The 144,179-nt window shown below is 43.4% G+C and overlaps 4 protein-coding genes across 13 annotated transcripts; 3 read left to right on the top strand and 1 right to left on the bottom strand.

Moving 5' to 3' along the window:
* Positions 1–55,205: 55,205 nt before the first annotated feature.
* NABP1 (nucleic acid binding protein 1) lies at positions 55,206–65,135 on the bottom strand. Its single transcript, XM_005306817.5, has 6 exons — positions 64,933–65,135; positions 64,348–64,486; positions 60,680–60,751; positions 58,893–58,968; positions 58,554–58,620; positions 55,206–56,757 (listed from the first exon to the last, which is right to left on the bottom strand). The coding sequence occupies exons 1-6, from the start codon at positions 65,021–65,023 to the stop codon at positions 56,564–56,566; spliced, it is 639 nt and encodes a 212-aa protein (XP_005306874.1). The 5' UTR covers positions 65,024–65,135; the 3' UTR covers positions 55,206–56,563.
* Positions 65,136–65,623: 488 nt separating this feature from the next.
* On the top strand, positions 65,624–122,529 carry LOC135974373 (uncharacterized). 10 transcript variants are annotated; one of them, XR_010591618.1, is made up of 3 exons: positions 65,624–65,762; positions 103,488–103,583; positions 121,863–122,529. XR_010591618.1 is itself a non-coding variant. In XM_065562019.1 (2 exons), the coding sequence occupies exon 2, from the start codon at positions 95,874–95,876 to the stop codon at positions 96,843–96,845; it is 972 nt and encodes a 323-aa protein (XP_065418091.1). In that variant the 5' UTR covers positions 65,625–65,762; positions 95,151–95,873; the 3' UTR covers positions 96,846–97,639. The 10 variants fall into 10 exon arrangements, 2 of the variants coding, with proteins under 2 accessions (XP_065418091.1, XP_065418090.1); XR_010591622.1 differs by lacking the exon at positions 121,863–122,529 and adding an exon at positions 121,326–121,844; XR_010591621.1 differs by lacking the exon at positions 121,863–122,529 and adding an exon at positions 119,631–121,210.
* Positions 66,778–73,644, top strand: LOC101934553 (testis-specific serine/threonine-protein kinase 6-like). The gene has a single exon (XM_065562020.1). It carries the CDS (start codon positions 67,046–67,048, stop codon positions 67,877–67,879), a length of 834 nt encoding a protein of 277 aa, XP_065418092.1. The 5' UTR covers positions 66,778–67,045; the 3' UTR covers positions 67,880–73,644.
* Positions 122,530–141,242: 18,713 nt separating the features above from the next.
* On the top strand, positions 141,243–142,712 carry LOC101936951 (testis-specific serine/threonine-protein kinase 6-like). Its single transcript, XM_042860619.2, has one exon. It carries the CDS (start codon positions 141,370–141,372, stop codon positions 142,201–142,203), a length of 834 nt encoding a protein of 277 aa, XP_042716553.1. The 5' UTR covers positions 141,243–141,369; the 3' UTR covers positions 142,204–142,712.
* The last annotated feature ends 1,467 nt before the right edge of the window (positions 142,713–144,179 follow it).

Raw genomic sequence — 144,179 nt, 5'->3', positions numbered from 1 at the left:
CGGTTCTTTTAATTAATAGTTGTGCCTTCTATCCCCCATGAGGACTCTCAGCTTTAAGAATATCAGCTGAGATAGGGTAGGTTGCAGAACGCTAACATTCCACTCCAGGTACCGCCCATGCTGAAGGTCATACTGAGGGGGGAAGCGTCAGTTTAGGAGGAAAAGTTTACAGTCAGGTGTTAGCTTCCAGTGGAAAAATTGTAATCTCATAGGAATGTTATTTACACTCAGTGGCTCCCATTAGAAGCAAATAATTTTCATGGCCTCAAACCTGTCCCTGTGCTACATTCCAAGTCCTTTGCGTTCTCAATCATTACAACTCTAAATGAAAGCAGAATGAAGCCTGTCTCCCACCTTTATTTCCCAGTTATCTAGGCAACACTTACCAAACTATTAGGATATGCTGAGCTACTCATAACAAAGCTAGGTGGTGGCTGCCCGGTAGGTAGGTGAAGAATAAGTGAGCCAGGACACTGGTTAGAGGTGAGTTGAATACAATTCACAACTGTAATTTATTTAGGACATTACATGGCTCAGACACATATGTATTTCAGTTTACCCGCAAACTTTCATTCTCTACTGTCAGGTGGGGCTTAGTTCACAGGATTGTCCTGTCAGCCACTCAGATCTTTAGATGCCTTCTGCTCTGGCTGCTCAAAGTCACTTGGCCCAGCATAGGCTTGCCGATTTTAGTTGGACGTATTCCTGGAGGTTTCATCACATGACAAAGCTTTAATTAAAGAATCATCTTTAATTCCTGGAAACTCCAGGACAATCCTGGAGGGTTGGCAACCCTAACCCAGCAGGAAGCATGTGTCAGAATTGCCTTGAGCAAAGGCAAAGCTTAGAGAGACAGTCTCCCTTCAAGGGGCAAGTGCCGATGTCCTTAGGGGGTATCGGCATTATGTACCAAAAGTCAGATTATGCTATTAAGATTTAAGCAGGTGGTGTTGCAGAGCATCTTTGAAGCAGGGTAGGTCAGAGGGATAAATACCTCCCAGAGTTCCTGGGAGCACAGCTGATGCACCTCCCCGTAGCAGATTGCGGTGTGCACTCCACTTCTCAAGGGTGGCCAAGGCCTCCTCTCCTGCCCCGTTTGGGGTGGCTCGTAGCTGTGGGAGCACTAGAGAGCGGTACTCCTGGACTTTCTGCACCTTTCCCCTCTTGCACATCTGCTCAAAAGCCAGGCTGAAGCTGGGAATCGAAGGCCCATTGTATACACACTGCCCCATAAGGACTGAAATGATGTATTTTATAAGTATTCCATTACCTTGGAGTGTGAGAGACTGAGAAATAAAAACACCTCCTTTGATAAAATCTCCCCACACTGGAATGCCAAAGTCGAAATCTGTGTGGGAGTAATACACATACATGTTAAAGCTGTCAGAGTGCTTTTGCATAAAGTGAATTTAGTACTAATGAAAGGGCTGACAGCCCCACAGACTAAAATCCTCTATGCCCAATACAATGTGGGAACAACTCGAGAGGTGAGAAGGCAGGTTGGTCTTCATGGCCATTTGACATCTGTCTTCTTTAAAGAGCATAATAAACAACTGATGCATTTTCAGATTTGCCTGAGATTTGACTACACAGCTTCTATTCAAGGCAAGGAGACACCGGTGGCTATATCTCACAGGATTTTCTGGAAGGGTAGACTTTGGAGAAACTTCTCTATGCTTCATGGTTGCGACTTGCTGTAACTCCTTCTGATGAGCATGTTTCCCACCTCCAACCTTTTGTCCATTTTCTTCGGTTGTCACAATTGGCATAAACACCTGTAGTGAAATCCTGGCCCCACTGACGTTAATAACAAACTCCAGTTGACTTCACTGCACATGGATAACTGTACTTTAGCTAAGCAACACAAAGATGAACTGTAAGAGCTTAGCCTGGTGCTGTGAAACTAAACATTTAGTTAAGGGGGTGGCTATTTGTTCTGAGAGAAAACTTTAATATTGCTGCTGGGAATCAATAGCAAAGCCATTTGCACTGGGTTTAGTACCCAAGGAATTGCACTTTCTTGTCACTTATAATGCTGTGTCTTTACGAAATCATTCTTGATCTCATTGGTACTCTGCCAGAATCATAAAACTGGAAACTTGCATAACCGACAAGAAGATCCCTGAAGGCACCAAGAGCACAGGGCATATTGAAGCAGACAGTTAATTTATAGCTGTAAAAAAATAATGATATCTCCATAAAACTGCTCTGAAAAAAATCAGATTCCACTCTAACACTCTAAACCCACAGGATATATGTGCAGCCCATATTTGAAATATATAGTCTAGATACCTTAAAACCCCAACCTATGCAGACATAATGGTTTTTCAATAGTACACTAGCACCATCTGCTGGAGATGGACAATCAAATCCCTCTGGTAACGAAGGCCCTGGAATATTCCATTCAAATAAGAAAATCCTCCCGTGGTGGCTGCTGCTGTCAAGACTATTACAACCTAATTAGAACCAAAACTGAAACATTTTTAACTTCCTGCTGCTGTCGAAACTGTCCTGATAATGCAAATCTGCCCAGGCCAGAGCCGTCTCAATGCTCCAAACAAACACGTAATGCAAGCAAGCAGGTGTTCGCAGGAACAGTATCAAAAGCCTTGCTTTTCCCAGGGACTTAGCTACACTTGCTCGATGAACATAAACCCATTTTATTTCCATTCTTTAATTTCCCCTATCACTTTTTATTTCCTGTTGCTTTCTACCATGCTACATATAGCAGCTACAGTGACATACAAAGCCAAATCCCACCCATTGCTCAATCCTATCCCTTGGATCATCTAGAAAGAAGACACCTTGCCACACAGACATGGTGCATTGCCACCCTGTAAGAGACTCAAATCTGCCATACTGCCACTGGCAGTGCACAGAGGAAGTACTTTACCCACCCACCTAGTTCTACCCTGCCGGGGAAGCAGCAACAATCACTGACACAGATGGGAGCTTCCCCTGCCCCATATCCAGAAGGAATCAGGGTGGATCCGCTCCCTGCATTCTACCTCTCCTAGCTTGGAGCAGTGATTGTGTGCTTGGCTGTCCTTTTCTTCCTTTCATTAGAGAAGGAAAATAAAGATGGGTTTATTATAATGGGTAGTAATTGACTAGTGGCCTCTTCTAGAAGAGAACATCTAGTCTGGAGCAGTAAAGGGTTGGCATTCTGCTTTAAAAGGCAGTGACATTGCTAATCAACATACATTGAGGTATATGAAAAGTTAAAAGGAAAACCCAAACAAGTACAAAAATGCTCATTAGAACGTCCCCAAGTACCACAGAGAGAAATATAGATTTGTATATGAGCCACTCACTAACTGCCAGGGGTTAAAACAAGCTTCCCCGGGGGGCAGAGAAAGAATTGTCCACTCTGGCATTTCCTGCACTTTCCTCTGAGACAGGAGACTGGATAGAAAGGCCTCGGGTCTGATCTAGTCTGGCATTTCCTGTGTTCTGAAGTATGCCACACGTCAACAAAAATATCATCAGGTTAAACAGCAACGAGCTGCAGGGCCATGCAGGCAGACGCAACATGGGATGGTGGGTAAAACAGAACTGGGAGAATTTACACAGTTTGCCACATAAATAAAAAATTAGTATTAAATTAATATGAAAACAAGGGAGCAAAAAATCTCTCTCCTCCTCTCCCCAAAAAACCCACAAAAAGCCTCTGGTAAATGGCGACCATGTAATCAGTCATCTTAGGCTGGGGGGGAATAGCTACCAAAAACCACTGGGAACCCCTCCCTGATTTTCCCCTCTGGGGGCAGGACGCACAGACCTATAGGTCCCAGCAAGTCAGCAGGAGGTCAGGACCATGCAAAGTTCTGCACCCTCACCCTCTCTGCTCCCTCCCAGTGTGGCTACATTGGAGCCATGCTCCAAGTGCTCCCCCTGGCTGTGTTCCTTAGGGGTCCCTTTAAAAGTGGATCTCTGCTGGTGAGCACTACCTGCCCAAATGTGCATCCCACCTGCCCCACACAACCAAATCATGGCTGACCCCTTGCAACTCCAGCCTGCCCAATCCCTCCTCACCCCATCCCACAAACCCCACCCAACAAAGAACCTTCAACGAAGTCCCGGGAAGATGCGGGGAAGGTAGCCTGCCTCCTCTGTAATATATCTGGATACAATCAGGCCCTTTCTTTCCAGCTTGCATCCTTTTCTGCAGCTTTTGTCTGCATCTTGCCTAATTAGATTGCAAGCACTTTGGGGCAAGGGCCTATCTTCCTACATGCTGATGATAGATAAATAGTAACAACAACAATTGTAACACTCCAGCAGCTGCTCCTCAGTGGTTTCCTAGTCAGTGGCAACATTCCCATCATTAATTTTCTTTTTAACACTACCATGCTGAGGTGGCAACTCTCAGAGGCTGTGCATTTGCTGGCTACATTTCAAATTCTGTTTGAAAGTGACTAAAACTACTAGTGTAGTGCTGGGTTCCCAGGGGCCCTGGCCGTGTTTAATAGGATAAGATGTATAGGGCAGCACAGAGTGTGCTCAAGCAGCCAACACTTTAATACCTTGGATCTTTATAAAAGATCTCAGTCATGACATAGTGCAGGATTAAACCCCTGCCTCAGTCACAAGAAGAAACACTGAAGCACATATGTGCAGACAAACATGGGAATTAGTTTTCTTGTCCAGTGCTCGGATCATCCCATCCCGTAGTAAACTCACAGGAAAGGTTTTGGGGGGGGAGAGAAGGGGGAATCTTCTGGATGCCTGATGAAGCATTCCTCCTTGGTTATTCTGTCCGGAAACAGGGCTTGCCCCCTGCCTCCCCAGGGCCGGCTCTGGCTTTTTGGCCGCCCCAAGCAAAAAAAAAAAAAAAAAAAACGGGGCGGTCAGAACGGCAAAGCAAAAAAAACCTGCAGCACGGGTGCAGGGGGACCATCTGGGGGGGGGGAGGGAGCGGGCAGGAGAGAGAGAAAAGGGGGGGGGCCAGGGCTACAGCAGGGGCGCTGCCACGCGGCCCCTCCCACTGCGCCGCCTTCTGCCGCCTGCCGCGAGGGCTCCGCTTGGGTCGGCGGGGAGGGATGGAAGAGGACTGCCCTGCAGGGCGCTCTGGTTCTCTGCACCGCCGCCCCCTACAGGGCGGCCAGAGCGGAACAAGAACAAAAAAACAAAAAAAAAAGCGTCCGTGCCGCCCTAGGATTGGGCAGAATGCCGCCTCCAACAATCTGCCGCCCCAAATAAAAATAAATAAATAAAATAAATTAATGGAGATACCCTATCTCCTAGAACTGGAAGGGACCTTGAAAGGTCATCGAGTCCACCCTTCACTAGCAGGACCAAGTACTGATTTTGCCCCAGATTCCTAAATGGCCCCCTCAAGGATTGAACTCACAACCCTGGTTTAGCAGGCCAATGCTCAAACCACTGAGCTATCCCTCCCCCCTTGCTCAGCTGGTGCTTGGAGCCAGCCCTGCACCTCCCCAGATCAGGCCACGTGGGTGGCTCCTGCATCTGGTGAATCCTGTGTGATTCATAAAAGGCCTCCATGTTGGCTCTCGCCCCTCCCCTAATCCTGGGCAGGGTGACTCCAGTGGAGCCATGTTAGCAGACACTGCCCTTGGCCATGGCTGCTCTTGAGAATCCTGTTTGGGAGGGGAGGGGGGCAGGGCTCCGCAGAAAGGATAAGAGACCCAAGTTGTACTTCCTTTTTCACCTACATTTTGAGGGTCTTAAGGGGCCCTGCACCTTCCCAATGCTCATGTGGCCTGCTCAACCTCTGCCACCTCCCCCTGTATGGACCCTGGATTCACAGAATGCCCTCCACAGGGTCTAGAGGTGGGGGTGGGGAGGGAAGGTGCCATTGAGTTGGCTGATCCTTCTATGCAGCGGAGGTGAGACCCATATCCTTTGCACCACAAGTAAAGTAAGTTCTAGAAGGAAATGAATGAGATTGACCCCTGCTCTCCGCCGAAGGTCTCAAAGAGCTTCCCAGACACTGAGCAAAAGATCTATTTCACAACTGCTCAAGTTCAGCCATGGTGTACAGTGTGTGCTGCCCATCCACAATGTAAGAGCTAGGAGTAGAGAAAGGGAAACATCAAATTGCTATTACACAGGCCCGAATATAGAAAACTATATGATCCAGACTGGTACTGAGCCATGCACCAGAGATTTGCATGCCAATGCATCATGAGATCTTTAGTGACTCATTTTACAGAGTATAGCGGAGCTTCAGTTTTATATAGTAATAAGAATTTGGATTTAAATTTGTGGGTACCCAGGCCTGAAGAACTCTGGGCACCATAAATATAACAGAAATCCCAGAATCAGTGCACCTAATGGACTGCCACCCTGTCACAACAGCTAAAATCAGAGCATGGACTAGAGGAAGGGCATCTCTCAGGACTGGGAGCAAGGGCTCTGAAAATCTCTTCCCATCCAGGTACACCAAAGTTCATCTCCAGGTAATCCTTGAAGTTAGGATGAAGTTCCAGAACTTCTTGTTTCTCTTTTAATTACCTGGGTTGCTTTACACGCCCATCAAACATCGGTTGTTACTTTACTTGCTCTAGGCCCCAGTGAGTCTCACTGGCACAGATGGGATTAGAGTATTGGAGCCTTTGAACAAGGGAGGAGAGAGACAGACAAGAAGCGAGTTTCTTTGAAGTTGGGAGGCAGTGGTCTGGGGGGAAAGGGGCCCAGGAAATGTAGGTTGCCTGAACTCCCAACCTTGCAGACCCAGGAACTCTACAAAGGATGGGAACCCCGCACTGTTTCTCTTCCATCCATCACCTGGCTGCAAAAGCTCCTACAGAGCCCTTCTGTCATTGGACAGGCCGCCTTCTCCAGATGCCATGATGAATTGGCATGCAAATCCCTGGTGCATGGCTAAGGACCAGTCTAGATCACATAGTTCTGCATATTCAGGCCTATCTAAATTCCCTCTCAGAGCCATCTGATGTTTTTCCTTTCTCTGCCTTTAGCTCTTACACCGTGGATGGTGACCATATACTGTACACCACGGCTGAACTTGAGCAGTTGTGAAATGGATCTTCTGGTCAGCATTGGGAAAGCTCAGAAGAACTGGTGCAAGAACAGAGCCTACAGTACTACTTAATACTGACTTATGGAAGGAGATCTGCTTCTCACGGGTGGGGGTGGGGGTGGGGGGATGTGAGAAGGCCACAGCGTGGCTCGTCCCCTCCTACTCCTGGCATAGCAGCCCCAGGCCCCACAGAACCCCAGACTCACAAAGCACCAGCCAAAGGGTTTCCATGAGATCTGGGGGGGGAAGGAGGGGGATGTGTTGTGGAGCCAGTCTCTCTAGGGGTCTGTCTACACAGCTGCTGGGCAGATGACCCGTGCTGGCCAATTATGGGAGGGGCAGAGTGAAGGCAGCTGGCTTCAGGAGTGTTACTGAGCATGCTCAGTCCATGTGACCATGCTCAATACAAGCCAAGCAGCAAATATGGGGGCACAGGACGCTGCATGCCCCCCCATGTGTCGCCTCTACTGCTGGGTGAGAGTCTCTCAGTCCTGGTTGATAAACTTGCATTAGCGGGACTCGGGCTTGTGTGCTAAAAATAGCTGCGTAGGCATTGCTTTGATCTTCAGCCTCAGGCTGGCGCCCAGCCTCTGAAGCCCACCCTGCTTCCTAGCCTGCGCCAGAACGTCCACATTGCTAGGTGAGCCCCACAAACACAAGTCTGGCAACCCAGGCTACAAGAGTTATTCCCAGCTGCTGTGTAGACATGCCACCATGTGGCTCCATCCAGGATCCACTGGGCTGTGTGGGACTTTAGAAAGGGTCAGAGAAAGATGCTCACCTCTTTCAGGTTGCATTTAAAAAAATTCTTCCTATCTTTTCATGATTACACCCTATCTCTGCATTATATAACAATATATAAGAATGGTAAATAATGCAAATCAAGACATGATAAACTGCAGTGAGAGACCCTACTTCTGTCAGGAATGTAAAACATTTTTAAAGAGTTAAAATGTATGGCTGGCCCCAAGGAAATGTCAACGACATTCACTGCCTTGTTTGCGGTGCTGCTGTTGCCATGTTAGCCCCAGGATATTAGCAACACCAAGTACAATAAGAGGTGTTACCTCACCCACCTTGTTATTCATTGTCTTAGGGGTTTATATTGTTCTGGGGCAAGACGTGCAGAAGTGGGTTCCTTAAGTCAGGCTGCTAAATCCTTCTTTAAGAGCCTGAATGAATGACCTGATTTTCAAATGTGTCAAGTACTTCGCAGCTCCCACTAAGTGCAGGAGAGCTGGCGGGTGGTCAGCAATTTTGAAAATCCATGTAAGCTAAAACATAAGGTCTTGGCAGCCTAACTTTATGCCCCAATCTTTTGACTATCTTGGCCCTTATATTTTGCAGAGGTTTTTTTCTTATTTGTTCCACACCATTATTCTCATTACTAAATGAATCATAACTACTATAGATATTATGGTAACACCCGATAACCCAACCCCAGAAATCTAAAAAATTGTCAAAATTTAGGGGTGATGGACCACAAATCACGGGATTTGGCCAAAGCAGTTTTTTAAAGTTGTTTTTAAGTGTCTCCTTCTCTCTCCCCTCCCCTCCCCCCCACCCCCCATGAAGAATTGTAACCAGAGTCAGAACTTCATCCACTGAGAACCCCATGGTCACAGACCAGGCCGTAACTTCCCATACTGAGCACACATCAAATATTCGTGACGATCTACAGCCATAACCAAGGAACTAATTCTATATTTTCTTGCATGCCCCCAACTCCAAACTTGCTTCATTTGGAGTTTTGGCTGAGCCAGGGATATAGGGCTGGATCTTAACCATTTTCTGCAATGATCTGGTAAATTTAGATCCAGAATTAATGGAGGGATTTTGTTATTGTTTTGAAATAGGATGTATTTTAAATAGCTGATTCTTTATATGGCTTTGTCTATTTTATGTATTGAAATATTGTCCTTAAGAGTTTCTTATTTGTTTTGCTTTTTAGCAGATGGAACATCTCAAGCTGGTATCTATGAGTCACACAGAAACCTGGAAACCTAGCCAGCAGAAACCCCGCTTTGCCAATGTCTGTCAGTTAGGAAGGTTGCAGCTTCTGTTACTTCAGATGAAAAAAATCCCACTCTTAATCACGGCCAAGACATGGGGTTTCACATTCTGTTCACATTTTAAAAAAACAGAAACAACCTATGCCCCAACCAAGAACTCTGCCAGCCTACTTTAGGAATAACCCCTCCATTAACAGAGAGACTGCCAAAATGATGGTGACCCATTTCCCTTATCCCAAAGTAACACCTCCAGTCCCCCCAGGAGGGACTTTACCAACTTAACATCCACTCAGCAATCTCAGTCAGACAGGGCTCAGATGGAATTGCCACGATGGGACGAGACAGAAATCTAAAGCTGGGTATTCATTAGTATGCAGATTATACCTAGGGACACATCACCCTATCTCAGTTCTTCAAGCAGCATCACATATACACTGATTAATGTTGACTGAACTGACCCTTGCAGCACTCCATATGGGAATGGGCCTCAAAGCTACTGAGCAATTACTCCTTACCACAGACATGAAATGGAGCCACTCTAAATCACACCAACCAGTCTACTCTGACTCAGTGAGTCAGAACCATATTGTGGTCAACAGTATCTCATATGCCACTTAACATACATGGACACCCATATAACACAGGTGTAAAGTGGCCCCTGCTAAGCCACTAGATGAAATTTCTTACAGAATCTAATGTTCTTCAAAGAAACCCATGCAACTGTTGGACAAGTCTGATCCTGGTTAGCATTTTTTAAATAGTTTGTTTTATTATACTTTAAAAGTTAATGAACAGAGACAGTCAGAGTAACCACAGAAGGAATCCAACAGAAGCTGGGTCTGCAGTCCTACAGGTTAACATTCAATTTCTAACCAAAAGTAGTGTAGGTAATTACATATATTGTAAGAAACTATTCTGAAGGCTTTGCCTTGTAGAAGGATCCCTGTATTGTTATTATGTTGTTGTGAAGTCGTTTATCTGAAAAGGTGTAATTACTTGTGCTCAAGGAAGATTGAGCTGCCAGTGGGGTTTCCGTTCACATGATTTCTGAGGTACTTCAAATCCTCAGAAAAAATGTGAAAATAAATTCTCAACAGACTTTGTAGACTGAATTGTCTATTCCATTTAGTTCTTTTCATAGCAGGGTATGGTCTGTTCTCTTAGAAATACCACTATAAAGCAATAAATGCTCTCTGATTAGGAATAATGTGCCTATTATATTTACCCTAAAAAGCAATTATATGAAGCTTCACCCTTGGTCTTGAATGCTGACTATGACCGGCAAGAAGTTCTGCCAAGTGGAAGAGCTAGATTAGGATGCAGCCTCAGAATGGTGAAGGATACAGGTGTCCTACAAATTGACCTCAGTACAGTTATTATATAGCCCTCTTGAAGTAGCCATTGTCAGCCATAGGAGGGCGAAGTTAGCGTAGCCAAATGAAAGGAGCTGAGCAGAGTCAGGATTACAGTGTAGGGATGGAGGGGTTGGGGGGAGAATGGCAGAATCAAATAAAGGAAATATGGAAAATTCTACAAGTCCATCCATTTTTCCACAGTCCCTACACTGTGATGCAAGGCCACCCGGGGGGGGGGGGGGGGGAGAGGAGAGGGGTAAGTGGGGCAATTTTCCCCAGGTCCCACAGGGGCCCCCATGAGAATATAGTATTCCATAGTATTGCAACTTTTTTTTTATGGAAGGGGCCCCCGAAATTGCTTTGCCCCAGGCCCCCTGAATCCTCTGGGCGGCCCTGCTATGATGGGAGTCAACTAAGGGGATCTCTGGCAGAAGTCTCAAAACTGAGCAGGAAGGAAACGCCCATGCTTGGATAACGATTGTACCATCAACTACAAACAAACACAAAGGGCACAATTCTCCACTGTGTTACTCCAATTTTACACTAATGTAAAGCCAACAGCATAAAACCGGAGTCACACAATGAAGAATCAGGCCCTAAACCTCTAACTAAGCTGTTAAGAGCACTTTGCCAATCAGAGAGCACTGAGCAACAATTTCAGGAGCAGGCTTTATTTTACCGATCTCAAATGCTGCGCAGCCATTCATAATTACCCCTCAATCAGGAGCAATTTTGTGATTTAAAAGAATATTTAATTTCAAAAGAGATCTGGCATTGCACCAACAGTCAGTGAACATGCTGGCAACCATTCAGACAGCATCCACTGGTACTTGCAATAATTCCTTCTCAGAACAATATTTACATGGAAATAAATCTGAATCAGGTGAATTTACAATATGCAGTGAAGAGACACATGTATCACATTCAGTGAATTGTCAGAAATGTTATTATAAAGATGCTTTTCAAGAGTACATAATTCATCGTGGGATGACAATATTCCAAATTTACAGTTCTCAAGGCTTTTCCGTTTCCATAACTCATTGCCAAGTTTCTGTTAGGCCTTAACCTTTAACCTTATCCACAAGTTTTGCTTCAATTTTCATAACATTAATATTAAAGGTAACCTGTACATTTTTTTTTAATTGGGTGTATGCTCTTTTTAAGTGTGTGTAAAGAAGGCCTGAAAGGTGTGTTGAGGAGAGGGAGGGGTATCTTAAAGTTTTTATTAAGGCTTGTTTTTTTTTTTTACCTTAGGCTAGGTCTACACGGGGTGGGGGGAGGAATCGATTTAAGATATGCAAGAATTGGACGTATCCGATCCGACTTACCCCGCTGTGAGGACGGCAGCAAATCGACCGTCGCGGCTCCCCCATTGACGGCGCTTACTCCTACCTGGGCTGGTGGAGTACGCACGTCGATTCGGGGATCGATTGTCATGTCCCGACGAGACGCGATAATTTGATCCCCGAGAGATCTATTTCTACCCGCCGATCCAGGCGGGTAGTGAAGACAAGCCCTGAGAAATATCAGATAAAGTCTGGTCTTCTCTGGCTTTCTTGGAGGACTTGTGGAAGATAGACGGGAGTTTATTATGAATACTTAGCATCTCAATCGAGAAAGTTGAATCTCTAACAAAGGCTTCCTCTATTCAAAATGTTAATTAGTTATTCAAGTTCAAATTAGTTTTACCAAAAACAAACCAGAAAAAAAAGTTTGAAACAGTCTGACTAAAAGCTCATTGATCTTTCAGCCTGGACGGTACCTGAATTTCTAATTTAAAAAACATGCACAATTTAAAAAAAAATCAAATTGCTAAAAAATGTTTAAAAAAACCTCTTTCATATCTTTATACATCAAAAACAGGCAAAGAAGGGTATGGCCCAATTTATTTCCTTTAGAGATCACCTTAAGAAAAGTATCAGCTGTTAACAGTATTATCAACCTCAAATGCTCAGAAGTCATGAATAAAGGAACCAAAAATCACAAGATTGGCTTAAAATTCATGAGATTTTTTAACACATGGAGTTATTTCTATATTCCTTCTGGTGTTTGAGCCTTTAGGGTTACATTTTCAAGCTTTTCTCCACAGCAAGGGCTGGAAACTTTTTTTAATAAAAGCAGAAATTCTTACATGATCACATGACTCTGGGAGTTGGGGCTTTAAGAACAATACCAAATATCATGACAATTCTCATGAAATCATGAGAATCGGCAACATGGTGCTGCAAAGTGAAAAATCTGAAGAGAGCTTTCCTGTATATGCAGCTAGCATTCTTGTGTATCAAACTAATGCAGGTTTTACGCCTTAAGATAGCATATAAATACTTAGGTTCTCCCTTTTAGGACTGAGCCTGCAATTCCTAGTGCATTTCAAAAGGAATTTGACAAAGATATTCCCCTTGTCTGCATGTATTTCAATCCCATCATTCACATTGGAACTGAACAGCTGCTACATCTAAGAGAAAGCCCATGGGTCATAAGCAGAATGGAGAAAAACGTAACAAGTAGACCTGGGCAAAAGGCAGCTTATGATTAAGTCATGAAATTGTAATTAGAGGTACAAGAGCACCAAGTTATCCCTTCTAATGTGTATTTTTCTTGAGACCTCCATCTTGGCAAAGTAGCATGCTTTGTCACAAAGGCATGCAAGATCTGGGTCAGGTATTCTTTGTCAAAGATCACGGTTTACTCTCATAGTGCTTTTACAGAGAGTCAGACTATTACAGAGAGTACTGAAGGAAGTACTGTGTCACATCCAATAAAATCCTTGTTACAGATGCCCAACCGTGAAAGCTGAAATTTTACCATATTTGGGAAACAATATCAGGAATTTTACTCAAATAGTTCAAGTGGCTCATTCGGACACATTCAGGTCTGCCATGAAGTTTCCTCAGGAAAGTCTTTCCAGGGTAGAATTTTTAGACCATGGCTGAATGGAATGTAAACTGTGAGGGTAGCCAGTCCGCTTAAGAATGTGAGACAAAATAGCAAGTGGAGATATGCCAGGATTCAAAGAGACACAGGACTCAAGGGAAGTTCTCTCTAGACAGAGGGAAAGGAGTTGGGGGAAAGAACATGCATTTAGAGTTAAGGGAAAGGTAGGAATGACAGAAGGAGCCCAGGGGAGAGGAGATAGCAAGGGATAAGGTTTTTGGCAGATAGAAGTAGGGAGACAGAAGTCAGTGGGATTGATAAACTGGATATCATGAAAGGAAAGAGTGTCAAGGCAGCTGGGGGAGAATGAGCGATGCTGAAGGAGAGGAAATAGTGGTCAGAGAGGGGGAATTCAAGATTATTTTATAAGACTTGGGGAAAAGGTATGTTCTCTGGTATGCAGTGGGGAGGGGAAGGAGTGTTCCGAGCACCATTTTGGTGCTTTGATTTATTGGCGAGTGCTGGAGTTAATTACCCGTTTGCATCTAATTACTTTTGCTTACAATTTGCCATTGTAAGTCTAACCGTTGAGGCCTCTGTAGAGACATTTATTTGATATTTAAATCTAAAGAGATGAAAAGAAGATAGCAAGACTGGAAAGAGCAGTACTGGGTGCACAGTTTTTAGCACACCAAAGTTGCACATTCAAAATGCCTAGTGATGTGCAACCCCACGATTTGCCCATCAGGCGTTTTGCACACCCTCTTAGGTGTGCATGTTTAAAAACTTGAGACAAATGTATTTTACATCTCTTTGCAGTAAACAATCAATTTTGCACAGAAAAAGATTTTTGTAAACCACACACGGGTTTACTGAGGAAGGGTCTACACATTTTACAATCTCACCCTCTTCTCCCAGTTCTTTAGTACAAAGTTTTGATCAGTCAAAAGGATTTCTCATAGTAAGAAAGTGTTTTGGTGTTAGTATCAAGCCTGGCATGATTCAGATTTAGAATAATCAAGTCTTCCCTGTGGACTGAAAGGGTCAGGAGGGGACCTGATAAGGGGAAAATGAGCCTAAGGTTGCTGGTTCAAATTTAGCCTAGTTTTAAAGTGAACAAAAGGTGCTATCCTCTAAAGCAGGGGTCTCAAACATGCAGCCCAGGGGCTGCATGCGGCCTGCGGGGTTGTTTTCTGCGGCCCGCGAGCTCCTCGCCCCCCCCCCCAGCATTTACCTAGAGCGGCTCCTGCCCGACGCACACCAGGGGAAGGCCCTGCCCCCTACCGCTCCAAGAAGCAGCCGGAATGTGGGGAAGGGGGGCACAGGGCTCTGTGTGTTGCTCTTGCTTCAGGCAGCGCCCCCAGCAGCTCCCATTGGCCGCAGTTCCCCGGTCCCGGAGCGGTGCAGGGACAGGCAGGCAGGCAGCCTGCCCTGCCCCCAGTGCGTGTCAGGCCAGAGCTCGCCCCCTGCACCACTCCTGCAGCCCAACCCCCTGCTGTACCCCACACCCCTCCTGCACCCCACACCCCAACTCCCTGCCCTGAGCCCCCACCACACCCCACATCCCTCCTGCCCTCCCTGGGGGCAGGAAGGGGGCAGAGTTGGGCTGGGGATTTCAGGGAAGGGGTTGGAATGGGGGCAGGGCCTCATAGAAGGGTGGAGTGGGGGCAGGGGTCAGTGATGCGGCCCTCGGCCAATGTACTAGTCGTCATGTGGCCCTCGTGGTCATTTGAGTTTGAGACCCCTGCTCTAAAGGTTACAATGGCTGTACAGTGGCCTTTGTTAGTCTCACTCCAATTCCTAGTGGACCAGTATGCCGACATAGAAAGAAAACACCATCCCTAGTGACCCAGATTAACACCCTTCTTGGTAGGCTCAGCAGCAAGCAAAGGAACGAAAGGGCATAGTGACTGCAAAACTACTCTCCCACCATTATGGTGAATCCTGTCAGAGTAGTATTGAAGCACTTTAATGGGGCCCTGTGGAGAAACCTGCACTGCCACTGATCATTTGGCATCCCACATAGGCTTGAATATCTTTTGTTTGTTTGTTTTAAACTTGCAGTGTCAAAGTCTGTATGGCATCAAACTTTACAATAAAGTCATAAGTCTTCCTGAATACGAGGGGCAATGCATCAACTCATTAAAACAACAGGAGAAAATGGGGCACATTTATCCCGGTTGTAGCTCCCCACTGCACCAAAGATGAGTTTAGCCATTATCTTTCCAAGAATATTTTAATAGATTGGGTTTCATTTTTAATTAACCTGGTCAAAACAACATGGGCCATCGGGTGCTCGAAAGAGCAGTCTAGTCCTGCAAATGAAGGTTTTTTCATTTGAAGATTAAAGGTTTCGGGCAGCAGCAATATGTTTTCATAAGCCATTTCCAAAAGGATAACTTGAAACCATCTTGCAAACAAGTTACATCACAGGACTGAATTATGAGATATGGGAAGATTACTCACAGGCAATCTTGTTGGTCATTGTCCTCCCTTCCCTGATCCTGTCCCACAACAGCCTCTTCACAGCAACATTATGGCTCAGCTAGTCAAGGATTATTAAACAGCCACCACCTCTCACACAGCCCTTTTCATCTGTAGAGCTCAAAACCATAAAGTACCTTCGGCCCCACTTCACAGATGAGAAAATGCAGACACAAAGAGATAAAGAGAATTGCCCAAGACCATAAAGTAGGTTGGTAGTAGAGGTGGGAATAGACCCTAGTTCTTCAACTTCTTAGGCCTAGTCTACACTACGGGTTTAGGTCGACTTTAGCAGCTTTAAATCGAATTAAGCCTGGACACGTCCACACGACGAAGCCCTTTCTTTCAACTTAAAGGGTCCTTTAAACCGGTTTCTTTACACCACCTTCGACGAGGGGATTAGCGATAAAATCGGCCTTTGCGGGTCGGAATTGGGGTAGTGTGGACGGAATTCGACATTATTGGCCTCCGGGAGCTATCCCACAGTGCTTCATTGTGACCGCTCTGGACAGCACTCTCAACTCAGATGCACTGACCAGGTAGACAGGAAAAGACCCGCAAACGTTTGAATTTCATTTCCTGTTTGCTCAGCGTGGAGAGCACAGGTGACCACGCAGAGCTCATCAGCACAGGTAACCGTGATGGAGTCCCCGGATCGCAAAAGAGCTCCAGCATGGACCGAACGGGAGGTACGGGATCTGCTCGCCATATGGGGAGATGAATCAGTGCTAGCTGAACTCCGTAGCAGTAAAAGAAATGGCAAAGTATTAGAAAAGGTCTCCAAGGCCATGAAGGACCGAGGCCATAACAGGGACACACAGCAGTGCCGCGTGAAAATTAAGGAGCTACGGCAAGCCTACCACAAAGCCAGAGAAGCAAACGGAAGGTCCGGGGCAGAGCCGCAAACTTGCCGCTTCTACGCGGAGCTGCCATTCTAGGGGGTGCAGCCACCACTACCCCAACTGTGTGCTATGACTCCGTCAATGGAGAAACACACAGGGAAGATGGTTCGGGGAACGAGGAAGATGAGGATGGAGGTACTGTAGGTAGCTCACAGCAGCAAGGAAGCGGAGAAACCGGTTTCCCCAACAGCCAGGATATGTTTGTCACCCTGGACCTGGAACCAGTAACCCCCGAACTCACCCAAGACCCTGAGGGCACACAGGAGACCTCTGGTGAGTGTACCTTTGTAAATATTACACATGGTTTAAAAGCAAGCGTGTTTAATGATTAATTTGCCCTGGCAATCGCGGCCAGTACATCTACTGGAAAAGTCTGTTAAGGTGTATGGGGATGGAGCGGAAATCCTCCAGGGACATCTCCAGAAAGCTCTCCTTCATGTACTCCAGGCCAGTAGCACGTAGTCTGGAATCATTGAATAACAAAGCATGGCAGCGTATGGTCCCGGTGTTTGCTGGCATGCAGACAATATCCATTCCTTATCTCTCTTTGTTATCCTCAGGAGAGTGATATGTTTCACGGTCACCTGGTTGAAATGGGGTGATTTTATTAAGGGGACATTCAGAGGTGCCCATTCCTGCTCTTGTGAACAGAAATGTTCCCCGCTGTTAACCACGCGGTGGGGGGAGGGGTGAAGTGATCATCCCAGAGAATCGGGTGTGTGTGTGGGGGGGGTGGTTTACTTGGGTTTGTGCCGCATGTTAACCGGGAAACCACAGCCCCTCCTTTTACATTGAAAACCCATTTTCAATGGCCAACCCAATTCATCCTTGATATGGGAAATGCGCTGCTGTTTGAAACCTTTCCCACATGTTAAGAAGGTTAAAAAAGCCAAAAGACTGTGACCTACCATGGCTGCCTGCAAGCCGAAATATGTTGCCTGGGGCACTGCGTGAGTGATCTCTCATACCAAACCGGCAGGCAGAGGAAAAATGCGACCTTGTAATGAAAGAGTGTACCCATTGTTCTCTAAAATGTGTCTTTTTTAACCACCTCTCCCTTCTCCTCCACCAGCTGCAAATGTTTCTCCTTCGCAGAGGCTAGTGAACATTAGAAAGAGAAAACGGGGGACGCGGGACGATATGTTCACGGAACTGCAGATGTCCTTCCACACTGATAGAGCACAGCAGAATGCGTGGAGGCAGTCAATGTCGGACATGAGAAAAGCACAATATGAACGAGAGGAGAGGTGGCGGGCTGAATGGCGGGATGAAAAGAGCAAGTGGCGGGCTGAGGACGATAGGTGGCGTCAGCTTGCAGACAGACGGCAAGAGTCAATGCTCCGTCTGCTGGAGCATCAAACTGATATGCTCGAGCGTATGGTTGAGCTGCAGGAAAGGCAGCAGGAACAGAGACCGCTGCTACAGCCCCTGTTTAACCAACAGCCCTCCTCCCCAAGTTCCATAGCCTCCTCACCCAGACGCCCAAGAACACGGTGGGGGGGCCTCCGGCCACCCAGTCACTCCACCCCAGATGATCGCCCAAGCATCAGAAGGCTGGCCTTCAATAAGAGTTAAAGTTCTAAAATGCACTGTGTCCTTTTCCATCCCTCCTCCCCCACCCATCCCAGGCTACCTTGGCAATTATCCCCCTACTTCTGTGAGGAATTAATAAAGAATGCATGAATGTGAAAAAACAATGACTTTATTGCCTCTGCAAGCAGTGCTCGAATTGGGGAGGGGAGGGTGGGGTGGGGTGGTTGGTTTACAGGGAAGTAGAGTGAACCGGGTCGGGGGGGGGGGGGTTTGGAGGGTTCATCAAGGAGAAACAAACAGAAGTTTCACACAGTAGCCTGGCCAATCACAAAACTCGTTTTCAAAGCTTCTCTGAGGCGCACCGCGCCCTGCTGTGCTCCTCTAACCGCCCTGGTGTCTGGCTGCGCGTAATCAGCGGCCAGGCGAGTTGCCTCAACCTCCCACCCCGCCATAAATGTCTCCCCCTTACTCTCACAGATATTGTGGAGCGCACAGCAAGCAGCAATAACAATGGGGATATTCTTTTCGCTGAGGTCTGAGCGAGTCAGTAAGCTGCGCCAGCGCGCTTTTAAACGTCCAAATGCACATTCCACCACCATTCGGCACTTGCTCAGCCTATAGTTGAACAGGTCCTGACTCCTGTCCAGGCTGCCTGTGTACGGCTTCATGAGCCATGGCATTAAGGGGTAGGCTGGGTCCCCAAGGATCACGATAGGCATTTCAACATCCCCAACAGTTACTTTCTGGTCCGGGAAGAAAGTCCCTTCCTCGAGCTTTCGAAACAGACCAGAGTTCCTGAAGACGCAAGCATCATGTACCTTTCCCGGCCAGCCCACGTTGATGTTGGTGAAACGTCCCTTGTGATCCACCAGGGCTTGCAGCAGCATTGAAAAGTACCCCTTGCGGTTTACGTAGTCAGTGGCTTGGTGCTCCGGTGCCAAGATAGGGATATGGGTTCCGTCTATGGCCCCACCACAGTTTGGGAATCCCATTTCAGCAAAACCATTCACTATTGCCTGCACGTTGCCCAGAGTCACTACCCTTGATATCACCAGGTCTTTCATTGCCCTGGCAAATTGGATCACAGCAGCCCCCACCGTAGATTTGCCCACTCCAAATTGATTCCCGACTGACCGGTAGCTGTCTGGCGTTGCAAGCTTCCACAGGGCTATCGCCACTCGCTTCTCAACTGTGAGGGCTGCTCTCATCTTGGTATCCTGGCGTTTCAGGGCAGGGGAAAGCAAGTCACAAAGTTCCATGAAAGTGCCCTTACGCATGCGAAAGTTTCGCAGCCACTGGGAATCGTCCCACACCTGCAGCACGATGCGGTCCCACCAGTCTGTGCTTGTTTCCCGGGCCCAGAATCGGCGTTCCACGGAATTAACCTGCCCCAGTGACACCATGATTTCCACATTGCTGGGGCCTGTGCCTTGTGAGAAGTCTACGTCCATGTCAATTTCCTCATCACTCTCTTCGCCGCGCTGCAATCGCCTCCTCGGCTGGTCCGGGTTTCGCCTTGGCATGTCCTGGCTCTGCATATACTCCAGGACAATGCGCGTGGTGTTCATAGTGCTCATAATTGCCGTGGTGATCTGAGCGGGCTCCATGATCCCAGTGCTAGCTATGGCGCCTGGTCAGAAAAAAGGCGCGAAACTAGTATCAGGGCGGGAGGGAGGGCAGGCCGAGTGACGACATGGCGTACAGGTACAGGGAATTAAAATCAAGAACGGTGGCTGTGCAACAGGGAGAAACACAAACAACTGACACACAGAATGGTCCCCCCAAAGACTAAACTGAAAACCCTGGGTTTAGCAGGCCGTTGATTTGACGGAGGGAGGGGGAAGCAAATGAATACAAAGCAAATCTATTTTTTACATCTTAAGACGACGGTGCAGCGTGACTGATAGCCCTCGGCATCTTTCTGGGTGCTTGGCAGCAAATACTGGGCGCTTGGCAGTTAGTGTATTACGATGGCCTTCAGGCCTATTGCACAATCTGCTGCTCAGGGAAGATTCTGCTAATGTGCGATGACCCAACTTGTAATAGGACGGTTACCAGTCGTAATACACCATCTACTGCCAAAAGGCAAGGGGCTGGTGCAATGCAGCCCCACGGCTGCCAGCCCCACAGCTGCCAGCCCCACAGCTACCAGCACCCAGATCGCCGATGAAGGCTACCAGTCTACTGCACCGTCTACCGCCAAAAGGCAGTTAGCTGCTGCTGCTGTGTAGCAATGCAGTCCCACGTCTGCCGGCACCCAGATGACATATGGTGACTGTGAGCTGAGCGGGCTCCATGCTTGCCGTGGTATGTTGTCCGCACAGGTAACCCAGGTAAAAAGACGCGAATCTATTGTCTGCCGTTGCTGTGACGGAGGGGGAGGGGCCTGACGACATGTACCCAGAACCTCCCACGACACTGTTTTGCATCATCCGGGCATTGGGATCTCAACCCAGAATTCCAATGGGTGGCGGAGACTGCGGGAACTGTGGGATAGCTACCCATAGTGCAATGCTCCGGAAGTCGACGCTAGCCTCGGTACTGTGGACGCGGTCTGCCAACTAGAGCACTTAGAGCATTTTATGTGGGACACACACAATCGGCTGTATACAACCGATTTCTATAAAACCGGCTTCTATAAATTCGAACTAATTTCGTAGTGTAGACATACCCTTAGTCGAGAGCTCCATTCACTGGATCATGAAGCACAAAACAAGGCCTATCATACAGCTGCAATAATTAAGCACCACTTTCACTCCGTTCCCTCAGTCTTCCCAAGCAAAAAGAACTGACATTCTACTCCAAATAATGCAGGAGAGGGCAGGTGAGATGGGAAAATAAAGGACTATAACAAACTTACTTAACAGAGAAATCCTCTCATCATATGTTCCTCTTTTCTGATCCCACCTCGCAAAAGCCTTTACGATCAGTGAACTTAGCAAGTATGATGATTTGGTGGTAAAGATGCCTGAGCCTCATATACACAATGGTCTCCACTATTGCTACCTCCAGTGAAATTGCACCCAATTATAGATCTCAAAATCCTAAGGTAGATACCCCCTTTCAGAGCTATGTTTTTTGGCATGAAATGCACCTCTAAGTTTCTCTCTTCCAGGTTCCCTAAACTCCTTAATATAAAGGAAGGGTGAGCACAGAGAGAGATTTCTTCTAACATTAAGCAGACCAGTTTCCTTGACTCTATGGATGGATCATGCTTGTGAATTTGCTTAGAAGAGAAAATACCTGCATTGAATGTCTCTAAGCAATGGTCTTTTCCTAGTCAAGCAGGATGCCACATCACACGTTAACCACCACACAGAAAGTAGCATGACAAAGCTCCTCCAATCATGGAACTTCTGCTGGTTACAAGTTTCTGGAAGCCACCATGGCTCTACTCCCCCTGATTAATACCAGATTATCTCGTTCTATAGCACAACTCAAGTGCAAGCTTTGAAAGGATATTTCCACAGCTTGATCAGCAAGTGGTATGCAATTACATATTAGCTATGCAAGGACTTACTTACCATACACTTAATTTTCAGTTTTGGTACAGATCCTCATCCTTTCATCAGTCGTAGCTGCTCCATCTGCCGAAATGACGACAATTCCAGGTGCTTTGTCACTTCTAATCAATTTCATTAACATTTCCACTTTCTGTCATAATTAGTGGCCTACTTTTTAGTTGGTTGATGCCTTGATGCTACATAGCCTATGAAAATTAAGAATCAAATTGCTTTGTCCTTGTCCTCATCGCCCCTCTTCTCTCTGAGATCATTTCAAGTTAGCACATCTAACCCTCTCTCACCTGCCGTTACTCTGTCACGCTAGGTGAAGTTGCTGTATGCTGGCACGGGCCTCTCACCGGACTGTTCACTACAATATCTACTGAATCCATGATCCCTTGTTCAGAATTCAGTCTTACTTCGCTGGAGTCTTCTGTACTTCTATAGCTTTGTTCAAGGTCACTGGTTTAAACAGCTGCTCTACATGCCATTTATTGGGTGTAATCCCCTGCTCTCTTCTTCTGCAAGTGTCAGGCATAACATGATGCCACCAGTGTTTCTTGGCATCAGCCAGACTGCTAAGAGCTACTGTAGTTATAATCCACCCATTATTCTCAACAAAAAAAACCCCACTTCAAATACTCTCTCTTTTTGTTAAACTCAGACCCTTCGACTAGCCAAAATTAGACATGTTCTAAAATGTAAAGAAATACTCCAGATTCCCTGAGATTGCAGCAAAGTTTAATTACTCATTAGAATTTCAGTGCATAACAGAAACATTACTTTAGAGCTAGGACATTGACTTGATTACTTAGGACTGTTACTTGGTAAAGAAGATGATCCTCCTTTTATCATCTATACATGTTAAGTTTTGATAAGACATGTATATGTACCTTATGCTTTTTACCAACTGCTGGCCAGATACTTGAGTGGCTTCAACCTGACAGCACTCTCACCCCACCTGGTAATCATTCTGTCCACCCATACAGTCTTACTGCTGCAGGGACTAACAGAGACTCTGTTGGGTCTTACTGCAGTTAGTTTGGTGACCCAAAAGAGAGTCTCTCCTCCATGTAGAGAACAGAGCTGTACTAGGCTCATCTCGGCTGGAAGTCACTCTTTGCGTATGAAACATTTAAAGAAAATTCATAACCAACCTAATGCAGTACCTGCCTTCCTAGTCCTTATACAAAAAGTATTCTAGCATTCAGAATCCAAAAGGCATTTCTTAAAGCTACAGAACAGGGTGCTACCCCCACCACCAACCCAGCCCCGCTCAGACACCCCTCTCCAAGCCCTAGTCCTTGCTGAAATGTCTCTGTGCAGCTGCATTCTGAATAAGTCTCTTTTTGGTGGTCACACATGATTTCATTCACTGAGGTTTGTGACTAACCTTGGTTCCTCTTTCCAGCTTTTTTCTTTTTTAAAAAATGCAAAGCAAATTCACCTCCAGTTTAATCTGTGCACCCCACAGAGTAAATTCTCACAGCGTAGTGCTGTAGCTCCACTGACTTTGCCATCAAAGGTCAAATACTCTGTTATTTTGTACAGGTTTCAGACATTCCAGATGCCATCTGCTGTGGGATTGAATGTTAAGCAGCATTTTCTGCATCTCACGTGGACTATCACAAGCCACTCTGTCCCCATTTGCAGACTTCATGTGCCGGTCACTGTTGCCTCTCAGACATTTAGATTCACCCATCTCCATTCTAATAACAAGCAGTAAATTATATAATCCTTTTCTCCTATCATCATCTGATTCTTGCATGAGGCAAGTAATTGGCAATCTCTTTGAAGACCCTCAGCAGTTGACATCTTCAATGAATTTTTTGAATAGCAATTGAACCTACAGGTACAGAACAAAATGCAGCCTTCAGATGATGTCAGGAGGAGATGTTTCCCTCTACACTTCATGGCATTTGAATTGATTACCATATGTATTCACAACTGGCCTGCACCTTAAGAATAAAATTCACTATCCCCATACAAAGCATTAGTAATCAAGCTTTGTGCAAGGAATTCCCTGGGGATCTAGTTAACATGGAATGGTCAGACACAAGCTGCACTGGCAGGGTATGGAGGCACATTGCAGCCCATCTCCAGTCAGTATTCCAGTCCATGGGCTGGAGTGGTGCCCACGCCCCATGGAATTCTGGGCCATTGGATTTGTGGAGATGTGGATCTATCTACCTAGGGATGTATAGTACAGCCCCATACTCCTCTCCTCTGTGGCAGCCACTCCACTTCTCTCTCCTCTTCTCCTCCCATGAGGGAACAGCAGTGCAAAGTTTAAGTGGGCCATGTGCTGGCTTTCTGGACCAGAGGGAATTTCATCCTCGCTACATATTATCACTATGCACTGTGACAGTGGCTGACAGATGCTGTTTCTCCTTACGACAAGCCATAACTCATGGCAAGGCTTATTTCATTATTTCAATCAACATTCCTCAGTTCAAGATACTTTGTATGCTATGTTTTTTCTTTTAACAAATTGCCCGAAGAGCAGTAGTCTACTGAAGTATGTGTGCTACCTTCCAGCCTCTTGCAACGAATCCATCTTTTGCAAACAGACATAACTGAGCCACATGTTCAGCTGGCATATATTGGCTTAGTTCCATTTAAGTCAATGGAGTAACGCCAATTTACACAAGCTGAGAATTTGACCCATTTACTTTATAAATGAGACATGATGGAGAAAGGACTATACAGACTTTCTCCTTCAACCCCAAAGACACAACCCTCTGCCTCTTGAGTTGACAGAGAACGCCCTTAGTTTTTAGTCACAGTAAGTCTCTCATCTACCAGAGCAGTGGCTCTCAACCTTTCCAGACTACTCTACCCCTTTCAAGAGTCTGATTTGTCTCGCGTACCCCCAAGTTTCACCTCACTTAAAAACAACTTGCTTACAAAAATCAGACAAAAATACAGACGTCTCACAGCACACTATTACTGAAAAATTGCTTACTTTCTCATTTTTATAATATAATTATAAAATAAATCAATTGGAATATAAATATTGTACTTACATTTCAGTGTATAGTATATAGAGCAGTATAAACAAGTCAGTGTCTGTATGAAATTTTAGTTTGTACTGACTTCACTAATGCTTTTTATGTAGCCTGTTGTAAAACTAGGCAAATATCTAGATGAGTTAATGCACCCCCTCGAAGACCTCTGTGTACCACCAGGGGTACGTGTACCCTTGGTTGAGAGGATAGCAAAACTTATACAGTCACTCCTATGACTGCCACAGAAATCTAACCAAACTCCCTAATGAAGAGCTCCATTGTTTTGGGCGGGGGGGGTTGTTTTGTTTGATTTGTAAACCTGCTCTTACACTACCAACTGAAAATGTCAGGAAACAGGAGGAGGCCACAAATGCTCAAAATCAATAATTCCATAGGAAGGAAGGATGTATTTAGACAGTGATTTGCTTAAAACACCAACCATAGCCTCCAATGTACAATTTGTCAAGAGAAGATAAGGGCTGAGGAAATGCACACAGATATAGTTGCAACAGCTACTATCTTAGCTGACACACCTGGGATTGAACCAGGGACCTGCTGAAAAATAGAAACATAAGCTGCTACAGAGCTAGGCTCTCTTAAGGGGGCCTTCAATAGACTCCTATCCTCTGTGGATCGGGCACAGTGGGGGACCTGTAACAGACACTGACCAGTAAGTTACAGAATGCTGGCAAAGTCCTCCAGATTCTACAAATGTATTTAAAACTAAGCCCACTAAAATTCAAGATCCCCAGCTGGCATAAGTGGCACAGACAACTCCATTGAAGTCAGTGGAGCTAAACCAATTTACAGCAGCCGAGGATCTGGACCATATATTTTTAAGAAACAGTGACAGCAATTTCCCTGAAATTACCTTTTTAACTACAGTTATGCTCAAAGCAGAGTCCCCAGAGTAGAGGGCTTATGAAATTGCTTTCACTTTGTCAGCTAAAACAATGGCAAGATTTTATCCCTTCCTCCGATCATTCCTTTATTTTGCTGGTATTCCCCCTCCTTAGCTACTGCCATCTACCTCTGCTTTGAGTCCTTTGCCTATGATCTTTTCATTTTCTAACCTCATTAACAATGAACTGAAGCATCTTTAACTGTCTGGGGCCAAATACGGACCAATGCCCCATTGTTATCAACTAAAGCCATAAAATTGCAGCAGCTGGAACAGAACTCAACCTTTGGCTCAAAAGAGAATGGTTCAGGGAGCTCCAATTCCATGGTGATTGGTGTATTTAAAAGAGAATAGACAGATACTAACTCAGCCAGTTAGGGAGGTGCCTAAGTAATTTAGATGTACATCCCACCCTTAAGTATGACACTGTCCAGCAGAAGGCACTCATCTACACACACTTGAAAGCAGCATCCAAAGCCCTATAGTTTTTTTCCCCCTCAACACTCAAAAGAGGCAATTGAGGTGACCAGAGTCAAAGTTATCTTTCCAAAAGCAAGGGACACAATCTCAGACCAGCCTCGGTGGACAGTTCGATACAGCACTGTTCACCAATCACATCAGAGATCCCAAAGCTCCAGTGAACACCTTTTCCCAATACAGTATAATACCAGCAAGGGTAAGGAAGAAAAAGTTGCAGCAGCAGCTAATTCATAGATTCTAAGGCCAGAAAGGACCATCATGATAATCTTGTCTGACCTCCTGTCTACCAAAGGCCATAGAACTTCCCCAAAATAATTCCTACAGCAGAGCTTTTAGAAAAACATGCAATTTTGATTTAAAAATTGTCAGGGATGGAGAATCCACCACGACCCTTGGTAAATTGTTCCACCAGAGCTTGCTTCATAAAGTTAATTACTCTCACTGTTAAATATTTACGCCTCTGAATTTGTCTAGCTTCAACTTCCAGCCATTGGATCAGGTTATACATTTTGCTGATCAACTGAAGAGCCCATTATAAATATTTGTTCCCCATGTAGGTACTTATAGACTGCAATGAAGTCATCCCTCAAACTTCTTTGTTAAGCTAAATAGATTGAGCTCCTTGAGTCTATCACTATATGAGTTAAGAGTTTATTAAACATGAATATTTACACTGCCCCCATTCATTAATTTTTTCTGTACCTTTGCCACATTCTGTGCATTCCCTCTACAATTTCAAAAGTGAATATTGTGCCAGTGTGAGGTATTTTCATTCATTTTCCTCCCCTTTCTCCTTTTGATACCCAAAGAAATGGCTGCCACCCCACTGAACCCCAAGGCATATCTGTTCCCAACACAACTAGTCCATTTTTGAGTGACCTACTAGATACCCAGCTAGACTGGAAAATAACATTTTGTTATTCAAGACTCTGTTTCCTGCACTGAGCACTTCCATACCATGATAATGAATGCAACTCTAAGAACATGAACAGTATAGAAAATGTCTACTGACTCGTGTGATGACGGCCAGATGCTCACCTTATTATAGTTACTAATTTAAAAATAATTATTTATGAAGCAAGCTCTTTGATATGCAATGTCCGGTTTACAGAGAAACTACTCTACACAAAACATCAAATGAGTTGACAGCAAATTGAATTTAAAATAAACAGAATTTAAAAGCCTCATGAAATTCACATAGCTTTAAAAATAAATTAACAACAATGTCAGAGAAAATGAGTATATTTCATTACCTAGCTACAGCTAATCTAGAAGTATAGTTTCACCAAGGATAGTACAAGAAATGTATGGAATCCTTAGACCTGGAGAAAATTCCCTAAGAAACCACACATCTCCTGGTCATGTCAGGATACATAGATCCAGGACAAATTTATGAGCAGCCGTACAATGAGCTATGGTATCTTGAGAAGTCACTAGCTAAGTAGGTTAGGCAACGTCAGTAGTTATATGATAAAACCCTAAAACAACACAAAAAATACCACAGGAAGTAGGTATTACTTTGCCATCTGAGCCCATACCCCATCATGGTGCTGGCGACACTGCACTGCTGACGGTGCATTCCTAGAGATGAGACATAAAAATGTGGTCCTAATTTCTTGTGATCATTAAAGATCCCATAGTATTTTTTCCTCTAGTTTAAAATGCTACCTGGCATCTCGGCCAAATTTCAACTCTGGTAATTATATTCCTCCTACTTAAAGCTGCGACAGGGATTTAACCAGAGACAAAACTCTTCATTTCCTGTCCATAAACGAGAAGCACTATTGAAGATTTGCTGCCTTCCACTCCAGAGGGGCTGCAGTGATCCAAGCAAATTATTTGTAAAGCTATCTGAGCACCTAAAAGGAAATGCACTATAGAATTGGAAGATATTATTAATAATAAATAGGGCTGTCAAGCGATTAAAAAAATTAATCACGATTAATTGCGTGATTTAAAAAATTAATTGTGATTAATTGCATGATTAATCACACTGTTAAACAATAATAGGATAAAATTTTTGGATGTTTTCTACATTTTCAAATATATTGATTTCAATTACAACACGGACTACAAAGTGTACAGTGCTATTAATTATCATACTGCTACAGATTAACAGGCTTGGATAAAATTAGAACCAGACCGTCGTCACTTAAAATTTGAACTGAACCTTTGAGGCCCAATAGAGTTTGGGTAACTTCCCTCTTCCCAAAACATTGTTTTCACACATCCATGTCTCTCTGCTTCCCAATTCTCCCAAAGTCCCAAAGTGGAAGTGCAGAAATTCCATGAGAGAAGCAGTTCTTAGGATAGCTGAAGCTTGACCAGAAGGAAACAGCAGAAACCACATATGTGAAACTTGGCAGACTCCATTGTTTATGTAGTACAGTACTGTAACCATCTGAACTTTGGGGCATGAACTTTGAACACGAAGCTCTGAACTGTCTGAAGTTCACCCATTGCTTAACTATAGACCACATGACCAGTAGTAGTTCCATCATCTTTTCAACCTAAGGAGAAAGCACCTACAGATGCAGTGTAACAAACGTTATGGGGAGAAAGGACTAAAATAAAACCAATGCATAAAGTAAGCCTTGGATATTTTCCCCACTCTCTTTACAACATCCCAGAATTACGTGAAAGAGAAGCTCTGTCTAAAATATGAGTTACTGTAATTCTCCAAAGACATTTCACGATTATAAGCAGTACAGAAATAAAACGAACATCCTGTTCCAGTCCCTTTAGCTAAACTCTCTCACCCAAAGAGCATCAAGTGACTCAGTGCAATGTCATAACAAGCAACACTTCTATTACAGAAGCGTACTCAGCCAATAGCTACTCTTGCAAATAAATCAGTTGCATTTTATTGTAGTAGTTCATCAAAAAGCTTCATATTTTTATCTTGGCAAAAGGACAAAAAATATAGTGTACAATAACCAGATGGCAAGTAAACAATATTATTTCCAATCTCATGTGGGAAAAAAATATGACTTTGTTTCTACAAACTTGCAAACTGAGAAAAATAATGTTTAGGAATAAGACATCTTTGGCTCCAAATTATAACACAGATGACATGGTGAGGCCATTATAGGATATCATCACTTGATCTTGCTAAGATGTCCAAATGCAAGGTTACTACAAATCTTTCCCTCTCTCACATTGGATTGTTTAATCAAAATAGGGTACTTATTCCACTTGGGAAAAGACAATGATGGTTTGTGGCATAGTATCACCTTCTTGCTGTAGGCAGCATCAATTATGCAGTTAACTGCTGATATTCTTTGGGACCTTGTAATGGCACGGCACGGCACCCACCTCTCACGAGCGCCTCCTGCTCAAGTGCATGTGTCTGCACACTCTCCATTTGTGGTGACCCCTGTCAATGGCTTCTCAGGCAGGTTTTTAGTGACTCAACCCTCCAGCTGAGTCACACATGCGGTCTCTATGTGAAACAGAACAAACCCCTTCCAGGGTATACAGCCTTTAACTTGTCCCAGCCCTGGTATGGGACCATACCCACCTCCCTGGAGACACTGTCTTCCTGCAGCCCTCCCTGGGCTTAGTCCTTACTCAGTCCCAGCAGCTAGCCAGGAGCTCTCTCTTGCTTCCCTGGTCCCTGCCAACACTGAGCTGGCCATGGTCCTGCTGCTCTTTCAGTCAGCCAGGAACATAGTTCTCTCTCCTCCAGCTCCAAGCAGCAACTGTCTGACTCTGGGCCTGCAGCTCCTTTTGGGTGTGTCTGCTGGGCCCTGACTGGCTGTTCCCTACAGCCTCAGTCATTGGCTGCTTCCCAGCAACCACTCTAGGCTATTTGGAGTACTTCTCTTCTGCTCCTCTCTGGGACAGTGTATGGTAGGATCATGAGGCCTCTAGCAGGGAGCCTCTGAGCCTTGTCCACCGCACCCAGGCTCATTCACAAATGGTTGCCCATATTCTATATTTTAAGACTATGTTTTTATTAAATCAAATGTACTGAAGTAGAGTGCATCTCTTTAGTTGGCCAAATTCATTAGACATTTTGAATCAGTGATTTCGTGTTTATTGCCATCATTTTTCGTTCATGCCACCATCACCAGACTATCACTAAGACCTATGTACTATTACCTATGCTGAAAGTTTCAAAAATGTAGACTCCTACTTAAATGGAAATAGAATTTATTACGGTGAAGAAAGCTATCTGCCAAAAAGGCAGAAATATGCCCTGTGCCAAGTGGATACCTATAATAGTTCCAAAAATGTAAACCTTCACCAGTTTGCATTGCCCCCTAGAGAACATATTAAAGTCACTTTGATTTATAGGTTTAAAGGTATAGAGTGTATATCTCCACCACAGCGCCAACCCAGTATTGCTGTGATTAGCATGCAGTTCTATAAAATAGAGTGACTCCTGTTCATCAACATCAGCACGCATCATACAAGCTACTGCACACTTTATGCTTTATTTGGTAAGTCTGTAAAACAACAACATGTGGCACTACAATACTGACTAGCACCAAGAAATTCTGGATCACAGGACATACCATTTAGAGACTAAATTCATTTCCATCTCTCTAAAATTCTCATTACAATAAGCCCAGGTTTACCTGTAGTTACATTAATGAACTCTAATCCAATGATTACCTGTAGTTACACTAATTAGTAATAATCCAATGATTACTTGGAGTGGCATTGATGAATTTAATGAGGGATTATTATATTTGGCTTCTGAATTTGCAATTGGGGTGGTGATTTTCTTGCTGAGGTAGATGTTTTTAGACACCTATGCATTCAAGCAAAGTAGCTATTTTAAACTTTCTACACCAAAAAATGAATTTAACAACACTTATCACTAAATGCAAGGTATGGACATTGCTGCTGCTTTAGCCACTTGTTCCTGAATGTAAGGAAGATTTAGAAGATCAGGTTTTCCTGGATGTATATTTTAATAGCAGGAAGCCATGTTTTACTATTATTCCTTCCAATTTTTCCCCCTCAGTTACACCAAAAGGCAAGAGAATCATAGAATATCAGGGTTGGAAGGGACCTCAGGAGGTCATCTAGTCCAATCTCCTGCTCAAAGCAGGACCAATCCCCAACTAAATCATTCCAACCATGACTTTGTCAAACCTGACCTTAAAAACCTATAAGGAAGGAGATTCCACCACCTCCCTAGGTAACCCATTCCAGTGCTTCGCCACCTTCCTAGTGAAAAAGTTTTTCCTAATATCCAACCTAAACCGCCCCCACTGCAACTTGAGACCATTACTCTTTGTTCTGTCATCTGCTACCACTGAGAACAGTCTAGATCCATCCTCTTTGGAACCCCCTTTCAGGTAGTTGAAAGCAGCTATCAAATCCCCTCTCATTCTTCTCCCCTGCAGACTAAAAAATCCATTCCCTCAGCCTCTCCTCGTAAGCCATGTGCTCCAGCCCCCTAATCATTTTTGTTGCCCTCCGCTGGACTCTTTCCAATTTTTCCACATCCTCCTTGTAGTGTGGGGCCCAAAACTGGATACAATACTCCAGATGAGGCCTCACCAATGCCAAATAGAGGGGAATGATCATGTCCCTCGATCTGCTGGCAATGCTCCTACTTATACAGCCCAAAATGCTGCTAGCCTTCTTGACAACAAGGGCACACTGTTGACTCATTTCCAGCTTCTCATCCACTGTAACCCCTAGGTCCTTTTCTACAGAACTGCTGCCTAGCCACTCGGTCCCTAGTCTGTAGCAGTGCACGGGACTCTTCTGTCCTAAGTGAAGGACTCTGCACTTGTCCTTGTTGAACCTCATCAGATTTCTTTTGGCCCAAGACTCTAATTTGTCTAGGTCCCTCTGTATCCTATCCCTACCCTCCAGCATATCTACCACTCCTCCCAGTTTAGTGTCATCTGCAAACTTGCTGAGGGTGCAATTCACGCCATCCTCCAGATCATTAATGAGGCATTGATCTAAGCTGCACATTGAAATCTGCATGCACTTTCTATATCCTTCTCTCTCTCTCTCACCATTCCTGCTAACATGACTGATGTCCTCTGTTACTCCACCTAACCAAATTAGAGTGCACAGAAATGATTTAATATTCAGGGGAAATAATCGGATTGTTTGAGGTTGGCAGATGATCTCGAAATAGAGTTAAGAAACAGACCCTTGGCAAAGTAGAGCTTTGCAGAAAACACACATTTGTTTCAACAGATATGCACAAGCTGATAGCAAAAAGGAGGCTGACACTAAACTGCATCAGAAAGGAAATATTGTGCACCAGAGCAACCAGGTAAGAGAGAACTTGAAGCTCCGAGCTGTGCTTATTACCTGGGAAACAAGGAGAGAACAGAGATGCAAGAAAACCTAGGGGGAAGTGTCACCTAGCGAGAGCAATGGCCACTTAACATTAGTTGGGAAACAGAATTTTCAAACCATACTTTTTGGGCCAAGTCCGGGTCTCTATGAGGTGAGTTGCAAAACTCCTACTGATGAGAATTTGGTCCCTTATAGTTTGTGGATTTTTAACGTATGAATTATCAGCTGAAAACTCATCCTGGCCTGAAGTTAATGCCTCAACCTTGCCTAGTGGGACACAGCTCTGGGGCAGAGCCACGGAAGGAACCAATTGCAGCTCCACAAGCCTGGGGCACCTTCTAATCCTTCCTGTTCCCAGCATAGTTTGAAGCAGCCTCAAGGCCGCTTTAGACTATGGTGGCTTGTAATGACCCCTCAAGAGGCTGACAAAGCTGGGAATCACTAGAGTGCCCCATGTTCCAGCCAGGCCCCAAGGCTGGAACTGGCTATGGGGGTGGCATAGAGCTGCCTATGCCAGCCAGGGATTCCTCAACACTAGTGAAATCCCCAGTTGCCCTATTAGGGCAGCTTTATGGCCCCTTTGCGTTGGGCTTCCCCTTGACTTTATTCAGCATTTGCATTATTTTCTACACTATTACACCACACCGCCCTGTGATGTTTGGCTTTACCATATCAGTACAGGAAATACTACCTATTACATGGTAAAGCCAAACTCCACTTTTTTAAAGCAGTTGTCTATCATGCGTGTCATTTGAAAGGTGATATTTTCTCCCTTATTGGCAATGAAGACACGTTACACCGAATACCTTCATGTCATGATAATTTGGGCATTTTCAACACATGAATATTTAGCCTCGAACTCCCCTTCAACTTCAGAACTGGAAGCTGGGCCATGTGTCATTCCAAAAGTAATTCTCTAAAACTCCATGACTATTTGACTTTTGCCCCAGAGTCACGCTAGTTTGGACATCTTTCCTATACTCCTTCCTCACATCAGCACCTCCACTTGTAAGAGATCTGTTACCTGGGATCCTTAGCCCACGTGGAGTTGAACTTCAGTAAGACTCTAGACAGGCATCAAGGTTTGTGTCAACATATTCCAGGAGTGGGCAAACTTTTTGGCCTGAGGGCCACACTGGGGTTGCAAAACTGTATGGAGGGCCGGGTAGGGAAGGCTGTGCCTCCCCAAACAAGCTGCCCCCCACCCCCTATTCACCCCCTCCCACTTTCTGCCCCCTGACTGCCCCCCTCAGAACCTCCAGCCCATCTAACCCCCCCTGCTCCTTGTCTCCTAACTGCCCCCTCCCAGGACCCCCCGCCCATAACTGCCCCCTAGAACCCCACCCCCTATCCAGCCCCCCTGCTCCCAGTCCCCTGCCTGCCCCAACCCCTATCCATACCCCTGCCCCCTGACAGGTTCCCGGGACTCCATGCCTGTCCAACCCCCACCCCCCATTCCCCATCCCCTGACTGCCCCCCCGAACCTCTGCCCCATCTAACTGCCCCCTGCTCCTTATCCAATGCCCCCTGCTCTAGGGTGACCAGACAGCAAGTGTGAAAAATCGGGACAGGGTGTGGGGGGGCGGGGGGGGGGTAATAGGAGCCTATATAAGAAAAAGACCCCCAAATGGGGACTGTCCCTATAAAATCGGGACATCTGGTCACCCTACCCTGCTCCCTGTCCCCTGAATGCCCCCCTGGACCTCCCGCCCCTTATCCAACCCCCCTGGCCCCCTTACAATGCCTCTCAGAGCAGCATGTCTGGCAGCTGCGCCACCTGGCCGGAGCTAGACATGCTGCTGCTCTTCTCAGCAGGAGTGTGCTGCTCTGCTGGAGCGTGCTGCTCCTCTGCCCGCATGGCGGCGTGGCTGCGGGGGAGGAGGGACAGCAGGGGAGGGGCCGGGGCTGGCCTCCCCAGCCGGGAGCTCAAGGGCCAGGCAGGATGGTCCCGTGGGCCAGATGTGGCCCGCGGGCCGTAGTTTTCCCACCTCTGGCATATTCCAATGAAGGATCAGGGCCTATATTTGTAAGGGCCAGTAAATGCTCAGAGAGTAAGCCAAACTTTGCCATTGGCGGAATATCTTCCTGTGATCACAGATGTGTTTGGATTTTTACATAGCAAAAACATCAAATAAAAAATTAAGAATTCATAAATATAATCAAGGCTTTTGATCAGCTCTCACCCTAGACTATCCATACAGCCAGTTTATGAACCTGTGTAAATTATTCTAATATTAGTTTTCATATTTCAATGCAATTATCCAATGAGGCATTCGCATGGATGGATTACTTGGTCATCTGTTCTGTTCACTCCCTCTGAAGCACCTGGCACTGGCCATTGTCGGAAGACAGGATACCGGTCTAGATGGACCTTTGGTCTGACCCAGTATGGCCATTCTTATAGTCTCTTAAACAGTGGAATGTATTTAAAATAAACACATTAATATCTTAAACCTTAATATGAAAACTATTCATAGTCAATTCACCTTCAACTGTGTTCAATCACATCTTTCCATTTTGGAACTCCATCACTAAAGCAAAGCTATGTCTAGAACAAAGTGAGTTTTCATATAAATAGTAAGTCCGTTTTTAAAGCACACTGAGGTGCTCTGACCTCCTTGCACACTATGAGCACAGTGCATGGAGGCAAAAGTGGTATAGTCCTTCTGACTATATCAGGGGTAGGCAACCTATGGCACATGTGCCAAAGGCGGCACACAAGCTGATTTTCAGTGGCACTCACACTCCCCGGGTCCTGGCCACTGGTCCGGGGGGCTCTGCATTTTAATTTAATTTTAAATGAAGCTTCTTAAACATTTTTAAAACCTTATTTACTTTACATACAATAGTTTCGTTATTTATTATAGACTTATAGAAAGAGACCTTCTAAAAACGTTAAAATGTATTACTGGCACGTGAAACCTTAAATTAGAGCAAATAAATGAAGACTCGGCACACCACTTCTGAAAGGTTGCCAACCCCTGGACTATATGAATTTTGCTTGGCCTCAAATCCAACAGTGATGGTGCATTAGAAATAGATGAAATGAGAATATAAACTTATGTTTTAAAACATCCTCTTAACAATCAAACATCTAAACTCCAGAAGATGGCTCAGAGAAAAAGCAGCACATTTTGAGAGAGACAGACAGGGGATTGCTCGATATGTCCTATCTGATTACATTAAAAGCCCTTTAGTAGAGGTAAGCTGATTTTTAAGATTATAACTTTATTCATGGCCCTTTGCCTGTGCTGTGTTCTCCACCCACTCCTCACAGCAGCACTCTAACTGCAAGGAAAATAGTTAGTGCCCACTTAAATATTTTTAACATAATTTCACCTGAATCATTTCAAATGGGGATTCTTCATTTGCTCTTTCATTTCTGGGCATGAAAGCCAAGAGATTCAGTGCCTTGTGAAGTGCCCTTAGCCATCTACATAAAAAAATAAGGTTAGATATTAAACTGGTTTTATAAACATACAGATTGTTATCTCCACACAGCAGATTAGAGAAACAGACCCTGCAGTCCCCATGCAGACAAATCTCCCACTGACATCAACAGATCATGTCCTCTTTAGTCATGTAACAATCCATGAATTAGATTCCCAGAAATGGGTTCACAGTAAGACATCTGACACTGGACCCTTTCCGCGCCTTACATGTGGCTTGAGGAAATTTGCTTTGGTGCTCATTATTTCTTTTACTTTGTAGCTACAACTATTAAAGACCATCACGTTGAAACAGCGTTCCCTGGAGTGTGTCCTTTGTTCAGCAGATACCTTCATGTAGTAGAACATTGCCTGGGTAACCAGGCAGTAATACTAAGCTGCCGAAATCAGTTACCAGAGTATTGCAGTGCAGAAAGCAAAACGCATGTGTAGTAACGGAGCACAATAATGAAGTAGTTATAGGGATGGAGATTTCAGTCATTTATTGCAGCACTGTACCTAATTTAGGGTTTAATTCTGCTCCCACTGGAGACAACGGGAGTTTTGCCATTTAATTTGAGGGGAGCATGATCATGCCTTTACTGGGTGAATACAATAACCAAGAAGTAATCTCTATCTAATCGAATACATATATGGCCCTTATCACTATAGTATCTGTGTCTCTTGTTACTCTTAACATTCAGGATCTACCTTAATATTGTTTAGATCCTGTGAGCTGGACAGGACCACTGAACTGTGCATGTAATATCTGAATTTTAAAAGCATACACGTGTTTCATCAAGGACTAGGTAGCCTCTGCTTTGACACTAATTCTTCTTCTTCAAGGGCAGCAGACTATGCATAAAAGTGCAGTTTTAGTAATAAAAGTAGTTAACGTTGTCGGGTGTCATTTACTCTCAACATTACATCAAATTTGCTCAGTTGACAAGCCAAACTATCCTTCTAATGACTAGTCCTGCAAATTCAGCTAAAAATACACTAAATACTTTCCGCCTAGTACTTTTCCATATGCCCAGTTGCTTTATCTCCCAGAGGGATGTGCTCAGATTATGAATGGGAGAGGAGGTGGGCCGTGCAATTGCTAATGAAAATGGAATGGCACCAGACAGTCTTTCTATAAAGATATGATCCACACACAAAAAATTGAGATCCCGAGTTCAACTGGAACATAGCTGCTCATTTTGTCAAAGATGTGTGAGGCACAAGCTCTGTTAAATTCCCAGCTGTGCAACTGGGCTACTGGGTGACCTCAAGTAAATCACTTCACCTCTCTGTGACTCAGTTTCCCCCTCTGTAAAATGGAGATAATAATACTTATCCCCTTTATAAAGTGATCTATAAGAGCTAGGTATTATTCATTAGTGTTAGCACCGAGGAACTCTATTTGATCAGTAAAGTATACCACAAAAATAAAGCCTTTGACCTTCTGGTGAAGCCCGTTTTTCAGAGGTGTAACCAGATTAGTGAAAGGAAGAGGACAGGCTCGGGCTGCAGTGCCAATCATGCCATTGTCAATCCAATGTGCGGATATTTCTTCAATCCTCATTTGATTACTGTATAGCAAATACTATATCAGGGGTAGGCAACCTATGGCACGGGTGCCGAAGGCGGCACATGAGCTGATTTTCAGTGGCAGTCGCACTGCCCGGGTCCTGGCCACCAGTCCGGGGGGCTCTGCATTTTAATTTAATTTTAAAGGAAGCTTCTAAAACATTTTTAAAACCTTATTTACTTTACATACAACAACAGTTTAGTTCTATATTATAGACTTATAGAAAGAGACCCTCTAAAAACGTTAAAATGTATTACTGGCACACAAAACCTTAAATTCGAGTGAATAAATGAAGACTCGGCACAGCAGTTCTGAAAGGTTGCCGATCCCTGGACTATATCATAATAGCAAACATATTTTTGCATTACCCTTTTTTGTACTGGTTTCGGTTGTAGTTATTTTCTTCACCACTGCGCATTTAAAAATCAAACGAAGTTTAAAATATTAATTAAAAGCTGACCTGGCTGCTGAGCAACTGCAGACATCGTGCCTTTTTGAAAAGCTGATGCAGTAGATGCTGAGCACTGTTTTGATGCGGGAACTCTTCTCACTGAGTCACATCCATTTAAGAAAGTGCGTCTTCATTTGCTAAGCCTCAGCCACAAAACCAGTAACAAGAGATATTTAACACAAGCTAAATCTTGTGTGATTTATGGTTGAAATGCCTGAAGATAGCAGACATGGAGGAAACTACAATAATCAACCTTTCAGGAGGAATTAGGAACCCACTTTCCCTTTAGCGTCCTTACAGATCTCACTAACCCCTTGACCTATGGAGGGAATTTTATTTTATACTTGCAGGAGGTTGGACGTGATGGTCTTTCCCAACATTAATTGCTATCAGTCCATATACAGACATCTCTGTAAAGACAGTGATCTCGAGCTTTTTACCAGTACACCCCATTTTTCATCAAAGCAAACGAGGCCAGACCCACTTTCGCAGGGGCTAGAGACAATGTTCATCTATTTCTCAACTCTAGTATTAATGAAATGCTAGAATACTAACATGTAGATAGTCATAATAGCCTTACCCGGACACATTTCAGTGAAATGGAGGAGCTCGTTTTTGGGTGCATAGCTTACCCACATGCACAAAGACTGACTCAAAATGAAACTGGAGAGTGACCTCCAAAACAAGAGTAGTTTCTCTTTCCCCCCAAGCTGTTCCCCTACCCCTCCTTGGTAGCAAGCTCCCAAGGCATGCCACTGCTGTCTCCTCCTCCCCAGTCTCACCTTCTAGTGGCTCTACATTTGGGAGCATCAGGAGGAGGAGCACTGAGAGCAGAGGAAAGAAACTCCCTGCCTTCAGTGCTGGCTCCATAGTAGTCCTGGCAGCCAGGAGGAGTCATTGCAGGAAAAACCCTGCACAATCCCTGCAGAGTACCTTATTGAGAGAGAGAGAGAGAGAGAGAGACTGACTTATTTAACTGCTTGCCTTGAAGTACTGTCAGAACTTACTGGGTTATGGTTGATGAGATCAGAGCAGAACCATCCTCATCAACATGAAGGATGAGGCTTCAGGCAGACACTGTACTGCCAGGAGCTCTGCAAGCTTTGCCATACTGCACGCCCAATATACCACACTCCAGATCTACCCACCCCCACCACTACTATAGTCCTGGGCCTCTGGAACAGAGACTATCCTCAGTGTAGTACATCCTCATCAACGTCACGGTCTCCTTTGAGAACAGGACCCCAGCCTTTCGCGAAGCCCGAGCTCGTAAGCCGGAAAAGTACGTTCCCCTGGCCAACACCCTGAGAGCGAAGGACTACAAGGTGCAGATGGACGCCCTGGTCGTTGAAGCCCTGGGCGCCTGGGACCCCAGCAAGGAGCGTGTGCTGCGGACCTGCGGGATTGGTCGACGCCACGAATGGCTCATGCAGTGCCTCATGGTCTCAGACACCATCCAATGGTCCAGAGACATCTACATTGAATACGTCACCGGCCACCTACAGTACCAGGAGGCGTGAGCCAGAGTGACATGGTCCCTTTCTCATAGTCAAAGAACAAAGAGACTTTCTCCGTTGGATCATATGAACTGGAACCATAAACTCCCTGAACATTAAATCTCACCAAATGAGGGTGAATCCATTCTCATCATCATATCCACTCATACTCCACACCCAAACATAGCCATTATATGAACTTCAGACCCGCATATCTCAATGCCTGTACTTTGACCCATCAACCTTTTACCCCCAACTGGGGATATTGCAGATTATGTATACCTTATGCCACCCAATCTTAAACCAAACTTCACACCCCTCGATAATCTGTACGTTATTCCCTGATAACCAGAAACTTCTATGCTTAAACTCTATACCGTTCACTTTTTAAAAAAAAAAAAGCATCTTAATACAATTTTTAAATTTGTTACATGAATATCCAGGAACTAATTCCTTTCACCTTTCAGGTCAAGAATTCACATTCCACATTATGTGACAGATATTTGGTGGGCTCATTTAAGTAGCCCATTGTTCCCCTGACCCCACTCTCCTCCCTCCCCCAGTTTTCCTGAGATTGAATATTTTCTATTGCTGAAACAAACATCTTTTCCCCAAGCTGATTTGACTATAGTAAGGGTGGCCAAACGTAGTGATCCACCTACGACAATCTTCAGAAGTTTGTGCGCCGAGGCATACACATGATAAAATATGTGTACTTGAAAAAGCCTAATAAGTTTGAAAAGTTTCAACAAAGACTAGCTTCCTCACACAGCTGTTTGTGTTATAACAATGTCGGTGTATTTGTTTCAGTGATGTTGGCCAACCTAATAATTTCAAATTATTATTTATAAACAACAATAAATCATCATAAGTTCAAATGCTGATGTTTATTGGTGTTTAATGATGTTTAAAATGTTGGGCCGATTGTTAGCACCAAATCGCCTTGCTGAAAGGCCATAATCCATTTAATGTGGATGTAAAATCTTAACTACAGTTTCTGTTAAGAACTTTTCATATAGGACCGGATGAGGGCTAGCTAACAAAGAACAATACATGGCTAAGAGAAAGCTGGGGTAAACAGACAACCTTGTGTGTTTCAAGTCAATGAGCGGAGTCAGCATTACTCCAGATGGTGAGTTGTAACTGGGTGTCCTTATTGCAAGTTATAGACACATGAAGCGCTGAGAAGGGCTTCCACGTTAACTCCCTGGTACAGATGCCAGAACAGAGTTCAGGGAGAGGCCTAACATGATTGACGTGAGTAATGACACCCTCCCCTCTCAGATATATGCCAATCCCAGTTCACAAAAATGCAAGGGTAAAACTATAAACAATTGTTATTGTTAGATACAACATTACTGCTTTTTTGCTTTAAATCTCCAGGAATGTACCTGTTGGCCAACCGGGAGACCTGCTACCTCATTCCCCTGGACCCCAAAATTCAGAGTTAACCTATATACTTTAATAGAAATAGTTTAAGGGTATTTATGTGTGTGTTAGCAATATGTTAATTTGAACCATGGGTGGAGCCATTATGTAATCTTTTAGACCATTGGCTTATTGTGCTTGTCTTGCTGCTAGAACCTATCCAGGGGCTTGGGAAATCCCATCCCCGTCGCTTGTCTCTGCCCAATGAGCACCCTATATAATCTATTGTAATCAATTATTCTGCAGTGTCTCTGAGACTAATAAGCAAAGTGACACTCCACCAGCGCTGTGCGTAGTAAACTCCTGTGCTTGACTCTACACGGTGTCCATTTCTGTTCCTTCACTTGCCAACAAAAATGTATAGACCACTTTTACCTTCACAGTCTCACTCCCCTGTAAATCTGAATACCCCCTTTGATTTCAATTCCTGGGGAAAACACTGCATGGCAGAAGGTAGAGACAAGGTTGCATGAGACACTGACAACTGGGTGTATAAACTGGTATCACTAGTGGTACAAAGGAGATGGTGTTGATGGAATACATAACACAAGAAGTAAGGAAGGTAGAGTTGTGAAGGTCCTTGAAGGAAAGGACAAAGTTTAAAGAGGGAGAGTCAAAGGAAGGGATCAAATAGGGGGTGACATGGTCAAAGCAACTAGAAACAAAGATGATCTTAGCAGCTATGTTTTGAATGGATTGGAGATGAGGACAATGATGCTGTTAAGGAGATGGGAGAGGAAGAAGTTGCATTAGTCAAGACAGGAGATGATGAGGTACTGAATGAGAGTTTTGACTATCTAGTCAGAAAAAAAAGTATAGATCTGAAATAACAGAGGAAGAAACAGCAACTTTTAGACATGGCCTGGCGGCATGAGGCAAGGGAAAGAGAAGAGTGAGTTGGTGGAGGAGAATGGCGCTGTTCTCAACAGTGACAGAAGAACGGTATAGAGGTTTGAGAAGAGAGATCAAGAGTTTGATTTTGGCTACGCAAGTCAATGGTGAGATATCCAGGGGAAGTCATCAGACAGGCCAACACGAGGACTGGATGGACAGAAGCAAGTTGAAGTGGAAAGGCAGGTGGTAGATCTAGTGGAGTTGGAACAATTATTATAATGGGGGCGCTGAAAGCCAATGAACAAAACTGCAAACCCTGCATATGATGGAAACCACTTCAAGCCAGGCGATGCTGCCATGCCCCCAGAACACCTAGTTCCAGCACCTGTGGGTAGATCTATAAGTCTGCTTCAGCATGAAGGGAGCTGAAACCATGAGAACCAATTAGATCACCCAGAAAGAGTGTGAAGGGAGAAGAGGAGATGACCAAGAACACACCCACCCAAGTAGGTCAGGCCAGGCACACAACTATTTTAGTTACTTCCTTTCACAGTAGAAAATTTTTTAGGTTAGTGTTGGGACATTCTGAATACTGAACCCCTGCAAGGCCATGAAACCATTTCAACCATTATATTACCACATGACTAATGAGATGCTGTCAGTATCATGGGAAGCAAACACACGCTGGTTGCCTGGAGTGGGCATCTTGTACCCACATCCTCCACTATATGGCATTATACTGAAATTCAAAAGAAACCCAATTCTACATGTGGCTGACCTGCCAGATGTCAGAAAGAAACAAACCTAACACAGCACGTCTGCTGAATATTTACAAAGAGGTACGCTAAATTACACAAAGGGAATCATTTGCAATGTAATGGTGCGTTTGCATTCAGAATATTTGATTTCCTGCTCAACCAACTAACCTAAATGCTCCTACCCAAATGAAATGTAGACAGGGCTTAAAACGTTTGAAGAAAAGCACTCATCCAGAAAATTAAGGTCAACACAGAACAGATGGCACCTCTGAAAAATGTGTTTTCAACATTTATCTTTATGTAAAATAAAAATGTAAAGAAAGCTCAGGCTGCTTTTGACATTCCTACTTGAAATGTTGAATCTTGTGCTCTACAGTTAATAAAGAAGCACTAAAAATTATACTGAACCCTTCAAAATACTAAAGCTAAATGAAGCTCTTTCAAATACTGTGAGATAAGGTTTTTTTTTTTTTTTTTGTGGGCTTGTAAATACATACCAATAAAAGATAGGTTCAATCGCTTCTGTAACCACTATAAATATTGCAAGTACTCTCTGCATTTCCATAAATATGTCCACTACTCCCAAGTGAAAAGCTTTTTCATTTGCAGCAGTTAGAGAAAAAAATAGCATTTTTTCTTTATCAAAGTATTTTGAAAGGCTGAATTTTAGAGCCCCTCATACAGGGAGTTGTGAACAACTTCTTGTTACAGTGAGGCATGAAATTTGGTCTTGAGTCTGAGGATGAGGACAATCAATGAGACTGAAGGAGGATCAGCTTATTAGACTGAAGGGTAGGCAATGTCATACCTATATTAAAAAAAGTGGTAGAGATGAGTGGGTATATGTTGGAATAATCAGAGACAGGATTGTAAGACACCAAAATGAGCATCGTCAGGGTAGGGACAAATCAGCATTGTGTTAAAGAAAGCTTGCATTAGTATAGGCAATAGCATAAGTAATTCAAAGTAAAGGAAATTAATAAGACTAGGAATTTAATATAGGGCAGGATATGACATTGATCACTCCCCTAAGCACCCTCAAGTCTCTGGAGTCAGTAGGAGCTGAGGGAGGAGCAGTTCTCCTCAGGATCAAGTCCACAGAATAAGGTAATAAAATCATAGCGTATGTTCAGTAAAAAGTAATAATAATAATAATCTGAGGAAAGCATACCAAGATAATAAAATTGCACCCACCTCTAAATCCCATCAACTCTGCGCCATCCCAGAATGTATCATAGCTATGGACAAGAGTTCGCTCTTCCAGAAAACTTCGTTATTGGCTGTGATGAGGCTCAACAAAGCCTTCTGGAGTGTCACAGTAGAATGGGAATTTCTTGGGGCCTACCTATTAACATAGGTTTGTTTTTGCCTATGCATGTGCTGAATGCTCCCTAACCTGTGAGGAAGCTCAACATTTATTTAAGCTTTGCGGTTCAGTTTTAAGCTTTCAGTTCGGAAGAGCAAAAGTCTTTTTCTAGAGGGCTAAGAGACAGCATTACAGAGATCTTGACAATTCTACTCAGCACAGCACTAGGGAGCAAGTAGCAGAACTGTGAGAAAAAGCGCATGTGCACCGTACCAATAAACACTGGACTACAGAGAGTCATATGTTCTTGGAGGAACGGAAAAGATGCCCCAGCATACCCGAAAATATAGTCCGAGAAATTCCTCCCACACAATGCTAAGGAAGTGCACTGACTAAAGCAAGAAACCTTTACTGAGGCTGCTGCTTTTGATCATGCATTATAATTTAAACATCCCTAATTCAATTTGTGAAGCTGTAGTAATCTGCAGTACATGTATTGAAAAGGCAGATTGTGATGAGGAACATTATTTACTAGCCCACTGTAATCAGACCAGTTCAAAGTTAGCATCAGGAACTAGCCCCACAAACTAAAAACAAGGCAACAGTAAATTGGTAGAAAAATTATCATGAAAAATATCAACAAAAACCCCAAACCATGACCGGTCAAGTACAAATCTACTTCTGGTCCCTAAATGCTTTTGATGCTCATGATACATCCAATAAATTAACAAGTATTAATGCAAGTTCTTTGCATTTACCGAGAGACAATCATCTTTGACCAAAGCAGCAGTAGCTTGGTTATAGTAATTGGAATTGTATAAATGGACCTGAGATGAGAGCTGGATTATCGTTCTGGTTTCCCCGTAGGGCCGTCTGCTATTAGGGACTAACCCAAAGCCCATAAAAACCAATAGAAAGACTTCCATTGACCTCAGTGGGCTTTGGATCAAGCCCTTAAAGAATGTGCCAACAAGTAACTCAACGTTCACCTGATTTAATTGTTAAAATGAATATTTACTTGGTAAGTAGCATAGTATCCAGGACTAAGCAACAGGCTGAGAGGCAGGAATTCATTTCTCTAGTTGCTCAGAACATTCCAAAACCGATCACCTTTTTCTGGGCAAAGTGTATATTTACCGCATCATGCAATGATTATTAATCAAAGTTGGCTGGCATAGGGACATTTTCAAGAGCTCAGCTTCCATTTAGATGCCAGAATAAGTGGCCAAATTTTCAGAACCATTCAAAAGAACTTACATGTTGAGTATGCCTTTGGTGCAGGGCTCTCCTGAAAATCTTGCTTTAGGGGTCACAATGGGAGATGCTGGGTTTTGAGCTCTTTAAAAAAAGAAAGGAAAAAAAAACTATTTTTCTATGTTTCACCCAGCCAATTCTATCTGTCTCCGATTTTTGGCGTCTGGCCCTTCGAGAGTAGAGTAGGATCTTTTATGGAAGAGCACATTCACTGCGTCAAGGTTTGTGATGGGGGTGAGAGTGCATCTGAAATCTCATGACTCTTTCATTTGCAATGTTAAGGTAATTGCAACGCTTCTTTTGGATGAGAATTTTGCCACCGTCACCAATGCCTTTGTGACCTACAGACTGTGCCACAATGTAAATGATCTGGAAGATGTAACTAACGCAAAATGCTTCTGCAAACCTATTTTGCCACAGCAGCTGCAGGGAATGTATTACACCGATGTCCCAAAGGTTATCCAGCCTTCCTATTGGTTTTAAGGTCTATACCAGCCTATCTGATTCGGGTCCCAACTGCCGGACGGGCTCTCTCCTCTGCTGGTGCCATTGGAACACTATGGAGCAGGAGCTTTAGAACATCTGAGGTTTGTGGAAGACTGTGTGAGCAAAAAGAAGCCAGACAAAGGGCTTAAGAAGAGCACTCCGGAGTGACTTTTTACACTCTCTTACGTTATTACACCATATTCTCTCTGGCCCACTCTGGAGAACGAAGAACAAATGTAAATCTCTCCAGCAGAGAAATTTCAGCATGAGGTCCTCTTCTGTGGAATTAGATTCTGGAGTCTTTAGTGCTAGGGGATGCTTCGAGGTGCATCTATTCTCTTAGGGCTTTCTAAAGGGGAAAATGTCTCAGCCTGTTTAAGGGGATTTTGGGGCTTGATTTAGACAATGTTATTGCATATTTAAGTGACATAGGTTTGCTTAGCAACTTCTCCAATAGGTCTGCATTTACAAATTCTACTAATGAAAGTCAATGTTGATTTTTTACTCCAGCACCTGGTTATGTAGTTTTCTTGGCAATTTCTATTCTTAGCAGTTAAATATTTTTCATATTCAATAAAAGTCTGACATCGAGGTTGACGATCCTCATCTGCCTTCTTAATAATTTGATTGACAACATGCAGATGGGTCTGTGGTAACAAGCCCTATTACAAAGTTTGCATTACATATTGTGAAAAAAAGACCAGACCATTTATGTTAATATTTGAGTATTCATGCAGTCCTCTACAGCTAATATAATAAAACTAGCAATAAAAATAGTTTTTGCTTTACTCAAGCAAATTAACAGATATTTACTGCAGTCAGCATAACTCTCTCCTCTCCACATTGTGTGCTTAAGCATTCAAGATGATTACAGCAAATCAAGTTTTGTTTTAATCAACCCAGGAAGAAGGAAATGCAAGAAATTAACCTAATGCATAAATGTCTGTTTTTCCAATAATAAAAATAGATTGGTTATACCTCCATGCCTTTCTTAGGTCCCAATCCCGCAAGCTGTTCTCCATGGGGCGCCTCTGTTAATGCACAGCTCCACTGAAATCAATAGGGCTCAACAGAGGACAGGGATCCAGCCCTTCAGGAAAACAGGCAGGACCTGGGCCTTTATTTGTACACAGTGGAACCCAGTTATGAAGATGGGCGGTAGCACCTACCATTTTGGTCAAGAATCCAATGATTACTACAGGCAGAGACATTGTAGATATGCACAAAAGGAAGCTCTCCATCATGTAAGGCCAGATAAATTCTACTATGCACAGAGGGTGGCTGGGAGTTTATATAGTACTGTGTTGCACAAGCATAGTACATCTTGCACGCATGCACAATGCATTTGGACTGTAGGTACACAAAGATAATATACAGACATCACAACCTGTGCTGAATGTAGTTAAAGTTACCTGATAATTTGCATTATAAGACCCTGTGTTCAGATGCTTATAACTAGGCTTGGCAAAATTTGATTTTTATCTTTTAATATAATTTTGATGGCTAATATCAATGTTTATTTTAAGCTTTCTTTAGATTTATTGATTTAAATAAATGATTTAAATAAAACAGTTGCATGAAAATATGGATTTTAAAGCTATTTGCTCCATTTTTATTGATTTCAATTTTCACCACTGTGGAAAATTGGGGGGCAGAAAATATTTAATAACAGTAGACTTTGAGACTCAAAAATTTAAAGCGATGTGACCATTAAAACACAAATTGCCAACATCACATGTCAAAATATACCAAGTAAATATCCTTAAGTCAAACTCTAATAAGTTCTCAAAGCAGTGTTTTTCTTAGTCTATCTGTAAATTTCAATTATCAATAGAAATATTTTTTCATCAGTTGATGTACAGTAAAATCAACTTTTACTGATAAAAAATCTCATGCTTCCAACATGCTTATAATTTTGCCAAATTTTAATTGTTCGGATTATGATTTTTCTGAGGCAGACAACTAGCCTGGGTGAATTTGAAAATTTCAGCAGACAGCTTAGCTTTCTCAGAATGAGGTTAGAGGAAAATATGTTTGGCTCATGTTAAAAAAAATTCTGACAACTGTTTCATTGAGAAGCCTGTGTAATCTAACTCAGCCCTGTGTATGTTAAGAACAGTAAACAGACAGAATGTTGTACACTCCAAGGCTACCTATAGTTTAGCTACTTAAAATAGATCAGTCTTGTTCGCCAGCATCCGTGAATACTCACGTATGACATAGTGAGTGACGCAAGTCCCATGTGCTTACCTTGCTTTGAATGCATAAAGCAACAAAAGTGCCAGTTACCTGTTACAGATATTTAAACAGGGACTTAATACATTGATTTAAAAGCTGCCCCCTCAACCAAGCTGAACTACTCTCTTCTCTCTACCTCAGAGCTTTGCCTGAGTCCCTCCCCATGGTATGCCATTCGTTTGGCAAATTGTGCAGCCAGCCAACAGATGGGGCTGCTGTGTATAAAGCTTAATCCTTCCACAAGAGCCTGGAGACTTGTCACCAACTTGGTATCATGGAAAGAGGAACAATATTACCCATAGGTGCTGGAACTAGGGGTGCGGCTGCACCCCCTGGCTTGAAGTGATTTCCTTCATATACAGGGTTTACAGTTTGGTTCAATGGCTCTCAGCTCCCCCACTATAAAAACTGTTCAGGCACCCCTGATGTTATCTTGCTAACAGACATGTTATTTGTATTTAAGGTGACCACAACCACATCCCCAGAGTACCAGACATTCCAGTACTTCTGGGAACAGCCTAGGCCTGCACCCACAGTGTGATCTCACGCACACAGGGGCAGGGCAGCATGCTCCGAAAAATGGCATCGTCTGTACATCCACTGACTCCACATGAACATACTGGACAAAACCATGTCTGGTTCTAAATCACTACCAGAAAACCCAGACTGCCCACCTTAAAACCAGACAAATGGCCTCCCGATTTGTATTGTGGTAGTACCCAGGGGCCCACCTCTGAAACTGAGCCCGAAAAACAGATGTGCCCGTGCAGCTCAGGCACTCAGGAGTAGCTGAGCGCACACAGAGGAAAACAAGGGGGCCCTGTCCCACGGAGTTTATAACAGTCTAAGGCCAAAGTTTACACGTAGATGCCTCCAGCTTGACACCTAAATGCAACTAAATAAGTGTGACCTGATTTTCAGAGGCACTGAGCACCTGCAGCTCCAACTGAAGACAATGAGAGCTGTGGAATAGGGGTGAAGATCTCTCGCCTAGATACCGAAGAATGGATTTAGGACCCTACCCGCATTCGAGAACTGACTTCAATTGGGAGAAATGCAGTAACACTTCACCATAATATCAATCTATAACGCTGTTCAAGTTTAAATTCATTTATACAGAAGAAAAAGTAATTCCTGGTCTGAGATGGCATTTATTTCTTAACGTCTCCTCTGCGGCACTAATCACTGCAGTATCTATCTGAGTGCACCACCACGACAATGAATGTAGCTCCACAACACACCAATCAAGTGTTATCCCAGTTTTACAGATAAGGGACTGGAGGCCCATCAATTAAGGACGTGATTTAATTCCCATTTAAATCAATGGAGCCTTCCCATGGTCTTCAGTGGGAGTCGGGTCAGACCTCAAATGATCTGGCCCATGTCCCACATGAAGTCTGTAGCAGAGCCGGAATTGGAACCATACTCATGCCTTAGAAACAAAATCATCCCATCCTGCCTCTTTAGCCACAAATTTCAACCTTAAAGATCAGTTTAGCCGAGAACTCTACCGGTTTGTCTGCCCACTTACAACTGAACTCCTGTCTGCTTTGGGCAGACTTCAGAATGTGCTCCGGAAGAGTAGAATTGGTTTTTACCAACCAGTGTCTCTGAACAGCATGCAAGGGCCAGCCAAGCCCAGAAGTGCTTATACTGCTTCACGTTCTCCACTCTGCAGTAGAGATACTACATAAACACATACAGAATGAATTTAGTACTGAGCTTTACTTCACTGCAAAATCCATATGATTGTGGAGAAGAGTTTTGCCTTCATGTGCTGAGGCAAGTCCTGGTATTTTACTCCATGCCTAATCTGCTTCACTATAAAACAGGCAACAGGGACAAACTGTTTCTAAGCAATTTTTTTTTTAAATGAAGCCTATTTAAATACAGGAGGGTTTTCCTGATGAAAAGCATCAGCCCATTTTAAATAAAAAGGTGAATTAAGTCCTTGAATATTCCCCTAGGCCACATTCACCTCTAGTTTCTGATCCCTTTAAATAGAGCCTTGTTAGTTTAGTAAATAGCTTGTTTGGGATTAAAAATTAATCTCAATTAAGAGACACAGTATGTGTGTGTATACATATTTTATATATCATACAAGAGATTAAAATGCATAATCCCCACTGAGGGGCATAGCAATTTCTCTGGAGCAGAGAGTTAAGGGGTAAGTAAGAAGATTAAGGCTCAATTCAGGAAGTGCATCTTTCAAAATGAATTTTAAGAGCTGTAATAAATTGATATTCAACCCAGCTAAGTTTTCAGACAACTGTCCCATACCTATTTTAAGAGGGTACATTATGTCTTCCAGTGGTGACTTCACACCTTTTCATATCACCAAGCCCCCTTATGGGTTTTTTCTAACTAGTTTCCCTGCTAATCATTCAGAGACATACAAGCAATGAGCAAAACGGGGACAGGGGGCACGCCTGCTGGGTCAGCTAGTCCAACTCCTCATAGTACAGCTTCTAAGATTTTGTCTGCTCTAGTTTTAAAAATACTGTGATTGAAATTTCACCAGTTTGCAGGGAAGAATATTCTAGTCTAATAAAGATTCTTGATATTCATCTTAATTTTCCCCATGCTTAATTTCATCCCAATGCTCTTAAATTATACCAGCTGCCCTAAAATATACTTTTAATATATGTAGATTTATATTCTCCTTTAAAGCTTTGCCTTCACTACAGTGTTAGCTCAAGGTCTACCTCAAGTGTTGCCCCTAACCCAACTCCCATTCACACACAAAACGCTCTGGTTAAAGCATCACTTAAACTCCAAAGCGGCTGACTTGTGGTGAGGGGCAGGATGGGAGCTTGAGTGCAGCTGACACTCAAGCTAGTAATGCAGAGGGGACTCTCTGCTGCTAATCCAATTGCACTGTGCAGAGCTACCAGAATTATTTTGCAGTGTGACTGCTCTCACTCAAGCTAGGCTAAATCAAGAGTTAACTCAAGGATAAACAACTCCACAGCAAAGACAAGCCCTTGACCACCCCCTTGGAGCAGTGTTTCCCTCACTTTTAAAAACTAAGCCCATTCCTTCCTTTCTGGAAGAGGGAACAATCCTACCCCCTTTGAGCCCCAGCATATGATGTTAAAGGCCTAGCCTCCCCATATTACTTCCTCTTTCCTGAAAGTATGTACAATAGTTAACACTGACCTTTACAATATCATCAATGGCAACTAGGAAGTGAATGGGGCAGTTCACACCTCAGCACTATCATTTCAGGCTCTCTGCAAACTCAGGCAGACATTACTACACTAGTTACACATGGATCACATTTTCAAGGTTCTTTCTGCAGCCACTATTGCTAGATTATTCTTTAAACATGAAAACAGAGAATAGAGAACAGCTGTCTGCTCAGCCCAACTAGTCCTTCATGCTGCTCCACCCCTGGAGGGCACGCACATTTCAGGAAACACTGCTGTGGCCAAACTATTGCCTCCTTGTCTGTAACTGGTTGATTCTGTATAAGCAGCCCCAAACTGCATTGGCTATTTATTTTTTTGCTCATCACACTACAAACTCATGTCTCATTACGATCATCCCTTCCCCTTTTGTACTTTACTGATGTTCAGAATTCTCCCCCTACCCACTAACTAGAGTAGCCCACATGCCCTCCCACCACCATCACCACCACCCTCCCCCACTCAGCATTACTGAGCTAGATTGTGGGTGATCTTTACTGTCGTCAGTGAGCACCTGTGTGTGTATAGCTCTATTGAACTCAATAGGATTTCATATGTGGTGGTATTTCCCAATATAAAGGGTGAATCTAGCCCATTGTTCTTTTCTACCACCATTTTCCACTTCTTCAACCCCTTCTACTATGTTTCTGTCCTGGCTCATATTAGCAGCTCCTCCCAATCTGGTATCATTTGCAAATGTTTGAAGCAAATATTAAAATAGGTAGCTGACAAGGATTTGTTTTTACTTGCAGGTTTACTCCAGTAGGGGGAGCATCTGCATCAGGGAAATCTATGTCAAAGTAATTAACACCAGGGCACACCACTAATGTAGACACTGCACCAGTGCAAAAAGTGGCTTGCGCCCATGTGACTTACCTGGTTCTTACAATGTAGCTCCACCACTGCAAAAAGGAAAACAGTACACACAGGGCCTAGGATAAATACATCTGAAAGAATTAGGACAACTACTTGTCAAATAAGGTCACCCAGCAGAAAAAGACTGAAATCATCCTTCAGTCCAACACTTTCGCCATCTCCCTCCTGGAGAAGGATTTCCGGTAAACAGCGTATGAGACTCCCTTAGTGGGCTCACCTTACCACTTTATGCAACAGGCAATAGCAGAAGGTGCAAGGCAGAAAATTCAGTTCCAGATATTATGGAAAGGCAATAGCCTCTCGCTAGTTCAGATTACAACCAACTTTCATTAGACAGCTTTATTTTACCACCCCTCCAAATTTAACTTGGAAAATTAAGTTTAGCTGAAGATTTATTCTGAAGGTAGAAGAATTTCAGAAAGCTTTTAAGAAAAATAAAAATTATGAGTCATAGGTTAAGCGTTATCTGCATTTGAAATTGACTTCTACACAGTGCTTGTCTCCCACTAACCCAAAAATAGCTCGTTAAAGCCTCTTTAAACCTTCCATGTAGTTACGGCTCACTGAAAGCTTGTGTGTTAGCTACATTTAAGAGGAATAGTTAAGCAAAACTATTGATTTTTTTTCATGCAAATACTTTGGGGCCCAATCCAGCTCACACTAATTTCAATAGAAGCATATTCAGGAACGGTCTGTGCATGAGGCATGGTGCCCTCTATTGGCTTATTTTCAGGTCAGAAAAGAAAGAAGTGCTAACAAGTGACAGCTAACAGATCTTTAACTCAAGTGGTAAATGCCTCGGTTATTACAGTAGTTATTCCTGGGTCTGGTTTATTATGGAAAGGTGGAAGCCTGCTCATAGGTTACAACTACAGCCCCATTTTACGGCAAATTATGTTTCACCCTTGGAATTCCACTAATGAAAAATGCTTTCAAATGTTGCCAGCTTAAGTCTCACTGTCAATTAGAATTTAATTGGGTAAACACTTTGAGATTAAAATTAAAATGGCTTTCTGAAATGTTTAGTGTCTAATGCTGTGTCCCTTTTGCTGCCCACTAACATCAAATTTATGCTACAAAATTTGAAATATCAGTGGGTTTTAATACAGGTTCTTGCATGGGCCCGTATTCAAGGCTGAGAATAACAGAATATCATGAAATTGTCATGACTTGAAATCAGTGAAACCAGTGGAGGAAAAAACATGATGGAGAATATTTATCGTCAACCTCCAAACTGGCCAGGAACAGAGCTTAAGGAACTTTGCAAAGGTTAGATGTGAAATTTGTAGCAGAACCTGGAATAGATTAAATTGTTAGGTGGCAAATCCATGTGTTATATGCACTAGATTGGAATGCCTGAGGCAAATGGCTTCACATCTCTGTACTCAGTCCATCTTTACAATCAGGCTACCATTTCTTCCCCACTTTTGAGAACTGAAGCAGCACAATGTGAGGGCAAACATTATTAGCGGCCTCATTTTTCAGAGAAGACAATCTGAAGGTAATTAACTGGTTAGCTGTGGAAATGAGAATTGTATGTTCTAGTCCTAACACAAGTCAGGCCTGAGGGACATTCACAGATGCACCATTCCACCTACTCACGCCTATGTTATAAGCCCTTCCGGTCTACTGGGCAAGTAGACCCCAAAAACTTAAAGATATGATAAACCCTCAGAGCACATCTTAGAATTACCCAGACAAGTTGGGTGCAACTGTACACAATGTGCGGCGTCCATAATTTCCTTATAGAATCCTTCCTTCAAACATCCCCAACACCTAGAAAGAACACCACATGAAAGAGAGCACCCTTGCATCTTTATTACACACCCTCTTTCAGAAGGCCTTTTCGAATGTTTCTTACCTACCTTACTGGCCATTATAATCCTCCCTCATAACACGTCTTCTCGCGATCTGGATTATGGTGTAAAACTATTGCATTATAATTGTTTTAAGCGTTGCACCTGCAAAGGGCTCTCTGAAGAGTCCCACTGAAGTGAATGGGGCTCCACACTAGCATAAGGTAAACGCATAGATCCCTTTGCAGGATCAGAGCCTTCTATACTGGATGTATGGAACTTGCGAGGGAAAACAGAACTTTCTTCCTTTGACTTCTTGTCCTGAATTCATCACATGACCAGAGACTTGACGTTAATATAGTTAAACAGATCAAAATTCACCTGGCTTCATATTGCAGAGATTCCCCCTGAAGAGAAGTAAAACTAAGTTAATAAAATGATACAACCTAATGTTAAAACAAATGATTAGACACTGAAGACAGGAATGCTACCAACCTTAAAAAAAAGTAAAGACCAATCTTCTTGCTTCATTTCTTTCAATCAGAGGTCATTTGCTTACACAAAGTCTTGGCAGCAGGTGTCCACATCCTGTGTTAAATTTACTAGCAGTAACCATTTACATTTTAACAGCCTGGTTAATGTAAGCACGATTAAGCGTTACCTTTTCTATTTAAAAGTGCAGTGAACTAGAATACATGCTCTACCTTCTTAGTTTTCTGTTCCTTAAAGGAATTCTTTGACTAAAGCTATCATAATTTGCATGTGTGAAGTTACAATCACATTCAGTACCTCACAGCAATCCAGCAAATAAGGATTTGCCAGCATACCATGATTCCTTATGATATTGTGAATATTAATATTTAAAACAAAGGCCCACACTGTGGAATCTTGAAGAATACTAAGTTTTCTAGCTTGAGTATCACTTAAACAGTGCTTTTTAATAACTGCTTCTCAGCTGAAAAGATGGGCTCTCACTTACAGTACTTATGACCCAGGGACCTAAAGGAACATGTATAGAAAGAGGGCCCAAACTGAATTCTAGCCCTATTATAAAGGGTACCTAATGCTCTGCTAATAAAGGAACTACGCACAAACTTTACAGTGTATATAAAATTCTACTTACAATAATATTTTTAAAACAGAAGTGGAATGGAAAAGTGAAGAGAACTTCTATTTGTAGGTGGCACACCACCTCCACTTCCAACTTAAAACATTCCTCAAAGGTCACTTGGTGTTTTGTCGTTTCAGAAGGTCTGTACAGTCTGGACAACAGCATCCACTGATCACTGATTAGATTTTATTTAGTGTCTCAGAGTTTTGTCAATTTCAACCAGAAAGTATGAGCAATGACTATTTTACCAATGCACACATATCTGCATAGCTCTTTGCTGTATCTGAGGTAAATAGCCTTCAGATTCGGGGGCACAAAGATCTTTCTAAATGACGTCAAGACATTTTTAAAAGCTCATGTTTCTAAGCAAGCAGTGAATCTTTATACACCAGGGTTACTGACAAAGGAAAGACCATTTCTGCTGTCACAAGCTCTGAAACTGGGCCATTTCAGAACACTGACATTCAACTATGACAAAACAGAAAGACGGTGGGTAAAATGACTTGTAAACACCAAGAATAGCTGAAAGCAGACTCGATAACTCAATGAATTGGAATGACTTCACAGTGACAACTTCTACTTCAAAAGAGGCTTCTCTGTCGTGAAATCTCTAAGGCTTGACCAAAAGAAATGTATGTCTGTCAACATGGTTAGTGCAACTTTTATTTAAGAAGTCAGCTTCAAGAATAGAGTCTAACAAATAAAGAGGGAATCCAGTGTCATCTTACAGCTTCTGAACGGTTTCCAAACCTGATCCAAAGCGCAGACATTGAATCAGTTTACACTGGGGATAATTTGTTGCTATGTGATCTAGTACCAAGAATCTTGTAGTTGGGATGAAAACTGCACCTGTTTTGTTTAGAGGTGGTGGTGATGTCAAAAGTTCATACAGAGATAATTCAATGTTATATAAAAGGGAAGAAAAATACTTGTTTTGAAAAATAAATGAACACCTTATGGCATTGGAAGTCCTGCTGTATGGTAGCCTAGTACTTTTGTACACCAGTCAGTATATCGTTGAATCTAAGAAGTATTTTGTTTGAACATAAACAAGTGTTAAAAATAGGCATTCAAAAGTCCAGGTGATGGTAATCTTGCTGAAGAGTTAGATGTATAGCATTAAATATGTGAACAGCAGAATCCTTGGCACCTTGTTCTCTATTGGTGACTTTGGCGATCCCACAATTTGGGAAAAGCACAAAGTTATTTTTCATCAAGACTGAAGCCACAAGGACAGTAAGAAATGCCCTTTGTAATTTAGAACTTTCCTTCCTATTATTTACCTCGTGTGCCAAATGGTTGCAGCTTTCCGTGAGGACTGTTTGGCATATTAGGGATGACTTTCTTCTTTAAAGAGATATTGTAGCAGGAGAAATAATTTACACTTTTTGGCAACAAAAGCTAAGCCATTCCTGTTCAGTCACTCAACATCTCTTTACTGTAGCCAATTGAAATCTCTTGGAGTTACCCATCCTTTGATTTAAGCGGCGCTACTAGCTGCTGACATTGACCAATTTTGGTGCACTTATTGCTGTAGCAGGTCATTTCAGTTTTAAACAGGAGACCTAACTGTTTAGGGCATCTCAGCCCCTCAGTACAGTCACACAATTCCCATTAGCCCTCACGGAAGTCACATATATGAACTATGGGACACGACATACCCCTTAAGGCTATATGGCTGACCAGAAGAAACGGAACAACAAAAAAACAACCCACCCCAAATTAATATCCAACTAAAATTTGCTCCCATTTTTTAAAAATTCACCCCAATTGAATTCACACTTTTACCCGGGCTCTCAAATACCCACCCCCCTAATTTCTGAGATGTAAGCAGCTTCCCCACACTTTCTTGAAGAAAATCAAGTCATTTCGCTCCATAGACCATAAAGAAAAAAACACTAATAAAGGACAAACTTTTTCACAGTTAACCATAAATAAAAGTGCATTCAGTGTTCAAGTCGGGTGTATCGTTTGAGCAAGTCGTACAACCGCATTTGGCACAGTCATCTTTTAAAGGCTCTGCGTGGGTCCCTCCCGTTATTTACTGCTGTTAGAAGGGGCTGAATATTATTAGATGCTGGGATCGGTGGATTTACAGGTCCTCGTCCATTGGCTCTCCCAGTACCTGCATAGGAGTGGGCATGATTGTAGGCCAATGGGAATCCACTGGATTCAGGTCCCGTTTGCAAACCATTTCCTAAAAAGACAGTAAAATGTTATCACAAGTTCCACACTTTGACATCACTGCTCTTCTGTGCAAACAGCCTTCGCATTCTGCATGGCTACTACATAACGAAGTAACACTGCGCTTTAAGATGGGGAGCAAAGTCAGGAGACCTCAGAACTCCAAATCACAGCCAGTTTTTTCCAAGAGTAGCTCCACAGCAATGACTGAAGCAAGAAGGCCGCAGGCCATTCGTGCTGCTATGATGTGGCATTGCATTCTCGGAGGGAGGGACGGAGGGAAATAACACCAGTCTGACAGGCAAAGTTGGATTCTGATGCTTCCACTCACATGCACTCACCTATAGCTGACACATACCAGATAGTCCACAGCAGCAAGGACAGAAAAGCCAGAGAGGAAAGAGAAGAAGGAAAACAGCCAGTATAGGATGCATCACGCCCTGCCCCACCAAACACAAACACAAACACACAGCAGTCTGTGAATCTGCTGTAGGGAGTGACAGCTGGTACCATGCTTGGGACAAAACACATGAAGGCTGAGAAGGCAAAAACAGTATGGAGAGTGGGGGAGGAGAGGAGGGGGAGGGAATTAAAGATTGCACAGAAGCAGGAAGAAGGATAATGAGGATCAAAGAAGGAAGCAGGTCTCAAAAGATAAGCGTGAATGCAATGGAATCAGAACAGTCCACCACCCAAAATGACTGGGTCACGAGTAGGTGGCTAACCAGCAATTAGGCTGACAGAAGACTTGCCCCACCCTGGTATTAAGGCAACAAAAAAAATTGGCTTCAGAGTACCACCCTTATTTGCTCAGCAGAAGTTTTTTTATATTTGAAGGAGCAGAAAGGATGCAAAGAAGTGAAATGGGAGAAGTGAAAATCTATTCCCAAAGAGGAAACTGACCGACACTGAGAAACGTCACTGGTTTTGTCAATTGTATCAGTCTGAGCTCAGACAATTTGTTGCCAGCAACAACTCTTGGATACACAACACTAGGTTTTGATTATCGTATGCATCCATTATGCAACCCCAGGACAAAGGTGTGAGTGAACTTTACACGCACTCCGAAACCTCTGAACCATTTTCTTATTGAAACATAATTGCTTTCAGTACAGTGTTGCCACAAAACTATACTTACACACTAATCTTCCTATTGCATAAGAGTTCAGGTCTCTACCATCCTTCCATTTAGGAAGTAACCCGCCAGGAAACGTGAGACTATTTGGAGTCGGCACTTAAGGCCAGAAGGGACCACCAGATTATCTCGTCTGACCTCCTGCATATCCCACGCCACCAACCCCGCCCAGCATCCACATACTGAACCCAACTGAAAATTCACTGTGGAGCAGCCCAAGATTAGGACTAATTACCTCTGGTTAAGTATTAAATGCAACACTAAAACCATGTCTGGTTTAGGTCTGCCCCTTTCGTTCAATAAGCAGCAGTGGGTTGAAAGCCGAGAGTGGAATTTTCAGAAGTACCTACATGACTTAGGAGCACGAGTCACATTAACAAAGTCAGTGTGAAGTGTGCTCTTACGTGACTTAGGCACCTGCGAAAAGTCCTGCCTGAATAATTACTAGTAGTGCCAATCCTGAACACATTTATGATGGAAATATTGGTTTGAATAAAGTTACTTATGTGCAAAAGTGCTTGCAGGATTTGGCCCTAGCTCAATGCCAGAACTCCACATTTGCCCCTAGAAGGTAAAAACCCCTACATTTCTCAACACTGAAAAAACAATAATGAATCTAAGAGTTTAAAGTGTTTCTCATCCTTTCACTTCCACAAAATAAAACAAAAACTTACCCACTGGCCCGAAAGTATAAGTACCCAAATTACTTGATGAAGAACTATTATTCTGTTCACCCTGTGCCTTCAGAGAAATATAAAGAGAAAAAATATGGGTCAGACACAGAAACTTCTTTGTGTTACAGAGAGGAATTGAATTTGTTGCACATGTTTTTGTACCGGCTACACAGGAGATCCCCTCATCACTCTCCTACAGTTATTTACCACATCATTGCCATTCTTCTATATGCTTCCTTGAGCACCATTTTAAAAGCCAGAAATCTTACCACCTCCTAGCCTGAAGTACTCAGATCAAAGACTATTTTATGCAAGAGAACCCCAGGAAGTTTAACATACCAGCTTGTTGTGCTGCCCAAGGTGGTCTGAGTTGGGCTCACTGAAGTTTGGCACTTCCGAGTATACCATACAAAACCTGAAAAGAAAACAATAGTGTGAGGAGAGCAACAGAACAGTTTTTCATAAGGAGTTAGGAGAGAATTCTTCAGTATTTCCAAAGGGAATGGACACTTTGTACTTTCACACTACTAAGACGTCAGTAAACCAGGCTCCAATCCAACAAAGGGAGCCCCTCCACAGCACAAGTGACCAGCATGGCTCTTTGATTCTTTTGAAGGATCGGGGCCCAAGATGTAAAGTTTCCTTGCTCAGGCTATTTCAGTCAAGCAATCAGAACACCTGGTATGCCTGCCTAGCATCCTATTAACATTAAAGGAGAGTTCAAGAACCTCAGGGGGATACTAAAACTCATATAATCCTTTTCCAAATAGTGACACCGAGTGAGCAAATAGACCTATTGACTACTGCATGTAAATTGGGGGGGAGGGGAGAGGAAGAGGAGAGACTGGGATCATAAAACTTTGTAAGGTAAAATTGCTGTCCCTTAAACCGGCAGCTGGTCCAGACCCCTGCTGTGGGCCAGAATTTAAAAAAGTCAAGATAAAGGATTTCACCTTAATCCAACCCTTTTATAGAGCAACCCCATTCAAAAGTTGTACAGAGAAGCCGAATCATTTGGCCTGAAAGGAAATCTCCAGTGTATTCCTTTGCGTCACACCTAGCTGGATTTTGTTATTCTTGAACCATCCAGTAGATGGGGTGTCAAATCCTCAAACCCCTAAGGTTTTGGGGGTACGGGCTGTCTTTGTATTCAGTATTTGTACAGCACCTAGCATAACGGGGCCCTGAACTATGACTTGGGCTCTGAGATGTTTTGATAATACAAGGAAACCCTCTCGAGTGGGGACATTTCAGAATTATTCGTCTAATTAGAAAGAAATAGGTACTTCATCAAGTATTTTTCTGGCTACATCTTAAGCTTGTCACTTGCATTTGTTCTTGTTAAATAAGGAATAGCTGATCTCTTGCTTCTTTACAGCATCCTTTAACAGTCTGAAAGAGTGATGTCTCGAATTCTCTTCACCTTTCTTTATCATCACGTTGCTCATCTGAGCTCTCGCCAATTTGACACAGGACTTAAAATTAGGCCCCAAAATAAACAGATTATTCAAAGTGAGGCCTAAGCGAGCAGAGCAGAATAATCGCCTGGCTCATTTTACACACTATAGTCCTATCATTACGACCCACAGGACAGCTAGGAGGGAGGCTGAGAGGATGATCCCTTTAGCACAACAGGGTGGAACTCATTATCACCGCAGTGCGTGTAAGCTCACATTGCAGCTGCCTGTACTGTACCTAGCCTGTGGATAAATAGAGAATTCCAAGTTTTCAATGCTGCAAGTCCTTGAACACGAGTATGTGCTAACTCAAGAAGAGAGGTTTTATACCAGGAACTTGTCTGTTCTGTAAAACTGTAGGTAGATTGTACCTACAGAGAATGGTAGCCCAAGTCCAGTAGATACCCCACTTACAAGCATACTCCAGTGAAACAGGCCCACAGCCTACTGCTCTTTGCCACAAACAGCCATATAACCACTGACAGTAGCAAGCAACCTACTGGCCTCTGTTGGAGCGAAGACTGATAACAGCAATAAATCTCCATTTTGCTTCTTTTTTTCCATTAAATCCTCCTGATAAGACCCACACTAGTTTACACTTCCCATGACCCACTGTCAAGGACAATGCTTGACCAAGTACAACAGACGCGTACAAAGCATGATACTTACTCCCCAATTTTCTGTAGCTCGCCTCCTCTTCCTGTGTAAAGCGTCAGGCATCCTTTCCACAGAGACGCATACCTAGCCAAAAGAGTACCAATAACGTGTAAAGCGCCAGAAAAGGATAAGCAGAATATTCTCTGCTAACCAATAGGGAACATTAACATTGAAAGAGATTTTGAAGAACTAAACCTGTCTAGTGGATGTTCTGTACCAGCAGAAAGAGAGTGGCTAGAATTCCCAGACTAAAATTCTCAGATTCCCTAAGATTATTTTACTCTAGAAGTTTCTAGTTACTAATGTATTTTCTGCTTCTACAAACAGCTGTTGGATGCCCTATTAATTTGTTTGGGTCTTCAAAAGAGGCTAACAGCCACATCAGACTAGCATCAAGTCTGTCACAGCTATACCACTTCGGACAGGCCTTTCTGCTAGCCAAGTGCCATCCTTCCTGTCAGGCAGAAGGCAGATACACTTTTTCCAGGACCACTGTCCTGACATACACAGTGTTACTTATGCAGAATACCAGAGTGTTAATTCTGCAAGAGGGGAACCAGAGTGGATTTGCCTCTGTTTCATTGTAGAAAACAAGACACAATGAATGTGTTAGACAACATTCAACGGGTCAAGAAGAAAAACCAACTGCTTAATTTTTAGGAGAAGAGCAGTTATCAGATATAGTAGGTAGCAGCAAAATATACATTTACCCTTGAGATTCAAGTGATATGCAGAAATAAAATGCAATCATTTTCAGTATGTAGAAATACATGCTTGGAGATAGCAGGAGGTTACCTTAGTCCAACTTGGCCGTTTATAGTAGCATTTGATTTCGGGGACTGAAATTAAGTGATGTAGAAATAAAGACAAGCAGCTCAGTTGTACTGAATGTACATGATAGAAAAGTTACAAGGTTTGCAAAAGAGAGGCACAAATAAACAGAGGAAGAACTCGAACAAAAGAGGACGGATGGACTTCTCGCTAAAACACTAGACTGGGACCGGTTCCATCCCCAGCCGTGCCATAGACATCCTTTGTGACTGTGGCCAAGTCACTTAATCTTGCTGTGCTTTTACCTCCCCAGTCTCAGCCATGGGACATTGTAGTACAAATATAATAAAATAGAAAAATATCACTTCCTTCTGTATTCAGCACACAAAATGAAATCTCAATTTAAAAATGTAAGCGCTCTATTCCCTCAAACATAGTATTCAACCATCTCTAAATAAGGTGCAATAGCAGTGGCCTTGCACTTAACATGTCGCCTTTTGCTTGGAACAAGATTCCTTTTATGCTGAATTTAATGGCTGGGCAGGTTTGTCTCATAACATGAAGGGAAAGAAGTGCTAAGCTAAAGGGATATCAATCTCATATATACAATATACAGGAGAAAAACCCAAGACACTGAAGGATAACAACTTCACGGAATTTCCAACACCATAGGTTTTTTTCCATTAACACAAGTTTTCATTTTCAGTTCATAAAATGAGAGAGGTTGGCCATAAAACACCAATCTGAACATAGAAACTTAAGTGTTTAGAATTCTGAAATATTAGCTGCTACCTCATCCTGCCCATGAACAACTAACAATAGGGAACACATGGGATAATATCTGTTAATGCAGTGGAATCTCTCTAGACTTGGAATTCAGCATAGAAAGAAACGGCAGTTTTTGTACACAGAAATAGTGCCTAGCTAAGGATAACTATTTTTAACAGTGACCAGACTGAAGAAATCAGATTACCCCATATATGTGAAATTTACATACACTGCAACAGCAATGTCACTCCAATTAATCCTGAGTTAAGTACAGAAGTGGAAACTATGCTGGGACACAGAAGACCGTTCTCAGTGCAGCTTGTACACCAGTATAAAGTGAAAGAGGATACGTTGTAAAATAAGGGCCAAATCTTTGCACCTGCCATTCAAATCTATTGTCTTCCATGAATGTGCATTGGTGCAAATGAGGACATAATTTGGTCCTAAATAAGTAAAATTGATGCTATTTCATGGCTTTTTATCTTGCAATACAGGTTCTTGTTTTTCCATAGTATGGACCACATCAATACAGATTATCTTGTGAGCCATCTGTCATCCCATTCACTCCCCCAGAGAACACTGTGGCAACTATAATAAATTATTTACAAAGAAATGGATATTAACAGTTACAACCAACACGAATAACTTGGTTTTATATAGTATAGGCAGAAGATTTTTGAGGCGGTCTACGTAAAGTTTAGCAAAGATAACTGTAATCTTCAAGGATTCTGAAAACACATTGGACATCAACTCTCAAAATTTTAAACAGATGTCATTTGACGCCTAAACTAATAATGAAGATTTACTTCTGACTTTTCTATAAAGTAAATCTGAACAAGTATAACTGCAGAAATTCTGATGGGGATATTCATTTGTTTTCATCCCCAACACAGGAATTACTTGAAAAAAATCAATCACTATGCCACTAACAGTGACTCCATTGTAGAAACATTCTCAATTTTTATAACTATTGAGTAAAGGAGTTTATGTGTTTTTAAACAATCCCTGAAAATTTTAAACCAAAATACTTGTGTGTGTTGGGCTGCCAAATGAGAGTAAGAAAGTGAAATTGACTAAAAAGAGAAATGAAAGTGACTAGTTTCTTGGATTGTATAAGAGAAGTGGAGAATAAGAGGTTAAAAGTAGTTTTAAACTGTTTCAGTTTTATAATTTAGTGTCAGTGGGAGCATAATGTAAAACTTGAAAATATATAACCCGGCAGTGCCTAGGGTGACCAGACAGCAAATGTGAAAAATCGGGACGGGGGGGGGGCGGGGGCGGTAATAGGAGACTATATAAGAAAAAGACCCAAAAATCAGGACTGTCCCTGGGACATTTGGTCACCCTAGCAGTGCCCCATTATATTGTAGACATTACACATGAACAAAATACTGTATTTTATAACACTAATATATATATTTTTTTTACTAACTTCTACTCCCAGTTTTCCTGTCATTTCCATAAAATCCACTGTGAAGCAGACTACTTTCTCAGTGTTGCTTAAAGATAATTATCTCCTCCATTCTCTATGAGCACAATGCTACAGAAGAAAAGTGTTAAAATAAGAACATGGTTTTGATTTCACTCTTTGAATCCCTATCCTGAATGTACAGATCAAGACAACTTTGTCATCGCCCCAAAACAGAAGTGAAACTTAAAAAAAGCACAGTAAAGCTCTTAAACACCAGATTCCCATCTGAACAGCATCTAGTGAAATACAGACACGTTACTGAGATGCAGACAGAGTGGTCTACAAATCCCATCAATGCGTGTGATAGGTTTGAGCGTTGGGGGGAGGGGAGGCAAGGAGAGATCCGGAAGTTTTAATTTGATGATAGATCACAGGCTGCTGCCAGTGCGTCAAGGAAGCAGTCCAAAAAAGGCAAGCGTGTCATGTTGCTTCTTTCACAGAGGAAGCCAAAGGCTATTTAGAATTCAAACCCTTTTCTTTAGTAACAGAGAAGATTTTTCCACATTCATTACAGTTCCAAAGTAAAGACACTGATCCTTCAGATCTTATCCACCCCACTGTCAAGTACAGAAATGGTTAACAACAAGATCATTGAGCAACCAGTTATTTAAATAGCCAACAGCAAGGCGAGGCTGAGCTAAGCCGTATCCTGTCCCTACCCCATACATACCCTTTGGTCAATCGAATAATGTCCCCTGGCTGTATGAGACTTCCGATTTCATCCCACACTGAAATTGTGATGCTGCCAGTTTTGTCTGCTACTTTACACGATCTCACCTCATGTCCATCTTTGGTTTTGGTAACTCGTCCTGTATGGGGAATTTAAAATAAAAAATAAAACTTACAAACTGGAAGAATTCGTGCTGTCTGAAAATGGAAAAAAAAAAGTTTAGCTGTTTTGGAGAGTTATTCCCCAAGTGTAATGGACCCTTTATACTAATAAGATCAAGAGGCAAGATCATTAAAACAACATAAACAGAAACAATCTCCAGCACAGGATAAATGGAGTTAAATTAATTTCATGATGGAATTCTCTCCCTTGCCTAGTTGCCTGAATGAGAGATCTTATTTTAAAATAAGATCGGAACAAGGGAGTAAAGGAGGCTTCCGCACTGCATGGGAGCAGATCTTGCTCCCCCTGAAAGTGTGACCACGTGTCGGGAATCAGCCCAGCACAAACGTACTCTCTCCTACCCTAGGAGAGAGAGGAAACGGCGGAGGAGGGAAGAGACATGGTTCCGAGGGACCCACTTACCGATTTCCAGCACAATAAAGACGACATTTAAGTTTTTCAGTCCGGGTTTTATGTCTTTTATAAAGTGGTACGTGTCGTTTGCCATGCTCATGCTGCTGCTCAGGAAGAGGACACAGATGCTGGGGCAGACTGAGCAGGACAAAGCATCCCTCAGGAGAGGAAGGGAGTCAGGGTGACCAGCCCAGGGTTGGGGTGTGTGTGTACACTTGGGGGGCAGCTATCAACCCAAATTAACAGACAGCAGGAGCACTCGGAGGAGCCTTTTACAGCTCGAAGGGGAAGGCGATGGGATGAGGCTGGGCACTGTGATTTTCAAGCACGGAGACTGATCAGCTGCAGCTGCTGCCCCCACTGGTGAAAGCCAGGGGCAGCCCTGGCTTCTCGCCCCCTTCTCACTGCACCGAGCCCCAGCACTCTCCCCGCCTGCTATTATGTTACAACAGCTCGGCAGTCGGCAAGTGCTCCCCAGTCCCCTGCGTGCCAACCAGCTCGTCCCGCTCAGGAGGGCACCCTCCGTCCACAGCACACGCCCCTCCCAGCCTTCAGCTGCAACGCAAATGAAGCATGTGCGCTACTGCGCCTGCCCTTTTATAGCCAGGCGGGCGGGCCCATCTCCCTCATCCCGCGGGGGCCGAACAAAGGGAAACGGGGATGGGGGCAGGACAGAGCCAATCACACGGAGCCTTAGCCTAATTCGAGCCGTCTGCTCGGGGCTACAGCGGTCGCGGCTCCCGCGACCCTCTCTCCGGGACACATGCATTGAGGAAGCGGGGGAAGTGTGTGGAATGGAAGCGGCCGTGGAACGCGGAGCCATCAGAATGGAACTCAGTGTGAGTAAGTGCTCCGTGCGAGTTGCTGATTGGCTGGGCTGGGTTCTTTTGTCCTCTGACCTGGAACGTTCGTATTTTACTGCGTCTCTCCCTCGCCCCTTTGGAGTGGATTCCAGCCTATTCCGCCCAGAGGACAGTTGAGACAACAGAGGCATCCTGTGTCTCTCGCTCCTTCGGGAGGGGTCACAAGCCGGGGGTCTGCCCCTAGTATTTTACAGACACACACACGCTAGCCTGTGCTGGCTGAGCCCCATGGACGTGACTGGCAGAAAGGAGGGGGGAGGGAGTGAGGAAATGATCGATTTGTTTCCATCTTTTTAAAAAAATGCTTTCACCACAACCAAAGATGGAGCAGCAGCATTTAGCAAAGTGACTGCTGCAAATGTTCCTACTTTTAATTCTGAAGAATAATCCACATTGAGTAAACAAAAAGTATAGCACAAGATCAGCTGGTGTCATTTCCACAGTGGAGAAGGGAGTGCAAGAGTGTCCGGGGTTATTATTTTAGTAGGAGACTTGGCACAGTCTTGTTAATTGCAAAGGTAAATATTTACTTGTCAGGCATATTTTGATGAGCTGCAGAGGTAAATCATCTATGCTAAAGCCAATCCAAAGAGGGTGTGAACACTACTGGAAACAGGAAAATCACCTTAACTCTGTTTACACAAGACCCTGTGTTGTATTCCATGACAATCTGGACCTCAGTCCTATGGCTAAGGATGAGTTATTGGATTCTGTAGCAAACTGCAGCTATGGACTTGTGCAACAATGGGGCCCTGGACAGCATGCTCGTCCTTTCTCGTCCCTCCATTGTGCTGGGACTGAACTGTGTGTGTGTGTGTGTGTTTCTCCCCAGGTGTGGGTTTTTAATGTAATTTGTTGCTTTAAGTTAGAAACCTTTTGTTCCTAGACTTTCTAAATTAGAGATACATTTTTAAAAAGCAGGTGAAAATGCCTTTGTTATGGGCATACATTAAGAAGCCTGATTTTAATTGTCTGAGAATATGAAGTCTGATCTTAAATCTCTCACCTAAGCACTGTGGGACTCCTAGGTTCTCAAGAGGGGAGGGGAGAGCAATGGGGTTATATGACACCCCCGGTTACCAGTGGTATATGACACTCCTGGCACTTCACAATACCCAGTGCGCAGTGATGCATCTGGGGCAAGCAGCCAGTGGACATATGGGAATGAAGGTGTACCAGGTGCCAAGCGCAATGGGTTGAAGCCATCCGTCCCAAAAAGATAAACCTAGTCTTGTTAAGCTCTCAAAGGACCCTGCACCATGTCAGGGGGCTCCCAAGGGGAAAAGTTGCTGAGTAATCTGGGCTACAAGCTAGGCCGTACCCTGGGTGAGGGCAGTTACTCTAAGGTGAGGGTGGCCACCTCAGCCAAGTACAAGGGCCCGCTAGCTGTCAAGGTAGTGGATCGGCACCAGGCACCCCCCGACTTTGTACACAAGTTTCTGCCACGGGAGCTCTCCATCCTGCGGATGATCCGGCATCCTCACATTGTACGGATCTTTGAGTTCATCGAGGTCTGCAATGGGAAACTCTACATCGTGATGGAAGCAGCGTCCACGGATCTGCTCCAGCTGGTGCAGCGGCTGGGGAGACTACCTTGTGTCCCCGAGGCCCGGGACATCTTTGGACAGATCGTGGGTGCCGTGCGCTACCTGCATGACCGGAACCTGGTGCACCGGGACCTCAAGTGTGAGAACGTCTTGCTCACCTCTGATGGCCGCCAGGCAAAGCTCACTGACTTTGGCTTTAGCAAAGAGGCACGTGGCTACCCAGACCTGAGCACTACCTACTGCGGATCAGCTGCCTATGCCTCCCCCGAGGTGCTGCTGGGCATTCCCTACGACGCCAAGAAGTACGACATATGGAGCTTGGGCGTGGTGCTGTATGTGATGGTGACTGGCTGCATGCCCTTTGACGACACCCACGTCCTCAGCATGCCCCGCCGCCAGAAGAAGGGGGTTCTCTACCCTGATGGTCTTCCTCCTCTGCCTGAGCCCTGCAAAACCCTCATCGCCCAGCTGCTCCAGTTCAGCCCAGCCTCCCGGCCTGGGGTGGGACAGGTGGCCAAGAACTGCTGGCTGAAAGGGGATGTCTAAAAAGCAGCAGCTTTTCCACTCTAGTACCACATGGTCCGGCTGAGACACTAACTGTGCAGAGCTCCAGCAAGAGCGGTTTTGATCATGTGGACCAGTTGGCTGGAGATTTACGAAAAAACTGACCACATGAAGCTGCTGAGGGTAATTAACTGAGCAACAGCCATGTGGTGTTGCTGACAAGGAGGGATTTAAATGGATAGCAATCACACCGAGTTGTCAGCTGTGGATGGACTCTGAGCACATGGAGCATTGAAGTGCTGCCTGCTACATGTGTGTAGTACAGCCCCTGGGCAGTATGTAGGAAACTGCACTCCTGCCAGCTAGCTGTCTTGGACATTTCAGCAGAGTCCATTGTGCTCAGAGATGCAGGTAGCTGGAAAGAGACACTATTTGCCTGCAACCTCCATGACTGTGCAATAAACTGTCTGTCCTTTGCTGCTGCCTCCCAGTGCTGGTCTCTGCTTCCTGCCCAGCCATCCAGGACAGGGTCCAGTATGAGTCACATTAGCATTTATGGAAGGAACACTGCAAGGAGTGTGTGGGTGGGTTCACCTTAACCCTTTTAACCCTTCTCCCTTCGGTCTAATTCTTATTCCATCTATGCTCTAATCTCCTTTCTTTTGGAACTAAAGCTGGATCTAAATAGCCTTCTGCTTTGGAGAGGTTCAAAACCAAACCTGGATCCCAAGCCAGATCTTTTGAATAGCCAGAATTGGAACTCTACATCCAAATTCCCTGAACTTTGGGTGTATCTGAAATCCAGATTTCACACTACGTTGGCTGTCCTCCCCATCCAGTAGCAGCCAAAGCTTGACTAGATAGGGCATAGGATTTGGCCTTGTCTTTTAATTTCCATGTTCAGAAATACTTAGATGACTTGAGTCCCAGTCCCATTCATGCACATGCTTAATTTTACACTGTGAAGTAGCCCCATTGAGCTCAACTCACATTGCTCAAGTGAAGTATGTAGTAAGTGTTTGCAGAATCATGGCTTCAGTTTAGAAGGGGAAGGGGGAAGGTATGTGTATGGGAGGAGTTTTTTTTTCTCTGCCTAAACCTCAAATTATCTGAATCCAGCCCTGCCCTGAATGTCAATCATTGGGGATGCAGAAAGATTAAGGACACAACCCAGTCCCACCCCAGCCAGAGCTGATTGGCTATTTGCTCCAAACCCTCCACCCTGTCCTTCTATCTAACTAATCCTCTCCTAACACAAACACCACCAAAAAGATTTAAACAACAAACTCAAACCAAACATTGTGGCACTACCATGGCTTTTGTCTTGTTCATTCTGGGTTGTGCTAGTACAGCTTTATCGGTATACCTGGTAAAACTTTCCCATGAGGCTTTATATCCTTTCCTCTGCCCATCTTGTCCATTTAGATTATAAACTCTTATTCTGTTTATACAGCACCTCGCACATTGAGGCACCATTCTCAGGTGGCTTCTAGGCACGACTATGATAAACATTAATACTAATAAATAATGATAAAGTCTGTGATGGGGAAAAAAACAGCCCTGCCCCAGCTCTCTCTCACTGGGAGAGAATTGTGGAAGGGTCACAGACCTGCACTGAGTCTCAAGCATTGAGTTACAGCCTGGGGAGAGAAAAATGGGGAAGTAGGTCATAGACTTGCCACTCATTTGCAAGAGGAGACACCCTCATTTTGGAACTACAAACTTGTTGAAAATACTTGTATTAAAGAAAGTCACAAGTAAAGAAGAAAAAGGATTAAAGTGAAGTGTTATAAAGATACAGTGACCAAATGTAAGCAAGAGATTGCTTGTAATCACATACCAGTGGAAAGAATGAGTAGCTATCAGGGAAAACAGAATAAACTTCAGTATAACACAGTGGGTCAATAAGGTACAAAGAATATTAAATCAGGTGGTTTGGCCACTGAGGTGTTCAAGTCAGCATGGTTGAAAAAAGGTAGCCAGATTGAATAATACAGGTTGATTTTAATCTCATCTCATGAGAAAGCTTTTCTAAGACCAAGTTACCCCATGCCTCACAGAGCCATTTGCCTAGAGTAGGGCCACAGAGGCCATGCCACTGCCTGCGCTAACAAGTGGCAGCAATCTGGAGGAAGCACAGAAGGGAATCATCTTAGTTTAATGATGAATGTCAAGGCAGTGCTCCGAAGGCTTACTGGCATAGAGCTGTGCAATAGCAGGGAGGCTGCTTCCAAGCACAGGTAGACAGGCACATGCTAGGTCTACTCTAGCTAGTGCACTAAAAATAGCAGAATGGCTGAGGGAGTCCCAGACCTCCTCCAAGTTTTATCCACGTAGTGGGTGGAGGCATCTCAGATTTGCTCCATCTCTCACTCGTCACTTATGGCTGGAGGAGAGATGAAGACACACAGACCTGCCGCAAGACTAATTAGCAGGGAAATACACGTGCCTTATGGATTAACTTTAAGGCAATGTTTACGCTGTCTGTCCCTCTACTGATGAAATATTTTGCTTTGTTTCATAAAGAGACATTTAAAATCTCACTTTTTTTTTTAAATCTTCCTTCAAATTTTTCATTTCTTGAGTGCAGCCTGGATATCTAGCAATGATTAAAAGGTTGCCATTTACTAAAGACTTTCAAGGTGACATGTAAAGAAAACTCTCTTCTTTCTTCTTGTTGCTGTTGCTTCTTGATAGTGTACAAAGAAACCTTGATTTTTTTCCAACTCTTTTTTATTTTTTCTGCTTCTTCTTAGCCTTAGAAATGTCAGGAAAGCAAGTCTTGTAACAGCTTTCTCAGCCCTCAGCTAAAGAGGCAGGGGGTTGGGGGGCAGTCTTCCACAAAGGGCCTGACCATCCAAATTCTTCTGGTTCCACTGACAATTAACAATTCTCTGGGCACATGCACCCACACTGCACCCACCCCTAATGAAATGCACAATTGGGGCCTACAGCTGAGATTTGCAAAGCTGCCTAAGAGATCTGGATGCCTGTTACCTATTAAGTCAATTCCTTACCAACTCAAGCTTAATTGAAATAAGGTACTCAGCCTTAGCCCAAAATAAGAGTGTCTACAGAAGGGGCTTGCACTGATTGAACTAAATCCATTTCTAAATCGATTTAGTAAAATTGGTCCAATTTTTCTGTATAGCCAAGGTCTAAGTGTTTGTAGGATTAGGCCCAAAATGAGTTTCATTCCCAAGTAGGAGCTTGAGTTAAATAGTTGTTAAAAGAATTCTAAATCCTGACCACTATGAAATCAATGGCAAAATTCTCATTGATTTGATTCTAGCCCCAAGCTATCTAGCTGCCTATATTTTTATTTTGATCTGAAATACATGGACTTGGGAGGTGGGCATCCCAGACCAGTGTTTTGAAGACCCTTGAAAACACCAGTCTAGGATGACACAATGCCCTTGGCTCATCAGGATTACACTAGCTACAGCCACCTAGGCCAGGGCATTGCTGTTGTGGAAGCCACATTGGGTAAGGACAACCTCAGGCTTGAGATCTGCCAAAAGACTATATGTCTGGGGCAGCTGGGGGCCTTCCTCTATCTGTGGGTGTTGGGGGAGGGAGATTAAGGTGACCAGATAGCAAGTGTGAAAAATCGGGACGGGGGTGGGGGTAATAGGAGCCTATATAAGAAAAAGACCCAAAAATCAGGACTGTCCCTATAAAATCGGGACATCTGGTCACCCTAAGGGAGATTAACAATACATTTACTCCCATTCGCCTATTAGTAATGCCCTGATAGGAAGAATTGCTCTCCTCACATCCTGTTCCAGAGCAGTGCACCAGCATGAGGACATCAGCACACTAGTGCCTGTGAGCAACAAGTACTAGGAAGTGTCAGACTTCCCCTGCCTTGCAGTTACCTATGAAAACACAGGGTGAGGCTGAGAAAGAGAGAGAGGGGTTGAAAACAAAATTCCCTGAGGTTTCTAGGATGTTTTTAGTAACATAAGAATCTAAAGTATGAGTTTTGAATTGACAGTGCCCAAAGTTTAGTACAAAAGGTGAGTAACTGAAATGTTTTGAACATTCCATGCATTTTTAGCATAATTTACCAAATACATCCCCAGTCCTGCAAACACTTACAGAGGTGCTTTACTTGGCTCATGTGAGTAGTCCCACTTAAATAGATGGCCTACTCCTGCTTAACGTTAGACCTCTCCTCTGTGGTACTTCTACCGTAACATTGGAGGGAGGATGTTTTGCCTTCTCGTTGTGAATTGGGCCAGAGGGATTGAAGGTGAAGTTTGCCCCGTGTGAAGAGCCTGCAGAAGATCCTATGCCCCACTTAAGCCTCTTAACATGAGTCTTCAGTTAAGTTTGATTCAGTGGGACTATTCACATGCTTAAAATTAAACTTGTGCTTTGATTGATCAAGGCCTGATAAAATTCACAGTCCCCATTTTTTAGGCCTCCAACAAGTCTTCCATGGAAAAGCAGATTTGGCATTTCTTATATTTCTAAGGCCTGGTCTACACTTAAAACATTGTAATGGCATAGCTGTGTCAGTTACAGGTGTGATTTTTTTTTTAACCAATGTAATTATGTCAGTAAAAACTGCAGTGTAAATACAGTTATACCAGTATAAATACACCATATACTGGTATCGTTTTTCTCCTTTCTGTACAGGAATAAGCTACATCAGTACAAGCACCTCCTTATCGGTATAATTGCACCTGCAGTATGGGGTTGTACTGGTGCAAAGTGGTACAACTTGTGGCTATATGTGACAGGGTACTGGGCCCTCTGTCACGCCAGAGAAACCTGAGCCTGATTGGCAAAGGCGAAACAGCTGCCAGCCTAATTAGCCCGGGCTGCATAAAAGCCTGGGAGGAAGGACTCCAGGGAGGCAGACAGAAAGGGGGAAGCCAGAGAGTGGAAGCTCTTCCTTCCTGCAGAGACTGAGAAGCCCCCAAGCTGTCTATAGTGAAAAGGCGGTGGGATTGCACTACAAATAAACTGCACCGGTGATTGCAGAGCCAGAAGGTCTCTGAGTGGTTTTTGGAGCAGAGCAGAGGCAGGACCAATGGGGCCCTGCTATGCCCTGTTACAGTATATAAGGCCTAAATACAAGACATGCAGAAAAAAAAATGTCTGTGGAACGCAGTGCTTTGTGTTTATGCTCTGTATTTCCCCCTGGAAACTGCACCAGCCCTTGGTTTCCAGGCGTAGGGCCTATTGGCCCAGTACAGCATAGTGTGGTCGGAAGCTGTTTACAGTGACTTGGAAAATATTTTAAAGCTCAGAGAGACAATCCCTTTTCTCTCTGTGTTAACTGAAAGAGTAAAGTTTCCAAAGGCTTCTCAAATGTTTCCCACTTTCACAGGCGTGGTCTGTACAGCTGGCAGTGCCTGCAGGCTTCCCCCATATTTATCCCATGACAGCCTTGCAACAGCAACACATAGGCTTGTGACCACAAGGCTCAATTATCATCATTCCTTCTTTGCGGGGTTTCTCTGTCACTAGCAGCTTGTTCAGAAGGCAGCATCATGCCAGCGTGCTGGCCTGAGGGAGGGCGTAGACATTCTGCCCACCCTGCATTCCATAAAGAGGCAGATGGACTGTAAGTTAGCACCATTGGTTTTTAAGGAAACACATTAGGTTTATCTCTCTCTCTCTTTTTTTTGTTCTGTTTTTGTTTTCTTTTCTTCTCGGTGATGGGTAAAGAAAACACATTCGGTTTATCTTTCTCTCTCTCTCTCTTTTTTTTTTCCTTCCTTTCTCTTTTCCGTAATGGCTAAAGGAGGCTTGAAAGAGTTTGTGGTTTGTTTATTAAAAGGTGCTGGCTTGTTTCTTACTTGTCTTTTTACCTTAGAAATATCTGGCGTTTCGTGGAAGACTTATTGGAGGTCTTAGAAATGCAGTCTGCGAGCTACCTCACGCCTTAATGTAAGGGGCAAGGAAGCATCAAACATTCAAAGACTTTTTCTCTCCCTTCCGTTCCTCAGTTGTTTAAGTTAACTACATGTTAACAAAGAATTCTAGATGATCAGCATAAATCATTTCATCCCAAAGTGCTTCATAAACTACATATTCAGCATGAACCGAGGGTAGTCTCCACTGGAGTGGAGGTCGGCAGCCTTGGCGTGCAGCACAGCCCTTTTCCTTTCTCTTCCTTCTCCTTCCATCATATGCAGGGTTTAGTGAAATAGAAAGACACAAGAAATGGTAGATGGGAAGGGAAGTGGCCTATGCAATCATAAAAGGAAAGGAGGTGTCCACAAGACAAACTCTGTTAAAACACGACTCAGACCAGAAAGAAACCAGGATGCAAGTTCAATAGTCTGCAGCTTGGCTGTGAGGCCTCGGCAAAACCCCATGACATCTTACTCGTTTTTATATAGTGCCATAGGTGGTGCCTGATAAGTTAAGCCATTATGCGCCAGGTGGGAGTTAAACATCACATGGCAGCGTAGAGCCCTATTCTGCTGCCCTTTCTCCCTGTGACTAGCCCTTATGCAAGAAGTCCTACTGAAGTCAATAAGACTAGTTTCAGGAGCTGTCGGAATGGGTAATTAGAATTTAACATGGGTTAGTGGCCCCCTATGTTCTCATGTGCAAGACTCTGTTTGAGCTACTTCTGAATGCATAATGGCTGTCATAGGCGCCGACTTACTTTTCCCCAGCGGTGCTCCACTCCTGCTCTTCCCGAAGGCCCCGCCTTCACTCCACCTCTTTCGGCCCCCACTCCGATCCCTCCCCGAGGTCCTGGCCCGCCCACTGCTCTCTGCCCTCCCCGAAGCCAGTCTCTGAGCTGCCTATCAATCAGCTATTTGGCAGTGGCACCTATCAATCAGCTGTCTGGCGGCATCCCCAATTAACTGATTGAGGGCACCACCAAACAGCTAATCAGCGATGCCACCGAACAGCTGTGGCTGGTGGGTGCCAAGCACCCACTAGTTTTTTTTCCATGGATGCTCCAGCCCCAGAGCACCCACGGAGTCGTGCCTATGATGACTGTTGCATTGTCCCCAGACACGGCAGCAGCAATATTTATTACTCTTAGGATACTTGCTGTAGAAAGGGGATATATAACCAAAATCTCTGCTAAAATATGGTAATTTCAGCAATGGTTTCTGCTGAAATCCACAAGATAGCACAGAGAGGGAACACATACACCCTTACTGTAAGTAGCGCATCCTGACTAATAAATCTGCAGCAGTGTCTATAGAACCATTGTTCCAGATGAATCAAGGTGTGAGTTGGGATGCTGTTGTTTTTGAAACATCATTACTGAGCTGCATAGAATTGTCTTAGAAGCCATTTTACTGCATTCTAGATTTTGCTGCATGTTGTGTTTAGAGCAGTGATACTCACGAGTGGCAAGTGGCTCTTTGCAGCACATGATATTAAAACATTGGTTAATAATTAAATCACACAATCCAAGTTACTTACCAGTAAGGATGCTTTTACTATGTTATTCACCAATTGTAGTTGATAAAATAATTACACTTGGTCAGTCATTTTGCTGTGAGAATAATATATATAATAAACTTAATATTTCCCGTCATACTATTTAAATATGCATATATAGTACTATAGTAAATGAAACAAACAAATGAAACCCTTTTGGGTAAGGTTCATCGCTAATTTGGCTCCTGAACCACTGAGGTCTGAGTATCACTGATTTCCCGTAACAATATTTAAGAGTCTGGACATGAGCAGGAAAAACACATATATATGATTATGTTGCAAGTAACAGCTTGTTTGAGCTGAGCTTACCCAAAACTGCACAAGCAGGAGAGAGAGCATTTCAGCTCCTTCTGATTACACAAAAACTCCACTTTCATGAACACGATGTAGTTGAACATCACGTAGTCAGTAACAAACTGTCAGGGTGCTCGTCCTCCTTCAGGACATTTCACGTCTGCCACTATCTCAACTTCCACAAGCCTGATTTAGTTCCCACTGAAACCCAAAGGAGTGCAGCGATACCATGGGTAGGGGTACCATGCCTACCACACTATTGTAAATGCATTTGAGTCTAAAGTACATGGGAATATTCAGCTAATTAGATCGTACACTCCATTAAAGGAACATAAACCTCATTTTACAAAAGAGATGATGGCTTGGTTAACCATGGGTAAAGGTGGTTACCATAACACAGCAGGCACATTTCAAGGGAATTGTCAAGCTGGTGAACTCTCAGCACTGTTAAAACCTGCATCGCCATGAAATATCTGCAGCTTCTGTTCTGTTGTCTCCAATTGACCAATAAAAAGGTTTTAATAATATTAAAACTTTGATTTATCTCCATTTTAGGTAGAGCAGCTGTAGGGAAAGTCACCACTGTCCTTGAATTCTGTTGGTTGGTTGGAGCCACAGGCTGTTAGCAAAACAAGTTAAGCTAATATCAACTGCCACTGAAACAGAATAACTCTGTTTTGTTTCCCTTGTTGCTTCTTTGTGATGTTTAAAGAAAGGCATTTTTAAAGGTTTTATTTTTCTGCTTGTTTGTTACCTCAGAGATATCAAGGATGTCAAATTTGCTTGGCTTTTCATTATTGTTGTGGTTTTTGTTTGTTTTACTTAACAATGTCTTAGGGATCGCCTATGTTTTTTGCAAGCTCTCACTCTTAGGGTACATCTACACTACAGCGGGGAGTCGGTTTAAGATACGCAAATTCAGCTACGTGAATAGCGTAGCTGAATTCGACGTATTACAGCCGACTTACCCCGTTGTGAGGACGGCGGCAAAATCGACTTCTGCCGCTTTTTGTCGGCGGCGCTTACTACCACCTCCGCTGGTGGAGTTAGAGCGCCGATTCGGGGATCGATTGTCGCGTCCCGACGGGACGCGATAAATCGATCCCCGAGAGGTCGATTTCTACCCGCCGATTCAGGCGGGTAGTATAGACCAGACCTTAGATTGAAAGGACAGATGTGTTGAATCTTTAACAAAACATCTTTTCTCCAAATTGTTCATTAACTACTGGAGTTAAAAGGGTATTAAAAAACAAAGCAGAGGGGTTTTCTATGGTCAGCTAAAAATCCCTTCCCTTCCAAATTATTCAGCTTTCACTCTTATTTCTTGGAATGTCATAATTTCATAAATTCCAGGTAGACAAGATCTGAAATTCTAATGGAACAAATATTGTCTGTATTATATTTTATAGGGACCTGTGAAGCCTTCTCTATAAATTATAAAGAAGCAAAATTAAAGAGCAAAAACCCAAGATTTATTTTGTCTTTACGGGTCATTTTTAACGTGAGTGAAGAGTGGGAGTTTGGATAATCGAGAGGGCAGGAGCCAGTCAGCAGTGGGGTGGTCTTCCCCGCAACCAAGGGCTTGTCCTCCTCAGTCCTGGCCATGGGTCTCTGGTCTGCCCCACTCACTCACTCCTGTGACAGCAGGGCTGCAAAGGGTCCCTGTGCTACCGCAGGACTAGTGACAGCTGGGGAGGTGCGAGAACGAGGCTGTGGTCCTAGTGGGGCAAAGCAGAGACCCCTGGCCAGAACTCTGCTCTGCCCCACCAGGACGGCAGCCTTCCCTGCACCTTGCACATATTGGGTATCGTCAGCCCTGGAGCAGCACGGGAAGCCCTCTGCAGCTCCGCTATGTCTGTGACGGCAGTGGGGTTGCTGGCCCCATGGCCGCAGACTTCTCCTCACAGTCCTTACTGTAGTCTTTGCTCTATTATCTGAACCTCTGCATTATCTAACTCCCTTCCTTGACCCCCAGGAAGTGAGACATGACCTCTGCAGCATGTATATCTCATGAATCTCAAGCTGGGGGACAAGGAAGGGGGTTGGATATTGCAGAGGTTCGGATAATAGGGGTTTGGATCAACAGTAGTATACGTAAATAGAATTAGGGTTTTCAAAGGAGCAGAAGGGAATTTGGAATTGGGCACCTAACTTCTTTAGGCTCCGTTGAAAATTCTGTCCCCCCATTGCAGAGCAGACCAATGGGCCAGCTAGGCCAACAGCTTGGAGGTGAAGGGATGGAGAAGAAAGAAAATGAATGAGACCCTTGAATTAGCCTATTTCAAGGCTGCAGATTGTCGCTGGCTCTTGCATTGCTGAGATCACTGGAAGAATGAAGAACACAGATAAGTCACTGAGAGCAATGATTATAATGGAAAAAGGGAACTGTCCCCAATGTGATGAGTGAGTCTTTGTGAAGAGGCAGCTTGTAAAAGACTTCAGGTGATGAGTGACTGGTCGATTTTTTTGCTAAGAGGGAGATTGTGTGCTCACAGCATAGCTCCTGCAACGTGTATTTATTTTATATGAAGGAGGATTTTGGTGTAACTTGTATCAGACACAAAGTCTTCATTTGTAAATATGGGCCTGATTATGTCCCCATCCACGTCAGTGGTGAAAGATCAGGGCCTATGTGCATTTACTGCCTGTGTTTCATTCATGATCAGATCTACAATCACTTCCACAGCATACCAGGTCGTTTTATTTCCCCCCCGGTGTGCTGTTAGGATGAAGAACCAGTTTTTCAGAGAAGTTACAGGTTCTCTCTTCGCTTCAGGCTTGGCTTCCTTTGAAACTCTCCTCCCTCCCTCTTTGGTTCGGTTTGCTGTGTACTCCGATGACTGCTTCACACACTGTTAAAGGAGCACTCTCTTTTTAATACTTCCAACTAAATTAAAACAAAACCCTACTGGAACAATGTAGCAATCCACCCATCTCCTAATAATAATACCGATGATGATAGTCACAAACTCTACTTTACATTTATTTAGCAGCTTCCATTTGAGTATCTTGATGTATCAGACAAACATAATACACCTGTGAGGTAGGTAGGTATTATCCATGTTTAAAAGACGAGGGGGAAAATGAGGGAACAAGGTGATTAAGTAATTTGCTAAAGGTCATACAGGAAATCTGTGGCACAGTCTGGAATAAAATGTAGCTCTCTTTCCTGTGCCTTAATCACAAAACCAACCCCCATCTTTAATACCAGATTCTGCACAACTGAAGGGGCATCATGCCATTGATTTAAGCAGGGTTATCTGAGGATCTCAAAGAATGTTATGAACATGCATTAAGTAAGCTCAAAAACACACAACAGCATGGAAGGTATCTACTGGCACAGGGTCATGGATGTGTGAGGTCTTCTATTTTGTCCAGTTTCTTTACTTTTGCAGCATCATTAGGAGACATCAGCATCTCATTAGCTCCACACCTTGCTTGTCATCAGTTTTAATAGGACTTGGGCCACTAAAATATGGAATTAAGGGATAGGAATACAACAGCAAGGGCAGTCAACAACCCCATCACTGAGTCAGGAAAAAATTCACAAACAGCCAAATACAAAGCTAAATGGCACTTTGGGCCTGAGCGTGAACCCAGCCTGTGATTTCACAGGTGCAATTTTGCACTCACAAATTAGGTAATTAGACATGTAAATCAGAGGCTAGATTAAGGTCTTTGTCAACATCTGGCTCCTTAGGAATGTTACACTAGGCTTTCTTGCCCCAAGTTTCCCAATGCTGCATGAGGATCTGTGGGTCCTGAATATGGGCCTATAGGCTCTCAGGCCACTGCCACATCACTACTCAACGGCTCTACTAGTGACTGGAGAATTGGAAGCTCTATGATGACCCCTAATTTGGGCCCTGACCTGCTCCTGGCTTCTTCCCCTCAGCCTCATCTGATCCCTGAACCCTGTCGCCCTGGTTCCAACTGCCCCGGCTCCAACCCTAGGCTAGGACTCCTGGATTCCGACTCAGCACTGAACAATTTTCCAATTTTGCCAAAATTTAGGGGGAAATCAAAACAAAATATTTTATTTCAGGTCAGTTGGACTTAGATTAAAACATTTTGGTTTGTTGAACCAAATCAACATTTTTTGTTTCAGTTCAGTTTGGCTTTAATCAGCATGAGCTGCTGCAGTGCCTAACAGGAGACATAGTTCAGGAGCCCCATTTACCTGCTCTCCTCTATGGGCCATGTTCCCTAGCTTATCTCATGATGCACTGTGGTCTCCTCTCTGGTTCAACTTCTTCAGTGTATCATGGGAATCACATGACCATGATGCACATGGGAGATGTAGTCTGGCTGGGGAGCCCAGGGCATATGCCAGAATGGAGGCATTGGGCATTGAACTACAACTCCCATGAGGCACCAAGGCAGCTCAGGCAGATGCAGTTCAATGTCAAACTGAGCCAAAATGAATTGTTTGGACATCTCCAAATCAACATTTCTCAGAACTTTCCATTGGGGGCGGGGGGTGAAATCAATGTTTTGCCCCAATTCCAGATGAAAACAAGTTTAGAAGGATTGGGTTTTCCCTGGGACAGAAATGCTGATTTTCATCTTGCTCTAACTTTAAATCCTGTGCCATTTTCTCAGCAGGTCAACATGGTATGATCATTAAAGCACTAACAGCCCCCGCCCAAGGCTTTGTCTACACCCTTGCTACCCAGAATGGAATTGACGCAGTCGCTGGAAATTTTGGATAAAAAAGCCAACCATAGACAAGACCTTGGACATAATTATTCCAGAGAATCCTCTCCCAGGACCACAATTGCATAGGACTAGATTGTAGCATTTAGCATTCACATCCCTTCCCTGTGCACACAGAGGCACAATCCCTCCCCTTGCTGCCCCTAGGAAGGTGTGGGTTCCTACCACCCTCTACTCAGTCTGTGGCTACATGGCCCCATCTATCCTTATGTCTATTAAGCACTTGAATGCACCTAAAAGTTGACATTCAAAAGGTTAATTCCACCCACAGAAGTATCACTCATTTAAAGAGACAGTCTCTAAACATCATGAGAGTTTCCAGGACTGATCATTAAACCAATTCTGACAAGCAAAGGCTGATTCCCTTGCCAAAGTACAGGAGACCAGCGCTGCCCAGAGTGACTTCACAGGTTTTCCTCCTTGTGTATTCTAAACAGCAGTTGCCATGGCAGCAGGCACTCTCAGAGGATGTACACCTAAGTGCTTATTAGGCTCCAAGAACCATTTCCCAGATGAATCAAACCGCAATTACAGGCAAAAGAAGTTGCTAAGCCATCATTGTAGGAAAATTAGCAGTGGTCACAATTACCTATGGGGGGACATGAAGAGCTGGAAGAACATTTCTGGGTCCATTTCGAGTTCAGTTTTTCCCATTTAAAGCATTATCTCTCAACTTAAAAAAAAACAAAAAAAAAACAACCTCTGATAAGCAGTGTCTGGAATGAGGAGATATCAGATAAGCCGGACATCATTTAACTCTATATTTGACAAAGGAGCTTTCTTCCCTTTTCATTCCCATTCCAAGTAATTCCTTTCCTATTTACCCAGGTGCACGGTGTTTATTCGGCAGTCAGAAAGGCAAATTAACCTGCCAGATTGTGATGCCCTTAAATCACCGACCAGCCTGGCTACTGAGGTCTATAAAGCCCCTGGCCCTGCATCATGCTCTACTTGCCAGCATTTGGAACTCTGCAAATGCCAAGGCTTTCATTAAAAACATACAGTTTAAACAGCCACCTGCAATGCTTCCATGCAAGTAGCTCCACTGACGCCAATAGGACTAATTGCAGACGTTGGGATTACTCACATAAGCAAGAACGACATGTGTGAATAAGGATTAAAGGATAAGGGCATCAATTTGTAGCCCTTTTCCTTGGGAAGATGAGCCTTGAAAATACAAACCAATCACTGGAGCTGAAAGCTCACCATTCTGATTGTGCCTCAACATCACAAATTAGTCACAGTCCTGCCTAATAGTGCCCAAGGCTGGCCTTGGGGCCTTTGAAATTTACAACCACGGGCCGAGTCTGTTTTTGGAAAAAACCCAGATTCATTAGGGCGGCAGGGGGGATTCTTCCAATAGCACAAAGGCTACTGAAAATGTCTTCCAACTGTATATAGCTCAGTTGGCTTCTCTGCTGTGTAGCCAATGTGGGCTCTGGCTTCAAGGAGGAGCAACTCAATAAGGAGAGAGGCCGTGAGGATTGAGCACAAGAGAGTCCAGCATTCTGACTCTGACATTGACTCTATGGCATAGTTCCTGTTATTTAACCTTTCTGCCTTAGTTTCCTGTTCCTGTGAAATTAGATAATGATCACGGACCATTAGATGGGCCATTGTGATAATTACTTCATGTTTCTAAAGTGGTAGGTGTTATTAATAAGGACAGAGAGATAGGAGAGGACCACAGAGAGGTTATAGAATACATGGGGCAGCAAGATAAGAATGCGAGGAGCCAAAGGGCTCAGGAAACAGAAGATGGAAGGCCAAGTGCTAAAAGAGTAGAGGGAGAGAAGCTTATCTCGAGTGAGATGTGCAGTCAAGTGGCCTGATCTCAGGAATGAGGGCCAGGAAATGAGTTCTAATTCTGGTTCTGACACCAATTTTCTCGATGGCCTTGTACAAATCGTTTAACTTTTTTACCTCAGTTTCCTCATCTGAGGATAGGGATAACAGCACTTTTCCCAGAGGGGGGCTCTGAGGATGAGGCAGGTAAGTGAGGTTATAAAAGTGAAAAGTAACTTATGAGGGCTGAGTATTACTAGCAGTCATTCAGCAGATGGAGAAACACATTCCAATCTGAATCTCAGGACACAATACAAACACACCAGGCCCTGTGCCCAGCTGCCTGGCTGGCTTTGTTCTAGAGCAGACTCCTAGTAAGTTTCAATTACCTCCCTATTCAAAGAATATCATGAAGCAGGCAAAACAGCAGGAAGGTGCATTGTATAAGAGCACACAAGTGCCAAAACAAAACTAATCAGCTAAATCTAACCAGCCAAGTAGTAGATCTAATCTAATCAGATTTGATAGCAAAACTGTAGTCAGGTGAATTTAATGAGCTGTGTGTTGCTACACCACCACCTACAGTAGTATTTTGGACGTCTAATGGTCAGCTGAGTGAAGATGATTGGAATGTGGCTGATTAGCCAATTGGACTTTTTTGATGGTTTCAGAGTAGCAGCCGTGTTAGTCTATATCCGCAAAAAGAACAGGAGTACTTGTGGCACCTTAGAGACTAACAAATTTATTAGAGCATAAGCTTTCGTGGGCTACAGCCCAGCATCCAAAGAAGTGGGCTGTAGCCCACGAAAGCTTATGCTCTAATAAATTTGTCAGTCTCTAAGGTGCCACAAGTACTCCTGTTCTTTTTACTTTTTTGATGGTGTCACAACTGTGTGCCAACTCCCACCAGTACACAGCTTTCACACACTTGTGACATCAAAAATGCAAGCTGCACAACTGAGAGAGGAAGAGATTGATTAGTCAGATGACTGTTATACTCAAAGAGACAAGGTACGTGAGGTAATATCTTTTATTGGCCCAACTTCTGTTGATGAAAGGTACATGCTTTCAAGCTACACAGATCTCTTCTTCAGGTCTGGGCAAAGAAGCAGAGTCTGTTAAATGCTAAAAAACAAAGGACAGAGTTTAACTCCAATGGATAATCAACACTTTGGAGAAAGAATTTGTTTGCTAAATATTTGAGTAACATCGTTTCAGGTCAGGCGTGGGTAACAACAATTATCATTCCTGTGACCCACCACTCCATAAGACCCTCCAAAAAAAGGGAGGGGGCCATACTTGACATTCCTAATATTTCTAGGTTAACAAAACAAGCTGTAAGACACACTTTAAAAAATACTGCCTTTCAGGCCTTCTTTATATACCAAAAGCAGAACAAAAGAGTACACATCCATTTACTTTAAAAACCTTTACACATCACCTTTAAAAGCATCTGTCATTCATGTATTTGGCTCTCATGAATGCATGTGCTCAGATACTCCAGGAACTGCCAGCAAAGTAAAACCCTAAAATAAGCAGTATAACTAGGCTTGGGAAAATTCAATTTTTATATATTTTTGATTTGATTACTTTTAGTAATCCACTAAATAACAGTGACTACGATATAATTACGTTCAATATCTTCCGGGGAGGAACTGGACCAGACCCTGGCACTGTGACACTAAAATTTACTATTCATAATAGTAAGGATTAAAGAAACAGCCAAGATTTTGGAAAGGATATAAAATCCACATATTTTGGAGCCAAAGACAACTCCTAATTAACTGGGGTCAGGAAGAAATTTTCCTTGTGGGCAGGTTATTCCATAGCTAGCTTCTTCAGGATTTTTGCACCTTCCTCTGAAACAATCAGTGCTGGTCACTGTAGATGACATGATCTTGGACTAGATGGGCGACTGATATGGCAATTCCTATGTTCCTAAAGTGGGATTTTTTTTAAAAAGAGGCTAATCAAAAAAGACCCTGCAGTCATTAGTAAATACGTTAAAATTCTTAGACTCAGCATGGAGGTTATTTAAGCAACCACAATAGAGCCAATAGAAGCTGTGCATACTTCTAAAAAAAGAAAAAGAGAGAGGGGGTGTGTGTATGGGAGGGGACGCATATGATTAAGTGGCAAAGTTCAAGAATTTGCTTGTGCAACATGTGTTTTTCAGGAAATGAAAATCCAGCCCAAGTAAAGCGAATAGAAAGGTGCATACACTATGGCTGGTAAAATCTAACATGGAAATTAGAGGGAATTAGAAAAGCAAAGATATAAAGAAATAAAAATAAATAATATATTCCTTACATATATCTCAAGCACAAAGTCTACAACAGAATTGGTGGGTCTGTTACATTATCAAGGATCATGGATCAAGATACCTACCTCAGATATTCCATACAGGTTATAAAAATGAGGCACTATCAAAGACTGAGGTGTCAAAAGAGGAGGTGCAAGTACAAATGGGTAAACTAGGGTCCTTTCAGATGATTTCAGTAGGAGTTGGACAAGATCCTAAGTACCTTATCCAAGGTGACAAGGGAAGTTTGTGGTGCAGTCAGAAGATCTCAGGTCTCCTGACTCCCAGTCCTGTGCTTTCATTTTGGCATTCAGTCTGCGCCAAGACAATTATGTCAGGTCTCTCTAAAATACGTTTAGAAATAAATGTAGAATAACATCATATAGAATTAATCTCACCAGGAAAGGCAGCATGCAACAATTAGAGTCAATCCTGCAAATAGACTCATAGACTCTAAGGTCAGAAGGGACCATTATGATCATCTAGTCTGACCTCCCACATGATGCGGGCCTCAAAAGCTGACCCACCCACTCCTGGAAGAATTCTCTCCCTTGACTCAGCTGTTGAAGTCCCCAAATCATGATTTAGAGACTTCAAATCGCTGAGAATCCTCCAGCCAGCGACCCCTGCCCCATGCTGCGGAGGAAGGCAAAAAACCTCCAGGGCCTCTGCCAATCTACCCTGGAGGAAAATTCCTTCCCGACCCCAAATATGGCGATCGGCTGAACCACGAGCATGCGGGCAAGATTCTCTAGCCAGACCCTCTGGAAAAAGTTCTCTGTAGTAACTTTTAATATCCCATCATTGACCATTGTTGCTAATTACCAGCGATGGCACGTTATTGACCTATTGTCTAAAATCACTTTATCCCATCAAACCATCCCCTCCATAAACTTATCAAGCTTAATCTTAAAACCAGAGAGGTCTTTTGCCCCCACTGTTTCCCTCGGAAGGCTGTTCCAAAACTTCACCCCTCTGATGGTTAGAAACCTTCGTCTAATTTCAAGCCTAAACTTCCCGACGGCCAGTTTATATCCATTCATTCTCGTGTCCACATTAGTACGGAGCTGAAATAATTCCTCTCCTTCCCTGGTATTTATCCCTCTGATATATTTAAAGAGAGCAATCATATCCTCCCTCAGCCTTCTTTTGGTTAAGGTAAACAAACCAAGCTCCTTGAGTCTCCTTTCATACGACAGATTTTCCATTCCTCGGATCATCCTAGTGGCCCTTCTCTGTACCCGTTCCAGTTTGATTTCATCCTTTTTAAACATGGGAGACCAGAACTGCACACAGTACTCCAAATGAGGTCTCACCAGTGCCTTGTATAACGAAACCAGCACCTCCTTATCCCTACTAGAAATACCTCGCCTAATGCATCTCAAGACCGCATTAGCTTTTTTCATGGCCACGTCACATTGCCGACTCATAGTCAACCTGCTATCAACCAGGACTCCGAGGTCCTTCTCCTCTTCCGTTACCAAATCTTGATGTTTACATTGCAAGTGCCTCCAGAGCGGGATGGTCTCTCTTTTTCATTTTGTATGGGGCAGAGCACATCACCAGTACTTAAATAAATAAATAATCACATTGAAATCCTCTGGGTTACTGGGTGAGTAGGGGAACTAGGCCAATTCATTGTATTATTTAAGAAAGACAGATTGTGTCTTTATAACAAGCAGTTAGAGAAGTGTAGGTCAATTCCCCAATAGGGAAAACAATTAATTGAAGGGCTGAATTTGATCCTTAGTTTCAAAGAATCAAATTAAAGTAGATACCCCATTTTTAGGCAATATACATAAGCCACACATCATGATTCCTGCACTGTTAGGAAAACGCTTAAAACAGAGTCACCAACCTACCATAGCATTCCACAAGGAAACACTGATATTCCACAATAGTCAAAAAGGTCAAATTTCCTTACCAGGATCCATATTCAGATTCAGACTGCCGGAATAGTACAGGGTGTTCAATAGCATATATTTGAATAGTCTCTTAACTCTCCCTCTCATGAGAGTTGCCACTGACTCTACGTTGTTGCAGAGACAGTTTCAACATGGAGATGTTAGGATAAGAGTGGATTTATTTTCTATGAAAAACCCACCAAATGCAATACAAGATCTGTGTATCTGTGAGCCTGGTGTCTGTTTAGCTAGTGCTAAAATAATTCATTGTGGCCATTCACAATGAGGTTGAATATTATTTGTAACAGTTTTAATCTCAGAAAAAATAAATTCTATAAATCGCAGGTACACGCTAATGGACTAACTGGAAAAAAAAACCCACCTCATTTAGAGTCTGCACATGCATTATCCAGCTAATTAGAAGTCACGTTCTGTAAGTCTCTACTTTAACCACTTTTATGAGCATTACATTTTGCCATCCACGCTGTTTTTTTAAAAGGAGAAAACCAATACTCCAAAATAGTCTCATCATTAAGTTTCATAAAAGAATCAGATATGACTAAGGATAACATCTACAGTTACACTAATGAAGATTTAAAAATATATATATGTAAAAGCTATTCATTTTCATGCTTCAGGCTCTAAATTGATCAACAGGTGTGGGCAGGAAGAAATTTCCCCTTGATATAATATTGCAAAATTACAGTGGTCACTATTTAGAAGTCAATATTTGTCAGTAGAGAAAATGTGGCTGATACAGTTTTCTTTACCAAGGGACAGATTGTGGAGTTCTTACTGAAGCTCACGGGTAGGGTGACCAGATGGCAAGGGTGAAAAATCAGGACGGGGGTGGGGGATAATTGGCACCTATATAAGACAAAGCCCCAAATATTGGGACTGTCCCTATAAAATCGGGACATCTGGTCATCCTACTCATGGGCATTAGATTTACATGAGTCAGTGCTCATCTGCACGAAAAAAGGCCCCACAATCTACCCCTAAAGAGAGGGAATAGTTGTGCTATCTATAGGGTGTTTTTGAAATGACTAGCTCTTGGCAAGAACAAACAGCATCATACTAGAGTGGTTCCTTCTTTTCTTTGGGAGATATTGGTGCCCATCTACCCAAAAGACTCCAAATCTGACTTTAAAAAACACTTACCCAGAATTTCCACACTGCAGTCGCAAAGTGCACGTTCTAACAATGTTTATTTTTTTTAAAAAATGAAAGGCCTGAAGTACCTACAACAACATAAAACTTGGAACACTAAAAACTTAAAGAAGATCTCGGTTCCAATATGCAAGGCAGGGCTGAATTTTCACTGTGTGATTAGGTAATGGTGTATGCCCTGTGAATAAGAGATGAGGAGTGCCATCTACAGTATATAATTAGACTGCACTTCGCTTGCATGCTCCAGTCCTCCTGAATGCTTTATCACATAATTCATTGAATTTATACTTCCTAACCCCTGACCTTCTGAATTGAAAAGTGACATCTTGATTTTCCATATCTAATCCTTCTTTACTTAAGGTACGTCTCCTTTCTGTAGGTTTGCTCTCCTTAACAGAGAAATAAATGTTCTCTTTCCTTTGGTGTTCTATAAAAATCACCAAGGCGTGCCTGTTTCTTGAAGGGACACTCTCTAGCTTTTGTAGTGCTAATTTTACCTGCTCTGTAAATAACTAAAATGTTAATCCTGCCGTCCTTATTCATGCACTCATTACTTGGGCAAAACCCCTGTTGAATCATTTAAATCAATTGGTTATTTTGCCTGAGGTTCAGATTGTGGCGCTCTTACTGCTGTACCACCATTGGTTTCAGTAGGAGTACTTGTGTGGGTGTTCACCAGTGAGAGTAAGGGCCCTGTGACAGGGCATCATCCTGCTCCTGCCTCTCTTCTAGACACCAACTGCTCGAAGACCTTCTGCTAGTTCAACACCATGTGCAATCGTGTCTCCCCCCACACCCTCCTTAACAAACTTGGGCAGCCCTGTATGTACAAACACACAACCCTTAGCTCTCTCAGCTGAGGACAGGGGAGATAGAAGATATCTCTCTCCCCACCCAGAGATCTCTCCTGGCTCTGACTCTCAAAAAGCAAGCCAGTCAGTCCAGTTCAGTCCCCGCCCCTGAGCACTTCTGTGACTTTTCCATTTTCTGGGCTAATTAGTCTTTGGGGCTCTCCTCTGCCCAGCCCAATCTATCAATTAGGCACAGCTTTGCCTCTCAGGTTTACTCTAGGACAACTTACATGGTGATCCAGTGATCAGAGCTCTGGTACAGTGGCTGTTGCCCAGTGCTCTGTCATAAGCCCTAAGAACACTTGGTCCTAAGTTAGAAAAACAGGACTTGGCCCATTACGTCCAATTCTGATCCACAGCAGAGCTGTTTCTAACCACGTCTAATGCTGTCTGTATTTAATGTTTTCTACTGATTTATATAGGCAGTACTATCTTGCTGTATTCCCTGCATCCCATCTTTATTGCCATATGACTTTAATTTTCTTCTTGATAAATCCTTCCATTGGGATCTACTTCTCTGTATTGGGCACTTTTACCAGCATCACAATTTCCTTCTACCCAGCAGATAATTTCCCATCCTATTATATTTATGTCTGAATTTCACAGCAAACCTGTTTGCTGAGAAAATAACAGACTTTCGGGGGAGATATTTCTTATATTTTGTGTATGCCTGAAACAGTTGTGCCTAGTTACTAAAAAACCCACTGATAAAATGATACAATATCCCTTGTGATTTATACATCTTTGAATGAGCTTTACAGAAGGCTACTGCTTCTCTTGCTAACTCTGAATTGTATAGTTCATCATCAAATACAGTCCTCTGCTCCAATGTTTATAACATACAGCAAGAAAGAGACCTGTGAATCACATTTAATCTGTCCTTATCTATTTGATTTACAAGGCCCTCAAATATTTGCTTTCTTACAATACCATAATGGAAGATTCCTCACTGTCTATATTTTCTTTCACTGGCTATTATACAATTGAAAACAAGCCTGTTCTAGCCACTCTTTCATCTAAAAGAGATTTCCCCACGTTCCTCTTACTGCTCTGTGCTCATTTTTCTGTTGTTCAAGTTTCTAAAGGATGTAAAGAGTAAGAAAGATTTGAGAGCATTAAAGAGCACCAGAACTTCTGTTTAAGTTTGTTTTTCTTTCCTTAAATCTAAAAGTCTGTCTGTCAGCAGCACAAGTGAACCATTTATAGGAGATACTGGCATTAAAGACCTATTGTGCTGCATGTGCACAGTATTAATCAGATAGCCAGAGACTTTTCATTCTGTTAGTGTGCAAGACATCGAAAACTACTGTGGTCTTGGCTGATGCTATTATGAGCCTGGAGCAGTGGTACAAAGTAATGCATTTTGGTTACTTTTTCCTTGTAGGGAAAATGGATGTGGTCTCCAGAGTTGGAGACCTCTTTTCACCACATGCCATCTTCCTGAAGTATTGTTTAACATAGTAATAAAGAATGAGCAACTTAAGGCTACAATAAACTGCTCCTTTTCCATTCTGCACAGGTGAACACAGATGTTAGCGGTACTGCTGGGAATGGATCACTACAAAGCAGTTTGTACTGCACATTACATAGCAATTGCACATGAGGAATAAATTTTATTAAAGTGAATGTTTAAAATTATATATACACAAGTTAAAAGGGAAGGTACTGTACATCTGGGGTCAGGCTGGATTACAGGTGTCAGTTGCAAGGGTGAAGAGATACATACATATCACATAACCAGCATAGACCCAGATTGGGGTGCAAGAGTTTTTCAAGTGTCAGTGGATAAGTGGGCTCGGCTACGTCACCCACAGAATGTATAAGGAGTCCAAGTCAGCATCGGTGTAGCGGATAAGTACATGGGTGGGGTGCATCACTTGGTCCGTCAGGGAAGGAAGTGGATTATTTCCCTGGTCGGCGGTCTCAGTTACTTAGTGTGGTATTGGCGGTGTCCTGTGATGTGTTCCATATAAATGTCTCTGGACCACCTGATGATGTTGGACACCATGAGCTGTCTCATGAGCCAGGCGTAGCGTCGACCAACTCCGCACACTCTCAGAACCGGCTCGTTGTGGGGATCCCACAAGCCCAGGGCTCCCACGATCAGGGCGTGTATCTGGACCTCGTAGCCCTGGGCTCTCAGGGTCTCGGCCAGCGGGGCGTACTTTGACTCCTTCCGTGCTTGGGCCTCGTGGAAGGCCGGTGACCTGTTTTCAAAAGGCACCATGACGTCTACCAGGAGGACCTTCTTTTTTTCTGCGTCCATTACGACGATGTCGGGTCGCAGTCGGCTGTCTGTCCCGGGGATGGTGGAGTCGAGGGTGATCTTCCCCAGGGACGGCGGGATGGCTTTCACTAGCCAGTTCTGGATGGCATTGTGGCGGTGCCGCCAGGCTCCGGAGTGCTGCTTGCATCCACACAGGTTTCGTTTGCGTAGCCACACTTCCTGCAGCGCTTGTCCCGGTTGCCATGGCAGATGGCTCCGTTGAGGGGAATGCAGTTGAGTCGGGCCCTGTGGACAAACCGCCAGTCGGCGAACCTGGTGAAGCTGCCCCCGGGGAGGAAGTGGTTACTGGCGTCCAACTTGCTGGACACCTTGAACACCTTGCCTTGGTCCAGCTTCTGCTTGAGGTTCTCAGCATAGTGGCAGCGGATGGCATCTTTCTGGGACCTTTCCAGCATAGCTCTGGCGGTCGGGGTGACGATGGTGTGGTCTGGAGTCTTTACGCGTGGCACCAATATTCCCAGCTCCCCGTGCTCCTTGCACCACTTCCAGCAGCAGCTGATCCTCTTACCCAGGCGTCTCAAGGCGTATTACACGGGCATTTCATCCTGTGTCTGGAGAGGTGGGACCCTTTGCAGCTGCATGTTTGCCAGCACTGTCTGAACCTGCCTGGAAGGACACTGGTAACTGAGGATGATGTGGTTTCAGACCTGCTTCATCTCAGGCTTTTGCCCTGAGATTCACACATTCGGAGGATTTCTCTGGTAAGCCTCAGAAAGATCCCTCCGCAAGTGATGAAGTGAGCCTGAACAGAACACTGGAGAAACAGAGAAATGGGTCTTGCCCAGGCATTTCCACAATCACCTGGATTCTCTTCAAGAGGATGAAAGTTCTAAATATTTTATGCCCTTTTTAAAAATCAAACAACAGCAGCATAGGAATTTTCATTCCAGATCAGACCGATTTATACTGGCAGAGCCTTCCCACATCTATTGAATACCACCACACTCTCTACCCCTGAGACAGCTGTGATCCTCTGCATACACAATATGGCTTGTTCTTAAAACATATAAAGCTACACTTGATTGTCTTTTGCCCATAATGGAGATTTAGGCATTGTTTTAAACATGCGGTCCCTCTCTTCACACACTATCTGTATGCATGCCTCAGCTGGTAGTATCTGCTGACTGATCCTCTTGCTTTCCTTAACAGATTAGCTATTCCTCACATCAGTGCAGATTTCAATGGTTATGTAGGGCCTTCTGCATGTTGGGTGATGAGACGTTATAAACACAGACTTGTTTACGTCATTTAAGTGGATGTCATATCTTCCGTGTCTGGATATTTTGCAATCACTGAAATCACATCCACTGACTGATATACACCTTACACGGTATCTCACCTCATGTTTAAACTAGGGTGACCAGATGTCCCGACGTTATAGGGACAGTCCCGATTTTTGGGTCTTTTTCTTATATAGGCTCCTATTACCCCCCACACCCTGTCCCGATTTTTCGCATTTGCTGTCTGGTCACCCTAGTTTAAACCAACCTCTAAGTAATGGGGGTTAGGAGGAAATTTTCCCTGTGGTCAAGTTATCCCACAGCTGCCTACTGCAAACATTTTTGTCCTTTTTTCATTGAAGGCACCTGGTGCTGGCCACTGGCAAAGAGATGAATCACTGGTCTGGTCAAGTAAGGCAATTCCAATGTTCCACTAGAGCAGATGGGACTCTAGGGTGCTTTATACACTGCATGCTGATGTGTAATTTTTGGCCCATCTTTTCTACCTACGCATTTTTTATTCTACAGGGGAGGTTACAACACCCAATGCTTTTGCTTCTGTCCTACACGAGTTACTTAACTTGAATACATTTGCTGCATTAAATCCCAAATTCTGTTTCCACAGGCCACCGAAGTACCAGGACTGTGCAGCTCTCCAGGAAAAAATGGGGAGAAATCTTCTCTGCAGGCCACAAGGCTGCTCCTCTTACAACAGGCTCAGGCCTGGAGCAGGTCTTGGGACAATAGCAGCCCGCTCATGGGGCCTATAGCCAGAGGATCTCCACAGTGGCACATTCAGAGGCCCCATATTCTACACCCTAACTCCTGGCACAGTCGCTGGTTTTGGGTGTGTCTACGCTGCAATTACACTACCCGCGACTGACCTGTGCCAGCTGACTCGGGTACACAGGGCTCAAGATAAAGGGCTGTTTACCTGGGGTGTAGACATTCGGGCTCGGGCTGGAGCCCAGGTTCTAAGACCCTGCAAGGTGGGAGGGTCCCAGCCAAACATCTGCCCCTTAGCCCAAGCCCCATGAGCCCGAGTCAGCTGGCATGGGCCAGCCATGGGTTTTTAATTGCAGCATAGACATAACCCGTTGTCTAACAAGCACTTTCTTTCTAGGTCATTTAATATGATTTTTAAAAACCTGAATGGATAGTTTTTTCTGTAAACCAGATTGTGAACTGCATAGTGACACACACAGCCTCCCTGACATCAGTGGGGACACTCACGTGGACATACGCCACCACTGGGAGCAAGGGGTTACAATCTGACCCAATATGAACAGGAATATTCACCCTGTCTGTGTGTTCCCTCCATCATAGTCTTTCTTGCACTATGTTCACCTCCATGGCTTCAAATGGTGCAAAACATTAAATGAATCTCAACACTTCACAGTCAATAGGATCTGAGGGCACTTAGTACCCTGATGGTCAGTCCCTAGCAAGGTACAGCCCTTTATTTTGAATCTGTAAATGCTGCTAAATTCCTCTATGGTTTCTTTTAAACTCTATCTGTTTTTTCCACTAGGCCTAAAGAATGCAACTAACAGTGACCACAAATGGGAAAAGTTTGTCTGAAGTTGCTAGCAACATTCTATTATCTTATCTTTAAATTGTTTTTCATGGATTATAGAAATGTATAATTATGATTTTTCCCCAACTTCTCTTAATCTTGTATTACAATGTAATCAAAAGCAACCCGTTATAAACTCACTATAGCAAATCCTCTTTTTAAAATGCCTATTCAACATCCTCCCCAATTTTCATTTTCCTGGCCTTTTCTTATTATGCTAAAGCCCAGTATCTGAAAATGGAACCAGAGCTTTAACCATTTTTTTTTTAATACAGGCCATATCTGTTCTCTCTCTGGATTTTAATGCTGTAAATATATTGTAAGACTCTAACCTGTCTGCAGTTAAATGTCTAGCATTCCCATTGTGTTATTGTAAATACCATGATTATGTAGAAATGATTGACTTTGTTTAATGCTCTGTTCAAATAGTCTGCAGAGATGTCTGCGATATCAGTGTCATTCCCATAGTTTAATTATAATTTTAATCATCCCTGATCTTTCCTTTGTTTGTGCTATAAGCTAATTATTTTTTTTCTACCACAAAGCACTGGAACCATGACTTAGTATTAATAATGTTTATTATTAAGCAGATTAGCACTTTACTGCTGCTCTCTTGCCTATGTGAGAGTGGAGGTAAACTGGCTGTCTGGATTTTTAAACCCTGCTTCCTAAAAAACTCTATTTACTAATCTCCTCTTCCTCTGACTCCCATCACTTTGTATTATTTATTTAGATTTGTACACACATTAAGGTCATGTACACACAACAGGCTCTATAGTAGCATAGCTACTGCACCGTAGTTAATGCCACTATAATTCTGTAGTGTAGACACAGACGACCGTGACGAAAGAGGTTTTTTTCCACTGCTGTAGGAATTCCACTTCCCCAGGAGATGGTAGCTAAATTGGCAGAAGCAGTCTTCTGTCAACCTAGCTGTGTCTACAGCAAGTGTTAGGTCAGCATCACTATAGCATTTTTCACACCTATCACTGTAGATATGTGGACTCAAGTTTTAAGTGGAAACCAGGCCTATAAAAAGGCTAATTCATCTGCCCTTCATATATCTTAAAATACAACAAAATCAAAACCCACATACATAAATAAAGTGCAGTACAATTCAAGACAGCTCACTACCAGCAAACCCAGAAATTAAAATCTCTCACCCATTACAATTTTTGCCCACCCCTGTCTTGGAACACAGTGTAACAAAGTTGAACTTAGCCACATGCCCTGAAAGTCAATAGATATGGGTACAGGGGGGGAAGGGGAAAGTAAATCCAAAGCTGTGGGGTGCTCACAGAGAAGGCCAGTGTATACCGCTACCACCACCTAACTAGTAAAGTACTATATTGCTGAACTCAAAAACATCTTATATCCTATTGAAACTTTTGTAGGGAGCTATCTTCCCTAAGATGTAAGCAGCACTGTAGAATACCAGCACACAGGGTAGAATTTTCAAAAGGGCCTAGATTTAGGAGTCTAACTCTCATTGACTTTCAGTGGGACTTAAGGGCCTGTGTCTCTTAGGTGCTTTTGAAATTTTTACCCATAATTTCTCTGTTGAATCTTAGCTTTCGTTCTAGTCTAACCTATAGAAATGCAAGGTGAAGCTCAGACGCATCCTAGTTTACGAATAAAGGAGGCCTTGAGGCAACTTGCTGTATATATTTACCATAAAACATTAAAAAATGAAATTACAAAAATAACTGAACATGCAGTTTTTATAGGATTTTCTATACTAAGCCTTGGAAAGTCAATTCACTTTGATTTGTTTTGACAGAAACTCCCCTCCCTGAATGTAAAGGTATGTCTACACTACGGGATTAATCCGGATTTACAGAATTTAAATTTTGGAAACAGATTGTATAAAGTCGAATGTATGCGGCCACACTAAGCACATTAATTCGGCAGTGTGCGTCCATGTACCAGGGCTAGCGTCGATTTCTGGAGCGTTGCACTGTGGGTAGTTATCCCATAGCTATCCCATAGTTCCCGCAGTCTCCCCCGCCCTTTGGAATTCTGGGTTCAGCTCCCAGTGCCTGATGGGGCAAAAAACATTGTCGCAGGCTGTTCTGGGTACAGCCTCACCCCTCCCTCCTTGAAAGCAACTGCAGACAACCGTTTCGTGCCTTTTTTCCTGGGTGAACACAGCAGACGCCATACCACGGCAAGCATGGAGCCCGCTCAGCTCAAGACAGCAGTCATGAACATTGTAAACACCTCGTGCATTATCGTGCAGTTTATGCTGAACCAGGACTAGAAAAACAAGGCAAGGAGGAGTCGGCGATGGCAGCGCGGCAACAAGAGTGATGAGGACATGGACATGGACACAGACACAGACTTCTCTCAAACTGCAGGTCCCGGCGCTTTGGAGATCATGTTGTTGATGGGGCAGGTTCTATCCGTGGAACGCCGATTCTGGGCCCGGGAAACAAGCACAGACTGGTGGGACCACATAGTGTTGCAGGTGTGGGACGATTCCCAATGGCTGTGAAACTTTCGCATGCGTAAGGGCACTTTCATGGAACTTTGTGACTTGCTTTCCCCTGCCCTGAAGTGCCAGAATACCAAGATGAGAGCAGCCCTCACAGTTGAGAAGCGAGTGGTGATAGCCCTGTGGAAGCTTGCAACGCCAGACAGCTACCAGTCAGTCGGGAATCAATTTGGAGTGGGCAAATCTACTGTGCGGGCTGCTGTCATGCAAGTAGCCAAAGCAATCACTGAGCTGCTGCTACGAAAGGTAGTGACTCTGGGAAATGTGCAGGCCATAGTGGATGGCTTTGCTGCAATGGGATTCCCTAACTGTGGTGGGGCGATAAATGGAACCCATATCCCTATCTTGGCACCGGAGCACCAGGGTACCCAGTACATAAACCGCAAGGGTTACTTTTCAATGGTGCTGCAAGCACTGGTGGATCACAGGGGACGTTTCACCAACATCAACGTGGGCTGGCCAGGAAGGGTTCATGACGCTCGCGTCTTCAGGAACACTACTCTGTTTAAACGACTGCAGCAAGGGACTTACTTCCTGGACCAGAAAATAACTGTTGGGGATGTTGAAATGCCTATAGTTATCCTTGGGGAGCCAGCCTACCCCTTAATGCCATGGCTCATGAAGCCGTACACAGGCAGCCTGGACAGTAGTCAGGACCTGTTCAACTACAGGCTGAACAAGTGCAGAATGGTGGTGGAACGTGCATTTGGCCATTTAAAAGGTCGCTGGCGCACTTTACTGACTCGCTCAGACCTCAGCCAAACCAATATCCCCATTGTTATTGCTGCTTGCTGTGTGCTCCACAATCTCTGTGAGAGTAAGGGGGAGACCTCTATGGCGGGGTGGGAGGCTGAGGCAAATCACCTGGCTGCTGACTACGCGCAGCCAGACACCAGGGCAATTAGAAGAGCACACCAGGAAGCGCAGCACATCAGAGTAGTTTTGAAAACCAGTTTCATGACTGGCCAGGCTACCGTGTGAAAATTCTGTTTGTTTCTCCTTGATGAAAACCCGCCCCCTTTATTGACTCATTCTCTGTAGGCAACCCACCCTCCTCCTTCGATCACAGCTTGCTTTCAAAGGAAATAAAGTCACTATCGTTTAAAAATCATGTATTCTTTATTACTTGATTATAAAAAGAGGGAGAGAACTGAGAAGGTAGCCTGGGTGTGGTTTGGGAGGAGGATCGGAGGGAAGGAAAAGGCCACTAAAAAAAGGTTAAAATAATGACAGCCTTTTGCTTGGGCTGTCCACTGGGGTGGAATGGGAGGGTGCATGGAGCCTCCCCCTATCCCCCCCCGCCACGTTCTTACACGTCTGGGTGAGGAGGCTATGGAACATGGTGAGGGGGGAGGGTGGTTATACAGGGGCTGCAGCAGCAGTCTGTGATCCTGCTGCCATTCCTGAAGCTCCACCAGACGCTGGAGCATGTCTGTTTGCTCACGTAGCAGCCCCAGCATTGCATTCTGCCTACTCTGATCTTCCTGCCGCCACCTCATCTCGAGCGTCTCTCTTCTCCTCACGTTGGTCCCTCCTGTCCTCACGTTCACTGGCTTCTTTCCTATACTTTGAAACCGTGTCCTTCCACTCATTCAGATGAGCTCTTTCATTGCGGGTGGATTCCATGATTTCCGCAAACATCTCATCTTGCGTCCTCTTTTTCTGATGCCTTATCTGAGATAGCCTTCGGGACGGAGGAAGGAGGCTTGAAAATTTTGCAGCTGCTGGATAGAGGGAGGGAAAAAAGGAGAGAATTTTTAAAAAAGATACATTTTACAGAACAATGCTTATACTCTTTCACGGTGACCAACACTATTCACATTACATAGCACATGTAATTTCTGTGCAAGGTCGCATTTTGCCTCTTAATATTGAGTGCCTGTGGCTTTGCTGCTAGAGATCACAGACGCAGGTCTGGGCAATAGAATTCGGCTTGCATGCGGCCATGGTAAGCCACTGTCTTTCGGCTTCTGCGCTCTCCTTTCCCACATAACAAGCAAAGCTCGTTGAGTGCTGCAGTTTTCCTGTTAACCTTCAGCAGCAGAAAACAAACTAACCCCCCCCCATCCAATTCTCTGGGATGATCGCTTTATCCCCCCCTCCCCCCCCACCGCGTGGCTGGTATCAGGGAGGATCCCTGCTAGCCACACGTGAAAAGCTCAGTGCCAATTCTCCCCTCTCCCCCCACGCTTGGCTTACTACAGGGAAGGATTTATTTTCAGTCACAGGCAAACAGCCCAGTAGGAAGGGCCACCCCTGTCCCCTTAATTAAATTCCCGTATTTCAACCAGGTTACCATGAGCGATATCACTCTCCTGAGGATTACACAGCGAGATAAAGAACGGATGTTGCTTGAATGCCAGCTAACACCGGGACCATACACTGCCAGGCTTTGTCATGCAATGATACCAGATTACTTGCTACTAGCATGGCGTGGTCAAGTGTCCTACCATGGAGGACGGAATAAGGCTGCACTGCCCAGAAACCTTCTGCAAAGGCTTTTGGAGTACCTCCAGGAGAGCTTCATGGAGATGTCCCTGGAGGATTTCCGCTCCATCCCCAGACACGTTAACAGACTTTTCCAGTAGCTGTACTGGCTGCGAATGCATCCCAAGTCCTCAGGGCAAATTAATCATAAAAACCGTTTGCTTTTAAACCATGTTTTATATTTTAAAAGGTAAACTCACCTGAGGTCCCTTCCATGGGGTCATGGTCTTGGGTACTGGCTTGGGAGGGTTGGGAGGGTACTTCAGTCAGGCTGAAAAAAAGATCCTGGCTGTTGGGGAGAACAAAGTGCTGTGTGCTCTCCGCAAGCTCATCCTCCTCCTCCTCTTCCCCGTCCACAGAATCCTCAGGTGTGGCTGATGAGATTACCCCTGCCTCGGAATCCACGGTCAGAGGTGGGATAGTGGTGGCGGCCCCCCCCTAGAATTGCATGCAGCTCAGCGTAGAAGCGGCATGTCTGCGGCTCTGACCCGGAGCGACTGTTTGCCTCCTTTGTTTTCTGATAGGCTTGTCTGAGCTCCTTGACCTCTCTCCATCATGCCCTTGGAGATTTTTTCAAAAGTTTTGGCATTTCGTCTTTTCGAACGAAGTTCTGCTAGCACTGAATCCTCTCCCCATATAGTGATCAGATCCAGTACCTCCCATATGGTCCATGCTGGTGCTCTTTTTCGATTATCGGCCTGCATGGTTACCTGTGCTGATGAGCTCTCTGTGGTCACCTGTGCTCTCCTGTGCTGGGCAAACAGGAAATGAAATTCAAATGTTCGTGGGGCTTTTCCTGTCTACCTGGCCAGTGCATCCGAGTTCAGATTGCTGTCCAAAGCGGTCACAATGGTGCACTGTGGGATAGTTCCCGGAGGCCAATACCATCGAATTGCGGCCACACTAACCCTAATTCGAAATGACAATATCGATTTCGGCGCTACTCCGCTCGTTGGGGAGGAGTACAGAAATCGATTTTAAGAGCCCTTTATTTTGAGAGAAATGGCTTCGTTGTGTGGACGGGTGCAGGGTTAATTCGATTTAACGCTGCTAAATTCAAATTAAACTCATAGTGTAGACCAGGCCTAAATCTCAAAATGCTAACACCTGATGTAAGAAGAATATAGACAGAAAAGGAAGGGTCACTTAAGAAGAACATGCAAGCAATGTGCAGCAATTCTAGCCTCATCTTTCTGGGCTGAATTTGCCAAGTGATTATTGTGTGGGTGCAGCAACATGCACTTTTCTGCTTCCTTCCAATGATGTTTCTTTTTCTAATGTGCCTGCAGTCAGGCTGAAAATTCATTCCTGACTAAGTCTGGGTTGTGTACACAGCACAGGGAAATTGAAAAGAAGCTTTGCATAGCTGTGACTCCTGTTGTCCCCATCTTCTTTCCTTGGTCTTAGCAGGTCTGGGAGAAGCCAAGACATTATCCAGATACCTTCTGCTCTGCTGGAATATCCACTAGCTCTGCACTACTCTCTGGAAATTGCTCACTATGTTTGGATGTCCAGATAAAATGATTAACATTGTTTGGCAATTCCATAAAGGCACGATTGGAAGAGGTAGCGTTGATGGTGATCTAACAGACCCATTTCCAATCACAAATCGGGTGAAGCCAGGATAGTTCTTGCTCCTAGCCTTTTTTGGTCTATTCTTGGCTATGATGGTAGAGGAAGCCCTGCATAGCTATGCAAACAGTATCTTAGACGTTTTTGCACTGGCAAGCTTTTTAATCTCTCTCAGCTACATATCCAAGGTGACTGAAGCATTTTTCCAGGAACTGCTCTACACTGAAAAGTGTGCCTTGGTGACACATACTGAAAAGCAGCACTATAAGATCTTACAAGCCATTTTGCTGTGGCAGCTCATAACTTTGGTTTTGCCATCAGCTGAATGAAAACTAAGGCTATATAACGGCCAGTTCCACCACCACCTTACCAAGATCCATCAATAAGCTTGGAAGCCGTTAAACAGGATAACAGGGGGTGTATGCATGTGCCATAGATAGGCACATACATACACCCCCTATTATCCTATAAGCTTAATTGACAATTTAACAGGATAATAAGTCAGCAGTAAGCAAAGTCAACTGCAAAGTTTTTGCTGGTCCTAAACAAAAAATGAGAAATATCACTTAGAAACAATTAGAGATGGGCTCAAACCACAAAACTTTATTCACATTTTGAACTCCTCAAAGTCTGGAGGTATTTGGATCTAGGGTTCGGGTTCCTGTCCATCTCTAGAAATAATTAAACCAAATTTTCATTAAAACATTCTAGTTCTGGAAATTCAACACGTATACACACACTGCAGATCTAGTACATTATAAAATACTTAAATCTGAAATCTAACTGCAGTCATGCTTATATGCTTCTTATATTTGTGTCTCTAGATTTCCTTGAATGAAAAAAAACCAAGACAGGCCTCTTTTCATTTGCTTATAATGGTCCATCTAAGGCAATGGTTCTCAAACTTTTGCACTGGTGACCCCTTTCACAGAGCAAGCCTCTGAGTGGGACCCCCCTTATAAATTAACACTTTTTAATATATTTAACACCATTATAAATGCTGGATGCAAAGCGGGGTTTGGGGTGGAGGCTGATAGCTTGTGACCCCCCATATAATAACCTCACAACTCCCTGAGGGGTCCCAACCCCCAGTTTGAGAACCCCTAATCTAAGGCCTGTTTTCTGTGTGCGCCCTCTTCTGGACAGACTGGCATAACATAGTAGAATTAGAGAACCATGTAGAAAAGATACAAGCAGATGATTTCTGTCTTGATAGAGAGACAATGAGCCAAACTGGCTGTACATGTGATACTCGTTGACTTCAGTGGGAATTGCTCATATACATTAAAGATCAAGATTTTGCCCATTATGAATTAATCTTCCCAGATCTATGCTGAACTTGCACATTTTCAAATTTAAATTCTTCCTGCCTTTATAAACCCTACGGATGATGTGTTTAAAACAAAGGGAGAGGGATGCCTTTGAATTCAGTAAAGCAATAATCATTTTCTCCCCTCATGTTTGTAGATATGCTCTTTTATCTGCAATACAGCAGATAACACAGCAGCCATTTACGTGGGCGCATTATCACTGAAGTGAATCTCCCAAAGTGCTGTGTTAAAGTAATCAAATCAAATGTTTGAAATGGACTGCAGCCATAGGCTAGACTCTAAAGAAAACTTTTAAACTTGGACTAATCACATTTAGGAGAAGTCTCTGGCCAATGCACATTAATGCGTCTTGAGAGAAGCAGAAGCTCAAAGACTGGGGATGAAATCCTGGCTCCACTGAAGTCGATGGTAAAACTTCAGTGAGGCCACGATTCGCAATCACCAGGTCCACCAAGCCTTTTTTGTATCTATCAGATAGACTGGGGTAGATTATTTATACAGAAGTGAACACAGCATTAAGGAAGTCCAAATAATTTATAAAAACAGGATGTTTTCAGACTAAGTGTGGTTACACTGGCCCAGTTGTGTCTTCCGTTCCCGTACTGGCATTGAGTTGCACCTCTGTAAAACAGGCAGAATTGGGTCCTTTAAGTCTTGAATCCCTGCAGGCACCCAACAGCATAAATCGTACTCGTAGGTACTGACACGTACGTCGCAGATTGTGATGATTAGCTGACTTTAACTGCCCTGGCTGTGTGTCCAGTTGTGGCAGAACTCAAATAAGAGTAACAAGATAGAAATGGAATTAATGCTCATCTAGAGCCCAATTTGTTTGTGCCATTTTGTAGGATTATTCCACCCCATTCACCACCAGTCACTTTCACATGAATTTACCTCCAGTAAGACCCACTTACTTATCTTCCTGGCCAATGGCAATCATTGTCCGGAATTAACAGATGCAAATAGTGCCCTATTTTCGGTACTCCTGCTGTGAGACTATTCAGAACACAACTGCAGTACTCTTTAACAAGCTTACCCTTATGGGAGTACATGCATGTGTTCAATTGGCTCTTATGAATATATTTGGCTCAGCTTTGCCTCTATGTATCAGTTCCATCTCCTGGACAGTTAGAGCTGCTCCTTTGTCACACTAAGCAGAGGTGGCTGGTTTGAAGCCAAGGTCTTGCCAGGATTTCACCCATGTCAATCTCGGGTTGTTGAGATTTTCAAAAGTTGGCAGGTATATGATGGTTACTGCTAAGATCTTTACAATTTGGCCTGTTGCCTAATTAACAGTACCATTGTATTTTCCATACTTAGTATAGAGAATACTGCAAATACCAAGGTAATGTTAATTACTTGCCAGTGGAAATTAAAAAGATTTTAGCAGTAACTTAAGTCTGTATATAGAGTTGGGGGTAGGGGATGGGGAGAAGGTTCAGTATAGTTTGGAGGAAATTAGATACACCCTTATATCACAGTCAGAAATACCACAGTCTGAACTTTTGGGGCACTTGGTTCAAACTTGTCAGCACCGTCCAATGTTCATCTATTACTTTTAAGCAGTTATTACAAATGCTTAAATGCTCTTCCCTAAGCTCATTTTCAAAGCAGCCTTCTGAACTATTAAGACACCTCACCCCTTCGACCTCCTGCAGTGTCTCAGAGGAATCCAATTTTAGCTCTTTTTAACCGCTAAGCTTTTCCTCAGAAAGAATATTCTTCAAAGTTATGATATATGAAAGCAGAATCATGTGATTTTTGCTCATTACCTTCCTAGCAACTGTTGAAATTCTTTTTAAAGTCAGTCCACAATGAGGTGGTTGTGGGTTTTTTTTTTTTTTTTTTTTTTTTTTTTTTTTTAATGGAAGGAAAGGGGAGTCAGGTTTAGCTGGCACGTCAAACACACTGAATAATATGGTTGCATGAAAATAGAAAAATTTTAAATGTCTGCCCATATTTCATATTTCTAAAAACCATCTTCCAGTAGTCCAAAAAGGATCCAATGATACTTGGCATATGCTAAAATTCAAGTGAGATTTTCAACAAGTTTGAGTTTACTAGGTTGGTTAGTTTCAGACAACTGTATGTGTTTCTTACCTACACGTAGAAGACACTGAAAAGCTGCTGATGTGAGACAATTGTGGATCCTTTAGTTTGTGAGTATTTCACCTATTTTCTGTTTTCTGCACAATCTTACTCTTTTTCATTAATTGTTTTCTTTCTTTTACAGTTGCTCTGCTAATCCAGGTGAACATAAAATGGTTTCCACACAAAAAACAGCAACAGATATTAAAAATTGTACTTCACCTTCCTCTTTTCACTTCAGGTGAGATATACATTCAAAGACAAGTTGGAAATGTTTAAAATATTATTAGCCAACAGTAAGCCAAGAGACACACGTTCGCTTACAGCCAAAGCAATTTTTTCAAAAACTGCCGCCCCATTTTAAAGTTACTGTGTGATTTTTGCTTGCTATTTGAAGCACATCTTTCCTGTCATGCTGCCAAGGTTACAAGTGCACAGAAAAAGGTTTCTCTCCCCATACCCCTGTTCTTGCATGCTTGGAATTTTTTCTTTTTCTTCTTATCAGTATCCGTTTCAATGCAAGATGTGTATGATACTCCCTTTTAACCTTTTGTATATCATTTGGTAAGGGGATGCTGAAGCCCTACACCGTATGCTTGGAAATCCAGTATTTAACTGTGCAATGCCTTGTCTCTTAGAGACCTAGAGTTTGTTCTGATGTCTTCCATTGACTTCAGTACACTTTGGATAAGGTCGCTAAGGAAGACTGAGTCTTCCCATTTACACTACATAAAACATCTTGAGAGACTGAGCTGCAACGTGTCTCCTAACAGTTAATTCTTGCAGTGTAAAAGGGATTGAACTGATTTTATCTTGGACATATCTGGGTTGAGTCACACAATCCAAGCACATCTAAATTCTTTCTGTGCTGGGAGATGAACAATGTTTCATTGCTGTACTGGAGACAATCACATTGTAACCAGGTTCCTTGACACAGAGGTTGTCATAGCACAGACAGACTCTCTGTGGGTTTCACTTGGTTTTTTGGCCTGTGTAGATATACCGAGAAACTGCTTTCTTGAGCTATTTTTGTTTTTGCCAGAGCATTCTTGCTTATGCCATTTTAAAGCGCAGGTAACATCACAGCAACAGTAACTGAGCAAGTACATGAGTCACTATCACAACATACTTGTACTTTTAACAATCCTAATAGAAATAATACTTGTTGAAAATCACAGTCCTTTAAACGCTTCACAATTTCCCTTCCAAATCTCTGCTGTCCTGGCTAGGATATGCCTGTTTACATCTCTCCACTTCCAGCCTCTACATCAGCACGAAAGGCTTAAAGTCAGATTCTTTCCTTAAAACCTCATCATCTTGTGCTCTTTCCCCACAAAATACCAGGACATCCTGAATGGCATCAAGCCACCCTGACAGTGAACACGGGTGGCAATAACAAACAGGAGCAAAGTGAAGAAAACCCTGTTCTAGTAACTTCTAGTTTAAAAAGTGGCTGGTGAAGCCTATCAATAAAGTGTTGCAATCTACTTCCCGCCCCCCTGCCAATGTACGTTAATGCGTCTTGAGAGAAGCAGAAGCTCAAAGACTGGGGATGAAATCTTGGCTCCACTGAAGTCGACGGTAAAACTTCCATAGACTTCAGTGAAGCCACAATTCGCAATCACCAGGTCCCCCATCCTTTTTTGTACCTATCAGATAGACTGGAGTAGATTATTTATACAGAACTGAACACAGCATTAAGGAAGTCCAAATAATTTATAAAAACAGGATGTTTTCAGACTAAGTGTGGTTACACTGGCCCAGTTGTGTCTTCCGTTCCCGTACTGGCATTGAGTTGCACCTCTGTAAAACAGGCAGAATTGGGTCCTTTAAGTCTTGAATCCCTGCAGGCACCCAACAGCATAAATCGTACTCGTAGGTACTGACACGTACGTCGCAGATTGTGATGATTAGCTGACTTTAACTGCCCTGGCTGTGTGTCCGGTTGTGGCAGAACTCAAATAAGAGTAACAAGATAGAAATGGAATTAATGCTCATCTAGAGCCCAATTTGTTTGTGCCATTTTGTAGGATTATTCCACCCCATTCACCACGGTCACTTACACAACAATTTACCTCCAGTAAGACCCACTTACTTATCTTCCTGGCCAATGGCAATAATTGTCCAGAATTAACAGATGCAAATAGTGCCCTATTTTCGGTACTCCTGCTGTGAGACTATTCAGAACACAACTGCAGTACTCTTTAACAAGCTTACCCTTATGGGAGTACATGCATGTGTTCAATTGGCTCTTATGAATATATTTGGCTCAGCTTTGCCTCTATGTATCAGTTCCATCTCCTGGCCAGTTAGAGCTGCTCCTTTGTCACATTAAGCAGAGGTGGCTGGTTTGAAGCCAAGGTCTTGCCAGGATTTCACCCATGTCAATCTTGGGTTGTTGAGATTTTCAAAAGTTGGCAGGTATATGATGGTTACTGCTAAGATCTTTACAATTTGGCCTGTTGCCTAATTAACAGTACCATTGTATTTTCCATACTTAGTATAGGGAATACTGCAAATACCAAGGTAATGTTAATTACTTGCCAGTGGAAATTAAAAAGATTTTAGCAATAACTTAAGTCTGTATATAGAGTTGGGGGCGGGGGATGGGCGAAGGTTCAGTACAGTTTGGAGGAAATTAGATACATCCTTATATCACAATCAGAAATACCACAGTCTGAACTTTTGGGGCACTTGGTTCAAACTTGTCAGCACCGTCTAATGTTCATCTATTACTTTTAAGCAGTTATTAAAAATGCTTAAATGCTCTTCCCTAAGCTCATTTTCAAAGCAGGCTTCTGAACTATTAAGACACCTCACCCCTTTGACCTCCCGCCCCCGGAATCTAGTAACTTCTAGTTTAAAAAGTGGCTGGTGAAGCCTATCAATAAAATGTTGCAATCTACTTCCCACCCCCCAGTCATTTGCATTTTGTGTTAGTTTAGTACTCGTGAACTGGAGTGCAATAGGAGATTAGGGGACTCAGCACCTCGTATGATCAAGGCCTAATACAATCAAACGGTAAGGAGGGCTACAACACAAAATCAAGCTCTTGAGATTGCGCACAGCAGACACACTTGTTTGTTCCAGGAGTTTTGCTCTGTTTTTAATAATCCTAACATATAGCTTTTAAAGCTGTTTAATATTGTATAGTGTCAGCAGGGGTTCAGGAGAGGCGCAGCATGCTTCCAAAATATACACAATGTATGCAGGGGGGGAATTTCAAAATGAAACAGGTTTGTATATTTAAAAAAAAAATACACGGAGGAAAAAATATTATCTCATAAAAAGAAGACTTTTTGCCCGTAAAAATGATATTTATAATAAGCTTTACTACCCTCTAAGTATGAGTGTGGCAGAGTTCAATATTGCACAGGTACTTTTTTAAAATCATGTACAGGTCACTTTGGCAATGACTCCCTTCTGCTGAATAGATAAATTATACAGGATGTTGACAATCCACATTGGTGGTAACGTACATTAACCCTGACCCCAGGCAAGTTTAATGTACACATTGACTTCTTAGGAACACCATTTTTTAATTCCACAAATGTATTTTGCTTTGTGAGCAAGAATTTTTTTTTCCTACTGACTCTACCCCTCCCACCGTAGGAAACACCAAAACTTCTTGGGACAAAATAGCTCAACTATCAGCAAGATCGTTTAAAGCACATTGCTTTACATCAATGGCACAAAGTCTGCCTAACACAATAATAAATAAAAACAAGAGTTCATTACGCTGGCTATACAAAAATGCAGATCATTTGGCAAACACAGGCTGGTTTCAGATGTGCAATTCTGGATCCCTAGTGAGAATGCTCATTTCCACTTGTATGTTCAATGCTTTAGGGCCCAAACCTGCCATTGTTAGTTCTGGGTACCACAACTCCTATTCAAGTCAATGGTAGTCAAGCCATTCAGCACCTCAAAGAAATGAACGCTTGGTATACTGAGTGCTCCTGAACACCCTCAACTAACACTGAAGTCAATGTGAGTTGATGGCAGTCAGCACCTCACAAGAAGTGCTCAACGCATTGCAGGGTCAAGCCCACATTGAGCAGAGCTAGAGAGATACACCTCTACCTTGATATAACACTGTCCTCAGGAGCCAAAAAATCTTACTGCGTTGTAGGTGAAACGACGTTATATTGAAATTGCTTTGATCCACCGGCGTGCGCAGCCCCACCCTCCCCAAAGCACTGCTTTACTGCGTTATATCCGAATTCGTGTTCTATCGGGTAGCGTTATATTGGGGTAGAGGTGTATATTCTTTTTTTCAAATCGGTTTCACACTAGCGATGGGAGAAGTTCAAAAGCGTCAAAGATTCTATTCAATCCCGATAAGCAGCTAATGGTTTATTTGAACCTGTGATCTAAAAATAGGTCAGGATACCATGGAAGATGTACCTTTTGCAAGGCTTTGTGATTTTTGGACTGGGTCTGAAATACAACGCCAACAAGCTCTGTGGGAACAGTGCACCATTTCAACCAGAACCAGCAGGGGGAAGGGTTAAAAAACCCACAAACATATTCACACCTCATAGTTCAGTTCAACTTTTGATTTTAAGTCCTTTTTTATTTTACCCACCCTCTACATTAATAATCTAAATCATCTGAGGTTTGAGTTATTTAGAGATTAATTTAAAAAAAGAAAAGGAACTCTCCCCAACTGCATAGAACTCAGTCATCACCAGCTGGCTGATTTTGTGTAAGGATCACAGCAAAAGCGGCTAAAGGAGAAGAGGGCAGTGTCCTTGCGGATTAGCTGGGGAAGGGCTTTCCTTGCATACCAAGCAGCACAGAAGAAAGCAGAGGTGTTTGTGGGAGGAGGAGAAAAGTAGGAACTCAAGACTGGTATCATTGGTAAGGGTGACAAAACAACAGGCAAGAGCAGATAAGTAGAGAAGAGTCTGTTCATGCAAGGCCATGTAGGTCAGCACAAGAAGCCTGGACCTTTGTAGGATGGGAATTCAAAGGCAGGGGAGGAGCGACATGGTCAGACTGATGGGCAAGGAAGATGGTTTTTTAAAAAGCAGGTGCATTTTGAATCAATTGGAAGTGGTCTTTGGGAGACCAAAGCCAAGTTTGCACTAATCAAAATAGAAGATGATGCGGGCCTGAAGGAGAGTTTTAATGGTGCGGATGGCAGAAAAGTGCAGATTATCGAAACATTCTGGAGAAAGAAACAACACAATTTAGACAAAAATGGATGAAGGTGCATCAGCCACCTGGAAACCCTCATGGAATCTGCGTAGGATCATCCTGGCCCCTCTCCAGGGGGTGTTCAGAGCAGGAACCAGTGGGGTGGCACACAAAAGCATGACTCCACTGAGCTTGCTGTGGCAGCCCGTGTCTAAAAATGCTTCCTCTCTCATGGAGAAGGCTACATATCTAAAGGGCGAAGGCCCTGGAATCTCAATTTCCATATTTGGCTTCCTTTGCTGTTTCCTACGTGAACGGTTCTCTGCTTAGATGCTGAGATAAAACAGGTTTTCCATTTGCATTTTCCAAAATAAGTTGCTGGTTTTCTTTTTTAAATTCTTTCCTATGACCTTGGCTGGGGGCACCACATATTACTTGTGCTGTTTTACTTGACCATGCATAGAAAACAGGGAGAGGAATGTTTCAGCAATTCTCAGCCTGTGCATTTTTGGCAGCAGACCAGATCTGACTATTTATTTAGCTCACAGAAATAAGCCTTGCAGGCGAGGCATCTTGGTGTGTCAAGCTATCATATGGATTGGGAGTAGGGAATTGTGTGTACTTTGTTGTTCCTTTCTTGCTGCCCTAACAAGAGCTTTTCTAAATTATGCTAGATTCTCTCTCGCCCGCTCCTTGATTTTATGCATTATCTAAGCCTGAAAAGGTTGATTTCACACTCGATCTGGTATACACAGATAGACAACAACAAAAAGTTATTTGTTTTTAATTGGGCAGTGATTTTATGAATGCTTGTGAAAGTCATCATCTAACAGTGCTCTGTTATAGACCGGGGAGGGAAAGAGTTGCATAAGCTTTCTCCCACATAGCGAATGCCAATCCATCCCTTTTATTCTAGTTCCACGAGCTTCTTCAAAAGGGCGACTGTGGATTTTGCTGTACTTCCCACTTCATTTTGCTGCCAGGTGTAGAGAGCTGAAAGTGTGTTGTGTTCCAACAGCTTAGCAATTTTCTAACGCAAACAAATAACCCCGGGAGTGGGATTTTCAAAAGAATCTACGGGAATGCAGCGTTCCGCTCCCATTGAATAGGAAGTTGAGGTCCTAATTCCATTAAGCACCTTGGAGCCCTGATTGTGACCCACTTAATTCCCCCTGTGACCTAAGATAGTCCTGGATCCAGATCTCCAGAGATGGAATAAACCACAAAACAATCGCTGCCCAAATATTCTTGAATGTAATTTATCTCCATTAGCAGAGCAACAACTCGGTCTTATGCAGACTTATTGAGTAATGGCAAGAAATACATTGCACTGATAGAACATAATCTCACTTAAGAGTTGATGATCTTGCTAAATAAAGAGTGCAAAGCTATGAACAAGTAAAGGGTGTGGTTATGATATAGGTGTGTATGGCTAGACAGAAACTGTATTAAAACTGCACCACTTTTGTTAAAGGAAATCTTAGTGGTTTCTTTTCTCTGCTGCAAACAATGCACTTTCTTTTTCTTAATCAAAAGGAAGCTGCATGGGGCTTAGTCAAGAAAAGAGCATTAACCTGGAGATAGGCCAGCACCTACATGTACTAGTCACTCAATGCCTACTTCCTGCTTGACCTACTTCTAACTTCAGCAAAAAAAAAGAGAAGAAAAAAAGGCACATTGATCTTGCAGGTAGTTTTGCAAAACAAAACAAACCCAACCAATGTTTATCGTGCTCCCTGGGGATCTGTCGGAGAGATCACTGGGGAAGTTACAGAGATTTAATATGGGGATGGGAGGAGAGAGAAACTTGTTTCCAATTCCAGAGGCTGACGCTTGTTTAAACTCACCCCGTCCCAGATTTCCAATCTTACCCTCCCGTCCCTTCCTACAGTACTTTGGTGCAGGAGTGAGCATTGCTCCCACACACTAAAGGCCCAATCCCACAAGGTGCCAATGAAGTCAATAAGAGTTGAGAACCCTAGACCTAGAAGTAGGTGCGCTCAGCATCTTTCAAGGGTGAGCTGTCAGGAAGATATGATAAATTATGGGCATTGAGGTGGAGTTCACAGCCTTCCTAACAATTGACTGATCAGCCTTCATAACTGATTCCTCTCTCTCAGTTGATTTCAAAGGCTATGTCTACACTACACAGCTTTTAGCAATATAGCTGTGCTGCTACACCTGTGCCTGTAAAGCTGCGCAGTGTAGCCGCTGTTTGTCGGCTCTCCTGCCAACAGAAAACTTCCACCCCCAGCGAGCAGCGTTTGCATTGTCAGCAGGAGAGCGCTCCTGCCGACAATGGGCTGCTCACACTGGCACTTGTCTTTTTTTTTTTCATCTTTCAGGGGGTAGAGGGGTTAACACCTCTGAAAGACAAAAGTTTTGTCGTTAAATTGCCAGTGTAGACATAGCCTAGGGTGACCAGAGGTCCTGATTTTATAGGGACAGTCCCGATATTGGGGTCTTTTTCTTATATAGGCTCCTATTACCCCCCATCCCCATCCCAATTTTTCACATTTGCTGTCTGGGCACCCTAACATAGCCTAATTGCCCTCCCTCACAACTGTTGATTTCTCATCTCTTCCATCTTAACTCCACTTACCTTTGCCTCTCCCTCAGCTCAGCTTATTTTCTTTTCTATTGCAGCTGGCTGATAGATCTTCAACACCACTCATTTGTCCCATTTCTAGCTGCATAGAAATGGCAGCTTCCATAAGACTGTGGCAGACGAAAGCCTGCTCTTTGCTAATCATTAAGCACTAGTAGGCCTGATCACGGACTAGCCCACAGTGGTGGCGTAGCCATGTTGATCGCAGGATATTAGGAAGACAAGGTGGGTGAGGTGGTATCTTTTATTGGACCAACTTCTGTTGGTGAAAGAGACAAGCTTTCAAGCTACACAGAGATTGATGCCCTTAACTGGCAGTTTAACTGCCATTTTCTGTAACAGCAATAATCTCACCATGTTTAGGGTTTTGTGGGAGCAGAATTTTGCGTGTGCAAAGCAAGGAGATATACACCTGATCTGAGCCCAATCACTTTTTGCTCTGTTTTTGCTTAATGCAGTGCTTCTGTGGCTTGAGAGAGAAGCAGACACCAATGGAATTTATTGAAAGTGACATTACACATCTATTTTGGTCAAAGGAGAGGAGCAGGTAATGTCTTTATGACAGAAAATCTTACAGATTTTACTAAAGGACTCTGACCTCTAATGATTGTTTCTGGGAAAAACAGAAAATTGGCAGATAAAGTGAGTGCTGTGTTCAAGCTGTAGTTTCCTAGACAGCAACGTCCCGCTGTGGGATACATCTGCAAGAAGTGTTACTTCTGAAGCACTTCAAGTTGAGAAAATTTGGGATTTTGTGAATTGAGAATCACAGGAATGACAGGAGCCAGATTAAAAAAAGAGAATTACTACATATATAAGACTAAACTGGATGGAAATCTGGGCATTGCACCCTGACAACACACCAGTCACAAGTCTTTCCTCTTTTCTTTTACTAATTCTCCATTGCAGTTCTTAGGATTGGAAACCCCAATACATCTGCATGGGACCAGCACTGGAGAACCAGAAAAGGAAACAGACAGCAGGCTCATTTAAGACAAAGACAGAGCCCTGCTTTGTGGGAAATACATCTCCCCAGTGGGCAGTCCAGGTGACACTGTGCCTGATGCTAGAGCAGTGCTTCCTAAAGCTGCTTAGGAGAGCCTCCCTTGCACTACCTGCTCCTACTGCTGGGCTCTGGTCTCCTGGTAAGCTGACAGGCTGCCGCCTGACAGCTGACTCTTGGTCTGCCCCCCTCTGGCATATCTCAGACTGTGATCGCCTGGTATCTGACCTGGTTCTTGACTCCCACTCCAACCACTACGTCAGACCTCCCACGTCCTGGCTGTGACATCAGGGGAGCATTGTGTCTAGACCCAGGGTTGGTGCAAAAGGCTTCTTCTGACCTCACCCCAAACCCTGTGTACCCATGCAGTGCCCAGACCTACCATTACCCTATGAGTAGACAGTGAAACCTGACTAGCGATTTAAACACTCAATGAACAGAAAGAGCTTAGATCAGCCTCACACAAAAGACAATGGGTCCACAAGTGACTCAGGAAGCCGTTGTCTGATTGTCAGGGTCTCTTTATGTTCAATGCTGAAAGGCTCTAATGGAGCAGGAAAAAATATTAATTTATGCTGAAAAAGAATGTAAATTATGCAAACAAGTAAAATTATGGTGGGACAATCAGCTTTCATTAATTGAGTCCTAAATAAGAAGATGAGAAAGCAAAAAATTGCTTCCCTTACCTCCTGCTAGGAAAATGGTAATTATGCATACAAGAAGAGTTTGCATAATTAGACTTAGCTGCCTATTTTAGTTTGGCTCCAGTTATGAAAATGAAGTGTGAGCACTTAAAAATCACATTCTATAAAAACAGCGAGCAAAAAGGTGGCAGCAAGGGTACCAAGTAGCAAATATACTGTCTACAAATCATTAACAGCAGAGATGTTTCCAATGTTGCATTTTCCTGAGCAGCTGACAGGAAGAACCCATCTTTTGGGCCCTGTAACTATATGGATGCATCAGCATTGGCAGCAGAATAATTTAACTTTTTGTATAGACTAGGACCTTTTCCTGTGCAAAACTGACTCCATAGCTGCTCCCTGTTCCAAGAAGAGATACTCCTTCAGCTGCTGCTTCCTTCGACAACCCACCAGTAACTGGGTTGCTCTCTCTCTGAGGGTGGAATGCCTGATCACGACGTTGCAATCAGGCCTGACATCACAGATCTGTCCGAGAAGGAATTTCACAAGAGCTGTCGTAACCCCAAATATGCTCTCCCTAGCTGGAAGCCGTGCTCATCAATAGCAAGATAATGAAAGGGCCATGCAGCCCCACTCAAAACTAAGGCAATTGTAGTGGGGAGCTTAGATCAGCCTCACACCAAAAGACAATGGGTCCACAAGTGACTCAGCCACAGCAGAGAGCACTCACAATGGCAGGGAAAAGAGAAAAAAAGATCTCTCATTTCTAGCTCCCACGTATAATTTTTTTAAATGATTCTGGCCCATAAACCACCCCAAAATCATTCACCTTGCAAAGGTGCAATAGCAAAGGCTTCAGTCATTCTGATGGGGCATGCAGCCCAAGCAGGATGGAAGAGCCATCCCAGATGGATTGACAGGATTAGGAGTACTCCTAACAGAGACCAGTAGCTCATTCATGTGTTCACTGGGCAGCGCTCTGTTTGTGGAGCTTTTTATTTCCACAGGGCATGGGTTGGCAGACCCCAAATTAGCCAGAGTCTTCTGAAGGGAATGAAGACTTTCAGCTGGATTGGGCCCTGGAGCTATTACAGCAGAAACACCTGCTGATGGGATCAGCATTCACAACATCTGTAATGAATCGTCTGTGCCCTGTAGATTTTCTAGCTCAGTTGCCTCCCATAGAACTTTTTGTTTCTATTGTTTCTCAGAAAATGACTGCCAGCACCACCAGCAATATAGCAGGCCCTATACAAGACCCCTGGCAGATTGCCTCTGCTCTGTCATACAGTTTTACTCTTTGGTGCTGGGGAATTCAAGAGACACTTATATTTCATTTTGAAACGCAGGGGGGTGGGGGGAAAACAACATTAGAAACTACACCTCAGCAGAGACTGTTCAAAACACGGTCAGTAAATTTAGCATTGGCCAAGCTGATTTGCTTGGCTAATCACTACAGAGGCAGGTCATATATTTACTTTTGAATTAGAAATGTACCTAATGAAAAATTGACCAAACTGCAAAAAAAAAAACAGCTTTAAAAAAATAATAAAAAAAGAACCCACTTCCAGCACAGTACATATGCTGTACTAACAGACAGTGTTAGATTGTGTGCTGGATGATAGTCAAGTGATGGACATAAGACAGCTTTCCATGCCGATGTCAGATCTATCACTTGCCTTTCATACCACTGATCACAAGGTGCTCCTGAATCAGCTGCTCTGAGTCGCAGAGGTTCCTGGCATTGCTCCAAGTGACTTTGATCATTTCTTCTGGGTAGGTTTTAATCACTGGTGATCTCTAGTTATTCATTAGCCCTGAGGGTATTTCCCTGTCCATGTCAAGCTGACTTCATATATATTTTATGTTTGAAAGTGATCCAACCATATTGCGCAATTGTCTGATTCTGACACTGCTACTGTGCAACATCTAAGTGAAGCCGTTCAGAGAACTGATAAAAGAGCATGATCTGACATGCCTTCAGATTTCTATCCTCCTCAAGGAGGGAGATTCCATCTGAACACTGTCTCACACACACACACACACACCAAGACTGCAGAGTGGCTCAGACATTTTGGAGGAATGTAAAGGCTATTTTGGCAGGTGCTTATTAAGCCTTATTGCCTTAATTTAAAAATGTTTTACCTTCATTTTTGTTGGACTCCAAAGACCTCTAGACATGGGGCAGAAATATTGTTAACAGCCCACACACAGTATACAATACATCATTCCAGCCCGGACAATGAGGGCTAATCACTGTTCCAAATGTTGATCTACTTATTGGTTGCCCCATGCCATGTTCTTGTGGGCATATTTTACTTCCTTCTCATTTACACAAACTGAAATGCATAGACATCCCCTTGCAGTGCCTAGGCACAATGGCGTGGACTGAAGGACCTGTCCTTCTTAACTTTGCAGATGAGTCTGGTTTCCACACACTATCTACCACCCATTTCACGTCCCAGCATCTCCTCACACCCAGTTCCCTACCCTCTGTACCCTTCTTCCACCTTTCAAGCCCCTTTTTCTCCCCAGTTAACAGGACATTACAGGCTAAGGGCCCATGAGTTGGGACTGAAGAATCAATTTCTTTAGACTGTCCTGCCTGGTCATTGCTAACATTTTAATGTAGGATAGCACCCTAGAGAGTCTTCCCTTTTTACAACATATACCAAAAGCCTATATTGGAGGTGATAAGATGAGAAAGGTTTTATCAGACGTTTCCATGATTGCAGATACGGTGTGCTCATTGCATTGGCTGCTTTTCCTCTAGCCTGTTTGTACAGATTTCACATAGCCGCTGAGGCATTTTACTTCCTGGGGGGAAACAAATAAATCACTCCAATCAGCTGCATTTCTTAAGGTGCTGCAAACAAACTGCAGTGGAAATGTTATCATTTGGAACAGATTTAGCCCTCAGGATCATGTGTTAATTTAAACTTTAGCATTTAAAAATAGTTTCCCATGGCACCATGTAAATACAGGATGTGGCCAGAGCAAGCAGATACAAATCAAATGAAGTTTTATTGCTTGAAGTTGTTTATTTCAAATATTTGACAGTTACTGAGAGAAAAACTCACCTCTTTATTCTCCTGAGTCCCTCTGTGCAGCCAGGCACTGGAATAACACTCTGGAATACAACGTACAGTATACAGACGTATATTAACACCTCCATGGTTACTTTTCTGTCTCAAACTACTTTCAGTGCAAATATCAATGGCGAACAGATTGGTTACTGTTTGATAAACTCATTGGACCTGAGTTAATGCTGCTAATAGCATTGGCCACATGGTCCCAGTTGCAGAAAGCTGGGCCACTGCACTCAGATTCTGGCTGGGAATACCTGCAAACTAGGGCTAGTCCAAATGTTCTGCCAAAACTGTTTTTGATGGAAAATTGGGTTTCTGACCAAAAACATTGTGGAAAGTGGCTGCTTTCTGTGAAACTCTTGGGGGTTTATCAAAATATTTTGGCCAAAAAAACAGAAGTATTTTGTAAATGTAATTTCCTAGGTTTTTAAAAAGCAAACTGAAAAAAAAAAAAAAAAAATTCCATCATGAGCATCGTATTGACACCCCCATGGGTCATCAGCAGAGTTGGAACCTTTAGATCCACCACACAGACCTGTGTCACTTGCAGCCAACAGAGTAACTGATAGCAATAGTAGGTTGTTATTCTCTATGTGGACCAGCCCTGTAGAGGGCTGACACATATGCTTTGCTGGTGAGTTTCACAGATATTTGCTGACAGCAGAGGAACGGTGAGTCTCAGTGTGATGGGTTCGGTCACAGAGACACCGCTGGGACTGTCACCTGATGTGCTGAGACTACCTCTGAGCCTGTTTTCTCTGCCAGTTTGGGTCTCCAGAACCCTGCCTTGTTGAGCCAGACACGCAAGCCTGCTGCAACACAGACCCAGGATCTGAACCACACCCCCAAAGCTGCAGACTTAACTGAAAACGGCTTAGCAAGTGCTCCTGTTTCCCGCACCCAGACACCCAGCTCCCAGTGGGATCCAAACCCCAAATAAATCTGTTTTACTCTGTATAAAGCTTCAATAATAAACAAAAGTGATTTTATTAAGAATAAAAAGTAGGATTTAAGTGGCTCCAAGTAATAACGACAGAACAAAGTAAGTTACCAAGCAAAATAAAACAAAACATGCAAATCTAAGCCTAATACGTTTAAGAAACTGAATACAGGTAAATCTCACCCTCAGAGATGTTCCAATAAGCTTCTTTCACAGACTAGACTCCTTCTTAGTCTGGGCTCAATCCTGTCCCCTGGTACAGCTCTTGTTAGTTCCAGCTCAGATGGTAAATAGGGGATGTCTCATGACTGCCAGCCCCCTTTGTTCTGTTCCACCCCCTTTTATAGCTTTGGCACAAGGCAGGAATCCTTTGTCTCTCTCTGGGTTCCCACTCCTCCTTCTAAATGGAAAAGCACCAGGTTTAAAATGGATTTCAGTAACAGGTGACATGGTCATGTCACTGTAAGACCTCATTCTTCATTACCTACAGGCTGGCCCCCACGTCCACAAGGCGGCTTGCAGGTAAATAAACCATCTACAACCAATTGTCCTAGTCAATGGGTGCCATCAAGATTTTAAACCGCCATTAATGGCCCACACTTTGCATAATTGTAATAGGACCTCAGAGTTAACTTCATATTTCTAGTTTTAGATTCAAGAATGATACATACATACAAATAGGATGAACACACTCAGATTATAAGCTTTGTAATGATACCTTACAATAGACCTTTTGCATAAAGCATATTCCAGTTACATTATATTCACACTCATAAACATATTTCCGTAAACATATGGAGTGCAACATCTCACTTGGAAATCTTAGGTTCCATGCCAGGCTTCAGAGGGGAGTGTTCTCTACTGGCACAGACTCTTCTGCCCATTCCCCTTGACATCACCTGCTCCAACCTGGGCCCCATACATTCCCAGTCCAATTCTCCCCAGTCCCAGTCCCCTTGCCTGGCAATTTCCAATTTCCTCCCCTGCCTCCATTTTCTTGCCCCAGTCTCATTGCAGTGTCAGTTCCAGTTCCAGTTCCCCCCTCCTGGTTCCTTATCCAAACTGTTTCTTTTTCTCTCCCACCTCTTGGCCTCCAGTTTCCCACTCCTTCCCCTCAGCTATGTTCACCAAGCCCACTGGCTCCCAGTCTCATTCCAGCTCTTTGTTCTGCTCTCCACCTTTCTCTAGTCCTAGTTCTCCCCTCACACCTGGTTCCTTGTCAGATCTGTCTCCTTCTCACCTCCTGCCCCCACCCCACTGGTTCCAGTCTTGCTGCCCAGCCAGCTCCAATCTTCCCTGTTGCCTCCTCACTGAGCTTAGTCTCCTCTTGCCCCCATCCAACTCGCAGTTTTAGTCTCCTTGCCCACCCTTTCCCAGTGCCTTTTAAGGTCACACTAGATGAACCTAATGGTCCCTTGTGGTCTTAAAAACTATTAATCTTCTGCTGCCAATCCCAATTTCCCCCCACTAACTCCCTTTCTCCTTGCCCAATCAGTCCCAGTCTCCCCGACCTCAATTCCCAGTATCCCTCACTATTATCCCAATGTACTCACCTCTGGCTCTTGTCCCTGGTGCATTGAATCAGGCAGCTTCCTCCTCCATGCTGCCTGGATGCCAGCAAGAGGGGCATTGAAAACACAAGAGAAACAGCCTCCCTGCTTGTGGTATCCAGCGCTGACAGTGGCCCACAGCAACACAGAGCTGCAATTTCAGCGAAAATCCTGCTTAGCCCCAGGCTGGCGCGTGCCCAGTGCGCATGGAATCTTCAGCGGTTTTGGCTTCACAGCTCTAGCGTGTCATTTCTGAGCATGTGGAAACTAAAATGTTTCAAAGGCTTAGAACTTTTCCAAATGTTCATAGCAGTGGCCAAAGACTGTCCCCCCCGCCACCGACACAAAGGCCACCGCTGACTAATGTTAACACTCGGTGCCAAAGCGTGGGGGCACTAGAATGTCTCAAAAAAAAGGTTACCCGATTTTGGTAACATGGGCAACGTATGCATCATTTGCTTTGTCGTCAGAAATGGCTGGACCCTTTGGGCTGAAATTTTCCAAAAATATTCAGTCTTAGGCTGACACCCAACATGGAACGTTTTATCCCAAACAGTTAAAGTTTGGCAAAGTTATAAGCAACTCAAAAGAGGGTCCTATAATGGGAAATGTCAAGCAAGCCTAATAATAGGGAGGGCTACCAGATTTACCTAAAATCAGGGCAACATGACATGGACCAGGGAGGAAGCAATTTGTCCCTATTCGAAATAGCTCTGATGCAAATGCACCTGGAATAATGAAGTGCCAGGAAAAGAACACGGTACCAAATAATAATGCCTAATTAGTGGAACTACAGAGAAAAGCAGTGAAAATGGTTAGTGGGGTGGAAGGATTGCCTCACAAGGAAAACATTAATATTCAGTTGCCCAAGTGACGAAGAAGGGCAGCCGAAGTCCACAACTATTTGAAGGGTGCAAGCATTAAGGAGGGAGGATGATTATTGAACATAATAAAAGAGTGTATAATTCCTTAACTCTAACTCACCTGGTGAATTGCAGATCATGATAAATAAGTTCTTTGACGCATGTATCGTTTTCAGTATGGTAATTAGTATCAAGAAAACAGTTGTCATGTCACAGGGCACTAATATCCCACCTAAAATCTAGGTCAATAATGAAGCTCTGGACAATGTGAATCACTTCTGCTCTCTTGGCTCAATTTAACCAGCTCACTTAGCCTTGATAGAGAATTTGATGTGAGAATTGGCAAAGCCTCTGTCTGTCACCTTTGGCAAACTTACCTCACTTGTCTGGAAAAATAAGCTGCTAACCCTAAATACAAAGATGTCCATTTATCAGGATTGTTTCCTCAGGACCCTCCTTTATGGCTGCGAGAGTTGGGTCACATACTCCAACCAAGAGCAGAGACTGAACAGCTTCCACCTTTGCTGTCTCAGAAAAATCCTGGGAGTAACTTGGGACCAATGGATCACTAACACTGAGATCTTCAAGAGAACCAACCTATCGTCTATGCAGACTACACTGGACACTCGCAGGCGTCACTGGCTGGGACACGGAATGGAGCATATGCCTCAAGATTGTCTGTCGAAGGCTGTGCTCTATGGCCAACTCAAGAACTACCCATGACGCAGAGGAAGGCCACCTAAGCTCCAATACAGCGACACGGTCAAGCAAGATCTCAAGAAATTCAGCATTCACACTGACAACTTGGGAGAATGCTGCCCAAAGCCGCTCAGTCTGGAGCAGCCAGGTTAAGGCTGGTGCAGTCAGTCATTGCAGAGAGTCCAGGGGGAGGCTCACAGGCAAGCCAGGAAGCAGAGTGTGCTCCAGCCTCTATCTGGACCTATAGCCACTGTGGGAAGGTTTGCCGCTCGCGCACTGGGCTCTTCTCCCACATTACTGTCAAGCACCATTGACTGACTGGCTTCGTCATGTTTCCTTTCATCTGTCAAGATGTTGGATGCCCATATAACTAGGAGTAATAGGATGAAATTCATCCTAAATTTTCAAATTCCTAATATCATGTAAACCTTCCTGACACTGAGATTTATTAACCTGTGTTATGGCTTCCCAAGTGATGCTGCTGTCCTAATTCTGCTTTCGAGCCCATTGTCTTCCAGCAATATCCACTAAGTTATATATTCACAGCTGGGGACATAATTTGGTCTGCAGAGGTCTTATTACTGGTAATGATTCAGGAGAAGGAAAAAGAATAGCTTGACTGCCAGAGCCCAGAATGAGCTTTCAGACCAGGCACTTAAGAAATCTTTTTTTTTTACATCTACAATAACCAGCCTAGATCTGGTACATGGAGAAACCTCTCAATGCCATTTGTACAGTCAATCACACTTCAGGGTAGAATCACACCTCAAGGGCACTGTGGACTTGACTATGAATTCCTTTGCCATTCAGCAGGTATACTTCCACTGTATCATTACCACGATTTGATTTTTTCCCTTAATTTGTTCAAATAAAAGGTACCATCAGCTTTACATGCAAATGTAAGAGATAACAATGAATTTCACAATCTTGTTATTTTCTTAGTTAAAGATACATGGTTGCATAGTAATCCCTAACAGGCCGCAAAAATAAGAAATTTTGGCAATGATGAGTCCATATTAGGATAGAAGTATTTTGGGGGATGGAGGAAGGGAAAGCATTTGTTTTCATGTCTTAAGTCAAACGAGATATGAAAAAGCATACCACATATTTATGTTTCGTGTTAAATGTAATAGGGTTAGAGCTAAGAGGAATTATATAAAGACTAGCTATCAGAAAAATGTCAGAGTATACAAAAAACAAAGAACCGCATTTTCTTTGATATTATTAAACGGAATCATTCCAAATACTCAATGGAAATTACATTGTTTATTTGAGTTTAATTTCTTGATGTGTTTAAGAAAAGATTGTGCTGCAAAAACTACAGGAAAAAAGAAACCTAGTATGCCCCCCTTCCTCCCAGGATGTTTCTAGCAGTCAGCAGGGAACAGACATACCTACTGAGGTCCTTATTTACCGCTTCACTCATTCTTCACATTCTTTTGCAGGAAACGGCAGGGCTTCAAGTGAGGTCTACCAGCAGGTGCGCTGGGACTCGGGCAAGCTGCAAAGGAATACAAACACCAGCTAATTAAGTCTATTGTTAAAACAATTTGTTTCTTGCTGAGGCTGAGTCATCTGAAAGTGTTTCAAGATGACAGATTTCATTTGTGGGGGCAGAGTGCCATCTTCATTCTGGAGCTTTCCTCTCCCCTCCCCCACGCCATTGCTCTTTCACTGCAGAACTTACAGTTCCCAAAACAAGTAGGGCAGTGAAAAAAATTTTTAAATAAACATTTTCCATGGCCACAATTCTAAGCTCTTCCTTAGGTAAAGTCGTTATTGATGGGAAATAGCCTGTCACTAATGTAGGGAATATTAGCTCCTAAAAGAAATAAAAGTAACAAACAATGAGATTTGTAGCATCTGTATCCAAAACTCTATTTGTAATGAACACCTGCCCCCAAGAGGCCAGAGGGGATATTGTTAACTTGTGGGTACCAACAATAGATAACCACAAACCATTTTTTTCATCCAATATGCAGGCCTGCCAGCAGAACCCTGCACCCTGACATGAACAGCTTGAACAGTGACTGTTGATAAATTTGACTTTTGGACCCTCCTGGGAAAACAGATGTGCTCCACAGCAATGAGAAAAGTCAACTTATTTCAACTTCTATATTCTCTATGAAGCAACATCACAGATACAAGTATAACCTTGATTAGCCAGTTGGGAAGGAATACCCCAAACTTCAGATAATTGAGTGAGCTGAATCTGCATTCAGGATCTCCTGATCCAATCTACTTCTCTCAGAAGTTTATTTTCAACAGTCTTTTATGCAAATGAGCAAGGAACCTTCTTCCAGTTACATTATAATAAGCATACATTTATAAATGAGAATTCTAGAACACAAAATTCTTTACTCAGTTTTTGAATTCAAATAACTTAACACACTATTCATATAATCCCATGGTGGCCTCTTTGCTCTCAAAGTTACACTCCTCTCTCTTTGTTTCTCGGAAGTTTTATTTTTTTTAAATCTTCTCTGTATTAGCTCAGAATACCCTTTAGAAACAGGAATTGTCAATATGGTACCTATAAGCACATGGAGTTCCCACCTTCCTCCAAATGGGATGCATACATACACACACACAGCATATAGTCCAAAATTACCCCCTTCTTAGAGTTGGCTTTACCCATCATCCAAACAAGCCTCCATTCTCGAGAGATCCTAAGCTAGGCCTTCCATGTAGGACCTCCTCTGTCCTAGTCCATAGCTCCTTTTACCTCATTCTCTCCAAACCCTCTTCTATCTTGGTTGGGGCTAACTAGATCCACTTATCAGTCTGAGTCAGTAGTAATTACCCTGATTCTTTAGACAGGGTTCTAGCACCTAATTTTAAGGCAGCTCAGCAAAGGAACCCGGTTACCTTCCACCTGTGCCAAATCCCATTGTACCATTTTAAAATGTTTGAAACATCTGCTCTGTGAGTCCATGACAGAGCATTCTTCCATCAATTCTACAAATGCAGTATACAACAGATTGCCATATCCTCGTTAGGGATCAAAGCCTTTAATTGAGCAAAACATCCATTAAATTATTATTAAATGTGGCCCATTATACTGATGCGGCAGACAACAAAATCTTCATACCGCACATACCACTACATAAAAAACATTTTGATTTGGGATAATCAGGTAAGTAATTAATATGTGGAAGAAATGTAAGTGGTATTCATTAGGAATGGTTAAAGCACTGCTCAAAACACTCACACATTTCTCTGAATCAACCCCACTTTGATTTTATACCTCCTTTAACTATCATAATTTATTCTGTTAAGAACCATTTACTTCCTGATTCTCCTCCTCCTGCTAACCCCTTCTCATAAAGCTCTTGCTCCATTTCTATCACCGTTCTACTTCCTGTACCCAGGGCCGGCTCCAGGCACCAGCTGAGCAAGCTGGTGTTTGGGGCGGCAGATTGTTGGAGGCGGCATTCTGCCCAATCCTAGGGCGGCAAGGCTGCTTTTTTTTTGTTTTTTGTTCTTGTTCCACTCTGGCCGTCCTGTAGGGGGTGGCGGCACGGAGAACCAGAGCGCCCTGCAGGGCAGTCCTCTTCCTTCCCTCCCCGCCGACCGGAGCGGAGCCCTCGCGGCAGGAGGCGGCGCAGCGGGAGGGGCTGTGTGGCAGCGCCCCTGCTGTAGCCCTGGCCGCCCCCTTCTCTCTCTCTCCCGCCCGCTCCCCCCCCCGCCCCAGCCAGTCCCCCTGCACCCACGCTCCGGCCACGTCGCAGGATTTTTTTTTGTTTTTTTTTTTTTGTTTGCTTGGGGCGGCCAAAAAGCCAGAGCCGGCCCTGCCTGTACCTGTAAAGATGCTTTCCCAGGTCAAGTTGTGTCTCTGCTGGGTCCTGGCTCTCCTTCAGTTCTCATGTTTGATAAAACCCAAACGGCATTGTGTGCTTTAGTATATTCACTAGATCTGTCTTTGCATGACTGTTTTCTGTCATGCATTATTTAGTTCTGCAAAATATTCTGAGACACACTGCTTATGAAAAGTATTACACAAAATACAGCTGTATTCTAAGTATATCCAAAAAACCTATGTTTTGCCACAGTAAATGAGTAGTTTTTCAATATTTCTTTTTATCCTTCTTATTCAGTGTGGCCGCAGGCCTTACTTACCATATACCATCCATATCCTGCTCTGAATACAAAATTATTTATTTCCTTCTGGGTGTTTCTGTGGCGCTCATCACTATAGTATCTGAATGCCTCACATCAATACTCCTGTGAGATTAGGTGAGATTATCCCCATTTTACAGCTGGGAAATGAAGGCACAGAGCGATTATGGTCAACATTGTCACATGTCCACTAATTTCAGGAGCCCAATTTGAGATACCTAGTGTGACCCAAGAACCTTTTGGTGCCAACTGGCATAGGTCCCAGGGGATGCATAAGGTCAGTGTGATGGGGTGTCCTCCACACACTCACCTGGAAAGGGTTAAAAGAGGCTAGATGCGCAGATTCACTGCCAAGTCTGGCTGTAAAATGCTGCAAGGACTTTGGGTAAGTATCACTCTACAAGTCAGGAGAGTATCTAGTTAATTAAGTCAAGGTTCTAGAATGCATGTATGATTTTATTTTATATGTAACCATTTGATTCCAACACTTCTGCTTGCTATTACTTGAATCTCTGTGCTTTGTTAAATAAGCTTATACTTCATTTCCCTATAAACATATCTCAGAGCTGTGTATTAAGTGGAGTGGTAACCTGAGGTGTAACTGCTAAGCTGGGGTGTACATTTTATTTGGAAGCAGTGAATCTGTGAATACTGTGAGTGTCCAGTAAATCAGGGGATGAACACTCCAAGGAGATGCTCAGAAGGCTCGAGGGGTGGGGTTTGCCTAATGCTAACCTGTAGAGAGAAGTGGGGCCTGCGAGGCCTAGAGGAAGACATCTGTGTTTCCCGGGACCAGTGGAGCTGACCCCTGGCAGGCATAACAAGGCTTCCTCAAGCTAAGGGCAGATAGTAGCACAGTACAGCACAACCCTTAATACCCCCAAGAGGCATCATAGCTAGGGCTCAATTTTTCAGCGAACTTAGCATATGTATAGCATTTTATATGTTCAAAACACTCAAAGCTCCCATTGATTTCAGTTGCACCCATGAGTGCTCAGTACTTCTGCAAAGCAATCCCTCCCCCCAGGTCTTAGGATGGACACCCAGAAACTGAGGAACACACGAGTGATTCCCTGTGAAAAGTTTGGTTTAAGTGATTTTGCACAGAAACTGTGTGGCAGAGGCAGGGATAGAGTCCAGTTCTCCAGCATTCAACTGCCTTAACCATTAGACTGTCCTCTCTCTTCCTGCAATCCCTTCCACCTCTGTGCCTATCTACACCACTATATGCAGTTCCTGCCTTCTCCCCCTCTGCACCCAGCTCCTACCTGCCTCTCCTTCTGCTCCTATTCAACACCCCTTCCCACCTCAGCTCCTGGCCCCCTCCTCCTGAGCTTCTATTCAATCCTCTGCCCTGGCCCCCACTCCCTTCTCCTGAGCTTCTCATGAGCAACCAATTCTGCCTCCCACATTTGCTCCTCTCCAATCCCCCACTCCAGCTCCTGGCCCCTTCCCCTGTACTCTTCTCTCCTGCCCTATGCACCCCCAGAAGGCTGGCTCCTGGTCCCACCACATCTGCTCCCCCCCACTCCATTGACTTTTCCCTTCCCTCTGCTCCCCTCACTCTCTGGCTCTTGCAACCCCTCTTCTCCCTCCCTCCACCACCGCAAAAAAAAATCACCACCACCCCTCAAAATTCAAGTCAGGGTGATTCCTCTTTCTCCTTCACACTGCCTGACCACTAACAATGAGCAGTAACAACATAGGGGAGACCATCTTCCTGTTCTTAGTTCTTGTGTCCGGCACCAGCCCAGGACACAGTGGCCAGAAGTGGTAACTGCAGGGAAATTGCCGGCTGCCCTGGACTGGAGCACACTCAGGGTACATCTATACTTACCTCCGGGTCCGGCGGTAGCCATTGATCTTTTGGGATCGATTTATTGTGTCTTGTCTAGACGCAATAAATCAATCCCGGATCGATCCTGGAAGTGCTCGCCGTCGATGCCGGTACTCCTGCTCCGCGAGAGGAGTACGCAGAGTCGACGGAGGAGCCTGCCTGCCTGCCGCGTCTGGACCCGCGGTAAGTTCGAACTAAGGTACTTCGACTTCAGCTACGTTACTCACGTAGCTGAAGTTGCGTATCTTAGTTCGAAGTGGGGGATTAGCGTGGACCAGGCCTCAGTGCCAATGGAATCTTTGAAGTATTTAGATGCCAAACTCTAACAAGTCTCTACTGAGCATGTGCAAACTGAGATTTTGCAGAGGCTCATAACGTGGCCAAATTAGGGCAAATTTTCACATGTATGGCAAAAGGCTCATCCCTGACCCCCTGCTAAATTTCATGTCCCTGCTCTAAAGCCCAGAGGCACTATAGCTTCTTAATGAAACAATTGTACAATTTTTTTTTAACATGGCAAAAGAACATATGTTTCTTAATCTCATTCTGACAAACAGCTTGGCCATTTTAGCTGAAATTTCCCAGAACAAATCAGCCTGAGGTGGACTCCTGCCATGAAAAATTTCATCCTGAACAGTTAAAGTTTGGCAAAGTCATAAACAGCTGAAACAGAGCTCTACAATGGGGAGTGTCAGGCAATTTTATCTATAGGCAGCATTACCAACCCTGCCTCTAATAAATAATGTTACACCATAGGCTCTGTATGTGACAATTAAAAACAGGTCAAAGGCGAGTAACCTACAAGGCCTTAGAGAGAGAGATATCTCATTGTAAAGCCTAATCCTTCATCACACAGCTGTGCTGTCAAAGTTTGAAGTGAGGCAAGGCTTTTGCTGGACCAGTGTCACAACCTTAACAAGTGTCGAACATGGACATGGATTCTGCAGCACATACTCATGTGCTTAACTTTACTCCTGTGAGTATTCTATTGAAATCAATGGAACTACTCATGGTAGTAAAGGTAAGCACAGGCACAAGTGTTTGCAGGATTGGCACTGTGTTTTAGGTCCATTTTTCTACATTACTCTCCATGATAATTATTCTGCATCTTGTGAAAAGAACTTTGTTTTTGCCATGTGGTCTGTACATTTCTTAAAAATACATTTCACCATCTAGGTCACTTTCTTAGTTAATGTATTTTATTACTTATGTGTCTCTCCTACGTATGACATCTCATAGGGCGAAATCCTGGCCTTATGGGAGTTTTGCCATGGACTTCAATGGGACCAGATTTTCACCCATAATGTGCTTCTTTAACTTATGTGCAATGCAGACATTTGAACACCAGAGGACAGTATTTGAATGAATTAAAAAATACAGAACACTTGAAAACACTTGAAAAGCACTTCAAAAACATTTGTTTGCACAAAGCATTAGGTCAAATCCTAATTTAAAATACCTTCTACTTATTACCACTCATATTCCTGGAAGCAGAATTATGTAAGAGACTGTCACAACAAATTAATATGAAAGATAATGAAGACTAGAATGATTTAGGAATAATCAATAAGTGAGTTCATTCTGTATGGACTTACATTTGAGTATGTATTAAACCTTCTTACCATGATTCATTCTTTTACTGATGATTTTAAATATACTTCTTTCTCTTTTAGCTGTGAAAACCCACTGATGGCTATAGTTTTTTGACTCTTCATCATTTGAAACCATCTCTCTTTTCCTCTTCATGTTGATTCTTATAAAGATTTGATATCTCTTCCTAAACCCAAGAAACTTTGGATGGATAATAGACAGTCACTGCAATTACACGAAAAAACAACAACTTGTGACTCTTATGACAGCAAAAGGCTGAGCTTACAAAAGGAAGAGGAAAGATATCAACTCTTCTTGCAAATCACTGCAGAAAGGTCAAAGCTAAATAGACATGAAAAGAAAATTACACTCATCTCTAGAAGCTGGTTCATCAGAACTAAAGCATATTGGTGGCAGGGTGTGGGAGAACCCTTTGCCTATACTGTACCTGATCTGTGCTTAAAAGAGAGGCCCTTCAGTCTCCAGAGATATCCATCTACTGCATACACTATTTATAATGGGAAGTGTTAGGCATCTTTAATAATAGGCAGCATTATCAACCCTGACGATAAACCAAAGACTATAAAAGGTCAAATTCTGCCCTCAGTTTTATTCATACAACTGCACTTGAGTCACTATACTGAGGTGAAGTCAATCTGCTGTTGAGTTACCAGTGTTAACTCTACCACGAGACAGGCTCTAAATGGAAGTTAGTCGGGTGTACACATGTAAGCAAGGTTTGAACTTGCCCCAGAAGATTTTTGAAAACAGAAAAATTGAGTTATAACCCTTCAGTCTGTAAGAACCTTTTAGGCCTTGATCCACAATTCATTGGGATGGGTCTGTCATACTACCATCAGTAAAGAGACGATATACTGCAGCCTGTTAGCTTAAATGGGGTTAGTATACCTTTCCCTTCAGCCCAGGGACTGGATTGGTTCATAGTAAAACTAAAACAAGTTGATTAAACAACAAGTCCTGGGTATAAGTGATATACCCATGTATAGGTACATCAAGTACAAGGAGTAAGGACAGAAATGGTTACAAACAAAAGTAAAAATACTGTTCTAAGACTAAAATTTAACTTCAGCAAGTTCCAAACTTTGCCTAACCAGGTTTCTCACCTATATTCAGTTCCCGGAAACTTCAACCCAGATGCACTTTTCTCATCTGTACAAGGGCCCTAGCCTCATGTCTCTGCCCAGTAAAGGATAATTGTGGGGATCTCTCCCCTTTCTTTTCATAGTCCCAGTGAACCTTAGAAATGTTAGAATATTCTTTGGAAAGTAAACCCAGCCAACGCTTCTCTCTCTTGTTGGGGTATAGACACCATGCTGTCTTCCCAAGTTCATTGACCCTGCTTCAAGAGGCAGGAAGGCTTCCCTTGGGGTACAGTCTCCATATGTTAAATATTCAGCTTTCCCTGCTTACTTTTCTGATGGCTTTGTTTACCATGCATGTCAATCTGCTTTTCTTTGCCTTTGGTCACGCCTTGCCTAATTTACCTTGGAGACATGTTCAAGCAGGTGGAACCATATTCCCTTGTCTGGAACAAGAGTAGCTTAGGCATTGCTCAACAAATACATTTTAGGAACACATTTGCAGCACATATCTGTAAGGTCGTGTGTGGATGTACATATATCACACAAGACATTAATGATCATTGAGATACTAGTGTTCCAATGACATATTACATACCACCTTTGGGGTACATATCATGACAACAGTGTGCCAACTGGGATTGGGGAGGTCTCAGGGTCACACCAATCACAAACGTCAGTCTATCTTACTCCTTTTTAGAGAGAGGCTGAAAGAGAAGCAGACAGCCAAAGGGACAGAACTCAGGTGAGGATCACACCTACTCCTGAACAGTAAAAAAAAGCAAGTTATAAAATCTTTTGATATGCATAGGAAGGGGAAAAAACCCAGCTCGGAGTATTTTGATGATCACCCAGTTCTTGGGGGGGGAGGGGGAAGAATGGGAAATTATACAAATTACCATATCTATCTTACCTGTATGACTTTCAAACCAAACACAACCCTGCCTTTCTCTATGATCACCGCTGCTGTTGCTGCTCAAAGGGACCGGAGAACCTCCAACAACATGAGATTTCACCTCAGGCTGCTGTTGCTGCCTCCACACACACATTTTCATAAAACATTCATAGACAAGGCTCTGTGCTCAGTCACGTTTGTTTCTGCTTCTGCAAGTACAGCTCTGCCAAACCACAGCGTTACTGGGCTAAAATAAACTAACAGGAATAATCACACCTGCAGTTATAGTAGATTTGGAGTAGTGGCTCTACTGCAGAAAAGGGACCCAGGCAATGAATTGTCTTTGAGCAATCTGGATTTGTTGTTCCTCTGCTGTCTGGTACATCCCTTTTAAGGGTCTGCTTGCTTTCCAACTGCACCGAACCAGCACTGGGTGTGCTCTATTTTAACACTTCTGAGATTAGTTGCTGAATAGCATTTTGCAGTTTAAAAAAAAGGGAGAATAACATTTTTGAAAGAAACAACACCTGCTACTATGGGCAGTATTGCTTCCTTGCTATCGCCTATCAAAACATGTCTGCCCTGGGTTACAATCCTAACCTCGCTTGTATTTGTTCCATATGGTAATAACCTGAGCGTGCGCTACTGGACTCAAAAAGGTACAGTATGTGATTCTGGCTGCAGAGCCAAATACAAATCTTAATGCCAGCACTAACCTAGTCCCAATGTTTCATATGGACCGTCAATAATGAAGACAAGCTGTTGTCTTTTCAGCCCAGGGCTCTCTTTCCAAATGACCAAAAAAAAAAAAAAAAAATCAAATAAATTCAGAAATACTAAACACCAGAAAAATGTGGAAAAACTTTTTAAAAAACTAATCATCCCATTTATGGCCAGCAATAGGATCCCAATTATTCAAAAACAGATGAAGAGGAATAATTTATGGTGCCCATTTGCACAGGCTTACATAATATTCTGACTTAGAGACCTTAACTGTCAGTTGCCTTCAATTCTTATGTATGTGTTTATCTACATATATAGGTGCTGATCAGTGAGATACCACAAAGATTAGATAGAGAGGTGATTGGTGCCTTAGAAATACCTACAGCCCTGATCCTGCAAGTTACAACATGGGCAGAACCCCCTCAACTCACCTGAAGCCTCACCGAAGTCAAAGGGGCTCTATGCAGGTACATTCACGCATTGTAACTTGCAGGATCAGAGCCCAAGGTATAGCGCGATAGTCAGAACACATCAGCCACACCATCAAGGGCTCATTCACCTGCACATCCACTAATGTTATATATGCCATCATGTGTCAGCAATGCCCCTCTGCCATGTACATTGGCCAAACCAGACAGTCCCTACGCAAAAGAATAAATGGACACAAATCGGACATCAGGAATGGTAACATACATAAGCCAGTAAGTGAACACTTCAATCTACCTGGTCATTCTATTACAGATTTAAAAGTCACTATCATTGAACAAAAAAACTTCAGAAACAGACTTCAAAGAGAAACAGCAGAACTAAAATTCATTTGCAAATTCAACACCATTAATCTGGGCTTGAATAGGGACTGGGAGTGGCTGGCTCATTACAGAAGCAGCTTTTCCTCTCCTGGAATTGACACCTCGTCATCTATTATTGGGAGTGGACTACATCCACCCTGATTGAATTGGCCCTGTCAACACTGGTTCTCCACTTGCGAAGTAACTCCCTGCTCTCCATGTGTCAGTATATAATGCCTGCATCTGTAACTTTCACTCTATGCATCCGAAGAAGTGAGGTTTTTACTCACGAAAGCTTATGCCCAAATAAATCTGTTAGTCTTTAAGGTGCCACCAGACTCCTTGTTGTTTTTGTAGATACAGACTAACACGGCTACCCCCTGATACTTCAGAACTAGGTGTTACAGTTCTTCCATTAATAGAAATTGTTAACATTAGTTTTCTGTATGCCAGTGGTGTACTAGGTAGTGTTCACTCACACAAGAAATCCCCCAACCCAACAGCCCTACAATCAGATCCATGCCAGCCAACCCTTGAGCCCATGCAGAGCCCCATTGATTTCAGGGGGACTCCTCATGGCCCATCTACATGGGTCTGATCATAGGGCTGGGACATAAGACAAGCACCTCATGTTATATACATTTTTCATATATTGAATACACCCAAGCTAACTTTCCATGGTAGTTTATAATACACTTAGTCCTAAAAGCTTTGGATATTTAAAATAAACTTTAGGTAAATATGCAAGCTGTAGTGTCCTTATCTGATTGACTGGAAGCCCCAAACTTTTTGAGGTTTGCCTATCATTAATATGGAGAAACTGCTTTATATACAACTCTTGCTAATGGTGTGGTTATCCTAAAATAAGATTTTACAAATTCTCATCACTTTAGTATCTGATGCCATGTGTGAAACCTCCAGGCAACACTTTACTAAAATTATTAATTCCAAATACAGGGCCAAATGCTGCACTCCCTGTTCAGCCACACCATGCGTTGTCTTCACCTAAGTAAGAACAGTAAAGTTTGGCCCATGGTACATAAAAATGTTGTTCATAATTAAAAAATTAGAACATTTTAGAACTAAATGGAAAATAGAGGTTTCCTTTGAAATAAACCACAGTCCATCATAATAGGGACTTCAGAGATAAATAAGAATGCAAAGAAGTGGACTAATGATCCCAAGTAAACAAGTTCTCATGACTGTTTTGTTAGCTCAGTTGTTTGCTGTAGTGAATGACAGCTGGTACTTCAGAGTCCAATAATTAAACTGGCATAGCTCTAGCAATCTGGGAGCTCAGGGAAAGGGCAGCCACAGCAAAATACACAGCACAGAGACATGTTTGATTAGTCTGAATGTTGAGATTAATCTGCTTTTGAATTCCCAGCTACTAACTCCACCACAGGAGTGATAGTCTCACAAGGGAAGCCCCCTCCCATTCCCTAAATACAGAAAGTCAAAACATCCTCCAGCCACATGACGGGGCCTCCCAATTATACACCAACTTCTTTCTCTCTCATTGCCCTGATGCTCCTCCAAGGGGCATAAGAGGCACTGACTTGTTTGTTGGTCATGCTCTCATCAAGATAAAACAGTTCTGGGTTTTGTGTTTACAAAATACCTTGCACTTATGTAGTGACTGTCATGCAATTGTCAACAGACCTCTCAGAGGAGGGTTATTGTGTTATAATTTGTAATACTTCTGAAGGTCACCATGTCCCAGAACTACTGAACAAGATTTAGTAATGATCCACCACAGTGGTAGTATAATTTAAACAGCAGGCAAGAGCTGACGAAAGGGAGATTTTACATCATGATAAAAGGTTATTTAATGGTAGCCGAGATAATATAACTAGTTGTCAAAAAACAAACACACACACACACACATACATAACGGAGATTTTATTTAAACCAGAACTGGATTCCACCTCCCTACAATAACATTAAATTGATGAAGAATACATATAATAAATTTATAATGGTTCAAATATATACACACACACATATACATACACATACACACACACACACACCCCATAACTTACTGCTAAGTGTACTTAACTAAATATAACTCTAAATAAAGAAATATCCCTATAGCTATCTTTGTAAGCACAGGCTATTATTTTATAGGTTATTTTTTTCTAGTTTAAGGTTCCCCTTTCCCCAAATATCTCACTGGATGCTGTCTACCGCCCAAGACAGCCTTTGACCTCAAATGCCTCTCATGACTTCCTGAAGAGATGGACTTGACTCCAGTGATTCTTACTTGCGGGGCTGCACATTAGACCAAACCCACTGGATCTGAAGGACCTTTGAATCTCCTGTTCCGGATCTCCATGGCCACATGAATCAATGATAGGAGATGACTGGAACCGATGATTAGGAACAAAGAGGAAGGGATGCTCAGGAACACACCATCCAACATGGACTGACTTGACCAGCCACCTTTAAACTAAAGGGACCTTCTTCTGCATGTTTGTCTTTCCTGCCCAATCTTAGCCTCTCTACTTACTCTCAGTTTCTCTCAGTCAGGGTTTCCCCCCATCCCTCTGGGGGCTCCCTGTTTCTCTCAGTTTACTCACAGAGTCTGTTTCTCTCAGGCTCCCACAGTGCCTGCCTCTATCCCTCAACCATCCCCCTCCTCTCCTCCAACTGTCACTTCCCTCTGAGAAAGTGAGAGGAGGTGGCTGCTCACCTCAGAGGGCGGGGAAGGCCTACCTCCTCTCCACAGAAAACACTGAACATACCCTAAATCATATGTCCCCATACAGGGTTGCATCCCTTTGCCATATTTACAAAAGGATCTCAAAGCACTTTACAGAACAGTGGGTAAAAAGATTCCCCGTTTGTAAAAAAGGGACAATGAGACACACATTAAACGACTTGCCTGTAGCTACATAAAAAGTCAGTGACAAATCCAGGGATCAAATCCAGGTCCTCTGAGTCCCAGATCCCTCCCGTACCCCCCATTTCTGTCCCTGCTATAAATTAGGTTACATTTTCAGAAGTGGCTCCGTGACTTAGGAGCCAAAAAAGACTTGGGCATTTAGGAACCTACAGGGACTTTTTAAAATGAAACTTTGGAGCCTAAGTCATTAGGTGTGTTTGAAAATTTTACCATATGTCTCAGAACAACAGTATTGCAAGCTCATTATTATTTAGTGAGGAAAATATTCTTTATTCTTTACAAAAGTTTGGTTTAAGTTATCCCCAGTGATATTCCAAAGCAACCCATAGAGCTTGAGGATTTAATTATGTATCTCTGTCATACTTTATAATGAAGGCTCTATTTGTCAATGGATTTATAAAGGATTAATTATTAATTAAGTATAACCATGCTGCAAACATAAGTAGTGTTTGATACACATCAATAGAAGACAGTTACAGATTGGTATAGAGTCCAACAGGTCAATAGTTGCTTACAAAAATCAATTAACCATTTATTAAAACACCTATTAGTAATTTATTAAAACTTTATTAAAGGAAACAATATAAAGTGTGACCCACCTCTGCAGATTTTTCAAGTCATTAAATAAATTATTGAATGTAAAAATATTACTACCAAGTCATTTGTATCTTTGTAGAGCAACTGCTGTTTATCAAGTATTAGAACTATTATAGAAATTAATTAGAGTCATTCAAAGAAACAATTTAGACAGCTCCACAATCAAGCTCCTGTTATTACCAGTAGGTATAGCATGTGAGGAGGCTCAGGGCTCAAGTTCCTTTTACATACTTAGTGCTGATTATGCCTGTTACAGTTCAGGGCAATTGCACCTGTATTTCTCCTCAGTGGTCCAAGGACACCCACTCTAGGCTTCCAGCTCCCCAGCAGTAGCCTCTCTTAGGTGAAGACTTGCATCTTTCTCCCCTCTAACCGCAATATTTCCAGGCTGAACAGTTTTGCTTAGACTCTGAGGTCAGATGGGATTGTTGTGATCATCTAGTCTGACCTGTATAGCACAGGCCAGAGAACCTCCCCAGGTAAGTATTTATAGACTGTAATCAAGTCACCTCTTAATCTTCTCTTTGTTAAGCTAAATAACAACATCTTTGTCTTCACTGTGTTATTCCCAGCAAAAGACCATCTGCCTAAGCAGGCCCACTTCACCTCTCTCCTCAGGGACAGTACACAGCGTAATTTTGCTCCAGTTATACGTAACCACACAGTCCTTTCTAAGCAACCCTATTTTATTCTTAAGGCAAAAGCACTACAGAGAAAACAATATAGAAATAACCTACATGCTTGCTAATAAGTTTATCAGGTGAGCAGTCCTTCAAAACTCCCCACAGAGGTGTTCCTGAGGTTTCAAGTTCATAAAACCCTTTTGTCCAGAACAGGAACCCTCATGAAAAGTTAATCCATCCTTTATATAGTTCAAAGGTCTTTGGGCTGGAGTTTCTAGGCAATCAATCAGTTTCTCTCCCCAGCGTGCAGTTTCAAAAGGCTGGCTTTGGAGGTGAGACTTTGCATTTCCCTCCTCCCAAGCACTTAATGGAAAACTCACCTTACACACATTGTCCCAAACAGTTTTTTGAGGTTTATAACGCTTCCTAGAGCTTGCATTAATCATATCTTCCTCCTATAAATGTTCCAAACAGTCCCACAATAATACATAAACATTTGCATTTTTAATACAATGAACTCCAAAGATGTTAAACGTAATACAATGAGGTTGGGCCAGAATATTGCCATATCTGTCAACGCCACTACAATGTATTGACTTTGGCTAAATATTTATAGTACTGATTGCACAATCGGAGGTGGAGGGATGGAAGCAAAGCAGATTTTGGGTACATTTTTATGCTAAGAAACTGAACGCCAAAAAATCAAAGGAAACAAAAAATACAAGTCCAAGCACAGCACAGAAAGACGAACTCAGGGCTCTTTCCTCCTTCTCTATCTAATGGTGTTCTCCAAAGAAGAAAGATCTCATTCCTTCCTCTTGCTGTCTCAGTTCAGTGCTTTTTCTGAAAGGCATGTCATACTGCAGACTGTGGGTTAGGAACCAGGCTAAGAATAGAGCTGCAAAAGAACGTCTCGACCATGAACAACAACAACAAACAACAGTTTAGCCTTGGGTTTACAGAAAGATCAGAAATATATATTAGTATCACACTGGATACCCCAAGATTCCCCATCTGGGGAAGAAGCCCTTCCCGGCCCTATTTTTCAGCTGGGCTCTTCTCTCCTAACCACCATGGCATCGCCTTACGCGACCTTTGGATTTATAACAGTTCTATGTTTTCTAACTGCTAGGTATTGTTCTGAGTAGAGAATGGCTGAGAAAACAGCTCAGTTGCTAATCTGAACCTGAGTACAGCAGTCTCAACCAAGTTTGCTGGAAACATTAAAACTGGGAGCTCACTTCAGCAGATGTAGGTTTATCAGTATTACAAGATACAAAGCCACAGCAACCTTTACCATTTGGGTATTGTTCATAGTAGCTACTTCATTTTTTTCTCCCACAGTGCTTCGGGCCACATCTCTTCTGGGAACATCACAAACGGGCTTCCCCTAAAAGAGGATTCTGCCATGGACCCCCTGCGATCACCATGTATTCCACTGCTGTACAGCCTACAGTTCAAGTCTTGCTTTAGCCCAAAGTACTGTGCATCATCAGAACCACTATGCTTACACACATATGTAATGGTACCTACCTGTCAACTTAGAGAAGTGAGGATTGCATTTCTCAGTGGCAGTGATATATAACAAGAAGAGAACTTTTGTAACCAATGGAAACGTGGGGTATCATCTTCCCTCATAAAAATTCCTCAAATCTATTACTTCGGCTCAGTGGTGTTTAGTCATCTAGGAGTGCTCACTTCTTACTGAAAGTGCAGCCTGAACCTCATCTGAAGTCACTGTGGTTATGAATCACAGTCTAATTGTAAGTGCCAGGAATTAATCTGTAGCCCACAGAAATAAATGACTTTCCACAGCTCTTTGGCCTACTGAGTGCTGTGCTGTTTTTTCTGTGCTTAAATAAAAGCATTCGTGGCATATGGTTCAAGCTGCAGTTCTTTCCTAAAATCTTGAATTTTTGTCAGTTTTTGTTCCTGGATTTCTTTTCTCTTTTTTTAATTGTCATCTTCAGTAGCTCAGCCAATTGTTTCTTCTTCGTTCTCTCCTTCCCCACCCCCAGGTTGCCAATGTCATTCTGCGAAACCAGGAAACTGGGCAAATTCTTCTGCAGAAAGTTTATGACTTAACCACTTCAGAAGCAGGAATTCTAAGTTTGTTCATTAGACTGCCTGCATGGAAAGAGTCTGTGGGCCAGTTTGCATCTGGCACCACATGGACATAAGAGACAAGAAACCTCCTCCCTTATGCCTCCATACAGATGTGATCCCCTAGTAGCTACACTGACTCCACACTCTTCAAAGAAGATGAGGATGGAATGGGATTAAGGGACCCACTTCTCACCCCACCAGCCAGCGGAGTTGTGTCCACACACTGGAGGAAACAAATATTCCACCCTGTAACTGAGTAGTACAACATTTATATTGCTCCCCTGTCTCAAGGCATTTCAGGCAGTGTGGTGCCTGGCTAAAGCTGGATGACTCCTCCAGCTGTTACTGGAGTGATGCTTCCCTGCATCATGCCTAATAAAAAGCTGTGCTTTCAAAGCATAGTGAATTCCTGTATTTGCAAAAGGATTGTGAGAAGAAAAGATGGCTCTTGGAGAGAGGGTTGGGTAAAGCCAGCAAGTACTATAGCAGATAAAAATTAACATTGTGCTTATAATACAGTAGGTGCCATCAAATGAACCCATATAACTAAAGCTGCTTTAATAACTACTATTTGTTCAAGTGGTTATATAACTCAAGTGACTTTAAAAAATACTGAAATGACTGAATAAGGGAAGATAGTGCTCAGTCCTGGACTGATTTTTTTTTTCTTTCAGCACTGATTGGCAAAAGTATTATTAGAACCATGAAGGGCTTTGTGGTTTCAGACTTTTTTTTATAAACTAAAAATATATATATATATACAATTTTCAGGCAGCTGTTCCCTAACGTGGACTAGAACCTTGGAATATCTTGAAAAAACAACAGTGCTTAAGAACGGAAGGTAGGCAGCGCTCTTTCCTCTGAGTCGGTTATTGGGTCTGAAATCTGGCAGGCTGTTTGAGGGGCATTTTTGCTGATGTCTTTCATATGAGACCCAAATAGAGGTCATTAAAGATCCCACTTCACTTTTCTCAAAAGTAGGGCGGCTAATGCTGTAGTTCCCACCAAGTCCCAACCCAGGTAATTGCTTCCTGCCTCTCCAAATCCCCCTCCCCCGTTTCAGTTAGATATAGTATTCTTCACTTCCCTTGGTGGGGCTGTACTTTATTCCCCTCCTCCCTGCCCCATTGAGTTAGTAACAAGTGGCCCATTTGGGTAGCTGGAGGCATCAGATGCCCCTTTTGTTGCCCTTACTTACGGCTACCAGTGACGTTATGCGTGTGTAGGCAAGGGTTCCGTGTGACTGTCCAAATCCCCTATTCTCTTCAGTACCTAGGGCTCTCTTGTTGCCTCCTTGGGCTGTTCAGAGTGTCTAATTAAAAAATTAGAAAAAACACACACACAATCCAGACAAGCTACATTTATACCAAGAACCACAAAGACCATTTACCTTCAGCAAATGAGTGCTCAAGAAAAACTGGGGAGGGGAGTTAAAACATTTTATATAAATATATGCTATCAATAGTACATTTATTCAAATGTGTCCTCAGAATAATGATCATTGCCCCAACAAAATTAAAAATCTAAAATTCAGTAGATCTCTAAGAGGCCTCTGGTCCGAATTTTCTTATGCAGCCCCAACTATTACTTTTTTAAAAATTCAAAGGACTAAAATTTCAAGTTCAAGAACTTAGGCAGTAGGAGTTCTTTGGGGGTTCTTTACTGGAAGATAAATTGAGAGAGTCCTCCTCTAAACCCTTAGGAGGAACAACCATAGCTGGTAAATACGCTTCTCCAGCTGTGACCAGAGATTTTGTCTCAGTTGCCCAAAATGCCTTACAACACTTTAAATTGGAAATTTGCAGAAAAACTTCAGGTTGGGGTGTAAATTTGGCAAAATTATAAACTGCTTAATTGAATGTAAAATGAATAGTGATAGTATCAGGAGCCTTTGGAATGCTCAGAACAGTAATTAGTTTTAGGAATAAATCTGTAATTAAATAAAAATTAAGAATAGTTTAAATTAGAAAATCTAGTAATGGTGGCTATAGGGTGATGTAATATAATGGGAGATCCCATTTCTAGGCACCCAGGAGTCCATTGCCTCTGATGTAATAATTCCACTTCCTGTGAGGAATGACTCATCAAAATCCCATAGAGATACATTGACGCCCATAGGAATACATGGGACTCTCAAACAGGAAGTAGCTAGGGTTCATCCAAAGGTCAGCTGAAAAACTCCATAGGAATACACTGAACCCATAGAGGTCTATGATAGGAGGAGGAGCTACCAGGACACATGACTAATTAGCATATAATTAACATATGCTAATCGCTGGAAACTGATTGGCTGAGCTTGAGTGTCACATGTCGGTACATGTGACAATTTTGCATATGCAAATCCCTGAAAGTTGATTAGCTATAATTTATCATCGTAATTCAGCCAATGCGCTGCAAATCGTATATAAAGGCGATAGCCAACAGGCTAAAACCTTGTAGGGGACAAGGCCCTGAAGGAGAGCGGAACGCTGCAGGGCACCTGGAAGAAAGAAGATGCTCACAGAGCTGCAGCAACCACACCAGTGGAGCCCTGCTGGGTAAGAAAGCTAACTATTGCCTTACGGCAGCAGAGTAGCTAACTACCCACGATCACAAGCATTGACAGCGCTCGCTAGCCTCAGAAAATGCTCACTGGCAGCCATCGCTCACAAAGCAGCTACTACTGCAGCAGCACCACAAGCCATAACAATGGCTTCTGTAAGTAGCTAATGGCCTTTCCATCCTAGCAAAGCAACAACAGCAGCCCCGCAACCCACACTCGCTAGCATCGTTCCCAAGCAGCTCTTGCAGCAGTCCACTCAGGGTTCCAAGGTTGCCCCTGGCAATGGCCGTTTCTGCCACCCAGCCAGCCGAGGCCACTGCAGCAGCTACCTCAGCAACAGCCAAGCAGGCTTCTGTATCTGCTCCCTGAGGAGAAACTTTACCTCAGTGGAAGCAGGCAGCCGCTTGAACAACAGCACAGATTGCTACAGCACAGAGCGCTCCCAAAACATAGACCAAGCAGAAGGCCCTCGAAGACAGTGCAGAGGGATTGTTAAGAAAGCCCCTGTAAGTCCCATCTTTCATTTATGAGGGGCTGCAAGTGTAAATAAAGTTGGATGTTTCTGTCTGAGTGAGATCTGCTTCTACCCATTTAGTAACCACCAGGCCAGCGCTTCCTAGGTGCTTAGTTTTAAGTATTTAATATTGAATGTTTAATTAATATATTGTTACATGTTCAATTATTATATTGTTATACGGTATAGAGTAGTAAGTGAATGATTATATTGTTATATGCCGTAGAGTTAAATTGAAATTGTTATTGTAGTGTTGCGTTTTTATTTGTTGCGCCGTTTCATTCCCTTTTTAACTGTAACCTTATTTTATCTATATTTACTCTTTTACTGGAACCACTCACTTCTAAATAAATACTACTTTTCTTTTCGAAGATTCACTGCTTGACTGTCTATTCTTGATCAGAGGCCTGTATCCGTGTCCTTTCAAGGGAAAGTTAGCTAGCTGCGGCTTTCCCTGGAACCTCCTTTAGGGCGGGCCACAACCTTAATTACCGGAACAGATACATTAAAAATAAAGGTTTTAAATTAAGAGCAGCATTTGTAGGCAACATCATTGGCTAAATTCAATTGGTTTAAAATATTCCGGTAACACAGCCTCAGAATTACAAAATATATATTCAGAGTCACCCAAAACAACTTGTAGTTTGGCAGGGTATAAAACCATTCTTTTTGCACCACTTTGTGTAAATCCTGACTTGAATATATCTAGTTTTCTGTGCAGAATATGCATCAGTCTGGCAAAAACCAGAAATTAATTGCTCCTTTCAGAAAGCTCATGACTAGGCTCTTATTATTTCAAGAAGCCTAGCCCAAACTCAAGTGGAAGAGACAATAATCTCAAGAAAATTAACAGTAGGAGCTTTCCCCTTGCTTCTGTACATGATATGCCCAGGATCCCAAAGAGCGGAGGAAGGAAAGGGAGCTAACTTGACACCCTTGGCAACACACAAAGGGAGTGGCCCATGACACTCCTAGCACATCACAATACCCGGGTGAGCAGTGATGCCCTGGACCAAGTACCCAGTGGGAACATAGGGGGGGGTGAAAGTCCACAGCTGCCACGCACAATGGGTTAAAGCTTTCAATCGCTGGAGCAAAACACCAGCCCCAATCAAACCCATCAGAACCCATCAAGCCACACTGCATCATGTCAAGAACCTCCGGAGGAGACAAACTGCTTAACGAGCTTGGCTACAAGCTAGGCCAGACCCTGGGTGAGGGCAGTTACTCTAAGGTGAGGGTGGCCACCTCAGCCAAGTACAAGGGCCCGCTAGCTATCAAGGTAGTGGATCGGCGCCGGGCACCCCCCGACTTTGTACACAAGTTTCTACCACGGGAGCTCTCCATCCTGAGGGTGATCCGGCACCCCAATATCGTGCGGGTCTTTGAGTTCATCGAGGTCTGCAATGGGAAACTCTACATTGTGATGGAAGCAGCGTCCACTGATCTGCTCCAGCTGGTGCAGCGGCTGGGGAAACTACCTTGTGTCCCCGAGGCCCGGGACATCTTTGGACAGATCGTGGGTGCCGTGCGCTATCTTCATGACCGGAACCTGGTGCACCGGGACCTCAAGTGTGAGAACGTCTTGCTCACCTCTGATGGCCGCCGGGCAAAGCTCACTGACTTTGGCTTTGGCAAGGAGGCATGTGGCTACCCAGACCTGAGCACTACCTACTGCGGATCAGCTGCCTATGCCTCCCCCGAGGTGCTGCTGGGCATTCCCTACGACGCCAAGAAGTACGACATATGGAGCTTGGGGGTGGTGCTCTATGTGATGGTGACTGGCTGCATGCCCTTCGATGATACTCACATCCACAGCATGCCCCGCCGCCAGAAGAAGGGGGTCCTCTACCCTGATGGTCTTCCTCCTCTGCCTGAGCCCTGCAAAACCCTCATTGCCCAGCTGCTCCAGTTCAGCCCAGCCTCCCGGCCTGGGGTGGGACAGGTGGCCAAGAACTGCTGGCTTAAAGGGGATATCTAAAAGGGCAAGGCTCCCCCATATATTCCAGCCCTAGGACATGTGCAGGGACAGCTGGGGCACCAACCCTGTGGAGCAGCACGTTAAACAGATATTGACAATGAGGAGCTGGAAAGGACTAGGGTCATTTACAGGTGCAACAGCCACATGAAGCTGATAGTAAGATTTAAAGTGATGATGTGACCACATGTTGCTAGAAGAAGGTTAAAGGCCCAACCACCCTATGAAGCTGCTGCAGGTTGGATTTCAAGGGACCGGGACCATGCTGAGCTAGTGGCAAGAATGACAAATGGGGGCTGTTTAAAGAAGCATTTACCACAGGGAACATTGGAGTACCATCAACTTACCAGTGGCAGCAGGAAGAAGATGATCCCCCCTGCAAGCAGATTTGGACTTCACCACAACGCCTGAAGGTGGTAGCGTACGGGTGAGATGATGGGACAAATAGCAGCAAAGATCTTTGTCACCTACTCCCTAATGGACTATAATAAACTCTGAAGTTCCCATGTGGCTGACTTTCTGTGCTGCTCACTGATTCCTTTCTGCCAAAAAGTGTCTGAGTCACCCGATAGCATTTATAATAAGGGCCGTGGCCAGGGCTTTGGGGGGCTGGAGGAGATCTTTTTAATCTCTTTCCCACTGCTCTTCAGCCTGTTTTCAAACACCATTTCCTAGGTTGCTCCTCACCTAACTCATTTGGAGGGAGATTCCCTCCTTTTGGAACCTGGGATCTGAACAGTCTCCTACTTTGGTGATGTTCAAAATGCAGATCTGATTCTAGGGCCAAGATTTTAGACTGGGCTCAATCATAGCTGCATAAAGCTGGAAAATGATAGATATTTTGCTAAAAATGGGGATATTTTGTATTTCCAGCTCCAAAAGGAACCTGAGAACTGCACATAAAAAGTTAGCAACTATTCTTAAACCAGACCCCAAATCTCTGCTATAGATCTCCATTGCCAAACCCCCACTTGCAAAGAATCTTTCACTTATGGGGGAAAGAGCCTGAAACACCTTTTAATAAGATCTTTAAAGTTTCCCTTATTCAAATGAAGTCTGACTCAAACTTCCACTGAAGTCAATGGAATGGCTCCCATAGACACACATATCAAGCCTACCCTGTTAGACAAATGCTTCTATTGCTGTTGTTTAAACCAACCAAATCAGTGATAGCAGCTTCACCATCCAGGATCCATCTTTCACTAACCAGTGCACATGGCTTTGCAAGAATCAAGGGCTTTTGTTTTGTTTTGTTAAGAACCAAATTTTGGTTCCAAGCTTCTGAGCTTTATAAAAAAAGGGGGTTAAATAAAACCACCCTTAGCAGTGTACATTTCATTCCAAAAGGGTTGTCCAGAAAATGGTCTCTGCTGCATGATGGAAAATGCATTCCTTGTGAGATGACTATCCTCTCATCTCAATAAAAATATAACCTCTCGAGTTTCAGCACTGGAGGGCATGGATTTATGGAGTCATTAGTGACTCTGCACGTTTCAGAGTGGGGAGAACAGCTTTTTATTCTCAGCACTTGTGCCAGGGAACATCTTTTATGGAGATCTCACTGCAGGAGGTAAGTGCCACCAGAGGTGGGAAAGTCCCCGCAAGGCAGTGCATCTGTAAAATTGCAAGGGAGCAGGAATAGGTGGCTATTCATACTGATCTTCTGCAGTGGAGGAGAAAATCCCAGCACGAATGCAAGCACCTACGTAAGGCGGGGCTCAATTGTACAGGGACATGCTGTCCATGGGGTATTCTAGTGAATTCTCAGGAGGTTTGGATAAAGATCTAGAGTGTGGATGCTCATCAACTTCCAGAAGCCAGCCACCCCATGACACTCTCCTATAATCTGTCCCTAAAGAAAACCACCTCCCCATATGGCTGTCTTCACTGGGGAGGTAGAAAAGGCGGTCCCCTCCAGGGTGTTGAGAGGGCGAATAGCAAGTCTGTCATCACATGCACACTGCAGCTCCCCTCAGACA

Source organism: Chrysemys picta, chromosome 11, assembly GCF_011386835.1.
Source record: "Chrysemys picta bellii isolate R12L10 chromosome 11, ASM1138683v2, whole genome shotgun sequence".
Taxonomy (NCBI): domain Eukaryota; kingdom Metazoa; phylum Chordata; order Testudines; family Emydidae; genus Chrysemys; species Chrysemys picta.
This window is presented reverse-complemented; position numbering and strand designations above follow the sequence as displayed.

Bases quoted from the DNA above. Each gene is read 5' to 3' on its own strand.
- NABP1 (XM_005306817.5), bottom strand. From the start codon at position 65,023: ATGAGCATGGCAAACGACACGTACCACTTTATAAAAGACATAAAACCC. The intron at 58,969-60,679 runs GTAAGTATCATG...TTTTCTTTTCAG, and splicing joins GAGCTACAGAAAATTGGGGA to GTTTTGTATGGTATACTCGG. The intron at 56,758-58,553 runs GTAAGTTTTTGT...CTGTCTTTTTAG, and splicing joins TTATACTTTCGGGCCAGTGG to GAAATGGTTTGCAAACGGGA.
- LOC101934553 (XM_065562020.1), top strand. From the start codon at position 67,046: ATGTCAGGGGGCTCCCAAGGGGAAAAGTTGCTGAGTAATCTGGGCTAC.
- LOC135974373 (XM_065562019.1), top strand. From the start codon at position 95,874: ATGCGTAAGGGCACTTTCATGGAACTTTGTGACTTGCTTTCCCCTGCC.
- LOC101936951 (XM_042860619.2), top strand. From the start codon at position 141,370: ATGTCAAGAACCTCCGGAGGAGACAAACTGCTTAACGAGCTTGGCTAC.